A 144,179-nucleotide genomic window follows, 5' to 3' on the forward strand; every position below is an offset into this window, starting at 1 on the left:
ATATGACAAATTAGAAAACAGACAGTAGGGAGTAGAAGAACCACATGCAACCTAACAACTCCTCAGGAAAGAAGCACACCACAAAAAGAAAACCACTCCCCAGATTGCAACGACAGCAACTTGGAAGAACTTCTGAGCCTTCCAGAAAGAGAATTTAAAATTGCCATGATTAAAAAAGTGATAGATCAGAAGAAGGAAACTGAGTCCCTAAAGAGGGGAAACAATGGTCAGAAGAATGAAATTGAGTCCCTAAAGAGGGAAGTAAAAGAAATGCAGGAGATCAAAGAATTAATGGAGGAACTAAAGAACTCTGGGAAAAGCAAAGCAAGCAGAATAGATGAAATGGAAGAACGAATAAGTACTCTTGAAGACACAGAAATGAAAAGAACCAAAACAGAAAAGGAAAGAGAAGTACGAAGGAAAAAGAATGAAGAAAGACTTCGGGAACTATCTGACTCCATGAGGAAAGGAAATATAAGAGTTATAGGAATTCCAGAAGGAGAGGAGAGAGATGTAGGAACAGAGAAAATATTCCAGGAGATAATTGAAGAGAACTTCCCAAATGCGAAGAAGGAGCTGAAAATTGATATACAAGAAGCAAGAAGAACACCAAACTTCCACGACGAAAGGAAAAACACAGCAAGACACATAATAGTAAAGCTCCCAAGAATCCAGGACAAGGAAAAAATAATGAAGCTGACAAGAGGGAAGAAACAGATAACATTCAAAGGAAAACCAATCAGGCTGACATCAGACTTCTCTGAAGAAACACTACGGGCAAGGAGAGAGTGGAGGGACATAGTCAACAGACTCCAAGAAAACAGATGCCAACCAAGAATACTCTATCCCGCAAAGCTCTCTTTTCTCCATGAAGAAAGAATATGGACCTTCCCAGACAAACAGAAACTCCGGAATTTCATTACGACTAAACCCCCACTCAAAAAATACTACAAGGAATCCTAAAGCCAGAACCTCAGAGGGATGAATAACAACGAAAGAAGACCAAAAAAAAAAAGTTATTAAAAGAAAAAATAAATAAAATCAAAGGAAAGACAAACACAATGGCAAATACAGATGCTAAAATATCAATATTAACTCTAAATGTAAATGGACTAAACTCTTCAATAAAAAGACACAGAGTTGCAGCCTGGATTAAGAAACAAAACCCAACCTTTTGCTGTCTCCAGGAAACACATTTAGCTACAAAAGATAAAAATAGGCTCAAAGTCAAAGGATGGAAAACAATCCTACAAGCAAATGGGCCAAAAAAGAAAGCAGGAACAGCTATACTTATATCAGACAAAACAGACTTCAAACTCAAAAAAATAAAAAGAGACCCCAATGGTCACTACATTATGATCAAGGGGACAATACTTCAAGAAGAAATAACACTCATTAACATATACTCACCAAACGAAAGAGCACCAAAATATATCAGACAACTGTTGTCCTCTCTGAAAACAGACATCAGAGAAAACAAATACATAGTGGGAGACTTCAACACACCACTATCAACAATGGATAGATCAACAAGACAAAAAATAAGTAAAGAAACTAAAGCTCTAAATAAGGACCTAGAGCATTTGGGCTTAACAGACATCTATAGAACACTAAACCCCAAAAAAACGGAGTACACATTTTTCTCAAACGCACACAGATCATTCTCCAGGATCGATCACATACTGGGGCACAAGACAAACATCAACAGATACACCAAGATTGAAATCATACCCGCCATCTTTTCTGGCCACGAAGGCATCAAACTAGAAATAAACCATAAAAAGAAGGCAAGGAACTATCCTACCTCATGGAGATTAAAAACCACACTACTGGAAGACCACTGGACTAACGAGGAGATCAAAGAAGAAATTAAAAAATTCTTTGAATTGAATGACAAGGAGGACACCAATATCCTAAATGTATGGGATGCAGCAAAAGCAGTAATAAGAGGAAAATATATAGCAATAGAAGCTCACATCAAAAAACAAGAAAGAACTCAAAGAAACAACCTAATCTCGAAGCTCAGAGATCTAGAAAAAGAACAACAAAAAAACCCCAAAACCAATAGAAGAAAAGAAATAATAAAAACCAAAGCAGAAATAAATGAAATTGAAACTAAAAAAACAATCCAAAAGATCAATGAAACCAAGAGCTGGTTCTTTGAAAAAATCAATAAAATAGACAAACCCCTAGCCAGGCTCACAAAGGAAAAAAGGGAGAAACCACAAATACACAGGATCATAAATGAAAGAGGAGAAATCACAACGGACACAGCAGAAATCAAAAGAATAATCAGTAACTACTATGAACAATTATATGGAAACAAGTTCAACAATCTAGAGGAGATGGACAAATTCCTACAACTCTACAATCACCCAAAGCTTGATAAAGAAGAAATAGAACACCTAAACAGACCAATTACAAGTAGCGAAATTGAAATGGTAATCAAAAACCTCCCCAAAAACAAAAGCCCAGGACCTGATGGATTTACAAATGAATTCTACCAAACATTCAGAGATGAATTTGTGCCTATCCTTCACAAACTCTTCCAAAAAATTGAGAAGGAAGGGACAATACCAAACACGTTCTATGAAGCCAATATTACACTAATACCAAAAATCGAATAAGGACAACACAAAAAGGGAAAACTACAGGCCAATCTCCCTAATGAACACTGATGCAAAAATCCTCAATAAAATTTTAGCTATCAGAATCCAACAATGTATCCATAAGATAATTCACCACGACCAAGTTGGATTCATTCCAGGGACACAAGGATGGTTTAACATCCGAAAATCAATCAACGTTGTCCAACACATCAACAAAAAGAAATATAAAAACCATATGATAATATCAATAGATGCTGAGAAAGCTTTCGACAAAGTGCAACACCCATTCATGATAAAAGCCCTTGAAATTCTTGGGATACAAGGAACATACCTCAACATCATAAAGGCCATCTATGACAAGCCAACAGCCAGTATCATTCTCAATGGTGAAAAGCTGAAAGCAATTCCATTAAGATCTGGAACAAGACAAGGATGTCCACTCTCACCACTGCTTTTCAATATAATACTGGAAGTCCTAGCCAGAGCAATAAGACAAGAGAAAGACATCCAAGGAATCCAAATAGGAAAAGAAGAAGTCAAACTATCACTATTTGCCGATGATATGATAATATACATAGAGAACCCCAAAATCTCCACAGAAAAACTAATTCAACTCATCAATCAATTCAGTAAAGTGGCAGGATACAAAATCAACACGCAAAAGTCAGTAACCTTCCTATACACAAACAATAAATCTGAAGAAGAAGAAATAAAAAAAATCCCTTTTATTATCGAAACAAAAGAAATCAAATACTTGGGAATAAATCTAACAAAAGAGGTAAAGGACCTATACAAAGAAAACTATAAAACACTGTTAAAAGAAATAGAAGAAGACACAAAGAAATGGAAAGACATCCCCTGCTCATGGATTGGAAGAATTAACATTATCAAAATGGCCATCCTACCAAAAGCAATCTACAGATTCAATGCTATTCCAATCAAAATTTCAATGTCATTCTTCAAAGAAATAGAACAATTATTGATGAAATTCATATGGAATCACCAAAAACCCCGAATAGCCAAAGCTCTACTGAAAAAAAAAGAAGGAAATGGAGGCATCACACGCCCAGACTTCAAACTATACTACAAAGCCATAATCATCAAAACTGCATGGTATTGGAACAAGAACAGACATACAGACCAATGGAATCGAATAGAAAATCCAGAAATAAGCCCACAGATTTATGGTCAACTAATCTTTGACAAAGGAGCAAAGACTATGCATTGGAGCAAAGAAAGTGTGTTCAATAAATGGTGCTGGGAAAACTGGGTCGCTACATGCAAAAGAATGAAGCTTGACCACTACCTCACACCATACACAAAAATCAACTCAAAATGGATTAAAGAACTAGACATAAGACCTGAAACCATAAAATACATAGAAGGAAATATATGCGAAACACTACGGGATTTGCACATCAAAGACATCTTTACAGACACATCACCCAAAGCAGTGATAGTGAAGGCAAAGATAAACAGCTGGGACTACATCAAATTAAAGAGCTTCTGCACAGCAAAAGAGACAATAACAAAAACAAAGAGAAACCCCACCAACTGGGAGAACATTTTTGCACCCACCACTAATGATAAAGGACTGATCACAAAAATCTGCAAAGAGCTGATGAGACTCAGCAACAACAAAGAAAATAATCCAGTCAAAAAATGGGCAGAAGAGCTAAAAAGAAACTTCTCTGAAGAGGAAATGCAAATGGCCAACAGACATATGAAAAAATGTTCAACATCACTTGTAATCTGGGAAATGCAAATCAAAACTACCATGAGATACCATCTCACACCAGTGAGAATGGCACATATTAAAAATACTAGCAACAACAAATGTTGGCGAGGTTGTGGAGAAAAAGGAACTCTTCTGCACTGTTGGTGGGAGTGCAAACTGGTCCAACCACTATGGAGAGCTGTGTGGAGATTTCTGGACCTACTAAACATAGAGCTTCCATATGATCCTGCAATTCCACTCCTTTGGGTAAATACCCAAAGGACACAGAAACAGCAATTCCAAAGAGCACCTGCACCCCTATGTTTATAGCAGCACTGTTTACAATAGCTAAGCTTTGGAAACAACCCAAATGCCCAAAAATAGATGACTGGATCAAGAAGATGTGGTACATATATACCATGGAATATTACCCAGCATTCAAAAAAGATAAACACGTGCAATTTGCAGCAACATGGATGGCGCTGGAAGGGATCATGCTCAGCGAAATAAGCCAGAAAGAAAAAGAAAAATACCGGATGGTCTCACTCATAGCAGGAATCTAGAAAACTTAAATAAGGGACCAGGAAAATGAATATAAGAAAGTGAAAATCAAAATCAACAAAAAACTATGAACCAGAGACACTTTTTGTGGGGTGGGGGGCGGGAGGGGAAGGATTGGGGTCAGAATGGGGCGTTTGCAATTGTATGGGGGAATATAAAAATAAAATTTATTATTTAAAAAAAAATAAAGTCAAACTTGAACTTGAAAAAAAAAAAAAGATAACATAAAGATGGGTAGAGAAAGCCTAGGCTGCCTCTGCTGGAGCAGGAGAGTCATCCGGGAGAGACACAGGTCAGTGTGGGGAGGGGCCTGGTGGGCAGGGCTGGGCCAGTCTCCCCACCTCCTCACATTATGCTAGTACAACCTCAGACAAATGAGGATGCCCTTTGCAGCAAGAGAGACCGGGGGATCTTGAAGTCACAAAGTGGGGGTGAGAAGAAACCGTGCATCACTCAGGCCCCACAAGGCAGTTGTCTCACACTGTGAAGGAAAATAATCAGGAACAAAGTCAGGGAATCACGTTAAGTGTCGACATTCTCCCTAGTCTACCGCATCCTCAGAATGTCCCCCTCACAGCTTCCCCAAAACTTGGTCCCATCCTCTGCCCCAGCCCCTCCCACCACAGGCCTCCAGGGTCTCACCTTTAGGGGCTAAGAGAGACACATCAGAGCCCTGGGCACTGTCGCTGCCTGGGGGAGAACAAAACAGATCCTGGTCAGAGCCACACAGAGATGAGACCACAGGAGGGACTGATGTGGGTGACTCCCCCATGGGCTCCATTTACACTGTCCCCAGGGGCTCAGGGATCCAATCCCTGATCCACAGTTACCTGCAGCCTGAGTGTAGCTTCCTCCTTGTCCACCTGTGGGAAGAAACATCATGTGAGACCAGGGAGGAGTCAGCCCATGAAGTCCTAAAGGAAGCCCTGAATCCTGGACCATAGGGAAGTTTCCAGAACTGTGACTGAAGATGCAGGGCGGGACCAGGAGATATGAAGAAAGGAGTTTTAACATTTGCAGGGAGTCAGGTCCCATCACCAGAATCAAAGTGAACAATCTGTGATTTATTTTCATACGTGTTTTACAAAGGAGAGGGTGGGTGGCAGTCAGTTCCACAATGGGCAACACACACATACATGGATGGTATTTTCAATTAACCAGGCAGGGCAAATTCTCCCTGGGACTTGAAAACCCCCAATGGACAAGATCCCCCACTCCCTTCCCAACCTGAGCTTCTTCCTCCACATCATAGCTGCAGCCACCACAGCTCCCATGAGCACAGCTCCAAGAAGAACCAGGCCAGCAATGATGCCTATGGTGGGGATGGAGGATTGAGGAGGGGGCACTGGAAGGGAAGGGAAGGTGAGACCCTGACTCACAGGCCTCATCCTTACCCTCTGAAGGGCTCCAGATGGTCTCTTGATTCCTCTGTGCAGAAGCTCAGTGCCCACGTACCCCTCCTTACCCCATCTCAAGACTCGAGGCTCCAGCAGCCCCTCATGCTGCATATGGCAGGTGTATCTCTGCTCCTCTCCAGAAGGTACCACCACAGCCGCCCACTTCTGGAAGGTTCTATCCCCCTAGACCTGGTCTTCACCAGCTCCATCTCCTGGGTCAGGTCCTCCCCATCTCACTGCCAGGTCAGGGTGATGTCCACAGGGTAGAAGCCCAGGGCCCAGCACCTCAGGGTGATCTCTGGTCAGAGATGGGGTGGTGGGTCACCTGTGTCTTTGGATGATCTGAGAAGGGTCAGAACACTCACACCTTGGCTTTTTCCCAGTGAGGCAGCCTCATGTGACCATCCCCAGAATGGTCAGGTCATTGGGTTTGGAAAGAGGAAGGAGCCTGTTCTGGGGAGTCTAGGATGGTCTCCTATTTCGTAGAAAGTCCTAGAATTAGGGTGAGAGGTCAGGATAGAAGGATAGGAGTCTGAAGGAGATCACCGATTTTTGCTCTTGACCTGGGGACTCAGAAAAGCAGAAGTCAGATCTGAAAAATATCCTCCGACCCAAGGAGGGAACCAGAGAGAAAAACTGATGGTTTCCAATGGCTGCCCAGCCAGAAGGTTCCCTGAAGAATTCAGGGGTGATCTCCCAGTCATGTCAGGAGAATCTGGATTCCTTAACTGTCCTGAAAAAGTAGGGTCCTCTGGGCGAGTCTCTCACCTACAGAACATGGAACCCAGGGGGCTCCTCCCTCTCTGACCAAAAATGGTTAGTTTTTTGACCCTTACTCCATTTTTCCCGCGGGATGCCAACCAGAGGGGAGGTAGGAGGCCTCATGGTCCCTTTTACCTGTGCTCAGCTGCAGCGTTTCCTTCCCCTTCTCCAGGTGTCTGCTCATCCACTTCACGCGCCTACCCTCCAGGTAGTTCCTCAGGTGATCTGCAGCTCTGGCGGAATCCAACTCACATCGGGTGATCTGAGCGGCCGTGTCTGCCACGGTCCAGGGGCGCAGGTCCTCGTTCAGGGCCAGGTAATCGGCGCCATTGTAGACCCACTTGTTGGAAGCTAGCTCCGGCAAAATGTCATGTCAGGGTCCCTGCAGGACGAGAAGGCTTAGGCAAATCTGAAAGGATGAGGGGATGAGGAAATGAGGAGACACACTTGATCAGGGTGCAAGTATCTCCAGCCGAGGGTCTCAGCAGCTCTTTATTTATACATCTCGAGCAAGCCGTGGGAGTACATAAGCATGTACTTTAAAAAAAAAAAACAACTAACAATCATGACACCTTTTCAAAACAGCCTGGGGACCTATGACCCCTTGCTGAAGTGATAATAGCCATTTCACTTTGTTCTAAAGGTAAATACAATTACCACATAGAATGTTCCCCAACAATCATTTATTTTCCACAGCCCAGTAATTATTCTGTTAATGTAAAAACCAGCAGATCAACAAACAACTTATATTACTAAAACATAATTTCCTTATAAGTGCTAAATTGCTAATTAATCAATATTTATAAAATTCCCAAATCTTAAACATTAAAAAACATAATTACCTTATATATTGGTAATTAAATCCAATTACTGCTAAAATCAAAGTTTTTTATTCCTATAACTAATCTATTCTAATTTAATGAAAGTAGTAAATCACTAAAAGAATTAAAAAGCCCAGAGAATCCCAGTGCTGCATAAGTTGCTCTGACTTTTTTCTAACCCCAAGCTTCAAAAGAAAAAGGGAAACTCCTTTTACTTTCTCAAGGCAATATTTTTACCAAGTACTTCTTTAATTATCTTGTCAACTAACTGCTATCTCTAACTTCAGAACTCCTCTCTAGATGGTCTCTGCCTTAAAAGGCCACAAATCTATCTCAAAGACTTGGCCGGGAGTGTTTACAGCCTTTAATTCCCAGAAATTTTCAGGTGTGACATATCACCGGTGTTTGCAAGACCAAATGTTGAATCACCGCCTTTTGGCAGTGAATTACCAATCATTTAAAAATGTATTATTTGTAGCACGCAGTGCCATTGCCATCAAATAGGTTATCCAGTAATTGATCAAACAGCATTTGCAGTTTTACTTTTAAATATGTATTTTGACAGTTGTCACATATGGTAGGAACCAGCCATAAACAAATGAGGAGAATCTAGCAGGAGTCACCTAACGAGATTCCTGACTTTTCAGCAATCTGCCCCATGCCCGGACCTTTGTCAGATGGCAAAAGTAGACCTTTGTCAGACGCGGAGGAGGCGCCCATCGGGCCCCACGTCGCAGCCGTCCATCCCCTGGAGGGTGTGAGAGCCTGTCCCCGCCCCGTCACCCCGCGTCACCCCGCGGTCACCCCGCCCGCCCCCCCCCCCGGGAATAAACCGAAACTGACGCGGGAACCCCGCGGGGAACGTCCCGGGGCTCGTCCCGGGTCGAGGGTCCGGCGGGTCCCCCTGCCTCGGGGGACGCTCGGGCCCGGGGTCTGGGGTCCCCGCCCGCCCGCGGGGGTGGGGTCGTGAGCGCCCCGGGCCGCCCCGCTCACCGGCCGCGCTCTGGTTGTAGTAGCCGCGCAGGTTGTTCAGGCTGTAGTGGAACGACTGTGCGGTGGCCCTCGCGGTTCGCGTCTCCCCCTCCCAGTACCCCGGCCCCTCCTGCTCCATCCAGGGCGCCCGCGGCTCCAGCCTCTGGCCCGGGGAGTCGCTGTCGAAGCGCACGAACTGCGTGTCGTCCACGGAGCCCACGGCGATGAAGCGGGGCTCCCCGGGGCCGGGCCGGGACATCGCGGTGGAGAAATACCTCAGGGAGTGGGAGCCTGGGGGCGGGAGGGAGACCCGGGCTGGGGAGACGGGGCGGGAGGGGAGGGGGCGAGGGGGCTCCCGAGAGAGTTAAGGGGCGGCGGGACCAGAAGGGTCGAGACTGCGGGCAGGAGGAGGCGGGGGCGGGGAGGGGCCCAGGGAGCTCAACAGGGTTACTGGCGGCTGATCGCCCCTTTCCCAGAGTCCTGCGCCCCCTCCAGAGCTATGGTTTCCCTCCAGCGCCCCACTCACCCGCCCAGGTGTCCTTCAGGATCAGGGTCCCCAGGAGCAGCAGCAGGAGGAGTGGGGGCGTCGTGATCGGCAACTACCGGGTTCTGGGAAGACTCTGAGTCTAGCGGTTTGTTGGGAACCGCGGAGACAAGAATTAGGCTGCTCTGGAAACCTCCCGGCCGTGGGGAGTGAGAACTGGGCTGAATCTCCAGTGCCCCGGAACGAGGACCGCATACAAGTTGTAGGAGGAAGATGGGGAATCCCCCACTGTAACCTTCTGGTCCCAGACAGCCCTGAGGATGGAAACCCCGAGAGCCACACCCCTGGCGCTCTGCCCGCCCCTCCTCTCCTGCGTCAACACCTTCTCACACCCGCCCCCAGAGGCCAGGGCCAGGGACTGAATGACCAATTCTCAAACATTTCCACTTCAGGACCTCTGTAGCCCTACACATTAGCGAGGGCCCCGGAATAATTTTACAAGGTTATCTTGTAGCTATCAATATTTTCCACACAAGGAATAAAAACATTTTAAAGATTTTTATATCATTTAGAATAATATTAATAATCCACTGTAGGTTAACAAAATGTTTTAAAGAAAAATAGCTGTATCTGAAAATAATCAGGTTAATGAAAAGAGTGTAAAATTTTACATTTTATATTTTTGCAAGTGTCTTCCCTGTCTGATGAAAAGAACATTGCATTGTCATATTTTCTTCTGCATTTAGTCTGTTGTTTCGATTGGTCAGTGAAAAAATATTTGGCCCCGCAGAAATATGTAGGAATAGCACTTTAATAACCTTTCACATAATTGTTAGCATTCAAGTTTGTTACTGACACAGGGCAGCAAGGGGCACTAAAAGCAACCAAAGACACTGCCCAAATAGTTTATCAGTCACTGAGTACTTCACCCATGGGCACAATCACAAGACTACTCAGGTTCAGAGAACAACCATGATGGGATTTATTTAACAAACCAGGGAAAAATAGAGTTACCGAGGCCAAAAATAACCATTTATCTCATCTGAAGCAGTGTCCAGTGTTTTAAAGTCCTAAACACAAACACTCCAAAGGTGGCCTCTTCCCGCCACTGTGGACCTGGAGCAGGCAGGCAGACTATATACAGGCCAGATTCCCACTCAGGAAGGCAACAGGAGATGCTCACAGAGCTGCTGAGATGCCCCAACGATGCACCAGACAAGACGCTCAAAACAGCGGCTGCAGCGGCCAAATGACCCTCACAGCTCAGTGAGACACCTCCTTCAGGTCTTTGTCTTCTCTGCCAGGCCCAGAATTGCTGAAAGTCTGAAAAAGCTGATCCCAAGCACTGAATGCTGAGGGATGCAACCACTCTCCCTTATATTTCTTATCAGAGTCTCCACCCCAAATGTGATACTTTGTTCCCATTTCCCTCACCAGCACCCCCCCTCCAGGGGGTAACACCTGTAACAGTCTTTGTCTTCAGCCACCAGTTACATTACCACTTTGATAAAAATTGAAGCTGTATCTATGGTAGTTATTCAAATGTTATTTGCAATGTGAAATCTGAAATACTATCATTGAATATTTTCTATTCTGTTACATTAATTCCATAGGCCTCTCTTACATATTAATGGATCTTCAATAAGATATGATTTTAAAAAATAATGCATTGTTTCTCTAGGTTATATATGATCACTAGTGCTAATTTTTCTAGAATCAAACTTTAAAAATCATACTTGTTTTATGTTTCAAAGATTCCCCAAAAGTTAGTGGAAGTTGTCAAGTTTATAGCAATTTTCCAACATCTGGTTTTCCCCCAGAGTTTGCATGTTATAAGACAATTAATTATTCTCAGTGGCCAACTGTTAGTAGATTTCTTAAAAGGACTGGTTAGCTTTTCTCTGCTCCTTTGCTGGGTTTCTGTATATTGCACATATGAGTCATGTCATCTGGTATTTGTGATTCTCCTGATTTATTTCACTTGGGATGCTTTTACCCATTTCCATCCATGTTGTTGTAAATTCAGGATTTCATGCACCTGCCACAAGAATTCTCCTCATCTTATTTTATGCACATAGATTGTTTCCATAATTTGGCTATTGTAAATATTGTTGCAATGAACACAAGAGTGCACATATTCCTTGAAATGAGTTTGCATTCTTTGGATAAACCCCAAGGAGTGGATGCTGGGTCCTCTGGCAGATCTATGTTTAATATTTTGAGGAAACTCCATACTGGTTTCCGTAGGGACTGGACCAGTTCCCACAACAGTGTATGAAGGTTCCTTTTCCCCCACACCTTGCCAACACTTGCTGTCTCTGGTCTTTTTAATATAAGCCACCTCACAGGTGTAAGCTGGTATCTCATTGTGGTTCTGATCTGCATCCCCTAATGATGTGCGATGGGAGCATTTTCCATGTGCCTGTGGCCATCTGTATCTTCTTTGGAGGAAAAGTCCACTTAGCTCCTCTCCCCATTTTTGATTGGGTTGTTTTCTGGTTGTTGAGTTATGTGTATTATTCGTATATCCTGGATGTATGATATGCAAATTATTTATCCCACCCCATAGGGTGTCTTTTCATTTAATGACAGTTTCCTTCTCTGGGCAGGAGCTTGCAGTTCGATGTGTCTCCACTGGTCTCTCTTTGCTTCTGTTTCCTTGGAGCACAGAAGATATCGAGGGCAGTGAGTCTACTGTGTAGAACACAATATGGTATCCACATCATTGTACATTTGTCTAAAACCCACAGCACAAACACCACGAAGAGTGACCCCAGCATGCAGTCAAGGGCCATAAGAGATGATGATGTGCAGGTTCATCATGTGACAGACGTGCCACTCTGGGCTTAGCATGTGATTAAGATATGATCCGTGAAGTATTATGCAGTTGAAGGATTGCAGTAGGATTTAATTTTCAAAGTATTATTTCATGAGCACAGAAGAAAATTTTAAACGCAAGGATTTATGTAGCTAAATGAGTAACACCCCCTTCCCACCACAGCCCTCCAGTGAGCCAGGTCACCTGCTCAAAACCAGTTAGCAATTTATCATTTCTCTTTCCAGAAAAATACATCTATGCCTGTATCTAGTCACTAGTGTATATTACATATAAGTACAAGAGTGTAAAACACAGAGTGGGAGAAATGATTGCAAATCAAATCATGTATCTGAAAAAGGACTTGTATCTAGAATTGATATTATAAATGAAGTGACTCCTCATCACTGCTGGCAGGATAGGATGACCCAGCCATGAGGGAGGATCTGGCAGTTTCTTTTAAAGTCAAACACAGACCCACCATACAGTCTAGGGAGCACTGTCCCTGCTATTTACCCAACTAATCTGAAAACTTGTATTTGCAGAACAAACAAACCAAAAACCCTGCATGGAAGTAAATGTTTATAGCAGAAACCCCACAAAGTGTGAGCTGCCCATAGTGACTTCCTTCCAAAGACAACAGTAACTAAAGCAGGAAAAATAAAAGGACATTTGTACGCTTGATGCCTTGATGGAGAACCTCAAATGGAGGCCATTGTGCCTGAGCAGCTCTGCTCACAGGTGTCACCAGAAGAGGAAAGTTTGTGAAACTGTCAGCCAGAGGCACTAAGGACACGTGGTTGGAACTTCATGTGGTGTCCGGGGTGGGATGTGGGAGCATGAAAAGAGCATTAGGAAAATTAATGAAACCCAAATACAGCTCAGTTTAGTGAAAGTGCATCAATATTGCTTCCTTAGCTGCTCAAATGCACTGTGGTCGCGTGAGATGTTAACAATTTGAAAATGAAGTGGGTTATATAGGACTTCTACTACCTTTGCCACTTTTCGGTAAATCTAGCAGTATTTTTAAAAATGTTGTTTAAAATTAAATTTTAAATAAAAATACTATTTTGAAAAATAGCCCTCAGCAAACTTACAGGTTGTGGAAAGAAAAGGGATGAACTTTCCAGTTTTCCCAGGTATTGCTTTCAAGAAACTGAGAGAGGGTTACTGGGGAGAAAAGACGGAAACCTCACACACAAGGCAGGCTCCGGAGTCTCCTCTCCTCTGAGCCCTGCTTCTCTGACTCCTCACAGAGCATCTCACCCCAGTACGCCGCCCTCCAGGACCCCCAACTCTGCCCACCTCAGCCCCCGCCCCGTCCTGGCGGCTCCACCAGAATCCGGAACAGCGCGGCAGCGCCCCCGTGTGGCCACAGGGCTGAGCACAGGAGCCCATAGCTGCCCTTTCTCCTGCTCAGCCAGGCCCTCCCCAGGCTCCCTGGGCTCCCAGCGGCAGGACAGGGTCCACTGTCAGGTTAGGGGTCTTCAGATTGACCCCTTAGTGAGTAACTATGGGTATAGGCCTCAGGGAAGAGCCAGGTGTAAAGTTTCCCTCAATCTCTTTGCATGGGAACTTGGATTCCATCTAGAGTCCCTGTTATCTGTTCCTGCTTCCAGGGATGAAAGTGCCTCTTCCTGAGCATCAGCCCTAAATTCTTCGTCCTTAGAGTGAGGGGAGGGGCCAAGTAACAGACTCTCAGGCTCTGTTCTAGACCTTCTGAGTCTTCATGAGTGTTCAGGTGACTCCCGTGCTCACTGAAGTGGGGGCTCCCTGGGCTCTGGGTCTTCTCCATGTGGGATCAGACTGTGCAGTGGGCTATGGGAAGCGTCTGATCAGATTGCTCATCATTGTGGAATCTAGGGTTCAATTCTGCTCCTTTCTCTTGCTGAGTCATCACTTTCTGGGTGACCCTTACATGCTCAAGACCTTAAATATCATTGACATCATATCACGTCCCAGATCTATTTCTTACCTCAGACATTTCACCTGTGCCCCAGACTTGTCTGTCCAATTGCCAACATCACTTTCAATTCTAATAGATCTGATTCAACTTTCCTAAATTGAATGCCTGGGATGCCCACATATAGGTCTTCTGGGGTCTTCCCCATGTCACTGAGACTCCACCTCTCTGCCTGCACAGTCTGAAACACTGAGTGTCATCCTTGACCCATTTCTCACAGCCCAGCAGTAGGAAACACTGTGAAGTCCATGTCTAACTATGCACAGTCTTATCACTGCCTATTATTGCCCTGCTCATCGCCCAGTGAGCCACCAACTTCTCTGTCCTGGGACCTGCACTGGTTTCCTCCAATTCTCTTTCCACCTCTCACCCTTCCATGCTGCACAGCAGCCAGATAGAAGTCCCACAGTGTATATCTGCTCAGAAGGTCTTGTCACCCACATCTTACTTAGAGAGTCAAATCTTCCCAACAACCTCAAGGCCTGCATGATCCGGGTGCACACAGATCCCATCTCAATTGGCCTCTGCTCCAGGCCTTGGTCTCCTTGCTCATGTCAGTCACACAGACACATTCCTGCTCGGGCATCTGCACTGGAGGTTGTCCTGCCCGGACTGAACTTCTCTGCACATCACATCCTTGTGGGCAACGTGTCCATTAAGCTTTTTCTCAAAGGTCACTTTAGTGAGACCCACACTGACTATCCTTGGAAGAAAAACAAACTGTCCCCACACACTGACTTTGGTGACATTCCCACATCCCTTACCCCACTTCTAACCAGACACGAGTGGTTGATTGTTTGATCTACTGTCACAGTCCCCACCAGTCTCCCCTCCCCACTAGGACACACTCTCCACAGGCTGCAAGTTGTGCATGTTTTTATTTATTTTAATTAATTAATTAATTTTTTAAAATATAATTTACCTTGTATTTTTCTTTCTCTTTCTTTTTTTAAAGATTAATTTATTTATTTATACAAGCACTGGGCACAGTCAGAAGCGCGGGAGGGTGAGAGAATTCACCAGAGCCAGAGCAGGGAACAGAACAAGCAGACTTGATGAAGTACACTGCTGAGGGGAGCAGTGGGCAGCAAGAGAGGTCTCATGCCATGTGGGACCCTCGCCCAGCAGCTGGGGATCAAACCGGCGCTGCAGAGACTGCGGGCAGCTTCACAACCCAGTGCTCAACTGCTGCACCAACAGGGAGGCCCGTATTTTTCTCTCTTTTAAGATTTATTTATTTATACAAGAACTGGGGTACAGTCAGAGGCACAAGAGGGTGAGAGAATTCACCAGAGACAGAGTGGGGAGCAGAACAGGCAGATGGACTCAAGACACTGCTCAGGGGAGCAGTGGGCGAGGCAGGAGATGTCTGCCGCACCATGTGGGTTGCTCCCTGGCCATCGGGGAATTGAACCCATGCTGCAGAGGCTGTGGACAGCTTCACAGTGTGGCCCTCAACCTGCTACACCACTGGGGAGGCCCCGTGCATGTTTTTAGTTCATTGAGGTTTCCTAGATGCATAAACAGTCAGTCACACATCTGGTGCAACAGCTAGTAGTTGTGACATCAATGTAGAGCACCTCCCTGTTCTAGAGACAAGTGTCTTTTTACTAATGTGGCACATTACAAGGTCTTTTTTAAAAGAGGTTCCTAGGGTTTTTTTTGTAAGATTTTTGTGCAGAAGAACTGGGGTGTAAGTCAGAAGCGAGGGGTTGGTGAGAGGATTCACCAGAGACAGAGTGGGGAGCAGAACAGGTGGATTTACTGAAATACACTGCTAAGGGGAGCAGTAGGTGAAATAATAGAGGTCTGCTGGGACATATGTGGGTTATTTCCTACATATGGGATCAAACTTGGGGTATAGAGGTGATAGCGCTGATACTTACCCCTGGGCCACGAGGGAGGTCCAGTTTTCTAGGCTTATGGGTCCTATTTTTCAGTCCACTATGAAGGTAACTGACTCCATCAACCCATGGGCCTCGATTAGCACCAGCACTGGGGTTACTACATTTAAGGGCAGAGTTACAGGGAGACATTGTAGGGAAAAATAGAAATGTATCAGGAACTTCTTTAAATCCCTTAGGAAATGATCAAATCCATGAAAAGGGATCTCATTGATGTCAAGTGTCCCATAGACCATACTTTGAGAACTGATGTTATGAAAAAAAAAAACAGGGAGAATCTCCAACTGGCCCACCTTGGTCTCCTCTTCATTTCTGGGAATCTCCCTCTGACCTGGGCTTTGCCTCCCAAGAGTTTGCTTCGAGCTTTGTCCCTGGGCTCCTCTAGAAAATAACTCACCCCCCCCCGCCCCCCGGAAATTTGACCCTACTGAGAGTCCTCAGTCTGGGGAGGGAGGAGGTGGGACATGGATTCCCTTCAGCACCTTGGGCCTGGAGGCACCTGGCCCACTCATGACCTCATTGGATTTTATTTTATATCAGCTTGATGTGAATTCATGACCCAGACAGAAATCTGACATAGTCTGAGAGAAATAACATCAGTCCTTTCATTTTATATGGGTCTAATGTGTCAACTTGATGCCCCCAATGCATGAAGAGCAGTGAGTCCAGCAGAACATTCTGTGCTAGTTCCCTGAGCGGTTACAGCTTTATCTTTCTTGCATTTAATTTTAAATAATCATGTGTGACTAGTAGCTACCATATTGGACAGTCCACATCTAAAATGTGCTCCAGGGGCCGCGGGAGAATGGAGCCACTGCAGGCCACGGTGGAGGGGAGGTGGAGGGATTCAGTCCTTGGGTGAATGATTTGGGGGGGGGCTGTGGAAGTGGGGTTCACTCTAGTTGGGCTTTATCCGCAATTTGGGAGAGATGATTCTGCATCTCAATGAATCTTACCCGCAGGGAAAAGTGGAGTGAAGGTAAAGTTGCGTTTGTAGAGAAACAGGGTCACTCACTTTATGCAGCAGTGCGGGTGTTTGCTACTTGCGACATGGACAGTGCCGCGTGTTTCTTATGCTACACAAAACGCTGTCGTGGTCTTGTGCCGAAGACCAGCCTCAGCAAAATGTCGTGTCAGGGGTTCCTAAAAGGATGAGACGGCCTAGGTGACACGTTAAGGGCTGAAGGGAAGGGAGTGAGGCAGACCCGCACTCTTCTTTTTGGTGCAAGTATCTTCTCCTGAGGGACTCAGTGGGTCTTTCTTTATTCATTTTTTGCAAGCAGTGAGATGACATCATTATGTGCACAGAAGCAAAGCAGAAACAATCAGCGCATTCTTTTCCCATAGACTTTTGGCTGCTACATGCTCTCAGCAAGAAGGCAGCCTTCAAGGTTAATAGATAAGAAACTAGACCTTACACTAAAACTCATTGTTTCGGCTAGACAATTACCTAAGACAGTGGATAGCCGCCAGCACACCCCTATCAGCTAAAGCCTAAGCATCAAAAGACTCTTCTATGCTTATGGCCTTCAGCCGGAGACCAGCTGCTTCTCAGCTATCAGAACTTTTTCTACCTAGAAACTCCTTAACACAATTAACTTCATTTTAAAACTTTCCTAAGAAACTTCTAAAAAAGCAAAAGAAGGACCTACTATAATTGCTTTGCAGGATTGCTTGTCAGGCATGTACAATAAATTGTCTCCCATTGTCAAGTGGGCCAAATTGTTTAATAACTAATCTCTAAACAGATAATTTTCCGTGCCATTTACTTACAGTATGCTGATACATGTAATTTATTGCCTAATGTACTTTCTGAGAAATTTTTCTCTTTTTATGACCAAGAACAAAAAACAAAGGGATGTTAAATCTTCAGCCCCACAGTGTGAGGCTTTTTGGAAATCTTCGGCCCCACGGTGTGAGGCCCTTTTCTTAGCTGCTTGCCAGTGTCTTACCTGGCTGGGGCAGCAAGGCCCCCTGCAGGAGTCTTGTGAGTGTCACTGTGTGGTGACCTCTGAGCGTCCTTCTCTGCTGGCTTGCGGAGGACTCCTATCCTGGGAGAGACACAGGGCAGGGGCTCAGGGCCAGGCGGCTCCTAACAGCCGTGGGCCCAGCTCAGTGTCAGATCAGGTCTGGGTGTTGGGGCTGCTTTTCCTGCGTTCTTAAATTCCACACTTTAAAATAAGCATTTCCCAATTAAAAAAAATTTAAAGGATATTGAAAACAATTTTTAAAAATCAATGAAAATATCAAACATATTAATGGTAAATGTGAAGGAATGTGAGAATGTGGAGATGGGAATAAAATGATAAAACTGTTGCCTTGATAATGAAGCATGTTATTGACAGGAGAATCCACTAGGGGGCAGCAAAAACATGCTGGCATAAAGACTAATGGCACTAAAAAGGTCAATTTTGCAAAATGTCTCAACAAATTAAAAGTTTTGGTATTTTGTGAAAAAAAAACATTCTATTGAATTTATCATAATGTCAGGGGCTAGGGAGGGAGAGTAGATCGGGGGAGACACTTGGCTGGTATAGTAGGAAACATGCACACACATTGACTATGGCCTGTCTGCTCTGAGTTAATTTTCCAGCCCAAGGACCGGTCTGGAGGCTGCAGGGAGTTGGTGCCTGAAGACCAGCCTCAGCACAGGGGGACAGGCCTGAGGTCAGGTGTCCAGGAGGGCGATAAGGAACTCCGGGGGCTGCACATCACAATCTCCTGGCAGCGGTGAAGGCCTGCTCAGTGCTGGTGGTGACAGGTAACCCGAAATCTGGTCTTCTGGATACAATAAGATAATCTTATTCCAAAAATATATGTTCAAAGGTGTTTCTTAAGTTGAAATGTATAAATCAAAGAGTGGAGCTTATTGGAATGCCACAGTCACTGCAGTGTTGGTAACTGACAGTGGGACACAGCATCTCAGGGAATAATCCCATGTGTTTTACACATGGGTCACACTTACTCCTCAAAGCAATCCCATGAGAAACCCAGATGTGTCCCTTTGTGCAGATGGGAAAAGGAGGCTCAGTGGGGTGGAGGAGAAGGTGAAGTTGTGGTTCAACCCCGGGGGTCTCTCAGTTTATTGGATGGTCCTCCGTTGGTTCCCTGTGCACCAAGCACGCAGGGTGACTCCACATCCCCAGCTGTGAACGGCTTCACAGTTCAGAGTGTTCCATGACTGGAGGCCATGAGGACACAGCTCAGGGGGACATGGAGGACTGTGACTAACCTGCCTATTATCTGGGGTATCTTTTCAACACCCCCTCCCCCCAGTACATAAGGGGTTTCTCTAGACACTGCAGACACGATGAGCAGAGCCAGACCCTGGTGATGTGACACCATCACTGTAAGAAAGGGACAGTTAGCAGAAATGACAAAGATAAATGTAAAGCAGACTGAGCTAGTGCTCTGAGGTCAGAGTTCATGATCTCATGAAAGCAATTGAACAGAGGATCTACCAGACCCTTTACCACGATTGTCAGTAATAGCTAAGAGATGTAAAATTATGTAAGACATGAATCATAGATGGAATTATATGCAATTATATACAATCACAGAACAAGAAATTGGTTTTAGAAATTAAAAATGTCAGAGATATGATTACTTCAATAGATGAATTGAAAGATTAAAGCCACAGGAGTGCAGATGGGAGAGTGAGGGGAGCGAGAAGGAAGAACTGTAGGATATTTGTCTATCAATTAATGGCTTCAAAAAATTAATAAAATTTTCCAAAAAAAGGCAGCATAGGAAATGACTTAACTATTTCAAGAAAATGTCTCAGCATTTACAGATAAAATTTTACATTTTCACTGCCCTAACCAAATTCTTGCTACAACAGACCACACCAAGAGAGATCAGAATGAAATTTCAGAAAAAGGGTGGAGAAGAAGGACTGAGAAAACTTCAGGGTGCCACAAACACAGGCCTGGAACCAGAGACACTGACCCAGGGTGCCCCACTTCTCAGGGAAAAAAATTCCAAAACAGAGCACAGTACAGAGCCCCACACCAAGTCAGGGTTCACCTGCCCCCTGTGAGCTAAGGCCCGCGACATGGGGAACCCCCGTGTCTTCCTTCTCACACCACTTCATGGGGACCCCAGCTGGTAAAGTGTGTCCAAGCTGAGGGGTGGCCTCAGACACCACCTGAGCCTCCCCTGCCACTGCTTGAAGTCGGAGGGGACAGGTGAGATGTGGCTGTGGCAGGGGCTGATGATGCAGTTCTCACCTGAGTCCTGGTTCTGATTCTGAGGAATAAAGGAAATAAACTCATCACCCCTGAGTGGGGAGTGGGAGGAGATGAAGGAACCGAACAGAGACGTCTTATACCAAGTCAGGATGTGAGTGAGAAGTGGCCTCTCAGGAGGGTTGGGGGTGAGCTGACCTGGGCAATGGCATCTGGAGGTGGCAGGGCTGAAGCCACTGGGCTCTGTGCTCATCAACTGAGAGAGAGAGAGAGAAATCCACACTCAGGCAGCAGCAAGATGTGCAATAGTCTAGGAGAAAATGCAACAAGTGTGTGAATTAATTTTCTTTATCATTTATCTACTTTAACATATTGTACTGTGGTGAACATATACATATAAATTATACATTAAGCATATACATCATAATCAGAATAAGGCAGATCTTTCTAAATTTTAAAATGACGGCGGATGGTGGTCGTCAGGCTCAGCAGAGCTGAAGGGCTGGGCTCCGTGTCTGCTCTGGGCGGGGCCCTCACAGCCCTTCCTCCCTCCTCAGGATGCTGTTCTCTGTGGGGCCCATGAAGTTTCTCCCCATTCATTTATAAGGTGAGGCAATTTATTAATAGCTTTTCAGCTCTCTCAGGTTGACAGTGATGCCTTTGTAATTTACAGGATTTCTTTATTTAATTTCAGTAGAAATAATTGTTCATACAAATTAGCCCGGCTATTACAGAAATGGGAATTCTTGTTTATTAGTTAAGTTACTTGTATCGAGGTGACATTGGTTTACAACACTGTAAACCAATATTTTAGGGGTACAGGGACATGCCTTCTCAATGAATATTATCACACCACACCCAGCATCAAGGCAGAAATGGAAATTTTAAGCAAATATTTCAGCTCAGAGATAATGGGTCCCAGAGTAGAGAATCAGAATCTAAGTATAAACATATTATCTGAGTGTGATCTACAAAGTGTTTAACAAGTGTAGGAATTGTAATGTAATTTAATTTTGTAAATACTCATGTGCACAAGAGAATTCAAAAGATCAGAAATATGCAAAAATCAATGTCACATTGTCCCTTGTCACCCCCACTACATGGAAAACATTCATGTAGTAATTGTCCTTTACTCTTCCCAAGAAAATAGAGCTGTGCTTCTAACTAGGAGTTAATGTACAATTTTATGTCTGTAAAAGAGTTTGGGTCACAGCCTGGGGCATGTATTTGCAATTCATATATCTGCTATAGCATTTGTTTTAGAATTTACATAGAATTCTTAAAACTCAACAAGTAGAAAACAAGTGACTCAATTAAAAATAAGCCAATCTGAGCAGGCACCTCACCAAAGAACATGTACCAATGGCAGATAAGCTTCTGCAAATATTCCCAACATCCTATGTCACTGGAAAACTGAAAATGAGAATAGCAATGATGTGCCATAAAATACCTATCAGAATGGCTGAAATAAAAAAATAGGTGGCTGGTGATACCTAGTGCAGATCAGGACCTGAGCAACAGAAACCCTCACCCCAGGTAGGATACCAAATAACATCATTACTAGGAGAGACGTTCAACAGTTTCCTACAAAGACTCACCCTGCAATGTACTGATCACTCACTAAATATGACCCAACTCAATGGTGAAACTACATTTGCACAGAAACCCCCACACACAGTGTTTACAGCCATCACCCTACACTGTGGTCTGCACATAGTGACTCCTTCAAAGACTGCAGTGTGGATGGAGCAAAGAACTTCACAGGGAGCAGCTGGGAAACAGCCCTCAGCCGGGTGGGGAAGGTCAACAACTTGAGTGACAGGCATGTCGATGGTCTACCTTGCTGTGTGGAGGGGGAGGAACCAAAGAGGGTGGGGGCAGGGAAGAACCAGCTTAGTGGGCCCCTGGGTTGGGGGGATGGTCTGTGTGGGGAGAGGGCCAGGGGCTTCTGGCTGGGGCTGGGAAAGTCTCTGTTTTTACCTGGATGGTGATCACACAGGGGTTTTCTCTAGAAAAGTTTGGTAAACTACTCAAGGCTTAGGCATTTTTCTGTACTGCAGGTGTGGTGTGATTCAAATACATGGTGGAAAGGGGGAAAATGGAGCAGGGGGAGCGTTTGAGGGGATTCCCCTTTTCCAGAGCTCCCCCTCACCTTCTGCTGGGGTGACAAGGAGAATTAAGGAATTTAGAGTGGGGGGAGAGCAAGGACCCTGCATTCCACACAGGGCATACGTATTGAATTTAAAGATGTTTTTTCTACATGGAGAGGACCCCGTGGGTATTCCTGATTCTATTAATATGATACATTACATTGATTTCTATGTATTCATCCAAACTTGCATCCTGAGATAAAACTTACTTAGTAAGAATGTGTTGGATTTGTTGACTTTTCCTTAGGTATTCCCGACAGACAAGGGTCAGAAGTTACCTTTCAATGACTTTGTCTAGTTTGGTATTAGTGTACCCCCACTAGTCTCATAAACTGAGAAGAATGTGTTTCTTCCTCTTTATTTTCTCCAAAAATTTGGTTAGGACTGGTGGCAATACTTACTGAAGTGTTCAGTAGATTCGCCATTGAGCCATCTGAGCCTGGAGTTTTCTTTATGGAGTATTTTTAAATTATGAATTTAATTTATTTAATTCATCCAGGATTTCTATTTCTTTCACTTTGGGATTTGTGTCTTAAGGAAATTGATCCATAGCAAATAAAAAACCAAATTTATTTGGTTAAGTTGGTCATCATATTTTCTTTTCTTCCATTTAATATTATAAACTTCCCTTAAACACTGCATTTGCTGCAGCTACAAGTTTTGATTACATTTCCACAGCTTTTTGAAAACTATAAATATGTGGTTTAAGGTTTATCAGTCATTTTCCAAATATTTGGAGGTTTTCCAAACATCTTCCAGCTATGGAATTTTAATGTAATGTCATTGTGGTCAGAGAATATAGTCTATAATTTCAGTTCTTTTATATCCATTGAGAATTATTGAAGGACAAGAATAGGGCCTATTTTCTGTGAATGTGCCATGCACACTTGAAAAATTGTCTATTATTCTTGTTGATTGTGGTATTCAATAAAGGCCAACATGGCTCATGATACGGTTTAAGTTTTTATGCTTACTCTGTTTTTTTGTTTACTAGCTCTATATGTGAGATAAGAGTGTTTATTTTTAAATATAATTGTTAACTTTTCTATTTCTGTTTCAGTTCTTCCACTTTATGCCTCATTTGTTTTGGTGCTCTGTAATTAGGTATTAACACATTTGCTACTTTTGCTGTCTTTTGCTACTGACCTATTCCAAAAAGTTCTCTTTGAAGTTTCTAATAAAACTCCTGTGTTAAGTTTATTTTGCTTCATAGAAATCCAACCATTCCAGTGTTTTTATGTTTTCTAATTACAAAGCACATTCACCCATCCTTTATCTTTTAATCTATTTTTTGTTTTATATTTGAAGCTTTTTTAAAGGCTTACACTGTATTTTAATAAATCAATGCTGCATTTTTGTTCCATCTCAGAAAAACTCCAGTGATATCAGGCACACGCCAAAATGTCCAGAACTACCTAAGCGTAATGGCCTAAGCCAGGCGCCACTGCCTAATGTCTGACACTCAGCATTCAGCAAGCCTATTTCAGATAATACTCTGCCTCTCAAGAAAAGCTGTGCGCACCAACATTGTAGACCCTAAAGGGCCATTCCTGGGCTATCTTAAATGAGGTATAACATGGAGACAAGTTGACAGAAGATTTTTTTAAGATACGCTAAAATGAAAATCTCTAGAAAAACATGGACACAAAGGGGCAATGAACTGGAGTACAGGCCAGAGGTGTGTGTGTGGGGGGGGGGAGGGGTTGAGAGGATTCACCAGAGACAGAGTGGGGAGCAGAACAGGCAGACTGACTGAAATATACTGCTGAGGGGAGCAGTGGGTGAGACAGGAGTGGGTAGCTGTGCCATGTGGGTAGCTCCCTGGCAGGCCAGGAATCAAACTGGTGCTGCAGAAACTGCAGATAGCTTCATAGTGCTGTGCTTAACCGCTTGCACCACCAGGGTGGCACTGATGGTCCATTTCTGATGATGAAATTCAATCATAATGTTATAGGACAGAGAGAGGGGCAGCCCAAACCCCGCAAACCTGCCTATTCTAAATGGGTTCTGCCATCCGCCGCATCAACACAAAACACATGAGACTTTAATGGGAAGAAACTTTAATACAATTTGGAAACAATACAGAAAAGGCAAAGAATCTAGTTTCTAAATCAAGAACCCAAAGTAACCCGTCCCCTCGTGGGTAAAAGTCCATCCAAATGGGATTGGCCCAGAGCAAGGCCCCAAAGCCTGCCGAGGTCTAAAGCATCTTCCACTGGGGACCCACAGAAAAGGGTCAGAAACAACCAGACAAGCCCCGAAGGAAAAGAGCAAAATCAAAATCAAGATAAAAGCTGCCATTGTTTCCTCCGCTCGGGTCTCTCGCCCACATCTGTGTCACCCAGTCCACGACCAAAAGGCAAGCTCAGTTTCTTCACATGTCTCTTGGCCCCATGTGCCTCCTCTCAGTCTCCTTCTGGCTCCATCCTGCTTCCTCTCTTCCTCAGTCTCCTCTTCAGCTTCTCCTCTCCCTGCTCAGCTCCACCCTCCATTTGGGTGGGGCAGGGAACCTGGAACCTCCCCCTTTCCTGGGGACCACCTGTTACAATGCCCCCTTTTAATTTTTATTCCACCATATCTATAGTGGCACAGATCTCAGGGTGTAGTCTTAGGAGACGGTCTTTTTTCAGGGTTACAATGTGTGTGAGAGAAGCAACAATTAGTCAGCAGCATTGTCCATGAATGTCCAGTTGACAGTTTTTCCTTACTGGAAAAGAGTCCATTATCCAAGCCAGAAGAAAAAAAAATCTGGAGCATTAGCTAAAACAAGACAGCAAATATATCAAAATCACAGGGGAAAAAATCTTAAAATTGGTTCAACTTATGCAAAAACGAATTCTCTCAACCTTGATCCCAAACTTTTTAACAGCATAGCAAAAGTTTGCAAACTAAATGTACTTTTAAGCCATTTTACTTATCTTTGCATAAAATCACAGGGCAAAATAACTAAACAGCAATTTTAGCTGGCTTTTTGGAATACTCCATATAGGATCAGAGCGAACCATTGGCATCCGGTCCATGTAGGCTTCAGGAACAAACGAACTGAAAAAAGGAATGCAGACATGCACACTGAGATAATCAAAATTATAAGATTATTATGTTGGGAGGATGAGGTTGGGTGAAAGAAGAGCCAAATCACTAAAGGTGAGAAATAAAACTAAAAAAACAAAGAGTATAATTAGCATGGCATTTGCAGACACAGAAGTAACAGTTAGTGAATCAGTTAAAAGAAATAAAATAGTTTGTCACTGAGATTCAAGGAGGTAGAGACCATAGAAAATGGAGACCTAACAAGTGTTGTAGAGGTGTGGACTTTTTTTAAAAAAATTAATTTATTTATTTATGCAAGCACTGGGTACAGTCAGAAGCGCGGGAGGGTGAGAGAATTCACCAGAGCCAGAGCAGGGAACAGAACAGGCAGACTGATGAAACACACTGCTGAGGGGAGCAGCGGGCGGCAGGAGAGGTCTGTGCACCATGTGGGACCCTCGCCTGGTGGCCGGAGATCAAACTGGTGCTACAGAGGCTGCGGGCAGCTTCACAACCTGGTGCTCAACCGCTGCGCCACCAGGGGAGGCCTGAGGTGTGGACTTGTACAACTGTGTGCATATGTTTATTTGCAAAAAAAAAAATGACAGTCCAGTAGGTGAGAGAATGGGCTCACTGAGGATCTGCTACCTGAGCAGTGTAATTGAGACGAGGCAGTGGAGGAGAAAGACATGGGTTCCAGTGGTACATTTTATGGGAGGAGTTCGTATTGGTTTAATTGTATTTTTTTTTGAATGGCGCTATGACAGCATGTGTGTGTGTGTGGGGGGGGGGGGCGGGGAGGATGAACCGCAAGTGAGAGGGAAACTGATGATCCAGGGGACAGAAGGGCCTGATCCTGTCCCCAGCTGAGGGGTGACCTTAGACTAGAGCGGACCTTCTGCTATCACTGGGGTGAGGGCAGAGGATCCAGGTGCAGGTGCGGGGGTGATGGTGCAGTTCTCATCTGAGCGATTTGCATTTTAAGGATGAAAAAAGAAATCAACCGATCATATAAGAGTGGAGGGATGGGCCTCCCCAGTGGCGCAGCAGTTGAGCACTGGGTTGCGAAGCTGCCCACAGTCTCTGCAGAACCGGTTCAATCCCCAGAGGGTCCCACATGGTGCGCAGACCTCTCCTGCCGCCCGCTGCTCCCCTCAGCAGTGTACTTCAGTCCTTCTGCCTGCTCTGCTCCCCGCTCTGGCTCTGGTGGATTCTCTCACCCTCCCCCATTTCTGACTGTACCCAGTGCTTGTACAAATAAATAAATAAATCTTTAAAAAAAAAAAAAAAAGAGTGGAGGGAGGGGAATTGCTGAGGGGCTGAGGAGGCAGGAAGAAGTAAGAAATAGCCCTCTTGGGAGGGGTGGGGGTGAGATGACCTGGGCAATGGCATCTGGAGGTAGCAGGGCTGAGGCCACTGGTCTCTGAGAGAGAGACAGAGAGAAAGAGAAAAAAGAGAGAGAGAGAGAGATGGCCACACTCAGGCAGCAGAGGATATGCAATAGATTAGGAGAAATGCAACCAGTGTGTGGATTATTTTCATTTTATCATTTGTAACACCTTATGTTTTGATAGTGAACATACATTACATCATATACATTGTACATTATATGTATATATCATAATCAGAATGCAACATATACAGCATAATGAGGATAAAGCAGGTCTTCCTAAATTTTTAAAGGGACAGCAGGTGGGGGTGGTCGTCAGGCTCAGCGCGGAGCTGAAGGGCTGGGCTCCATGTCTGCTCTGGGCAGGGACCCCAAAGCCCTTCCTCCCTCCTCAGGAGGCTGCTCTCTGTGGGGCCCATGCAGGATTTCCCCCTTGTCTTCTGGGTGTGGCCATTATTACAATATCTGATGCATTTGAGAAGGTGGTTTATCCTTTTTACATGTCATTTTTACCTATTTTTTTCAGTTGGAACATTTGTCCATCTATCCAGCCCACCCATGTCATGTGGAAATTCTAAGGCAAAATCACTCAGTGACAAGATGGTGGGTCCTAGAGTAGAGGGTCAGAGCCTGAGAACACGTGACTGAGGTGATCTGCCAAGTGCTTCATAGTGTCAGGTATTGTCGTGTAATTTATTTTTGATAATAAATAATTTTTATAATAACTGATATTCCTTATTCACACACACAAGCACACACAAACACACACACACAGGATTCAAAAGGTACTAAAGAAAATACACAAATAAATAAGTCACATCACCCTCCAGTCAACCAACTTCACCCTCCAGTCAACCCTCTGAACCCACTTCAGTCTTCAATTTCTCATTTCTCTTCCCCAGAAAATATATCTATGCATTAATGTTAGTGTTAGTCTATAAGAGCTCAGGCCAAAGATTGGAAGGAAATATTTGCAAAATAAATCTCTGATAAAACATATGTTTTAAAATATGTGTGGATTCCTTAAAATTCAGCAAGGAAACAAATAACTTCTAAAACATTGAACAGAAGTCTGAATAGTTACTAAGGAAACTATATTGATATGAACAGATACTCAGCATCATATGTCAAAAGATGTTTGTAAATGCAAATGCAAATGACAGCAACAAGGACATACTAGACACACCTATTAGATGGTCTAAACCCCCAAAATAGTGCAGTAGTCCCCGTTTATCCAGGTATGATGTATTCCAAGACCCCCAGTGGATGCCTGAACCACAAATAGTATGGAGCCCTGTATGCACTAAGATTTTCCCTATACATAAATATATATGATAAAGTTTACTTTATAAATTAGGCAAAGTAAGATTAATAACAATAACTCATCAGGCTTTCCTCTAGCTCGGGAAGCGGCAATGTCCTTCAGCTGAGCAGCTTCTTTTCCCAAGGCCACTTGTCATCTGAGCAGTCAGTCCACGACTCTCCTGGTTTCCTTGCAACATCACCAGTGGACCGGCCAGGTGTTCTCCTGTGACTTTGGGGGGTTCCTCAGAACCAAACAAGAAAAGTCTAAAGGAGGCCCCTTGAGTGCATCGGGATCATGGAACTACTTTTTTATTCCCTTGAGGGAGGACATAAGATGTCTTTCATAATGGGCCTTGTCTGCCTTTGCCCTGACTTCCAACTCTCCTTTCTCATCAGCAAACATGGCCTTCATCTCTCAGCACTTCTTAGAAAACTCTGAGGAGCCAACTGAAGCATCTGGAGCTTCCTGTGCTCCTCCCAGCGACTTTGCACAAAAAAATGCAGATGATGACATTGTACCGCTTGGCTTCTTAGGCGCTCCTTTGCCCAGGCTCTTTTGACAGTCATCCTAGGTTTTCTGCACTAAGGTTTCACACTGCTGCTTTATTTTTTTTTAAATATTTACTTATAATTTAAATGATATTTATTTATTTTTACATCATTGTTCATTTCTATATAATGTTTGATTTCTCCCCTCAGGTGTATTCCCCATGAAATTCCCACCACCACACCACCCATGAACCATCATCATAGTCTCCTGTGCTCTTCTCTCCCCTGTTTTGACCCTTTTCTCCTTCTACCCTGAGGTATGACTCAGTTCTCTAGTTTGCCTGCTAGTTTTGTCTTTTTTTTCTGACCCTTTGTTAGGTTTCCCTATATTCCTCATGTAAGTGAAACCATCAATATTTTTTTTCCTTCGGACTTATTTCACTGAGCATAATCCCTTCTGGCTCCATCCATGTTGCTGCAAATGGCATTAGTTTATCTTTTTTGATGGCTGAGTAGTATTGCATTGTGCAGATACACCACATCTTCTTGATCCAGTCATCTGTTTTTGGACATTTAGGTGGTTTCCATATCTTACTATTGTAAATATTGCTGCAATAAACATAGGTGTGCAGGTTTCCCTTTGAGTTGATGATTTTGTGTTCTTTGGGTAGATCCCTAGGAGTGAAATTGCTGGGTCATATGGTAGATCTATTTTTTATATAATTTGAGGGTCCTCCACACAGCTTTCCATAGTAGTTGGACCAGTTTGTACTCCCACCAGCAGTGCAGGAGAGTTTCTTTTTCTCCACATCCTCGCCAGCATTTGTTGTTGTCAGTTTGTTTAATGTGGGCCATTCTTACTGGTGTGAGTTGGTATCTCGTTGTGGTTTTGATTCAGGCATTTCTCTGATTGTAAGTGAAGTTGAGCAATTTTTCATGTGCCTGTTGGCCATTTGCATTTCCTCTTTGGAGAAGTGTCTTTTCATCTCTTTTCCCATTTTTTGGCTGGGTTGTCTGTTTTTATTGAGTTGTGTCAGCTCTTTGTAGATCTTTGTTATTAGTCTCTTATCAGTTGTGTTGAGTGCAAATACTTTCTCCCAATCTGTGGGGTGTCTCTTTGTTTTGGTTATCATCTCTTTTTTTCTGTACAGAAACTTTTTAGTTTGATATAGTCCCAGCTGTTTATCTTTAGAACCGCTGCTCTAAATGGTGGGGAATCTGGGCAGGGACTGTGGCTGGAAATGGACTGTGATTAGGACCTGGAGTTCCTGCCACAGCTCCTGCTGGCATCAGTGGGCAGACCCGGGGACATGTGGGGAACACAGACCTTCCATCATCATGATCCACATGATGTGATGCAGGGAGGCTGACACACCTGTTCCTTCACTGACTCCAGCATGACAGGACCCTGGACTCTGGTAATTAACCCACTTCTGAGCAGGTTCTCATGAGAGGCCGTGGGAAAGCCATGTCCCTGTCAGGGTCACAGGGTCAGCTGTGACCTGCTCCTCAGAGGCTGATGAATGGGTCTTTTCTCTGTAAAAGGATCCTGAAGATAAAAAACGGTCGCCTGTTTTCTGCATTAGCAAATGTCACCTTCTTTTTTAAAATCCAAGTTCAACTGGGAATTTTCTGGTGTGTGAAAGCCCAGAATTGTCCCCTGGTGACTCCTCACAGCCCAGGTGCGCTCCTTCTGCAGAAGGTGATTCCTTCTTTTCACTCAGTCACTCTCCAGCCACCCCAAATGCAGTGTCCCCATATGACAGTGTCACCATCAGCAGCGAGTCTCAAAGGGAGACACTTTCCCTCAGCACATAGGGCCTGGTGTCCAGTCTCTTGAGATGAACACACAGCCTAGGCAGAGAGATGGTCAGAGTCACACAATACCCATCCTTGGAAACCAGGAACTTTGAATGAGGTGTGTCCCTCCAGGGCCTCTCCCCCTGCTAGAGAAGAGACTGAGGTCAGAGACACTGACGGACACAGGAGCCCCAGGTCCTGCCCCTGGGAGACTCAGAGCAGATCATATCAGTGACCTGTGGCTCAGTTTCTCCTCTGGTACCCAGGATTTGCCATTATTATTAATGAATATTATTGAAACAACTTAACTCATTATCCCCTTACAACGCACACAGAACACATTTACTGCTCACGTGACTCTGGAGCCAAAGGGGAAAGTGTGGCTTCTCCTACCCAGGAGAGAAGTGGGTCTCAGGAGGGAGGTCTGTAGGTCATTTGCCCCCTCGGGTAGAAGAGCAGCTCTAATGGGACCCTGGAGGTGACCTTACCCCCATGTCTGCAGTGCCCATGTGGGGAGAGGCATCTCTAGGCATCTCTGCCCTTGACATCCATCCTCACTGTGGATGCAGAGGCTGTGTCTGCCTGATGTGGAAGCACAACCTGCAGTTCAGAATTCCTGCTTGTCCTTTGCTCTCTCTGGTTTATGCCATGAGCATATTTTTCTAAAGGAAATCATCATTTCTCTTAAAAGTCAGTTATTCCTTCACTCGAGAATCTCAAACTTTCCCAAGATGCTTTTTAAGTCCAGTTGCTCCTCCAACACAGACCTATGAGCATCTTCCATGACTTCATTCACATTTGCTAACTGTCTGCACATCCACCAGGAAAGAAACGAGCATCTGCATTGACTGTGGACCCTAAATAGGAAGCCTCACCCTGGAGAGCTTCCTCCTGTTCCTGTGCTGTGTCCACAGGGCGTCTGTCCTGAAAACCTCCCCACCCCATAACAACAGTGTGTTGCGTCACTTCACCACCCAGGACTCCTACAAGTCTGTGTCCTTTTGATCTTGAACATTGATTCCTCATTGTCGCTCTGTATCAATAACCTTTTTGTGAGGAGGTTTGAAATGTTTGCAGAAAAAGTAAAAATCTTCTGCTACTTGGCTGTTAGGATGATATTCTCATTGTAGTTTACAGCCTGTGGTCAAATATCTCAACTTACACTCAACCCAGGGCAGGGCATAGGCTCCTCTCAGACAGACAGCTTCCCGTGGCCTAAATACTTTTCTCCATTTGGGTCCTGTATTTTCAATGAGAGACAAGCAGGAGTGCAGCAGACCAGCACAGCAGTGGACAATGAGGCCATCTCAGGGCTGAGAGATTACGCGGGGTGGTCAGGGATTCGGCGAATAAATGACAAACAGACACACTTCAAGAGAGTGAAAATCTGAGTGTAATTTTCTTTGGGTTTTTGACCAGTATATATATGTTCTTTCTAAAAGCATAGGAACAGTGAACAGTGAATTAAATAGGAATAGGAATTAAATTGAATAGGAACAGTGAATTAAAGAAATCAGCTTGCTCATAGGTTTAGCTTATCATTGACAGGGCAGTGATCTATGTTCGAAGTTACATCTGGACCTAGCCGCATTCCTAAGTAGTCAGGCTACTAATTTTCCTTTTGTTCTAAGTAATTACTTTTTTGTTTTAATATCTACTTACTACCACTAAATCATTATTAATTAGCATGGGTGAATATACTTTTCATAAAGTAATATTTTTATCATTAAGATAAAAGCTATCAAAGCCAAGGACACAACAGAAATCATTAAACTAACAATTCTATTATTACACAGAGTTTAGTAATGTTTCATTTGTATTAGTCTGTTTATTACATATATTTTTTAATTAGCAACCAATGACCTTTTTAGACTGGGAAAAGAAAAGATTTTAGAAAGACAGTTATAATAGAATAAAGTTTGTGGGTCTTGAGAAAGCGAGATAAGGTTCCATGTGTTCAGCATTTCTTTTAACAATCTTTGAGGCGGCTTCTGGTGGTCATTAACTCTTTTTTTTTTAATAATAATAAATTTTATTTTTATATTTCCCATACAATTGCAACCCCCCCATTCTGACCCCAATCCATCCCCTCCTGCCCCCCACCCCCCAAAAAGTGTCTCTGGTTCATAGTTGTTTGTTGATTTTGATTTTCACTTTCTTATAGTTATTCATTTTCCTGGTCCCTTATTTAAGTTTTCTAGATTCCTGCTATGAGTGAGACCATCCGGTATTTTTCTTTTTCTTTCTGACTTATTTCGCTGAGCATAATCCCTTCCAGCGCCATCCATGTTGCTGCAAATTGCATGTGTTTATCTTTTTTGAATGCTGAGTAATATTCCATGGTATATATGTACCACATCTTCTTGATCCAGTCATCTATTTTTGGGCATTTGTGTTGTTTCCAAAGCTTAGCTGTTGTAAATAGTGCTGCTATAAACATAGGGGTGCAGGTGTTCTTTGGAATTGATGTTTCTGTGTCCTTTGGGTAAATACCTAGGAGTGGAATTGCTGGATCATATGGAAGCTCTATGTTTAGTAGGTCCAGAAATCTCCACACAGCTCTCCATAGTGGTTGGACCAGTTTGCACTCCCACCAACAGTGCAGAAGAGTTCCTTTTTCTCCACACCCTCACCAACATTTGCTGTTGCTAGTTTTTTTAATACGTGCCATTCTCACTGGTGTAAGATGGTATCTCATGGTAGTTTTAATTTGCATTTCCCTGATTACAAGTGATGTTGAACATATTTTCATATGGCTGTTGGCCATTTGCATTTCCTCTTCAGAGAAGTTTCTTTTTAGCTCTTCTGCCCATTTTTTGACTGGATTATTTTCTTTGTTGTTGTTGAGTCTCATCAGCTCTTTGCAGATTTTTGTGATCAGTCCTTTATCATTAGTGTTGCGTGCAAAAATGTTCTCCTAGTTGGTGGGGTTTCTCTTTGTTTTTGTTATTGTCTCTTTTGCTGTGCAGAAGCTCTTTAACTTGATGTAGTCCCAGCCGTTTATCTTTGCCTTCACTATCACTGCTTTGGGTGATGTGTCTGTAAAGATGTCTTTGATATGCAAATCACGTAGTGTTTCGCCTATATTTCCTTCTATGTATTTTATGGTTTCAGGTCTTATGTCTAGTTCTTTAATCCATTTTGAGTTGATTTTTGTGTATGGTGTGAGGTAGTGGTCAAGCTTCATTCTTTTGCATGTAGCGACCCAGTTTTCCCAGCACCATTTATTGAACAAACTTTCTTTGCTCCAATGCATAGTCTTTGCTCCTTTGTCAAAGATTAGTTGATCATAAATTTGTGGGTTTATTTCTGGATTTTCTATTCTATTCCATTGGTCTGTATGTCTGTTCTTGTTCCAATACCATGCAGTTTTGATGATTATGGCTTTGTAGTATAGTTTGAAGTCTGGGAGTGTGATGTCTCCATTCCCTTCTTTTTTTTCAAGAGAGCTTTGGCTATTCGGGGTTTTTTGTGATTCCATATGAATTTCATTAATAATTGTTCTATTTCTTTGAAGAATGACATTGAAATTTTGATTGGAATAGCATTGAATCTGTATATTGCTTTTGGAAGGATGGCCATTTTAATAATGTTTATTCTTCCAATCCATGAGCAGGGGATGTCTCTCCATTTCTTTGTGTCTTCTTCTATTTCTTTTAACAGTGTTTTATAGTTTTCTTTGTATAGGTCCTTTACCTCTTTTGTTAGATTTATTCCCAAATATTTGATTTTTTTTGTTTCAATAACAAAAGGGATGGTCTTTTTGATTTCTTCTTCTTCAGATTTATTGTTTGTGTATAGGAAGGCTACTGACTTTTGCGTGTTGATTTTGTATCCTGCCACTTTACTGAACTGATTGATGAGTTGAATTAGCTTTTCTGTGGAGTTTTTGGGGTTCTCTATGTATAATATCATATCGTCTGCAAATAGTGATAGTTTGACTTCTTCTTTTCCTATTTGGATTCCTTGCATGTCTTTCTCTTGTCTTATTGCCCTGGCTAGGACTTCCAGTATTATATTGAAAAGCAATGGTGAGAGTGGACATCCTTGTCTTGTTCCAGATCTTAATGGAATTGCTTTCAGCTTTTCACCATTGAGAATGATACTGGCTGTTGGCTTGTCATAGATGGCCTTTATGATGTTGAGGTATGTTCCTTGTATCCCAAGAATTTCAAGGGCTTTTATCATGAATGGGTGTTGCACTTTGTCGAAAGCTTTCTCAGCATCTATTGATATTATCATATGGTTTTTATATTTCCTTTTGTTGATGTGTTGGATAACGTTGATTGATTTTCGGATGTTAAACCATCCTTGTGCCCCTGGAATGAATCCAACTTGGTCGTGGTGAATTATCTTATGGATACATTGTTGGATTCTGATAGCTAAAATTTTATTGAGGATTTTTGCATCAGTGTTCATTAGGGAGATTGGCCTGTAGTTTTCCTTTTTTGTGTTGTCCTTGTTCGGTTTTGGTATTAGTGTAATGTTGGCTTCATAGAACGTGTTTGGTATTGTCCCTTCCTTCTCAATTTTTTGGAAGAGTTTGTGAAGGATAGGCACTAATTCGTCTCTGAATGTTTGGTAGAATTCATTTGTAAATCCATCAGGTCCTGGGCTTTTGTTTTTGGGGAGGTTTTTGATTACCATTTCAATTTCGCTAATTGTAATTGGTCTGTTTAGGTGTTCTATTTCTTCTTTATCTAGCTTTGGGTGATTGTAGAGTTGTAGGAATTTGTCCATCTCCTCTAGATTGTTAAACTTGTTTCCATATAACTGTTCATAGTAGTTACTGATTATTCTTTTGATTTCTGCTGTGTCCGTTGTGATTTCTCCTCTTTCATTGATGATCCTGTTTATTTGTGCTTTCTCCCTTTTTTCCTTTGTGAGCCTGGCTAGGGGTTTGTCTATTTTATTGATTTTTTTCAAAGAACCAGCTCTTGGTTTCATTGATCTTTTGGATTGTTTTTTTAGTTTCAATTTCATTTATTTCTGCTTTGGTTTTTATTATTTCTTTTCTTCTACTGGTTTTGGGGTTTTTTTGTTGTTCTTTTTCTAGATCTTTGAGCTTCGAGATTAGGTTGTTTCTTTGCGTTCTTTCTTGTTTCTTGATGTGAGCTTCTATTGCTATATATTTTCCTCTTATTACTGCTTTTGCTGCATCCCATACATTTAGGATATTGGTGTCCTCCTTGTCGTTCAATTCAAAAAATTTTTTAATTTCTTCTTTGATCTCCTCATTAGTCCAATGGTCTTCCAGTAGTGTGGTTTTTAATCTCCATGAGGTAGGAAAGTTCCTTGCCTTCTTTTTATGGTTTATTTCTAGTTTGATGCCTTCATGGTCAGAAAAGATGGTTGATATGATTTCAATCTTGGTGTATCTGTTGATGTTTGTCTTGTGCCCCAGTATGTGATCGATCCTGGAGAATGATCCGTGTGCGCTTGAGAAAAATGTGTACTCCGTTTTTTTGGGGTTTAGTGTTCTATAGATGTCTGTTAAGCCCAATTGCTCTAGGTCTTTATTTAGAGCTTTGGTTTCTTTACTTATTTTTTGTCTTGTTGATCTATCCATTGTTGATAGTGGTGTGTTGAAGTCTCCCACTACGTATGTGTTTTCTCTGATGTCTGTTTTCAGAGAGGACAACAGTTGTCTGATATATTTTGGTGCTCCTTCGTTTGGTGAGTATATGTTAATGAGTGTTATTTCTTCTTGAAGTATTGTCCCCTTGATCATAATGTAGTGACCATTGGGGTCTCTTTTTATCTTTTTGAGTTTGAAATCTGTTTTATCTGATATAAGTATAGCTGTTCCTGCTTTCTTTTTTGGTCCATTTGCTTGTAGGATTGTTTTCCATCCTTTAACTTTGAGCCTATTTTTATCTTTTGTAGCTAAATGTGTTTCCTGGAGACAGCAAAAGGTTGGGTTTTGTTTCTTAATCCAGGCTGCAACTCTGTGTCTTTTTATTGAAGAGTTTAGTCCATTCACATTTAGAGTTAATATTGATATGTTAACATCTGTATTTGCCATTGTGTTTGTCTTTCCTTTGATTTTATTTATTTATTCTTTTAATAACTTTTTTTTTTTTTGGCCTTCTTTCATTGTTATTCGTCGCTCTGAGGTTCTGGCTTTAGGACTCCTTGTAGTATTTTTTGGAGTGGGGGTTTAGTTGCAATGAAATTCCGGAGTTTCTGTTTGTCTGGGAAGGTCCATATTCTTTCTTCAAAGAGGAAGGAGAGCTTTGCAGGATAGAGTATTCTTGGTTGGCATCTGTTTTCTTGGAGTCTGTTGACTATGTCCCTCCACTCTCTCCTTGCCCGTAGTGTTTCTTCGGAGAAGTCTGATGTCAGCCTGATTGGTTTTCCTTTGAATGTTATCTGTTTCTTCCCTCTTGCCAGCTTCATTATTTTTTCCTTGTCCTGGATTCTTGGGAGCTTTACTATTATGTGTCTTGCTGTATTTTTCCTTTCGTCGTGGAAGTTTGGTGTTCTTCTTGCTTCTTGTATATCAATTTTCAGCTCCTTCTTCACATTTGGGAAGTTCTCTTCAATTATCTCTTTGAATATTTTCTCTGTTCCTACATCTCTCTCCTCTCCTTCTGGTATTCCTATAACTCTTATATTTCCTTTCCTCATGGAGTCAGATAGTTCCCGAAGTCTTTCTTCATTCTTTTTCCTTCGTACTTCTCTTTCCTTTTCTGTTTTGGTTCTTTTTATTTCTGTGTCTTCAAGATTACTTATTCGTTCTTCCATTTCATCTATTCTGCTTTCATTGCTTTTCCCAGAATTCTTTAGTTCTTCCATTAATTCTTTGATCTCCTGCATTTCTTTTACTTCCCTCTTTAGGGACTCAATTTCTTTCTTCTGACCATTGTTTTCCCTCTCTAGGGACTCAATTGCATTCTTCTGATCGTTGATTATTTTTCCCTTATCATTGTTTTCCTTTATGACTTCTGTCAGTTTTTTAATCACGGCAATTTTAAATTCTCTTTCTGGAAGGCTCAGAAATTCTTCCAAGTTATTGTCGTTGCAATCTGGGGGCTGGCTTTCTTTTTGTGGTGTGCTTTTTCTCTGGAGAGTTGCTAGGTTGCGTGTGGTTCTTCTCCTCCCTACTGTCTGTTTTCTAATTTGCCGTATGCGTTGGGACACTGTGTTGTTGGGACTTGCCGGCATCTTGGGTGGGCTTCTCTGTTCCCCTCTGGTTCTTCCAGGAGTCATCTGTCAGTTTCAAGCAGCCTTTACTGGAGAAAGGTCCCTGTTCTAAAATGCCGATGTGGGGACACACTCCCCTGTGCGCCTGGTCTGCCCCGGCGGTGGGTTCCTGCTCCCCTCTGGGCTTGGACTGCAGGCCAGAGGGGGTCTGGCGTGGGCGAACTTCCCCCGCTCACCTCTGGCTCCTGAGGAAGCCTTCTGCAGGTAGTCTTTACTGTAGAAATGTCCCTGTTCTAAAATGGTGATGTGGGACACACTCCCTGCGCTTCTGGTCTCAGGCACACTATTCTGCGCGCCTGGTCTGCCCCGGCTGTGGGTGCTCGCTCTCCCTGTGGGCTCAGACTACTTGTTCAGAAGGGGCCCGGTGTGGGCTAACTCCCCAGCTGGCCACTAGCTCCTTCAGTAGCCTGTGCTGGGGTCAAGTCGCTAGGTGGCACCAGAGATCTCTCCTAGAGCCCTTGGGGAGCTGATTTTCCACCCCGTGGGACAGGGAGCAGAGCGGGGATGGTAGGGTACACCTCAACGGCTTTGGGGTGCTGTGTCTGCCTTGTGCCCCACCGTCGAGGGGAACCCACGCCCCTAATTTCGTGCCCCGGGTCTCAGTTCCAAAGCCCTCAGTTCCAGGACGCGGGCTGTAGCCCAGATCAGTGGCGCGGGAATGGCGCCTTTTGAATCCCGCTCCCCTGCCTGGGCGCCTTGTTCCTGCTCACTCAGGGAGGGCCTCTGCCCGGGTCTCAGTTCCAAAGCCCTCAGGTCCAGGACGCGGGCTGTAGCCCAGATCAGTGGCGCGGGAATGGCGCCTTTTGAATCCCGCTCCCCTGCCTGGGCACCTTGTTCCTGCTCACTCAGGGAGGGCCTCCGTCCTCTCCCCGCAAGCCTAGGTCGCAGGCGCAGGGCCCTTGGCAGCTGCAATCCGAGCGCCGCTTTTGCGCAAGCTTACTGGGCGGCCGGGGGTGTGTGCTGGTGCTGGTCTCCTCCTGGTGGGCGGGGCTCTCTTCAATGGCGCCCGGAGCTCACCTCCTTGGCGGATCCTGCAGGGTTCGCCCCAGCTCCCGTTCACGGGGTGCGGTGGCTGAAATAGTTCCTTTCCACTCACAGTCCCACTTACTGCATCCGTTTTTCTTGTTGGGCGCTTTGGTTCGTTATTTCCCTCGTCTCTGCCGGTCGGAGAGTGCCGCCTCTGTGGGCGGGGGAGGGGAGCAGGGTTCTGCGCTTCCCTCCCTTCTCGTCCTCTTTTATGGCAACTTTCTTCTTTGGGCAGTTTGCTGGAGTCGTCCGTTTATCTTCCGTGTCCCAGTTCTCACTGGGACCTGCCGCTTTTCCTCCCTATTAACTTTTTTTAATGGGAGATCTTACTCGCAGCATCTCCTCGCCGCCATGTTCGACATTGAAATTTTGATTGGAATAGCATTGAATCTGTATATATCGCTTTTGGTAGGATGGCCATTTTAATAATGTTTATTCTTCCAATCCATGAGCAGGGGATGTTTTTCCATTTCTTTGTGTCTTCTTCTATTTCTTTTAACAGTGTTTTATAGTTTTCTTTGTATAGGTCCTTTACCTCTTTTGTTAGATTTATTCCCAAATATTTGATTTTTTTTTGTTTTGATAATAAAAGGGATAGTTTTTTTTTTATTTCTTCTTCTTCAGGTTTATTGTTTGTGTACAGGAAAGCTGCTGACTTTTGCGTGTTGATTTTGTATCCTGCCACTTTACTGAACTGATTGATGAGTTGAATTAGTTTTTCTGTGGAGTTTTTGGGGTTCTCTATGTATATTATCATATCATCTGCAAATAGTGATAGTTTGACTTCTTCTTTTACTATTTGGATTCCTTGTATGTCTTTCTCTTGTCTTATTGCTCTGGCTAGGACTTCCAGTATTATATTGAAAAGCAGTGGTGAGAGTGGACATCCTTGTCTTGTTCCAGATCTTAATGGAATTGCTTTCAGCTTTTCACCATTGAGAATGATACTGGCTGTTGGCTTGTCATATATGGCCTTTATGATATTGAGGTATGTTCCTTGTATCCCAAGAATTTCAAGGGCTTTTATCATGAATGGGTGTTGCACTTTGTCGAAAGCTTTCTCAGCATCTATTGATATTATCATATGGTTTTTATATTTCTTTTTGTTGATGTGTTGGATAACGTTGATTGATTTTCGGATGTTGAACCATCCTTGTGTCCCTGGAATGAATCCTACTTGGTCGTGGTGAATTATCTTATGGATACATTGTTGGATTCTGATAGCTAAAATTTTATTGAGGATTTTTGCATCAGTGTTCATTAGGGAGATTGGCCTTTAGTTTTCCTTTTTTGTGTTGTCCTTGTTAGGCTTTGGTATTAGTGTAATGTAGGCTTCATAGAACGTGTTGGGTATTATCCCTTCCTTCTCAATTTTTTGGAAGAGTTTGCGAAGGATAGGCACTAATTCATCTCTGAATGTTTGGTAGAATTCATTTGTAAATCCATCAGGTCCTGGGATTTTGTTTTTGGGAGGTTTTTGATTACCATTTCAATTTTGCTGCTTGTAATTGGTCTGTTTAGGTGTTCTATTTCTTCTTTATCTAGCTTTGGGTGATTGTAGAGTTGTAGGAATTTGTCCATCTCCTCTAGATTGTTGAACTTGTTTCCATATAACTGTTCATAGTATTTTCTGATTATTCTTTTGATTTCTGCTGTGTCCGTTGTGATTTCTCCTCTTTTATTTATGATCCTGCTTATTTGTACTTTCTCCCTTTTTTCCTTTGTGAGCCTGGCTAGGGGTTTGTCCATTTTATTGATTTTTTCAAAGAACCAGCTCTTGGTTTCATTGATCTTTTGGATTGTTTATTTAGTTTCAATTTCATTTATTTCTGCTTTGGTTTTTATTATTTCTTTTCTTCTACTGGTTTTGGGTTTTTTTTTGCTGTTCTTTTTCTAGATCTTTGAGCTTCGAGATTAGGTTGTTTCTTTGAGTTCTTTCTTGTTTCTTGATGTGAGCTTCTACTGCTATATATTTTCCTCTTATTATTGCTTTTGCTGCATCCCATACATTTAGGATATTGGTGTCCTCCTTGTCATTCAATTCAAAGAATTTTTTAATTTCTTCTTTGATCTCCTTAGTCCAGTGGTCTTCCAGTAGTGTGGTTTTTAATCTCCATGAGGGTCGTTAACTCTTAACAGGCATCCGTCCTATCTAAGCTTTAGGGAGTTTGCTGTTCTCCCCCTGCGCACATGGTTCCTTGCCCACACCGGACTTCAGGGACCGTGGCAACAGCCATTAGCCCTGAAGGTCACTGCAGGGGGAGGTGCAGCACAGGAGGAGGTGAGTGTCCAGCTCCTTTCTGGGACCCTCAGCCTCTATCCTCCCTCAGGCGTCAGGGGACAAGCAGGGACGGGGAGTCAGGGTCCCGGCTGTGTCCAGGTTCTGCTATCACTGGCCTGACGGTCTTTTCATTGATTCCCTCTCATGGGTATAGTAAGAATGACTGTGAAGGTCTTTCCAGCTCAAGTCCTCACATTTCCCAAAGCCCTGGCTGTCTGGAGCGTCCCTTCCCTTTTTTAGTGTCACTTCTCAGGGCTGAGCAGAGAAGGGAGGTGCCAGGTGGCAGCACACGCCCTGCAGGAGACACTCACCACACCCAGCTTCAGGTCACAAGTCTGCCCCAAAGAGGAGACAGTGGGGGTCATGGCCGCCCCTCTGGGGGGCTGATGAGGATCCTGCCTCAGGCTCAGGGAGAAGCCACCATGACTCACCCACCCTCCAGTGGCTGGATGTGGATCCAGAGTCTCACCAAGGTCATTTTATAAGCCCCTCTGCCACTCCCTTTAGCCTGTGTGCAGGAAGCAGCTCTGCGTGTTATTTTCACCAGCCCTGGGAGCAGGACACAGGCCCCATCACCAGGAATTAGGTCCTGGGCCCCTGGGGTGTGGGTGTTAGGGTCTGCCTGATCCCCACAGAATACTCACATGGAGGTTCCGGCAGCTCTGCCTTTTCCTCTACTCTGTGACCTTGTGATAGTTCCCCTGGGAGGGAGAGAACAGTGCACTAAACATTGGGGCTCCCCCTTCCTGCATGTCCCTCCTCCCCAGGCCTGGGAGAGCCAGTGCTGCTCTGAGTCTGTCTGGCCCATGGGTCTCTTGGGCGCTGGGGTGTGGTGTTGGAGAGGTAGCCCTCAGGGGTGGGGAGCACAGACCCTGAGACCAAAGGGGAGTTGGGGCTGGAGGGCTTCTGGCTCAGCAGACTCCAGGCCGTGGGATGGGAACATGGGGTGTTTCCCTGAGCATCATCTGCTTTATTAAGGCTAGAGGGTGCCTAGAGGGATTATTGTTGGGAGAAAGTGAAATTATGTCAAATGACCTGACCCACAGAATGTGACTGATAAAGTATAATTTATCTCCTTGGACACTTTTAAGAATCACTAATTCAGTAAATTTATAATCTTCACAAAACTGGAATATTGACTTTAAGTTCTTCTTCTATTAATTCTTCTTCTAGGGTGACTTTGCCCGACTTATTGTGTTTAGAAATGGCCTAGATGTGTTGTTGTCAGGTATTTCTTAGTTCTTTTGCCAGGTGGGAATTCTACATCTTATGGTTGGAAAATGCTCGAAAAGATTTCATGCAGCCACTGTGCTGAGGGCTGTGACAAACATGCAACTGTCTAATCTTACATAAGTTTTTAAAAAACTAGATAATCAAATTCCCTAGAAGCAGTGACAAAGCCTTTTTTGTAAGACCCACAAGTTATTTCCTGTAGACTCTGAGAACGACTCTCAGGGACACGAAGACCTCGGGAGGCTCCACTCTCCTGGGCCTGTGGGGATCCAGCTCCAGGAAGCTTCCACAGAGTAGGGAGGGAGGTGCTGACCAGCTCCCCAGGGTCCATTCCTCAGGGGGAGGAGAAGCCTCCTCAGGTTAAGGCCTGGGTGTAACTCATGCTCTTTACCTCACCAGGGGCTTCACCTCGGGGCCCTGGTGCTTGCTCCTGCTGCTGAAACTGCTCCCGGATTTTCCTGGTCTTGCTTCAGGTCAATGGCCGTGGCCTCTGGAGAAGAAATGGAGGGTTGGTCACTGCGTTGGGAGATTCACTTAAAAGAAGAAGGGGCAGAAACCTGCCTTCAGTGACCTGCCTTTAGTGATCCCATTATGGCAGCTTCCTGCTTCCAGCTCATGAAGTTAACAGAACTTTGCTGTACTTGTGGGGTCATTTTGAAAAGCTGTAGGGTGTGAAGCAGCAAAGAGCAAGAATCATAAAACCTTGTTTCTAAGGAAAACTGCAGTCATATCCTGACTCTACTCCTAATTGTGCAATCTTGAATCAATTGCATAATTTTCCCAAGCTCAGTATTAACATAAGTTAAATTAAGAGTAATAAGTCATGTGAGTATGTTGAGGACACAGCTATGGGACTGGGAATTGTACCCCCTTCCACGTGAGAGAAAGGTCAGGAATCTGGTGACCCCCTACACACCCCCTCTCATCGTCAGAGGGTCCTCTAGCCTGAGAGAGCCCCCTGCTGTCACCTGGAGGGGCCTTTGATGAACAGACCCTCCTCCCTGACAAGCTGAGGAAAATGAATGAAGGAGACAGGAGACCCGGGATCATTTCTAGAACCAACAGCAGGACACTGAGGGCAGGACTGAGAGCAGAACCAAGTGGCTTCTTGCTACTGACCCAGAACAAGCTCCCATCAGGGCCACGCTGGGCCAGGACAGTCCTCCCTGGACAGGCTGGTCCCGGTGTCCAGAAGGAGCAGCAGGGGGCTCAGGCTCTGTGCAGGGTTGCCTGCACCCCTGCTTTGGCTTTGGTTTGTTCAGTAAATCAGTGAATCCCCATTTTGACAAGACTGAATTAGTTTGCCATTTTTACCCAAAAAATGCCTGATGAACACATCAAGGTCACACTTTTTCTTTTTTAAGACATTGATTTATTCATATAAGAGCTGGGGTACAGGCCAGAGATGCGGGGGGTGGGGATTCACCAGAGACAGAGTGGTAGCAGAAAAGGCAGAGTTACTGAAATACGCTGCTAAGGGGAACAGCAGGTGAAATAGGAGACCTCTGCTGGGACATATGTGGGTTATTTCCCTGGCTAGGGATTGAACTTGGGGTGTAGAGGTGATAGCGCTGAGACTTACACCTGGGCCACCGGGGGGTCCGAGTTCCTAGGCTTATGGGTCCTCTTTTTCAGTCAATTATGAAGGTAACTGACTCCATCAACCCATGAGTCTTAATTTGCACCAGCACTGGGGTTACTACATTGAAGGGAAAGGTTACAGGGAGATATTGTTGGGAAAAATAGAAACCTATCAGGAACTTCTCTAAATCCATCAGGAAATTATCAAATCGTCCTCTCTAGTAATACCAAGATTTTATTCTTTCAAAAAGAGTTGGAATAGGTGGAACTAATAATCCAGAAAACATCCCTAAAATGAGGCCAAAACTTAGATGAGTCTGGAAATTCATCTCTCACTAAAGACTCCTGTGTGCAGGAGCCACCCTGGATCTTGTGGGGGCAATGACAGATGCTCCTGCTGTTGTCAGAGAAAGTGACTAACAGCACATGAGGCCTTGTCTCTAAACATGAAAATGAGCAGGCATAAAGCAAAATAAAACCAAAGAATCAAAATAGAAATACAAAGAAATCTGAGGGCAGAAGGCTAGACCCTGAGCTGAGCCTGAGCTGACCCGGCCACACAAGCACTCTTTGCCCAGACATACAGCACAAGGCCAGGTGAGGTCTGAGTCCCTGTGATTACAGGCCCTACTGGGACAGGTGCTCCTGAAGGACAAGGACAAAGGAGCAGGGACATGACCCTGAGGAGTGACCACGTCAACGCCAGGATGCACTGAGCACCGACTGGACACAGGCCCCGTCCCCCTCGGCTCCTCACAGCCTCTCCTGCCCCCACCTGCACACAGTCAGCACAGCAAACATATGATTCTGAAATGTTTCTCATTTATTTCATCTCTAATTTTAGGAATTATTTTTATTAGCCCTCAAACACATCAGGCAAGTTCACAGAAAGTAATTTCAGAACTCAATTATTATTTCAAGAGGGAAGTAGTTACTGTTCTTGAGGAAAACACAGAGACAGGGGTAAATGCAGAACGCAGACTAAGCTGCCTCTGTTGGAGCAGGAGTCATCAAGGAGAGGCACAGGTCAGTGTGGGGAGGATTTGGGTGGACAGGGCTGGGCCAGTCTCCCCACCTTCTCACATTATCTCATAAGAACAGAGACACATTCCAACGCCTTTTGCAGCAAAGGAAACCAGGGGATCTTGAAGTTACAAAGTGGGGGTGAGAAGAAATCCTGCATCACTCAGTCCCCACAAGCAGCTGGCTCACACTGTGAAGGAAAAGGATCATAAAAAATTTCAAAGAAACACATAAATGTTGACATTCTCCATAGTCCACTGCATCCTCAGAATGTCCCTCTCACAGTCTCCCCATAACCTGGTCCCATCCTCTCTGCCCCAGCCCCTCCCACCACAGGTCTCCAGGGTCTCACCTTTAGCAGCTGTGAGAGACACATCAGAGCCCTGGGAACTGTTGCCACCTGGGGAAGAACAAAACAGAACCTGGTCAAAGCCACAGAGAGATGAGCCCACAGGAAGGACTGATGTGGGTAACTCCCCCATGGACCCATTTACACTGTCCCCAGGGGCTTAGGGACCAAACCCCTGATCCACACTTACCTGCAGCCTCAGTGTAGCTTCCTCCTTTTCCACCTGTGGGAAGAAATATTATATTGAGACCAGGGAGGAATCAGGCCATTAAGTCCTAAAGGAATCTCCTAGCCCTGGGCCACAGGGAAGTTTCCAGAACTATGACTGGACACTTAGGGCAAGACCAGGATATATGAAGAGAGGAGATGAGAGGGGACTGGACCAACTGCCTCCTGGGGTTTGCCCTTAGCAGGGACCTTCCCCTGTGCCATTTGCTGGAATCAGGGCCCCATCACCAGAATTATCAAGGTGAACAACTTGTGATTCATTTTCAAAAATGCTTTACAAAAGAGGGTTAACAATCAGCTCCAGACTGGGAAACACAAATGTGTGGGTGGTACTTCCCATTACCAGGCAGGGCAAGTTCTATCTGTAGCCTGAAAGTCCCTAGTAGACAAGATGCCCAGCTCCCTTCCCTACCTGAGCACTTCTTCCTCCAAATCACAGCTACAGCCACCGCAGCTCCAGTGAGCACAGCTCCAAGAACAACCAGGCCAGCAATGATGCCCACAATGGGGATGGAGGACTGAAGAGGGGGCTCTGGAGGGGAAGGAAAAGTGAGACCCTGAGCCCCAGGCCTCCATCTGATGCTCTGAAGGTCTCCAGAGGGGCTCCTGATGCCCCTGAGAATATCTGTGCCCACCCCCCTCCTTACCCCATGTCAGGACTTGGGGCTCCAGCAGCTCCTCATGCTGCACATGGCACGTGTATCTCTGCTCCTCTCCAGAAGGCACTATGACAGCTGCCCACTTCTGGAAGGTTCCGTCCCCCCCAGGCCTGGTCTCCACCATCTCTGTGTCCTGGATCAGGTCCTGCCCATCCCGTTGCCAGGTCAGGGTGATGTCCGCAGGGTAGAAGCCCAGGGCCCAGCACCTCAGGGTGACCTCGCGGTCAGAAGTGGGGTGGTGGGTCACCCGTGTCTTTGGGGGATCTGAGGAGAAGAGTGAACAACTTGTTCACCCTTCACACTTCTCCCTCCTGGACCTGAAAAAGCCTCCTGTGACCATCCTCAAAATGGACAGGGCAGTGGGGTTAGAAGAGCGCTGCAGGAGGCCTTGCAGCCCCAGCCAGATAAAATACTGGCAAGCAGGGAAGCTCAAAGGGCCTCACACCGTGGGGCTGAAGTTAAAGGGCCTCACACCGTAGGGCCGAAGATTCCTTGTGCCTCACACCGTGGGGCTGAAGATCTAACATCCCTTCATTTTTTGTTCTTGGTCATAAAGGGAAAAAAATTTCCCAAAAAGTACATTAGGCGCTACATTATATGCATCAATATACAGTAAATAAACGGCACGGAAAATTATCTCTTAAAAACTAATTATTAAACAATTTGGCCCACTTGACAATGGGAGACAAGTTATTGAACATGCCTGACAAGCATTACAATACAACTATTATTCTAAGTCCTTCTTTTGCCTTCCCTTGAAGTTTCTTGGGAAAGTTTTTAAATGAAGCTATTTGAGTTAAGGAGTTTCTAGGTAGAGAAAGTTCTGATAGCTGAGTAGCAGCCAGCCCCTGCTGTGAAGGCCATGAGAATAAGAAAAGTTCTTTCTTTGCTTAGGTTTTAGCTGATGGGGATGTACCTGCAGCTATCAATTGTCTTAGGTTATTGTTTAGCTGAAACAATGAATTTTAGTGTAAAACTTAGTTTTTTATTAACCTTGAAGGTTGCCTTCTTGCTGAGAGCATGGAAAAGGAGATGCACTAATTGTTTCTGCTTTGTTTCTATGCACTTGATAATGTGATCTCAATGCTTGCAAAAAATGTATAAATAAAGAACCTGCTGAGCCTCTCGGCAGAAGATACTAACACCTCACCAAGTGTCGGTGTCTCCTCATTCCCTTCCCCTCAGTCCTAAAGTTTCAGCTCATTCGTAATCGCCGAGGCTGTCTCATCCTTTCAGGAACCCTGACACGACATTTTGCCGGAGGCTGGTCCCCGGCAGAAGAGGAAACACAAAACCTAGGTACAAGCCTGGTCTGGGATAATCTCTCATTCCTTAGATCTAGAATTAGGGCGACAGCTCTGGATAGGAGGAGGCAGTTCTCTAAGGAGGAGAGCACAGACTTTTGGGGACAGACCTAGTCACTCAGAAAAGCAGGAGTCAGATTCCCTGCTCTGTCTCTGGTGAATCCTGTTGTCCTCCACACCTCTGGCCTGTACCCCAGTTCTTGTATGTATGTATAAATAAATAAATCTTTAAAAAAGAAAAGAAAAGAAAAGAAAAATGTCCTCCGACCAATAACAAGACCCTGAGAGAAACACTGATGGTTCCCAAGAGGGCTGCTGGGTCAAAAGGATCCCGTGAAGGGAGATTCCAGGGCTGGTCTCCCCTCAGGCTCAGGAGGGACTGTTCTGAGGAAAAGTGGGGTCCTCTGGGGAGTCAGGAAACCCAGGGGGCTGCTCGCCCCCTGACCAGAGAGGGGGCGCTGCTGTGACCCTGACTCCACCCTCCCCGCGGTGCCGGCCTGAGGTGGGGTGGGAGACCTCGCGGCCCCTCTTACCTGAGCGCTGCAGCGTCTCCTTCCCGTGCTCCAGGTCTCTGCGCAGCCCCTCCACGCACCTGCCCTCCAGGTAGTTCCTGACGCGCTTTGCCTCTCCTTCCTCCTCCCACGCGCGCCGGGTGATCTGAGCGGCCGTGTCCGCCGCGGTCCAGGAGCGCAGGTCTCGGTTCAGGGCGATGTACTCGGCGCCGTCGTAGGCGAACTGACTGTACCCGCGGAGGAGGCGCCCGTCGGGCCCCACGTCGCAGCCATGCAGCCACTGGAGGGTGTGAGAGCCTGTCCCCGCCCCGTCACCCCACGGTCACCCCGCCCGCCCCCCCGGGAATAAACCGAAACTGACGCGGGAACCTCGCGGGGAACGTCCCGGGGCTCGTCCCGGGTCGAGGGTCCGGCGGGTCCCCCTGCCTCGGGGGACGCTCGGGCCCGGGGTCTGGGGTCCCCGCCCGCCCGCGGGGGTGGGGTCGTGAGCGCCCCGGGCCCGCCCCGCTCACCGGCCGCGCTCTGGTTGTAGTAGCCGCGCAGGGTGTTCAGATTGTCTCGGAACATCTGTGCGGCGCCCTTCGCCTTCCTAGTCTGCCGCGCCCAGTACTCCGGCCCCTCCTGCGCCATCCAGGGCGCCCGCGGCTCCGCCGTCTGACCCGGGGAGTCGCTGTCGAACCTCACGAACTGCGTGTCGTCCACGTACCCCACCGAGATGAAGCGGGGCTCCCCGAGTCCCGGCCGGGACATCACCGTGTAGAAATACCTCAGGGAGTGGGAGCCTGGGGGCGGGAGGGAGACCCGGGCTGGGGAGACGGGGCGGAAGGGGAGGGCGGGAGGGGGGGGGGTGTGTCCTGAGATTTTAAGGGCGCCGGGACGAGAAGGGCCGAGACTCAGGGGGCAAGAGCAGGCGGGAGGCTGGGAGGGACAGAGAGGGGTCAGGACAAGGTGGGGTCACGGGGCACAAAAAGGCCAGCGATGGCGGGGACGCGACTTTCCCGGGGGCCTGCGCCCCCGCCGGGGTTCCTCTACTTCCCCCTCCTCACTGGCCTTTTCCCTCCGAGCCCGCACTCACCCGCCCAGGTCTCTGTCAGCGCCAGGGCCCAGGAGAGCAGCAGCAGGAGAGTTGGGGGCATCACCTGTGCCCCAGAGATAGCTGAGCATTTGAATCTTGGCGGGTCAGTAGAGACTTCTGTAACTTGGAGTCAGGGTGATGCTGATTGGCTGCTCTGGACCCTCCAGGCAATGGGGAGTGAGAACTGGGGTGAGTCACCCTATCCAGGAAGGAGGCCCCAAGGCAGCTTGTGAGAGAAAGAGAAACTGTGGGGAGATGGGAATATCCAACAAAAACCTTCCCTGCCCCAGACACAGCCCTTGGTGCTGAGACCCTGAGAACCACACCTGATACCTGGGACTTTGCTACCCCCTCCTCTCCTCCTCCAAAGCCTCTGTCACACCGTGGCCCTCAGGCCTGGCTGGGGACTGGGTCAGATTTTCAAGCATTTTCCTTTCAGGATCTCGGCACAGTTTTACAATTTAGCAAGGGCCTGAACATAATTTTAGGAGGTTGTAGCTGTCAGTATTTACTACACTAGGAATAAAAACAATTTAAAAATGTTTTTATTTAATTTAGAACAGTATTAATGACCCATTGTATGTTCACAAAGTGTCTTAAATAGAGGTATTTATGAAAATAAATCACGGTAAATAGTGGATCTGTTACAGGGCAAACCCCGATATAAAATGGGGTTGCCTGACTTGGGTCCTCACCCGCGCTTAAAAGGGACTTATGAATGCTAAACTGCAGACACACACAAAACGTTCATAAACGGTTTATTTACAAGGGAAGGGGAACTGGGGAAATGAATAACTCAGGGAGAAAAACGTGGATATAAACTCGTAAATGTGTTCTACCCATTCCACTGACCTGGAATCCCAATGATCTGCTCAGCTGCCAAAAACCCAGCACGGCTGGTGGCCAAAAATGAGCAACTCCCAGCCACATGGCCAGTTAAATACCCAAACCAGGAGCCTAGTTGTTTAACTCCACCCTTGGGGTCCTTGCAGTTTTCCCTTCGGTTATCATGGTAGTTGTAGTTCCCATTGTCGTGGGGGTGGAGTCCACAAAGCCTTTATGGAGTTTGCTCAGGACATCCTTTCCCCCTATCAGATCTTTTACAGGTTATATATTTTTGCGGTTGTCTTTCTGTCTCACTAGAAGAATGTTGGATTGTCATATTTTCTCCTGAGTTTACTCTTTGTTTTAGTTGGTCAGTGAAAAACTATACAGTTTTTCAGTCTCTCTGAAATATGTGAGAATAGCATTTTAAGTACCTATAGGGGCAGGATGGTCACTGAGCAGGTTTTCTGATCCAGCAGACCCGTAAAGGAGAGTCTTGAAGCCCTTGGTGGCTTTAACAGGCTTTTATTGAGCTTTACATGCAATGTGGCAAACAGGTACACGGCAGGCAGGGGTGCTGGGGGCCAGGAGGCCAGTAGGCCTCCTGGCCCCCAGCAAGTCTTCACTCTGCTTCTCTGGCTTCTTTGCCCCCTTCTCTCCTGCCTCTCCTCCTCTCTGTGACTATCTCAATACTCCTCCCATGGCCCACAGAAGTAAGATATTTTGCAACAATGTAACAACTGCAGGTGCCCCATCAGGCAGGGCAATCCTAATGGTGGGAAGGCAGAAAAGCCTGGAAAACCATTTACCCTACAGTACCTTTCAGATAATTGTGAATATTCAACTTTGTTTCACTTCAACAATAAATTGAACCACTTGTATAGTGGTGGTTTTTCAAATGTTATTTGCAAAGTGAATGGTGAAACATCATTGATTATTTTCTATTCTGTTACATTAATTCTATAGGCCTCTCTTGATTATTAAATATGTATTGATTATTAAGCATGTATTGAACTAATACATGCTTTTAAAAAGTGATGCAATTTTACTAGTTTATATGATCTTTATGTTTATTATTCTAGAATTAAATTTTGAAAATCATGTATATTTCATGTACCAAAGATCCCAAAAGAAAAGTAAGTGGCTACTGGAAGTTGTCAAGTTTAGAGCAATGGGACACAATTTTCCAATACCTAGTTTTCACTTGGAGCTTGTACCTTATCAAGGCAATTAATTGCTATCACTTGTCAACTGTCAGTTGATTTTCTTAAAGGGACAGACTCACATTCATTTTCTAGAAAGTGTGTACAGGTTAACCAAATCTAAATATTGATAGTGTTTGTCATTCATCCCTTCAAGTAAAGAGAGTAGTGACCTCCCCTCCAAAAAAAACAAGTCTAACTCCCCTCATACAAAGTAGTTTCTTTGGAACAAGAACAGACACACAGACCAATGGAATCGAATAGAAAATCCAGAAATAAACCCACAGATTTATGGTCAACTAATCTTTGACAAAGGAGCAAAGACTATGCATTGGAGCAAAGAAAGTTTGTTCAATAAATGGTGCTGGGAAAACTGGGTCGCTACATGCAAAAGAATGAAGCTTGACTACTACCTCACACCATACACAAAAACCAACTCAAAATGGATTAAAGAACTAGACATAAGACCAGAAACCATAAAATACATAGAAGGAAATATAGGCGAAACACTACGTGATTTGCACATCAAAGACATCTTTACAGACACATCACCCAAAGCAGTGATAGCGAAGGCAAAGATAAACAGCTGGGACTACATCAAATTAAAGAGCTTCTGCACAGCAAAAGAGACAATAACAAAAACAAAGAGAAACCCCACCAACTGGGAGAACATTTTTGCACCCAATACTAATGATAAAGGACTGATCACAAAAATCTGCAAAGAGCTGATGAGACTCAACAACAACAAAGAAAATAATCCAGTCAAAAAATGGGCAGAAGAGCTAAAAAGAAACTTCTCTGAAGAGGAAATGCGAATGGCCAACAGGCATATGAAAATATGTTCAACATCGCTTGTCATCAGGGAAATGCAAATCAAAACTACCATGAGATACCATCTTACACCAGTGAGAATGGCACATATTAAAAAATCTAGCAACAACAAATGTTGGTGAGGGTGTGGAGAAAAAGGAACTCTTCTGCACTGTTGGTGGGAGTGCAAACTGGTCCAACCACTATGGAGAGTTGTGTAGAGATTTCTGGACCTACTAAACATAGAGCTTCCATATGATCCAGCAATTCCACTCCTAGGCATTTACCCAAAGGACACAGAAACATCAATTCCAAAGAGCACCTGCACCCCTATGTTTATAGCAGCACTATTTACAATAGCTAAGCTTTGGAAACAACCCAAATGCCCAAAAATAGATGACTGGATCAAGAAGATGTGGTACATATGTACCATGTACTCAGCATTCAAAAAAGATAAACACATGCAATTTGCAGCAACATGGATGGCGCTGGAAGGGATCATGCTCAGCGAAATAAGCCAGAAAGAAAAAGAAAAATACCAGATGGTCTCACTCATAGCAGGAATCTAGAAAACTTAAATAAGGGACCAGGAAAATGAATAACTATAAGAAAGTGAAAATCAAAATCAACAAAACCTATGAACCAAGACACTCTATAGGGGGTAGAGGGTGGGAGGGGAGGGATTGGGGTCAAAATAAGGGGGTTGCAATTGTATGGGGACTATAAAAATAAAATTTATTATAAAAAAATTCTATTTTGTTCATTTCGGCTTTGATTTTTATCATTTCCTTTCTTCTACTGGTTTTAGGTTTTTGTTTGTTCTTTTTCTAGCTCTTTGAGATGTGAGATTAGGTTGTTTCTTTGAATTCTTTCTTTTTTCTTGATGTGAGCCTGAATTGCTACATATTTTCCTCTTATTACTGCTTTTGCTGCATCCCATACATTCTAGAAAGTGGTGTCCTCCTTGTTGTTCTACTCAAAGTATTTTTAAATTTCTTCTTTGATCTCCTCATTAGTCCACTGGTCTACCAGTAGTGTGGATTTCAATCTCCATGAAGTGGGTGGGTTCCTTGTTTTCTTTTCATGATTTATTTCTAATTTGATGTCTTTATGATCAGAGAAGATAGTTGGAATGATTTTGATCTTCATTTATCTGTTGATGTTCATCTTGTGGCCCAGTACATGATCGATTCTGGAGAATGATCTGTGCACACTTGAAAAAAATGTGTACTCGTTTTTTTTTTTTTGGTTGCAGTGTCCTATAGATGTCTGTAAAGTCCACGTGTTTTATGTCTTTATTTAGGGATCTAGTGTCTTTGCTTATTTTTTGTCTCATTGATCTGTCCCTTGGTGAGAGTGGGGTGTTGAAGTCTCCCACTACTCCCACTATGCATGTATTTTCTTCAATGTCTGTTTTCAGAGCTGATAATAATTGTCTAATATATTTTGGTGCTCCTTCATTTGGTGAGTATATTTTGATGAGCATTATATCTTCCTGATGTATTGTTCCCTTGATCATAATGTAGTGTCCATCTATGTCTCTTTTTACCTTTTTTAGTTTGAAGTCTATTTCATCTGTCCCTGCCTTATTTTTTGGTCCATTTGCTTGTAGGATTGTTTTCCAACCTTTTACTTTCAGTCTATGGCTATCTTTTGTGGTTAAATGTGTTTCCTGGAGACAGCAGAAAGTTGGATTTTGTTTTTTAATTCAGCCTGCTACTGTGTCTTTTTATTGATGAGTTTAGTCCATTTACATTTAGAGTTAATATTGATATGTCGGCATCTGTATTTGCCATTTTGTGTGTCTATTTTGTGATTTTATTCCTTGCTTTATTCTGTTCTTCTTGTTCATTCCCCTGTTGGTTTTGGCTTTAGGTCTTCCTGTAGGATTTTTTGGGGGTGGAGGTCTAGTTGTAATGAATTTCTGGAGTTTCTGTTTGTCTGAGAAGGTCCATACTTTTTCTTCACAGAGGAAGGAGAGTTTTGCACGTAAAGTATTCTTGGGTGGCATTTGCTGTCTTGAAGTTTGTTGAGTATGTTACTCCGTTTCTTCTTGCCTATAGTGTTTCTCCGCAGAAGTCTGAAGTTAATCCAGTTAGTTTTCTCTTATAAGTTATGTGTTTCTTCCCCCTTGCCAGTTTCATTATTTTTCCCTTGTCTTGGACTCTTGCCAGCTTTACTATTTTGTGTCTTGCTGTAGTTTTCTTTTCATTGTGGTCATTGAGAGTTCTTCTTGCTTCTTGTATGTCTGTATTTGCCTCCTTTTTCATGCTTGGGAAGTTTTCTTCAATTATCTCCAGTAATTTCTCAGCTCCTTTGTCTCTCTCCTCACCTTCTGGAATGCCTATTAACTCTTACATTTCCTCTCTTCATGGAGTCTGACAATCATCGATGTCCTCATACTTCTTCCTTTGAACTTCTCTGTCCTTTTCTCTTGTGGCTCTTTTTACTTCTGTATCCTCAAGAGGACTGGTCCATTCTTCCATTTCTTTGATTCTGTTTTCATTCCTTTCCCAGAGTTCTTTATTTCCTCCTGTAATCTTTCAATCTCCTGTCTTTCTATTATTTGCTTTCTTAACATCTCAGTTTTGTTCTTCACTTCACTGATTATTTGTCTCAAATCATTTTTTTCCTTTTTGTTTTCTTTTCTTTTTGTTAATCATGACGGTTATTAACTCTCTATCTGACAGGCAGAGAAGTTCTTCCATGTCATTGTTGAGTTCTGGTGACTGTTTTTCTTTTTGTGGTGTGTCCTTCCCCTGCATACTTGCTTAGTTGTTTATATTTTCCCTTCTCCCTGCTGTTTGCTTTCTAATTAGTTCTATGTGTTGGGACGTTGTGCCACTGGTGTTAGCGGGCATCTCTTTGGGGTGCTCCTTCAGGGGTCTCTGAAACTGCGTACCAGACTGACACCAGCAGTGGTAGGCCAAAACTCCTCCAGGGTGTTGATGCTGTGGCTGTGTTGCTGGGCACTGTCCTTTACAGTTCCCTTCCTCCATATTTACTCAGTTCCAGCAGGGAATCAGTTAGTTGGTGATTTTGTTCTGGTCACTAGGTGGTACCAGAGACACATACTTGCTAACCTGTGCTTTTTCCCAGTTTGTTCTCTGAGAATGAAGTCAGGGGAACACCAGGGGCTATTGCTCAAGCTGGGTGGGTGTTGTGTCTGCCCCATGTTTACCCGGTGCTGTGCCTGCAGCTTTATGGATCCTGCGCCCTGAATTCTGCACTCTGGGTGTCATTTTCATGGTTATCAGATTAAAAGGTCGGCTGTCACCCTGTGCAGTGCCCACTGTTATGGTGCTTCCCTAGCCCTGGATCCTGTGCAGGGCTCTCAGTTCCAGAATGGGATCTTGCTCCATGCCTTGTTTCCCTTCTTACCCTCTTTTGCATGGCCCGCCCCCTCTCAGAGTCAGTAGTGGGTTTTTGAATCCCTGGCTTCCAACTACCAGGAAGTTCGTGATTTTGCTCTGATCACTAGGGGGCGCCAGAGATCTTTCTCAGTATCCTTCCAGAACTGTGCTTTTTCCCGCTGTGGGTTTCCAGGGAACAGAGTGGGGGTGGCGTGGAATGACTCAGTGGTGTGGGGGTGCTGTATCTGCCTGTGCCCTGCCATCGTGGGGATCCCGTGCCCCTAATTTCGTGCCCTGGTTCTCAGCTCTGAAGCCCTCAGATCTGGGATGTGGGTGGTAGCACAGGTCAGTGTCCACAGAAATGGTGTCTTTTGCATCCTGCTCCTGTGCCTGGGAGCCTGGTTTTTGATTAAGCAATGAGGGTAATTCACTTCGGTGACGGCTCTGGCGAGTCTCCCCACAAATCTAGGCCGCCGGTGAGGGGACCTGGGGAACCACGATCCACATATGCTTTTCTAGAGCCAGTGCTTTTCTGCACAAGCTTACAGGCTGGACTTGGACTATTTGCAGGTCTCTCCAGGGAGTCTTTATCTTCTTCTAGTGGTGCCTGGAACTGTCAGCTCACCTCTGTGGCAATTCCAGCATGGTTCTCCACAGTTCCTATTTGTGGGGTGTGATGCCTGCAATAGTTCCTTTCTACTCACTGTTCAGCTTGCTCTCTAGTTGCTTCTTGTTTTTGTTTTTGTTTGTTTGGTTTTTGTTTTTCTCCTTTCTGTTGTTTGGAGTGAGCCAGCTTTTGGGGTGGGGGAGGGGTGCAGGGTTCTGCTGCTTTCCTCTCTTCTCCTCTTTTGGCAACTTTTCTCTTTGGGCAGTTTGCCAGAGTCGCCTGTTTATCTTCCGTGGCCTGGTTCTCGAAGGGCTCACACTTATGTTTTTTTAATCATGATGATTTTAAATTCTCTATCTTGCATGTCATTTTCTTGAGTTCTGGTTTTGGTTTTTCCTTTTGTGGTGTGTTCTTCCCCTGAGGCTTGCTTTGTTATTTATGTTTTTCCTTCTCCCTGTGGTCTGTTTCTAATTTGTTCTATGCTTTGGAACACTGTGCCACTGGTACTGGCAGGCATCTCTTTGGGGTGCTCCTTCTGGGAAGTTGGGAACTGGTGGTCAGATCGAGTCCAGCACTGTTATGGTGGACTCTACAAGGGTAATGATGCTGTGGATACATTGATGGCCACTGTCCCTGAAGATCCCCTCCCTCTGTATTTACTCAGTTCTAGAAGAGGATCAGGGGGTCCCTGGCTTACAACAATGGCACAGGAGCTGCATTTTCCCAGTGCGCATGCACAGTTCACCTTGCTGGCAGATCCCACCTTGTCTTTACTCAGTTCCAAAACACTGGCATGGGGCCTGCAGCAGCCTTCCTTAGGCTTGTGCTATCCTGCTCACCTTTGTTTGTGGAGCCCAACCTCCCTCAGTTCCAGAGGGGTATCTTTGGGTCCCTGCTTCCAACAATGGCTCAGGGGCTGCACTTAACCCGGTGCCTGCAGTTCACCTTGAGTGCATATCCCTCCCTGTCTCTATTCCTATGTTTTATTTTTCATCTAAGATTATCTTCAGAGCTTAAGTGTGTTTTCTGGAAGCAGCAGAAGTTTGGGTTCTGCTCTTTAGTCAAACATGCTACTGTGTCTTTTTATTGGTGAGTTTAGTGTGCTAACACTTAAGGTGATTATTGATATATGGAGGTCTGTTATTGCCATTTTGGTGATTTGTTTCATGGTTCTCTTCACTGCCTTGTTCAGTTCTTCCTGTTCATTCCTCTGTTGGTCTAGATTTTAAGGCTTCTTGTAATATTTCTTGGAGTGGGGGTTTAATAATAGTGAATTTCAAAAATTGTGTTTGTGTACAAAGATCCTTATTTTTTTCCTCATAAAGGAAGGAGAGCTTTGCAGGTTAAAGTATTCTTGGCTGGAATCTGTTGCCTTGGAGTTTTTTTGAATATGTTGCTGCATTCTCTACTGTCTGTAGAATTTCTTTGGAGAAATCTGATGTCAGCCTCTTTGGTTTCCTTTTATAGGTTATCTGTTCTTTTCCCCTCATCAGCGTCATCATTTTTTCTTTGTCTTGTACTCTTGGAAGCTTTCCTATTATGTGTCTTGCTGTAGTTTTCTTATCTTATGGTAGTTTGGGTTCTTCTAGTTTCCTGTATGTCTATTTTCCTTTCCTTCTTCAGGTTTGGGCTGTTCTCTTCCATTATTTCCTTGAGTAGTTTCTCAGTCCCCTCATCCCTCTCTTCTCCTTCTGGGATTCCTAAAATTCTTATATTTCATTTTTTCAAGGTGTTATGAGAAGCATTTCTTCATTTATTGGGAGCATTTGTTCATTCTCTTCCTTTTTGGTTCTTTTTATATCTGTTCAATAGTACTGATTCATTCTTCCATTTCATCTCCTCTATTTTTGTGGCTTTTTTCCAGAAATTTTTAGCTCCTCCATTATCTTTTAACCTCCTCTAGTTCCTTCACATTCTTAGTTAAGATTCAGCCTCTTTCTTCTCTTCATTATGTTTTTCATAGCATTTTGTTCCTTTTATGCTTCTTTCTTTTTTTTTTTTTTTAATTAATGTGATTCTGAATTCTTTACCTGTCAGGCAGAGAAATTCTTCCACATTAGTGTCATTGGGTCCTGGAAGCTGATTCTTTCTGTGGTGTATTGTTCCCAGGAGGCCTTGCTTGACCACTTATATGTTTAATTTTCCTCATTGTTTGCTTTCATGTTTGTTCTTGGGGTAGGGCCATGTGGCTACTGGTGCCCGCTGGCATGACCTCCGTGAACCTTTACCAGGGCGTGTATGGATCTGCCTGGAGCTTGGGTCACTTTCGGTGGTGGATGGGTGCCGATGCTCCTGCTGCTCTTCCTTCAGCTCCCACTTACTGGGCCTCTTCTGATGGCCAGAGGACGGGTCTACATACTGCCTGGGCTCCTGTTGCAGGTAGGTGGGTTCGGAGTGGGGTTCCTGTGGTATCTGTTGACCAGACTGATGCTGCTGGTGGGTGGGATGTCCCAGGGCTCTCACCTTGGTGTTGGTGGATCTGCATCTGTCTGGGCTGCTGTGGCAGCTGGGCAGGGGCAGTGGACCCTGTGGCTTCTTTTGACCAGACTGCTTGGAGTATCCAAAGGCCCCTGATATAGGCCAGTGCTGCGAGTCTTTCGCTGTGGGCCTGTCTGCTGGCTGGTGCACTTTCTGGTGTAGTTGGGGAAGCTGAGGGTCCCTGATGCAGGGCAAGGCGACCATGAGGTTTAGGCCTGTTCCACTTGGAAGCATGGGCTGGTTAAGTGGTGTGGCTGATGCTTGTTATTTCAAGGTTGTTTCTTATTTGGCAGGTGGCGCCAGAGGGTTGAGTGGGCTGCACCTCTCAGCAGGGGCTTACTCCTTAGTTGAGTCTCAGGGAAAAGAAAAACAAATTAAAATAAAGTTCGGACCACTCCTGTGGATCTGGCAACCGTACCTGAGACCTGGGTTGTTCGCCTGTGGGTATCAGAGGGTTCCAGCTGTAGTAGGGTGGGGTACTAGAAGTTCCCGGCTGGTACCCTGTTTGGACTTTAAGATATTGGCTGGCTTGGTGGGGTAGGCTACCTGGTTCAGCCAGGTGCCTGTGGAGAATGGGCTCCTCAATTTTTGCCCCCTTTTTGGCTCTTGGGTGTCCTGGAGAATTGCTGGTGTTCAATGCATCTGGGTTTTGCTAAAGGCTCATTTTCAGTCTTTTTTTTTTTTTTTTTTAAAGATTTTTGTTTATTTATTCATACAAGCACTGGATACAGTCAGAAGTGCAGGAGAGTGAGAGAATTCACCAGAGCCAGAGCAGGGAGCAGAGCAGGCAGAAGGACCTAAATACACTGCTGAGGGGAGCAGCAGGTGGCAGAAGAAGTCTGCACGCCATGTGGGACCCTCCTCCAGTGGCTGGGGAGCAGCTGGGGTCGAACCGGCGCTGCAGAGGCTGCTGGCAGCTTCGCAACCCAGCACTCAACCACTGCGCCACCGAGGAGGCCCATTTTCAATCTTTTTTAAAGTTATATTTAGGAGAGAGTTTGATCCCAGCCTCTCTATTCTGCCATGTTGTTGACATCATTCTCCCAAACCTATTAAATTTAAAAGGACATAGATAGTATAATGTATGTTCACTCACAGGGCAGGAAATTCAATAACTAAAAGAAATATGGGAAACTCACCAATATGTGGAAATGCACTTCTATATAACCAAAAGATCAAAAAGGTATCAAAATGGAAATTAGAAAATACTCTAATAATAATGAAAATGAAGAAAGCGTGTCAAAATTTATTGGATGTATTAAAGTAGAATGTAGAGGGAAGTTTATAGCTATAAGCGAATACATTAATAATGAAAATTCACTAATCAATTACCAAAAGATCCTCTTTAAATCAAAGGAAAAAGAGGAGCAAGCTAAACCTAAAACAAGCAAAGGAAGGAAAAAATTAAATAGTTCAGAAATGAATGAAATAGAGAAAAGAGACACAATACATTAAAATAACTAAGTCAAAGGTGTTCCTTTGAAAGTTCAATGAAACTGACAAATTTTCAAGTAGACACATTAAAAAAAGAAAAAAATGAATCCAATTTCTCATATCTGTAGTGAACAAGGAAATTTATGTGACCATGTAAAAATAAAGAGAAATATAAAAGAACTCTATGAAAAAGGATATGCCAATACTAGAGAACTTAGATAAAAAGGAAGATTCATAGAAAAATGTCAACTACTAAAATAGTTGATGAAATGGGCAATGTGAATATACCTAAAATATATTCCAAAACTGAATCGTTATAAAAACTACCCACATATAAAGCTCTGTCTGAAATGTCCAACTGGTGACCAAATGTTTAAAGAACTGTAGGGCAAGTGATTATCAGGCTTTTCTACCCTCCCGCCCTTAGGATTGATGATGGATCCCTGTGGTGCTAAATGCATGCCTGATGACAGACACCTGGAGTAGGGTGTGGGCATGTGTAGGTGGGCACACCTGGGCTGAAACTGGCTTATAAGGGCGGTGTCATGGGGATGCCATCAAAGAGAAGAGAAAAAGAAGCAGAGAATGAGAATGGAACCAACAGAAGAAAAATGCTAGAGAGCCCAGAAAGAGTGAAGACTTGTGGTGGGGGGGCGGGGCACAGGGAGGCCTGCCAGCCTCCTGGCTCACCAGCACCCCTGCCTGTCTTTTACCTGGAAAAATCAATAAAAACATGAAAAAGCCACTGAGGGCCCCAGGGCTCTCCTTTACCAGTCTGCATAGGATCATAGAGATCCTGATCTGTGCCATCCTGCCACTACAGAATAAATAGTAATTCTTCACAAACACTTCCAAAGAGTAGAGGAGGTAACACTATCCAATTTATTATAAGAGGCCAATATTATTCAGATACCAGAACAGACCAAATTATCACAAAAAAAACTGCGGGCCAATATCGCTCATGGATATAGGCTCAAGAACTACTCAACAAAATATAGTAAATCAAATCTAGCAACATATAAAAAAATTATGCAGAATAACTAAGTAGTATTTATTCTAGTAAATAAAGCCTGAGTTAACATACAATTCAATTACTGTAATATACCAAACTAATAAAAAACAAAAATCTCAAGCTTATCTCAGAATGTGTTGTAAAGGATTGGACAAGAAGAGCCCGGCAAGTTGGCAGCAGAGTGAAGATACCAGGCTCCCCTCCTTCTTATATTCACACTGTAAGGGGCAGGAATGGACCACAGTGCAGGTTTTCTAGGATCCCATGCAGACCGGGTGAAGTAGGAGCCAGAGTCCTCAGCGGTTTTATGCAGGTCTTTTATTGGGGTTCACCAGGCATATGGCAGGCAGGGGTGCTGGGGGGCTGGGAGGCTGGCAGTCCTCCCAGCCCCCAGCAAATCCTCACTCTATCTGGGCTCTCTGGTGTTCTCTGCTTCTGCTGCTTCTTCTCTGCTTCTCTCTCGGCTTCTCTTTCGACTTCTGCTGCTGCTTTCTCAGCTTCTGCTGGCGTCCCCGTGACGCCGCCCTTAAAAGCACAGTCTTAGCCCAGGTGAATCCTATCTACATCTGCCCACACCCTATTCCAGGTGCCCGCCATCAGGCATGCATTCTGGACCGCAAGTATCCATCATCTGTCCTGATGGCGGGAGGGCAGAAAAACCTGACATTTTTCCTTACCCTACACACACTAAATTACAGCAGAACAAATTCATAATCCCTGAAAGATAAATTGACATCTTCAGCATGTGACAGGAGCAAAAGACCAGCAGAATGGGGTGGGGGAATCTTTAATCGAACTGTGTGTGCAGTGATACAGGGGATACAGCTCATGGGGTGGGGGGGCAGCTGCTGTTTGGAGACCCTACATAGGGGCTTAACCATACTGGGGACTTTGGAGATCCAGCTCTGGAGACTTCGGAAGGTGTGCACAGAGTTGGCCTCCAGGACAGGGCATGCACTGTTGGAGAATGTAAGGGCAGGAAGGACCAGTGCAGGTTTTCTATGATCGGAGCAGATGAGGTGAAGGAGGAGTCCTGGAGCCCTCGGTGGCTTGTCAGGCTTTTATTGGGATTTTACTGGGTACACACCGCAGGCAGAGGTACCAGGGGGCCTGGCAGGTCTCCCGCCCTCCAGCAAGTCTTCACTCTGGGCTCTGCGGTGTTCTCTCATGGCCTTGTTCTCTGCTCCTCTCGTGGTTCTCTCTGCTGTTCCATTCTTTCATTCTCTTTGCTCTCTTGGTGTCCCCGTGACGCCACTCTTATAAGCCAGCCTTAGCCCAGTTGTACCCACTTGCGCATGCCGACACCCTACTCCAGGTGTCCGCCATCCGGCATGCACTCAGGACCACAAGGATCCATCATCAATCCTAATGGCGGGAGGACAGAAAAGCCTGATACTTTTTTCACTTACCCTACAGAGAACCACAGGGACAGGGTGCAGAGTGATGACTGATGACACTGGTGCTCTCAATATAGAACAGCTTGAGCCCAAACTAGATGGGAGAGTCAGATGGGATCACCTGTCTCTCCTATAAGAGGCTGTTATTTCTAGTGAGAGATTGTGATCTTCTAAATCTCCTTACACAATCTCCTTACTCCCCCTACCCACCCACTGCCCACCCTTCCATTTTCCCACCTCACACACCCCCTCCCACCTGCCCCAAACGGTCAAAACACAACTAAATACATCTGCTAACTGGTATTTAATATCAACTGGATTTTAACCCCAGGAGAAAGCAACCCAGGATAAAGCTGTGCACCGGAAAGCCCAGTGTATGTCCAGTGCTGAATTAAGTTCTCAATTTTAGCCTAGAGGTTGAAGTTAGTGTAGGGTAAAGAAAATGTCAGGCTTTTCTGCCCTTCCGCCATCAGGATAGATGATGGATCCTTGTCCTGAATGCATGCCTGATGGCGGGCACCTGGAATAGGGTGTGGGCATAGGTAGATGGGATTCAGCTGAGCTAAGACTGCTTTTAAGGGTGGCGTCACGGGGACACCAGCAGCAGCAGCAGCAGCAGCAGCAGTAGAAGCCGAAGCCGAAGCCGAAAGAGAAGCCGAGAAGCAGCAGAACGAACTCCAGAGAGCTCAGATAGAGTGAAGATTTGCTGGGGGCTGGGAGGACTGCCAGCCTCCCAGCCCCCCAGCACCACTGCCTGCCACGTACCTGCTGAACCCCAATAAAAGACCTGCAAAAACCCACTAAGGACTCTGACTCCTCCTTTACCCGGTCTGCATGGGATCAGAAAACCTGCACTGTGTCCTGTCCCGCCCTTAAAATTGGCGTAAGTCGGCAAGATCCATGTAGACGGGTATTGGAGTCCTCCGAAGACCTGGAGGGACTAAAGAGAACAAACTGTTTGCCTGTGATGACGCTGGAGGCGCCATGGTGGCACAGAAGGTGGACAACGTCCACGAGCTACAGGACGAGACCTGGCGTGAAGGAGATGCCCAAGAGAACCAGCCAACGACACCGGAAAGGACCAGCCAATGACCCCTGAGGCAGCAGGCCGTTGCTGATGCAGGAAGAGGCCAATGGACTTGGACTGACAATCCCACCAGAAGGCAGAGGACCTTAGCAGGTTATGGTTTTTTTTTTGGGACTTTGGGGTGACCAGTGGGCCTAGATGGCCAAAAGCAGCCTGTTATGCCCAGCAGCCAGGTGGAGGAGAAAAGCCGACTAAGAAGGCAAAAGCTGGTACTGATGCTAAGTTGAGAAGCCCTAAGCGGCTGTTAAGCAGCCTGAGTATGCTGAAGCCCTGTGAGTCTCGTAAAATCACCTGTGGGTGATGCCCTGCTCATTCTTTAGTGAGGGTGAGGAGCTGAGGAACCTGTCCTTGGGGGACGGGTGGGGAACGTGGCTTGGGGTGGAGCCCAAGCCGAATGTAGAGTTTGGATCCCCGACCCATGTGCTTGTGCAGTGGGTTGGCCTGAGTGCAGGGGTCTGCGAGTAGCATGGGTGGCTATGAAGGCCGAGTGCTGGAGCGACTGCATACAGAAACCCTGAGGGCTGGCGATTACCCCCAACAGAATAAAATTGCCAATCCCAGAGCTAGTGCATCCTGGGGGTGGATGCTGTGTGTGGTTTGTAGCCGAGACTATAGCCAGAGAAGGCCAGGAAGCCTGTCGGCTCCTGGCGTGTTGCAATAGATGTCGTGAGTGATTCCCCTCCCTCGTATGAGCAGTGCCTTCGGCAGCAGATTTGGTGGCTCATCTGCTGGTACCAATAATTGTCTTTTGCACTAGGTTGGGGCCCTGCCTGGACTTATTTGTGTTCTGTTGTATTTTGTTATATTGTATTTTGTTATATTTGATGTATTTGCTTTTGTGGGCCATGGCTGCATTGCTTGTTTGCTTAGAAAATTGTATATATATGTATAGACTGTATGGCAGAAAACCCTGAGGGGGTGGACTGTAGGGTAAAGAAAATGTCAGGCTTTTCTGCCCTTCCGCCATCAGGATAGATGATGGATCCTTGTCCTGAGTGCATGCCTGATGGCGGGCACCTGGAGTAGGGTGTGGGCATAGGTAGATGGGATTCAGCTGAGCTAAGACTGTGCTTTTAAGGGCGGCGTCACGGGGACACCAGCAGCAGCAGCAGTAGAAGCCGAAGCCGAAGCCGAAGCCGAAGCCGAAGCCGAAGCCGAAGCCGAAAGAGAAGCCGAGAAGCAGCAGAACGAACTCCAGAGAGCTCAGATAGAGTGAAGATTTGCTGGGGGCTGGGAGGACTGCCAGCCTCCCAGCCCCCCAGCACCACTGCCTGCCATGTACCCGCTGAACCCCAATAAAAGACCTGCAAAAACCCACTAAGGACTCTGACTCCTCCTTTACCCGGTCTGCAAGGGATCAGAAAACCTGCACTGTGTCCTGTCCTGCCCTTACAGTTAGCATAAGGCTATTCAAGATATTTAGGGTGACCTAGGGGAGGGGGTCACAGTGGATCCCTCCCCATGACTCTGGTACCTACAGCACAGGAAGAAGTTTGAGTAACTGATAACTCACTGGAGCTGATTTTTCAGGCCCTAGTACCCTAGGCCTTTCCCCCCATTACTCCTTATCAGTAACAGTTCTCCAGTCACCAGAACAGGTACAAAGGGGCAGTCTGCAATTTAGCCCTGGTACCTGCTATAACACTGTAATGAAGAGACAGAAGAATAAATCACAAATGGAGCAAACAACAGCCAAAAATCTGAGAGAAGCCTCAGTCCAGCAGAACTGTGGCATCTGCCTGAAGAGGAGTTCAAATAGACGGTTTTAATAACACCAGTGAACTTAAAAAAAAAAAAAAAAAGGATGTTGTAAAACAGGAACAGAATAAAGACTGAGAAAATATGAGACTGTAACAGTTAGAACCAGTGGATCAAATATATTAGCACCAAATTAAAAAATACAGGGCTTCAATAACACAAACACAAGTAATGGAGAAAATTCATGACTCAAAAAGTATACTTTCAGAGAAAACACAAATAAAACAACTAGTGAAAAAAATTTAAATGAAAATAGTGTAAGAACTCTTTGGGATAACTTAAAGAGAAATAACATCCATACAATGGGTGTCCTAGAAGGAAAAGAGAAAGACTAAGATACAGAATATTTATTTAAAGAAATAATTGCTGGGGCCTCCCCGGTGGTGCAACGGGTTGCGCTGTGGAGCTCTCTGCAGCCTCTGCAGCGTGGGTTCGATTCCCGTCTGGCCAGGGAGATTCCCACATGGCATGGCAACCTCTCCTGACTCGCCCACTGCTCCCCTCAGCAGTGCTTTCAGTCCGTCTGCCTGTTCTGCTCCCCGCTCCTCTCACCATCTCGTGCCTCTGGCCTGTACCCCAGTTCTTGGATAAAAATAAATAAATCTTTAAAAAAATAATAAAGAAATAATTGCTGAGGACATTCTTAATCTGGAAAACAGATGTTCTGATGAAACAAAATACTATGAGATAACACACACCAATAAACAACAAACCTGTTTAAACCAGTGATGACAGAATACTAACAACACTGAAAGTAAAACAAGGTAAACTGATCAGGCTGTCAGAGGATTTCAGTAGAAATATTACAACCAAAAGGAAATACCAGGAGATATTTAAAGTACTCAAAGATAAAGATTTCTGCTCAGAACACTTTACCCTGCAAGATTAGTGTTCAAGACAGACAAGTAAGAAGCTTTAGTGGAAAGAAACAGCTCAATTTACTGATACCACTTGCACATGAGACAAGTGCAAACAGGATAATAAAGAAATAGAACAACTAATACAGAAGTCCTGAAGCCCTAAAGCATATAACAAGAGGAGACAGAGAGAGACAACGTGGCCCATCAGAACACACTGAGACCAGACAGACCAAAGGCCACAGAAACATCCCCCATAAACTAACTTTAGTAGGACTTAAAACAAAATCAAGAGAAGTAACACGTAAGACAATGGGAGTGAAGCCCAAAGAAAAATAAAAGGACAAGGCCAACAAGTGAAAAAGACAAGACAAAACAAAAAAATAAACAAAAATAAACTGGCAATAAACACTCAATCAAATAACCATCTTAAATGCAAGCAGGCAGAATTCACCATTTAAAAGGCACAGGTTGGTTGAGTGGATTTCAAAACAAAGTATGACCTATGGCTGCTTACAGGAAACCCTTTTACCAACAATATTAAGCACAAACTTAAAGGCAGGAAGACAAGTCTACAAGCAAATGATAACCAAGAAAAGTCAGGAACTATGGATAGATCAAAAAGACATAAGAAAACAATAGCCCTAAAGGAGGAGCTTGACCTAATAGGCTAAATAGACATCTACAGAACATGCCACCCAAAGACAGCTGTGTGCACAATTTTTTTCAAGTGCACTTGGCACGTTTTCAATAATAGATCATATTCTGGGATGCAAATCTATTCAACAAAATGACAAAAGTGGGATTTGGACCTAGTACTCTTTTGGACCATAGGCCATAAAGCTAGAAATCAACTATAAAAAAGGAGAAATTATAAATACACAGAGCCCAAGCAATATGCTGTTTAGTAGTTATTGGATAAAAGCATAACTAAAAACAGAAGTCAGTAATACCTTGAGACTAATGAAAATGAGGATATGAGCTACCAGATACTAACAGGTGCAACAAAAACTGCTCGGAAAGGGAGGATAATTGCAATACAGACCCACGTTAATAAGCAGAAAAATCCCCCAAATTAAACTTTAATGCAAGATATAAAGCAACCTCAAAAAAGGGAAAAACAAGACCCAAAGTTATTAGAAAGAAGGAAATAGTAAAAATAAGAGCAGATATAAACTAAATAGAGATCAAAAAAACTATACAAAAACCAATAAAACTAAGAGTTGGTTCTTCCATAGATAAACAAAATAGGAAAAACCTCTAGCTAGAAGAAAAAGGAGAAGTGAAAATCATTAATAAACAGAATGGAAGAGGTGAAATTACCACAGATAGCACAGAAATACAAAGGATTATAAGAGATCACTATTAACAAGCAGATGCCAAAAATTTTTTGGTAACCTAAAATAATGGACACACATCTAGATCAATATAGTTTACCAAGATTTAATAAGGAATAAACAGATAATTTAAATAAACTTATCATAAGCATGTGAAATTGAAACCAAAATTTTACAAAAGTTCCCAAAATCAAAAGTCCCAGTTCAGACAGCATTGCTGATAGTCTGGGGGTTCCCTTGTATATAAAAAAGTTGTTTTTGTTCTGTTGCTTTTTTATTATTCTCTTCTTATCTTTAACTTTGACAATTTCACTATCTTGTGTCTTGGTGTGGGACTCTTTGGAAATCTCTTGGCTTCCTGGTTCTACATGTCTCTAACATTTCCCAGGTCAGGAGGTTTTCATTTTTTAAATAAGCTTTCTTCCCCTCTCTTCCTCTCTTCTTCTGAGACCCCTATAATGTGAATATTGTCCACATGATGGAGTCCATAAGTCCCTTAATTTATCTTTCATCTTTTTTAATCTTATTTCTTTTTGCTGGGTACAATATAGTTTATTGATGGTACAAGATAAGGCAGAGTGCCCTAAGCCTTTTCCCTTCTCCAGGGGTTCTGGGATGGACCAGTGATGAGTCAGGAGATTCTCCATGTGTTGCGTGAGCTGGGGCAGGACTCCCCAGTAACTGATGGCCTCTCTCTTCCTTCTCGTGCTGTAGCTGGGGCTGGTGATCTGGGGACTCTTATTCCTTGGAGACCATGTGGACCAGGAGGCTCACCACCCTGTTGCTATAGACAAATTCAGTGTTATACCTGGAAATGAGTCTGACAAAGAGGCCATTGAGGCCAGCAACAGCCCCAGCATCAAAGGTGCAGTTGTGGGTGACACTGTTAATGTTGCTTGGAACACCTGGTCCTCAAGGTATCCCAGAATACCCTTGAGGGGACCCTGAGATGCCTCTTCACCACTTTCTTGATGTCTTCAAGTACAGCAGCTTTCTCCAGCTATAGGTCTGATCCCCAACCAACATGTTGGGGGTGGGGACACGGAAGGTCCTGCCAGTCATCTTCCTGTTCTGCTCAGAGATGTCCTTGCCCACAAGCTTTGGGGCACCAGTAGAATCAGGGATGATATCCTAGGCAGTCAGCCATCACATAACAGCTTCCCAGAAGGGCCATCCACAGTTTTATAGGTGGCAGTGGTGTCATGGATCATGGTCATGAATCCCTCCAAGATACCAAAGTGGTGGGTGACCTTGGTTGGGGGACCAGCAGCTGGTGGTGCACAAGGTATTGCTGACAATCTTGAGGGAGGTGTTATACTTCTCGTGGTTCCCGCCCATCACAAACATGGGGGCATCGGCAAAAAGAGCAGAGATGATCCTTTTGGCCCCACCCTTTAGGTGAGCCCTGGCCTTCTCCAGGTGTCCTGCACATCCCAGGCTGTACATGTTTGCTGTTGATTTGGACAAATGGAAAAAGAATCTGGGAGCCTTAGGACCTCCCCTGGTATCACAGGCGGTTGAGCACCGCTCTGTGAAGCTGTCCACATCCTCTGCAGCGCCAGTACAATCCCGGCTGACCAGCAAGGATCCCTGATGGTGCCGCAGACCTCTCCTGTCTCGCCCGCTGCTCCCCTCACCAGTGTGTTTCCTCAGTCTGGCTGTTCTGTTCCCTGCCTGTCTATGGTGAATACTCTCACCCTCCTGCACATCTGGCCTGTGCCCCGGTACTTATATAAATAAATAATAAATAAATACATTAAAAAAAAAAAAGAATCTTGGAGCCTTAGATATGTCTGACATTCCTTTGATGCTGAAACAGGGGACCAAATAACCCAGGCAAGCAGGCAGGGAGGGAGAGACAGAAAAAGACCAAATATAAACTGAGCCTCCTAGCCCCCTTTTTACTGTTATGTGCCCATAGTCACATAACTGACACATTGTTACAACTAGGCCCATCATTGGATTTTGGGGGGGTGCAGGAAGAGCTTGAGTTACTTCAGGTTCTTTACACCAGGGTAGTGAAGACAGCAGTGGAATCTCCAACATATTCATCACAAGTATCACCCATTTGATATTGGAAGGATGGCACTCTGGAAGATAGAGATGAGCTTTCTGCTGATGACAAGTCTAGGTGCAGGCATGCATAGGGTAGGTTCACTGTCAATTTGGGCAGATGGATAAAGAGATTCCTGCTTCTCTGGAGGCTTTAATAGTCTCTCAAGGAACCAGGAACACAGGTACACCAGGCAGGGAGGCTGGCATGCCAGGAGGCAGGTGTGGACTGGGCTGGGGTCCAGAAGGTAGGCAGCTTCCCAAAGTGAATTTCACACACTCTCTCGTCTCTCTCTGGCATTCTCAGTCTCCTGTAGTCTCATGGTCTTGTAACCAAAAGACCAGATTCGGGCGACCTGTCACCACCAAATGCCAATAGAGCAAATATAGGAATTGAATCTTTAAAGTGCGCTTTAATCAGACAGCCGACAATCTGGAAGATGGAGGGTTAATACCCTAAAGAAACTGCCTTCACATTTCATTTCCAGCTGCCTATTTATAGTGAGATGAACACAGACAGTTCAGCAGTGTGCAGGCCTTTACTGCTGCTAGGAGGTTGTGATGTCCAGTCCCCAGAGCTCCTTATTGCCCTCCTGGACACCTGGCCTCAGGCTCGTCCCCCTGTGCTGAGGCTGGTCTTCAGACAGCACTGCTCCCTGCAGCCTCCAGATGTGTGCTTGGGCTAGAAAATTAACTCAGAGCAGACAGGCCACAAACAATATGTGTGTGCAGATTTCCTACTCTACCAGCTTAGTGTCTCACCCATCTTCTCCCCATCCCTAGCCCTTATCAGTCTTGTCTCAGAGTGATCCTCTCATAGGGTTGCTGCTGTGCTTCCACTGCTTTTATGCCCCTCCTCTAGGCCCACATGTGCACGCCCAGTGCTGAGGTCACAGTGATAACCCCAGCAGACAGCTTCCCTGTCCTCTTCCATACACTCTAGGTCACCCTTCTCACAACACTGACTACCTTCTAACATGAACACTCTCCTTACTTACTATCATAAGGAAAATGAGTAGATCAGGCTATATTTCAGCTTTCACACAACAGACAACCTATACCCTGAAAGGCTTTTTTCTACCACTTGAACATGTAGCAAGAAACAGATAGGCCTTGTGACACAAGGCAGCAAGGGACCCAAAAACTGGCCAAGGACACTGCCCAAATAGTTTACTGGTTGCCATCTGAGTTCTTCACCCACGTGTACAATTGCAAGACTACTCAGGTTCAAGAACAACAATAATGGTATTTATTTGACAAGCCAGGGAAAAATAGAGTTACTGAGGCCGAAAATGGCCATTTATCATACCCAAAGCAATGTCCAGTGTTTTAAAGTACTAAACACAAATGCTCCCAAGATGGTGTCTTCCCGCCACTGAGAATGAGAGCTCCAATCTTGAACAAAAGGCCATGCTCTGAAGATGGTGTTTTCCTGGCGCACATGGCAACCAGACTATAGGCCAGGTTCCAACTCATGTAGACAGCAGAAGACACAACAGGAGACACTCACCTGCCGAGTTGCCCCAGCACAGCACCAGACAAGTGACAATCAAAGCAGCAGCTGCAGCAGCCAAACAACCTGACAAATGGCCACACTCATGCAGCTCAGCCAGGTGCCTGGCTCCAGGCCTTGGCCTTCCCTGCCAGACTGTAACAGCAGCAAAACCAGGAGCAGTTTCAGACACTTGCCTTCCTAAAAGGCCTCTGAATTTTTCTTCTCTGAGGTTGGCTGCTGGAAGCCTCTCTACATCCTTCAGAGGTCCACAACAGCTTTCTGGGAGATGAGCATGTTGGGGGCAGAAATCCCTGACCCCAGAATTGCTAAAGATCTGAAAATGCTGAAATCCCGAAAGCTGAATAATCGGGGGCTGCTTCTGGTGTCCCTAATCTGAGGTCTTTGGAACTGAGAATGAAATTTGGGGTGTGGGATCCCCACAGCAGTGGGTCACAGGGCAGACACAGCACCCCACGCCATTGAGGCACTTCATGCCACCCCCACTCTCTTCTCCAGAGACCTACACACAAAAAGCACAGTTCTGGAAGGATACTACGAAAGATCTCTGGCACCACCTAGTAATCAGAACAAAATCACCAAATACCTGATAGGTGGAAGTCAGGGATTTCAAAACCACCTCTGGCTCTGAGAAGGGGTGTGCCATGCAAAACGGAGATGAGAAGGGAAACGGGACATGGAACAAGACATTCAAGGTCCCATGTGACAGCCTGCATTCTGGAACAGAGAGCCAGGCATGGGATCTGGGGGTTGGGACACTGCACAGGGTGACAGCCAGTGTTTTGGATCCCAGAGCCCTGGAACTGAGAACTAGAGTGCAGAACTCAGGGGTACAGCACCAGGTGAACACGGGGCAGACACAGCACCCAGCATGAGCAATAGCTCCTGTGTTGAGGTGCTCCCTTCTATGCCCTCCTTTCCCAGAGAAATACTGGGAAAAAGCACAAGTCAGAAAGTTCAGGTCTCTGTTGCCACCTAGTACCAGAACAAAATCACCAACTAGCTCATTGTTGGAAGGCAGGGAGGGACACCTTATTGGATTCCCTGCTGCAACTGAGTAAATACAGAGGGAGGGAACTGTAAGGGACAGTGCCCAGCAACACAGCCACAGCATCAACACCCTGGTGGAGCTTTGGCCTAACAGTGCTGGACTCAGTCGGGTAAATAGTTTCTAATACCCCTGAAGGAACACGCCAAAGAGATGCCCGCCAACACCAGTGGCACAACATCCCAACATATAGAACTAATTAGAAAGCAAACACCAGGGAGAAGAAAAATATAAATAACGAAGCAAGCCTGCAGGGGAAAGACACATCACAAAAAGCAAAACAGTCACCAGATTTCAACAATGACATGGAAAAACTTCTCTGCCTGTCAGATAGAGAATTAATAAAAATCATGATTAAAAGGCATAAAGAAAATTAAAAAGAAAAAAATGATGTGAGACAAATAATCAATGAACTGAGGAATGAAAATGAGACCTTAAGAAAGGAAATAAAAGAAACTCAGGTGATTAAAAGATTACTGGAGGCAAAAAAAATCTGGGAAAAGCAATGAAAACAGAATTGATGAAATGGAAGAACGGATCAGTACTCTTGAAGATACAGAAATAAAAATAATGAAGAGAGATAAAGGAATGAGGAAATTTTTCAGCAATTATCAGACTCCATGAAGAAAGGAAATATAAGAGTTATAGGCATTTCAGAAGGCGAGGAGAGAGACAAAGGAACTGAGAAATTATTCAAGGAGATAATTGAAGATAAATTCCCAAGCATGAAAAAGGAGATGAAGATAGACATACAAGAAGTGAGAAGAACTCCCAGTTACCACAATGAAAAGAAAACTAAGGCAAGACACACAATAGTAAAGCTTGCAAGAATCCAGGACAAGGAGAATATAATGAAACTAGCAAGGGGGAAGAAACAGATAACTTATAAGGGAAAACCAATCAGGTTAACTTCTGACCTCTCCAAAGAAACACTACAGGCAAGAAGAGAATGGAGTAACATATTCAGCAAACTTCAAGACAGAAAATGCCAACCAAGAATACTTTACCCTGCAAAGCTCTCCTTCCTCTACAAAGAAAACTATGGACCTTCTCAAACAGAAATTCCAGAAATTCATTACAACTAAACCCCTACTCCAAAAAAATTCTACAAGAAGTCCTAAAGCCAAAACCAACAGAGAATGAATAAGAACAGACTAAAGCAAGGAACAAAATCACAAAAAGACAAACAAAATGGCAAATACAGATGCCAACATATCAATATTAACTCTAAACGTAAATGGACTAAACTCATCACTGAAAAGACACAGAGTAGCGGGCTGGATTAAAAAACAAACATCTAGAATAGGGATCTTTGCCTTTGTGTCTGGCACCACTGAAACTACTTGGAACTGGGAAAGGGCTGCCAGAGGTGAGCTGAGGGATCCCCACAAGCCAGGCCCTGTCTGGTAGCCTCCAATCAGAGCCCTGAGCTGGTTCCAGCTAAATCCAGGGCAGACTGCCAGTGCAAGAAAGTGCACTCCTGACTCACCATTTTAGAATAGGAATCTATGCCTTTGTGTCTGACACCACTGAGACCGTTTGGAACCAGAAAAGGGCTGTCCCCACAGCCAGAGGTGAGCTGAAAAGCCCCCACACACCAGGACCTGTTTGGCCACCAGTTGGAGCCCAGAGGGGGATACAGACTCTGCCCAGGCAGACCACAGGTGCAGGGAAGTGCCCTTCTGACTTGTCATTCTAGAATAGGGATCTCTGCCTCCAGAACCCACCAAGACCCTGTGGAATTGGGAAAGGGCTGCCCCCACCCCAGCCAGAGGTGAGCTGAAGACCCCACAAGCCAGGCCCTGCCTGGCAGGGAGTTGGAGCCAGGCAGGCAATCCTGCCACCCCACCTCCAGGGCAGTCTGTGGGACCTCAAGACACACCTTTGGAATTAAACAAACACAGAAGGAGGAGATACTCTGTGACAGCGGTCATTAACATATTCATAGTACCACTGGCCTAATGGACTTCTGACATAACAGTATTTGTCTCATTTGGACCACCAGTTTCCAACATCCCAGAAAAAGCATACCAAAAAGATGCTGGCCTATACCAGCAACACAGTGTCCCAATGCACAAGACAAATTAGAAAACAAGCAGCAGGGAGAAGAAAAACTACAAGCAACCAAGCAAGCCCTCAGGGAAAAGACACACCACAAAAAGAAAATCACCCACCAAATTGCAACAACAGTGACTTGGAAGAACTTCTGAGCCTTCCAGAAAGAGAATTTAAAATTGCCGTGATTAAAAAACTGTCAGAAGTCATTAAGGAAAACACCGATAAGGGGAAAATAATCAATGCACAGAAGAATGAAATTGAGTCCCTAGAGAGGGAAGTGAAAGAAATGCAGGAGATCAAAGGATTAATAGAGGAGCTAAAGAACTCTGGAAAAAGCAGTGATAGCAAAATAGATGAAATGGAAGAACAAATAAGTACTCTCGAAGATACAGAAATAAAAAGAACCAAAGCAGAAAAGGAAAGAGAAGTACAAATGAAAAAGAATGAAGAAAGACTTCAGGACTATCTGACTCCATGAGGAAAGGAAATATAAGTGTTATAGGAATCCCAGAAGGAGAGGAAAGAGACATAAGAACAGAGAAAATATTCAAGAAAATAATTGAAGGAACTTCCCAAATGTGAAGAAGGAGCTGAAAATAGACATACAAGAAGCAAGAACACCAAACTTCCATGATGAAAGGAAAAATACAGCAAGACACATAATAGTAAAGCTCCCAAGAATCCAAGACAAGGAAAAAATAATGAAGCTGACAAGAGGGAAGAAACAGATAACATTCAAAGGAAAACCAATCAGGCTGACATCAGACTTCTCTGAAGAAACGCTACAGGCAAGGAGAGAGTGGAGGGACATATTCAACAGACTTCAAGACAACAAATGCCAACCGAGAATACTCTATCCCACAAAGCTTTCCTTCCTCTACAAAGAAAGAATAAGGACCTTCCCAGACAAACAGAAACTCTTGAATGTCATTATGACTAAACCCCCACTCCAAAAAATACTACAAGGAGTCCTAAAGCCAGAACCAACAGAGGGATGAATAAGAATGAAACAAGACCAAAAAAAAAAAAAAATTACAAAAAAATAAATAAATAAAACCAGAGAAAAGTCAAACAAAATGGCAAATACAGACTCTAACATATCAATATTAACCTTAAATGTAAATGGACTAAACTCTTCAATAAAAAGACACAGAGTCGCAGGCTGGATTAAGAAATAAAAACCAACCTTTTGCTGTCTCCAGGAAACTCACTCTACTACAAAAGATAAAAATAGACTGAAAGTAAAAGGATGGAAAACAATCCTACAAGCAAATGGACCAAAAAAGAAGGCAGGAACAGGTATACATATATCAGATAAAACAGATTTCAAATGCAAAAAGGTAAAAAGAGACCCCAGTGGTCACTACATTATGATCAAGGGGACAATACTTCAAGAATAAATAACACTCATTAACATATACTCACCAAATGAAGGAGCACCAAAATATATCAGACAACTATTATCATCTCTGAAAACAGACATCAGAAAAAAACACATATGTAGTAGGAGACTTCAACACACCACTATCAACAATGGATAGATCAACAAGACAAAAATTAAGTAAGGACAGACACTAAAGCTCTAAATAAGGAACTAGAGTTCATGGGCTTAACAAACATCTATAGAACACTAAACCCAAAAAAATCTGAGAACACATTTTTTTTGAAGTGCACATGGATCATCTCCAGGATCGATCACATACTGGGACACAAGACAAACATCAACAGGTACACCAAGATTGAAATCATACCAACCATCTTCTCTGACCATGAAGGCATCACACTAGAAATAAACCATAAAAAGAAGGCAAGGAACTCTTCTACCTCATGGAGATTGAAACCCACACTACTGGAAGAGGAGATCAGAGAAGAAATTAAAAAATGCTTTGACTTAAATGACAAGGAGGACACCAATTTCCTAAATGTATGGGATGCAGCAAAATCAGTTATAGAGGAAAATATATAGCAATACAGGTTCACATCAAGAAACAAGAAAGAACTCAAAGAAACAACCTAATCTCGCAGCTTAAAGAACTAGAAAAAGCACAACAAAACCCCAAAACCAGTAGAAGAAAAAAAAAAAAATCAGAAACATTAATTCCAAAGGGCACCTGCATCCCTGTGTTTATAGCAGCACTATTTACAGTAGCTAAGCTATGGAAGCAACCCAAACACCCAAAAATAGATGACTGGATCAAGAAGATGTGGTACATATACACCATGGAATATTACTCAGCATTCAAAAAAGATAAACACATGCAGTTTGCAGCAACATGGATGGAGCTAGAAGGGATCATGCTCAGTGAAATAAGTCAAAAAGAAAAAGAAAAATACTGGATGGTCTCACTCATAGCAGGAGTTTAGAAAACCTAAATAAGGGACCAGGAAAAAAACTAATTAATTGTACTAATTAATACAAAGTAAAAATCAAAATCAACAAGCAACTATAAACCAGAGACACACCATGGGGGTGGGGGGTTGGGGGGTGAAAGGCTGGGAAAGGAGGAATTTAGGTCAAAAGAAGGGGGTGCAATTGTGTGGGGAATATAACCAAGATGAAAATTCATACATTGTGCAAAAAAGAAAAATGATGTAAGAAATATATAAAATAAAATACAAATAAATAAACAAATAGATTTTTCTTCAAGAAGAACAACAAAATAATAAAAAAATAAAATTGAAACATTTCTTGTGGAACATATATGTGTATATTGACATATCCAATAACACAAAAGGTGGACATGGCATAAATGTCAAATGGTTACAAGATTTCCATATTTGTGAAAACTAAAATATTAGTAATTGGAAGTAAACTTTTAAAAGTTAAAGATGTATATTTTAATCCTTTTGAATAAGGATCATATGAATACGAGTCCATTAAATAAATAATGCAAAACAGTTCTGGTAGGATTTGAAAATCTATGGAGTAAAGCAGCAAAGAACAAGGATCATGAAAACTTCAACTCCTTTTAGATGGAAATCTGGTTCGAATCCTGACTCTATTCCTAAATGTGCAACCTTGAATAAATCATATAATTTCTTCAAGCTCACTTTTTATCACAAGCACCATGAGGGGCAATAAGTCATGTGAGCTTATTGAGGATACAGCTATGGGCCTAGAAACCACACCCCTTCCACCTGAGGGAAAGAAGGGTCAGTAATTCGGTGATCCCTACAGAATCCCTCCCAGAATCAGAGGGTCCCCAAGCCTGGGAGAATCTCCTTCTGTCACCTGGGAGGGGCCTTTGATGAACAGACCCTCCCCCTGACAAGCTGAGGAAAGAGGATGAAGGAGACAGAAGACGCTGCCCACAGTGTCCAGCTGCACCCCGGCTTTGCCTTTGGTTTTTTCAGTAAGTAATCCCCATTTTGGCAAGACTGAGTTAGATTTTACCATTTTGCCCCAGAATGCCTGATGAATATATCAAGGTCATGCTTTTTCTAGAAATGACAGTGGGGACTCCCTAGTGGCACAGCAAGTTGAGTACAGCGCTGTGGAGCTGTCCGCAACCTCTGTAGCCCCAGTTAGCTTCCAGGCTGGCCAGGGGCCACGGAGATTCCCACATGGCACAGCAGACCTGTCCTGTCTCACCCACTGCTCCCCTCAGCAGTGTATTTCAGTCCTTCTGCCTGTTCTGCTCCCTGCTCCCTGGTGAATCCTCTCATCCTCTTGTGCCTCTGGCTTGTACCCCAGTGCTTGTATAAATAAATAAATCTTTAAAAAAAATAGAAATGACAGTGGTTTTATCTGCCTACACAGCCCACCTCACATAAATAATTTAAAAAAAAATCCCTATCTCCTCAGGGCTATTTTGTCCTTTTCGTTATCTGACCAATGATGCTTCCTTCCTACCTAGAAATCTCAAGAGGGTCTTGGGGTGGATGTGACATCTTAGAGCAACCCTGAAGCTCCTCTGTCCTGCAGGTGGAGCAATTTTTCTTTAAATTTTAATTTCTTTTTAGTTTTTACATTATTTTTCATTTTTAAACAATATGTGCTTCCCCCCCTCCCCCTCAGGTGTAGTCCCCGTAGAATTTCCTTCCCCAAGGCACCCCTGCACCATCACCACAGTCCCCTGTGTTCCTCCCTCCCTCCCTCTCATCCCTCTCCCTCCTTCTCCCCTGTAGTATGTGATGCCTTCTGATGCTGAGAGTTTTAGCAGGGAAGTCGCTCGGCATTCACAAGTCATTTTTACCCACATAATCCAGGATTGACAGATGATATTGTTGCATGCAGTATTGAGTTTAGAATAGATTACTTTGTCTTTCTAGAATAGTGCTTATTAGTCCATAATAGAGCAATTCATCAAAGTTTTGTCCTATATTTTCAAGATTGCAAAAGTGTTTACCTAACTCATAAGATCTAAGCCTTCAATTTCTTCAGCATAAGGAGATGTTCGTACTTAAGATCTTTGCAAAACACACCCAGGAATTGCTGCTTCTCCTGGAAATGCAAAACTATCCTTTTCCTGTGCTGCTCACAGAACCCCTTTTCTCTCCCCTGGGCTCTGGGCTGGGGCCAGAGCACAAGCTGACCAGGACCCAGTGCGGCTGCTGTTGGCTCCTGGATGGCTCCTGGCAGTGTGGACAGCACGTGGCCCTTGGTGGGTCTGAGAGTGAATCGGCTGTGACAGGCCTGGCAGAAGCTGTGGCCACAGGAGGTGCTCCCCGGGCCCCTGTCCCCAGGCAGACGCTGCAGGTCCCCTCTGCCAGGAGAGTCCAGTCGTGGCCCCAAGGTCATGACTGTCTTGCAAGGTGGGTGAGGAAGGGGAACAAACGGACAGAAGAGGAGATGCTCAGGGAGGAGGTGACCACACCTGCCCTAGTCAGGCCGCAGGAGCCTCCTCCCTGCCCCGCACACGCTCACCCTCTCCAGTCTCTGCTCCCCACGGCGCCCCAGGCCTTTCCCAACATGGACCCTCACCTACCTTCTCTGCTCCCCACACCAGGCAGGGAGGGCTCACAGGGCCTGGCATCACCTCCACTTTCTCCTCCACTCCCTTTCCCTGCAGCCAGGAGAGCAGACAGGGGCTGAGCGCCCATGATGTGCCAGGCCCTGAGCTGAGACTCACAGGCATCAGCTCACTATCCTCCCCGCATCCCTAACCTCACCACACACAGGTGAGGAAACTGAGGCTCGGGGTGGGGAGGCCCTGTGCGGGTCCCACCCGCATCCTGGGGTGTGACAAGCTGGAGTCCAGGCCCAAGGCGAGGCCCACGCCCCTCAGCACCCTCTGCAGTGGCTCCAGCTCCTGCCCGTACCCAGCCCTGAGCCCAACACCCAGGACCCTCACCCTGTCTCCTCGGGGTGACTCACCTCCCTGTCACCTCCTGCTCCCCCTGGGGCTCAGGTCACCTGTCACCTCCTCAGGGAGGAGGCCCAGCGGCTCCCAGGTCAGAAGCCCCTTGCTCTGTGCTCCCCGGGCCTGTCTCCAGCTGGACCCTGAGTTACAGACACACAGAGTCCTGGGACTGTGCACTCTGTACCCCAGTGCCTGGAGGAGGGCACCCCAATATATGTCATTTGAGTTAAGAAATTAATACAATTATGCAAAAATGCAGTTCAGGAGGACTTGTTTCTGATAATGACTGGTTAGGACATTTCCATCAAACACACACTGAAAACAATTTATCTTGTTGTGACTTACCCCTCAGAACGCAATGATTTCAGCTATTTCTAGGGCTATAATGTGAAGATTTGTATTTATTTTGTTTTAACACTGAGGTCAGAATCTGGTCATTTCTGCAGCAGTCTCAGGCCCAGCCTCTGTCATCACCTCTCCTCTGTCTCCCTCCTCATCTCCCTCCATCACAAGAGCGACATCAGGAGGAATTTTTAAATTCAACTTGATCACATATGGCTGCCTGGGCAGGTAAAGGGTGCTGGTCACTAAGAGGACCCAACCCTCAACCTGGATGTTTCCAGGGGATGTGACCACACTGAGGCCTCAGCCCCCTCAGCCCTGAGACCCTTCCTCACTGCAGCTGCCTCAGCAGGGGGGCCCTGAGGCAAAATGTTTATTTTGTTTGATTTTTTGCCTTTTTGTCCTGCTTTCATTATTTGCTTGTGTTAACATTTTCTCCCTCCCTACAATTTTCTATTTCACATAATTATATCCACAAAAAATAATAGAACTTTTACAGTGAAAAGGAAAACACTTACCTACAATCCTGGTGGCTAATGTGGTAACAACACTCTCTTTCTGCCTCCTCTGCCAGTGGGGACCAGGACAGTCATCCTGAGCACAGCAGTGAGGAAGGGAGGGAGGGAGGTGGGGGAAGCAGCCTGGGTTTATCTGATCCTCTCCCTGCTGCACACGGAGGGTGACCCTGGGGAGGTGGGAGAGTCCCAGACAATGAAGAAACAATAATTTCATCCACTCTAACATTACACCTTCCTCCAGGAGCTGAGGTAGACCCTGCTGCATCTCCCCCTCCCTTCCTGGACTGTGGACAAAGGCTTAACTCAGGAACTGGGGTGACCTGGGCTAATCCTGCCCCTGGGCCAGGCCAGCAGAGCACACACTTTTCCCTCTCAGCCCTGTGTGACTCCCTCCAGCGCAGTCGGCAGTGGCTGAAGCCCACGGAGGAAGTAATCCCTTGGGAAACAGAGGGGGTGCCTGGTCTGAGCTCCCTGACTCTGAGGCCAGTGGGATTTCTAGAGAGATCCCAAAGGAGAGGAGCTTGAAGTGAATGTTGGGGGCTAGGGGAGAGAGCTGTCAGGTGCAACCACATCCTAGGTAGGGGCCTGGAGGGGGTTCTTCCTACCTCCTTACAGCTCAAGCCAACCATGAGAATAACTCTACACCTCCTCCTTCTCTCCAGCTCCTCTGCTTCAAGTCCTGCTCAAAAACTGCTTCTTCATGGAATATTTCTTACTGAGGTGTTGTACTGACTTTTTACTTTTATGAGATTTGAATTCTTTTATTCTGGGGCCTCGATGTGTAATTGCCCCCCATTGTCTTATGTTATGTGCCCTGTTGCTCCTGTTAACACACACACACACACACACACACACACACACACTCCCCTCTACTTGAGAACCAGACCCTCACTCAGCACTGGGGTTACTCTGACCCTCTGTCTCTGGTTCCCCTCAGAGCCGCCCTCTCTGCAGTGTCTCTACTCAGCAGTGTCTGAGCAGCCCCAGGAGTCCCTGCACCTCCTGCCAATGACCTTGTGGGAAACCAGCCCCTCACCCTGCATGACAGTGAAGAGGCAAAGGCCAAGTCCTGAGGTCAGTGATGGATGGAGGTGACAAGTTACTTTTCTTTCTTGGTTTAAAATAGTTCATTACTGTATTTTTTGAGGTAACATGCATTTACACACTGCACATGACTCAAAGTCAGAGACGCACCTCCTCAGATGCAGGTTCCCTCACCCCCCACCAATACACCCAGAGTCTTCCCCTGTGTTCCTCTGGGCCTTCTTACTCCTATATCTCCCCACCCTCAACCCCCTCTGGTGCCTCCATTCTGCAGACAGACTCCAATGGTTTGATTTTGTTTTATCTGTTCCTTTGCTTGGTTTCTGTATATTACACATATGAATCATATCATCTGTTATTTGTGGTTCTCCTGATTTATTTCACTTAGCATAGTTTTACCCATTTCCATCCATGTTGTTGTAAATTCAAGATTTCCTCATTTTTCACAGCTGAGTAGTATTGCATTGTATACGTGCCACAATAGTTCCACTCATCTCTTGTGCACATAGATTGTTTCCATAATTTGGCTATTGTAAATATTGCTGCAATGAACACAGAGTGCCTAGATCCCTTGAAATGAGCTTTTGCATTTTTTTTTGATAAAACCCAGCGAGTAGAATGCTGTGACGTCTGGCAGAGGCAGACCTCTGGGACCTCTGATATTTTGAGGAAACTCCATACTGTTTTCTGTAGGGGCTGCATCAATTCCCACAACAGTATATGAAGGTTCCTTTCCCCCCACACCTTGCCAACATTTGTTGTCTCTGGACTTTTTAATATGAGCCACTTCACAGGTGTGAGGTGGTGTCTCATTGTGGTTCTGCATCCCCTGATGACGTGTGATGGGAGCATTTTCCATGTGCCTGTGGTCATCTGTATCTTCTTTGGAGAAGTGTCCACTTAGCTCCTCTCCCCATTTTTGATTGGGTTGTTTTCTGGTCATTGAGTTTTATGTATTATTCGTATATCTTGGATATGTGATATGCAAATTATTTCTTCCTCCCCATCTGGTGTCTTTACATGTAATGACAGTTTGCTTCCCTGGGCAGGAGCTTGCAGTTTGATGTGTCTCCACTGGTCTATTCTTGCTTCTGTTTCCTTGGAGCACAGAAGATATCGAGGGCAGTGAGTCTACTGTGTAGGACACAATATGGTATCCATGTCATTGTACATTTGTCTAAAACCTACAGCACGGACACCACCAAGAGTGACCCCAACCTGCAGCCACAAACCGTGAGAGATAATGATGTGCAGGTTCATCATGTGGCAGACGTGCCGCTCTGCGCTTAGCATATGATTAGGATACGATCCGTGAAGTGTTATGCAGGTGAAGGGATTTTAGTAGGATTTAATTTTCAAAGTATTATTTCATGAGCACAGAAGAAAATTTTAAACGCAAGATTTTACGTAGCTAAATGAATAACACCCCCTTCCCACCACAGCCCTCCAGTGAGTCAGATCATCTGTTCAAAACCAGTTAGCAATTTATCATTTCTCGTTCCAGAAAAATATATCTATGCCTGTATCTAGTCACTAGTGTATACTACTGTATGAGTACAAGAGTGTAAGACACAGAGTGGGAGAGATGATTGCAAATCAAATCACGTATCTGATAAAGGACTTGTATCTAAAATTGATATTGTAAATGAAGCGACCCCTCATCACTGCTGGCAGGATAGGATGACCCAGTCACGAGGGAGGATCTGACAGTCTCTTTTAAAGCCAAACACAGACTGACCATACAGTCCAGTGAGCACTGTCCCTGCTATTTACCCAACTAATCTGAAAACTTGTATTTGCAAGAGAAACAAAACCAAAAAACCCTGCATGGAAGTAAATGTTTATAGCAGAACCCGCACAAAGTGTGAGCCGCCCATAGTGATTCCTTCCAAAGACAACAGTAACTAAAGACAGGAAAAACGAAAGTGCATGTGTGTGCACCTGATGTGCTGCTGGAGAACGACCTCAAATGGAGGCCATTGTGCCTGAGCAGCTCTGCTCACAGATGTCATCAGCAGAGGAAAGTTTGAGGAACTGTCAGCCAGAGGCACTAAGGAGACGTGGTTGGAACTTCATGTGGTGTCCTGGGTGGGATGTCGGAGCATGAAAAGAGCATTAGGGAAATTGATGAAATCCAAATACAGCGAAGAGTTTAGTGAAAGTACATCCATATTTCTTCCTCAGCTGCTCAAATGCACTGTGGTCACATGAGATGTAAACAACTTGGAAATGATGTGGATTATATAGGAGTTCTACTAGCTTTGCCATTTTTCTGTAAATCTAACAGTATTTTTTAATGTTGTTTAAAATTTAAATTTTAAATTAAAATGGTATTTAAAAAAATAGCCTTCAACAAGTTTTAGGTTGTAGGAGGAGAAATGATGAACTGTCCAGTTTCCCCAGGTATTGCTTTCAAGGGACTGGAGAGAGGGGTTCTGGGGAGAAAAGCTGGAAACCTCACACACAGGGCAGGCTCCGGAGTCTCCTCTCCTCTGAGTCCTGCTTCTCTGACTCCTCACAGAGCATCTCACCCCAGGACGCCGCCCTCCAGGACCCCCAACTCTGCCCACCTCAGCCCCCGCCCCGTCCTGGCGGCTCCACCAGAATCCGGAACAGCGCGGTAGCGCCCCCGTGTGGCCACAGGGCTGAGCACAGGAGACCAGAGCTGCCCTTTCTCCTGCTCAGCCAGGCCTTCCCCAGGCTCCCTGGGCCCCCAGCGGCAGGACAAGGTCCACTGTCAGGTTAGGGGTCCTCAAATTTCACCCCTACTGAGTAACTATGGGTACAGGCCTCAGGGAAGAGCCAGGTGTCTAGGTCCTAACAGTTGCTCCCCCAGTACTGGGTCCCCATTTTATACAGGTTTGCTCATCTCCTTGGATGGGAACCTGAACTCCAGAGTCCCTGTTATTCATTCCTGCTTCTAGGGAAGGAAGTGCCTCTTCCAGAGAGTCAGCCCTAAATTCTCCATCCCTAGGGGGAGGAGAGGGGCCAGGTAATAGACTCTCAGACTCTGTTCTAGACCTTCTGAGTCTTTATGAGTGTCCTGGTGACTCCTGAGCTCACTGAAGTGGGGGCTCCCTGGTCTCCATGTCTTCTCCATGTGGGGTCAGACTGTGCAGTTGGCTCTGGGGGGCATCTGCTCAGATTGCTCATCATTGTGGAATCTGGGGTTCAATTCTGCTCCTTTCTCTTGCTTAGTCATCATTTGCTGGTGCCCCTTATATGCTCAAGACTTTAAATATCTTATCATCAAATCACCTCCCAGGTTCTATTTCTTAACTCAGGCATGTCACCTGTACCCCAGACTTTTCTGTCCAACTGCCAACATCACTTTCAATTCTAATAGAGCTCATTCAACTTCCTAAATTGAATTCCTGGGATGCCCACATATGGGTCTTCTGGGGTCTTCCCCATGTCACTGAGGCTCCACCTCTCTACCTGCACAGTCTGAGACACTGAGTGTCATCCTTGACCCCCTTCTCACAGCCCAGTAGTAGGAAACACTGTAAAGTCCATGTCTAAATACGCACAGTCCTATCACTTCCTGTTATATCCCTGCTCAGCCCCCAGCGAAGTCACCAACCTCTCTGTCCTGGGACCTGCACTGGTTTCCTCCATTTCTCTTCCCACCTCTCCCCCTTCCATGCTGCACAGCAGCCAGACTGAGGCTACCAGAGAGAAGTCCCACAGGTGTGTATCTGTTCAGAAGCTCTTGTCACCCCACATCTTACTCAGAGAGTCAAACCCTCCCAACATCCTCAAGGCTTGCATGATCTGGGTGCACAGATCCCACCTCAAATGGCCTCTGCTGCAGCAGCTGGCCTCTGTGCTCATGTCAGTCACACAGACACATTCCTGCTCAGGCATCTGCACTGGAGGTTTGTCCTGCCTGGACTGAATTCCCTGCACATCACATCCCTGTGGGTAATGTGTCCATCAAACTTTTTCTCAAAGGTCACTTTAGTGAGACCCACACTGACCATCCTGGGAAAATAAACAAACAAGTCAGTGTCCCCACACACTGACTTGGTCACCTTCCCACATCCCCTACCCACTTCTAACCAGACACGAGTGGTTTACTGTTTGATTTACAGTCCAAAATCCTCAGTCTTCCCTCCCCACTAGGACACACTCTCCACAGGCTGCAAGTTGTGCATGTTTTTAGTTCGTTGAGTTTTCCTAGTTGCATAAACAGTCACACATCTTGTGCAACAGTCATCAGTTGTGCCATCAGTGTAGAGCACCTCCTGTTCTAGAGACAGTGTTTTTACTAATGGGCACATTACATAGTTCTTTTGAAAAGAGGTTCCTAGGGGTTTTTTGTTGTGGTTAAGATTTATTTTTGCGTATAACTTGGGTATAGTTCAGAAGTGCAGGGGTGGGGGTGGTGAAAGGATAAACCAGAGACAGAGTGGGGAGCAGAACAGGAGGATTTACTGAAATACACTGCGAAGGGGAGCAGCAGGAGAAATAGGAGAGGTCTGCTGGGCCATATGTGGGTTATTTCCCTGGCTAGGGATTGAACTGGAGGTGTAGAGGTGATAGCACTGAGACTTAACCCCTGGGCCACCAGGGAGGCCTGGGTTCCTAAGCTTATGAGTCCTATTTTTCAGTCAACTATGAAGGTAACTGACTCCATCAACCCATGGGTCTCGATTAGCACCAGCACTGGGGTTACTACATTTAAGGGCAGGGCTACAGGGAGATATTGTAGGGAAAAACATAAATCTATTAGGAACTTCTCTAAATCCATCAGGATATTATCAAATCCTCCTCTCTAGTAATACCAAGATTTTGTTCTTTCAAAAAGAGTTGGAAAAGATGGAACTAATAATGCAGAAAACATTCCTAAAATGAGGCCAAAAATTAGATGAGTCTGGAAATTTATCAGACTTCTATGTGCAGGGGCCCCCCTGGGCCTTGTGGGGAACGACAGGTGCCTCCTGCTGCTGTCAGAGACAGGGACTAACAGCACATGAGGCCTGGTATTTAAACATGAAAATGAACAGGCACAAAGCAAAATAAAAACCAAAGAATCAAAATAGAAATAGAAAGAAATTTGAGGGCAGAAGGCTAGACCCTGAGCTGAGCCTGGGCTGACCCGCCACACAAGCACTCCCTGCCCAGACATGAGCACAAGGCCAGGTGGGGTCTGAGTCCCTGTGATCACAGGCCCTGCTGGGACAGGTGCTCCTGAAGGACAAGGACAAAGGATCAGAGAGATGACCCCTGAGGAGTGACCACATCAAAGCCCACAACGCACTGAGCACTGACTGGACACAGGCCTCATCCCCCTCGGCTTCTCACAGCCTCTCCTGCCCCCACCTGCAGACTCAGCACAGCAAACACGTGATTGTGAAAGGTTCCCATTTATTTCATCTCAAATTTTAGGAATCATTTTTATTAGCCCTCTAACCCATCAGACAAGTTCACAGAAAGTAATTTCAGAACTCAATTATTATTTCCAGAGGGAAGTAGTTACTGTTCTTGAGGAAAACACAAAGACAGGGGTAGATGCAGACTAAGCTACCTTTGCCGGAACAGGAAAATCATCAAGGAGAGACACAGGTCAGTATGGGAAGGGGCCTGGTGGGCAGGGCTGGGCCAGTCTCCCCACCTCCTCACATTATCTCATAAGAACAGAGACACATTCTGATGCCTTTTGCAGCAAAAGAAACCGGCATATCTTGAAGTTACAAAGTGGGGATGAGAAGAAATCCTGCATCACTCAGTCCCCACAGGGCAGCTGGCTCACACTGTGAAGGAAAAGGATCATAAAAAATTTCAAAGAAACACATAAATGTTGACATTCTCCATAGTCCACTGCATCCTCAGAATGTCCCTCTCAAAGCTTCCCCATAACCTGGTTGCATCCTCTGCCCCAGCTCCTCCCCCCAGCTCCTCCTACCTCAGGCCTCCAGGGTCACACCTTTAGCAGCTATGAGAGATACATCAAAGCCCTGGGAACTGTGGCCACCTGGGGGAGAACAAAACAGAACCTGGTCAGAGCCATGAGAGATGAGCACACAGGAGGGACTGATGGGGGTGACTCCACATGGGCTCCATTTACACTGTCTCCAGGGGCTCAGGGACCAAACCCCTGATCCACACTTACCTGCAGCCTGAGTGTAGCTTCCTCCTTGTCCACCTGTGGGAAGAAACATTATATTGAGACCAGGGAGGAATCAGGCCATTAAATCCTAAAGGAATCTCCTAGTCCTGGGCCACAGGGAAGTTTCCAGAAAAGTGACTGGACACTTAGGGCAAGACCAGGATAGATGAAGAGAGGAGATGAGAGGGGACTGGACCAACTGCCTCCTGGGGTTTGCCCTTAGCAGAGACCTTCCCCTGTGCCATTTGCTGGAATCAGGGCCCCATCACCAGAATTATCAAGGTGAACAACTTGTGATTCATTTTCAAAAATGCTTTACAAAAGAGGGTTAACAATCAGCTCCAGACTGGGAAACACAAATGTGTGGGTGGTACTTCCCATTACCAGGCAGGGCAAGTTCTATCTGTGGCCTGAAAGTCCCTAGTAGACAAGATGCCCCACTCCCTTCCCTACCTGAGTGCTTCTTCCTCCACATCACAGCTGCAGCCACCGCAGCTCCAGTGAGCACAGCTCCAAGGACAACCAGGCCAGCAACGATGCCCACAGTGGGGATGGAGGACTGAAGAGGGGGCTCTGGAGGGGAAGGGAAAGTGAGACCCTGAGCCCCAGGCCTCCATCTGATGCTCTAAAGGTCTCCAGAGGGGCTCCTGATGCTCCTGAGAAGCTCTGTGCCCACCCCCCTCCTTACCCCAAGTCAGGACTTGGATCTCCAGCAGCTCCTCATGCTGCACATGGCACGTGTATCTCTGCTCCTCTCCAGAAGGCACCACCACAGCAGCCCACTTCTGGAAGGTTCCATCCCCCCCAGGCCTGGTCTCCACCAGCTCCATGTCCTGGGTCAGGTCCTCCCCATCTCGCTGCCAGGTCAGGGTGATGTCCGCAGGGTAGAAGCCCAGGGCCCAGCACCTCAAGGTGACCTCATGGTCAGAGGTGGGGTGGTGGGTCACCTGTACCTTTGGGGCCTCTGAGGAGAAGGGTGAGAACTTACACACTTTGGTTTTTCCCTCCTGGACCTGAAAAAACCTCCTGTGACCAGCCTCAGAATGGACAGGGCAGTGGGGTTAGAAGAGGAAGCACAAAATCTAGGAACAAGCCTGGTCTGGGATAATCTCTCATTCCTTAGATCTAGAATTAGGGCGACAGCTCTGGATAGGAGGAGGCAGTGCTCTAAGGAGGAGAGCACAGACTTTTGGGGACAGACCTAGTCACTCAGAAAAGCAGGAGTCAGATTCCCTGCTCTGTCTCTGGTGAATCCTGTTGTCCTCCACACCTCTGGCCTGTACCCCAGTTCTTATATGTATAAATAAATAAATCTTAAAAAAAGAAAAGAAAAGAAAAGAAAAATGTCCTCCGACCAATAACAAGACCCTGAGAGAAACACTGATGGTTCCCAAGAGGGCTGCTGGGTCAAAAGGATCCCGTGAAGGGAGATTCCAGGGCTGGTCTCCCCTCAGGCTCAGGAGGGACTGGATTCCTTAACTGTTCTGAGGGAAAGTGGGGTCCTCTGGGGAGTCAGGAAACCCAGGGGCTCCTCCTCCCCTGACCAGAGAGGGGGCGCTGCTGTGACCCTGACTCCACCCTCCCCGCGGTGCCGGCCTGAGGGGTTGGGGAGACCTTGTGGCCCCTCTTACCTGAGCGCTGCAGCGTCTCCTTCCCGTTCTCCAGGTCTCTGCGCAGCCCCTCCACGCACCTGCCCTCCAGGTAGTTCCTGACGCGCTCCGCCTCTCCTTCCTCCTCCCACTTGCGCCGGGTGATCCGAGCGACAGTGTCCGCCGCGGTCCAGGAGCGCAGGTCCCCGTTCAGGGCCAGGTAATCGGCGCCGTCGTAGGCGACCTGACTGTACCCGCGGAGGAGGCGCCCGTCGGGCCCCACGTCGCAGCCATGCAGCCACTGGAGGGTGTGAGAGCCTGTCCCCGCCCCGTCACCCCGCGGTCACCCCGCGTCACCCCGCCCGCCCCCCCGGGAATAAACCGAAACTGACGCGGGAACCTCGCGGGGAACGTCCCGGGTCGAGGGTCCGGCGGGTCCCCCTGCCTCGGGGGACGCTCGGGCCCGGGGTCTGGGGTCCCCGCCCGCCCGCGGGGGTGGGGTCGTGAGCGCCCCGGGCCCGCCCCGCTCACCAGCCGCGCTCTGGTTGTAGTAGCCGCGCAGGGCGCGCAGGTTCACTCGGAACGTCTGTGCGGCGCCCTTCGCCTTCCTAGTCTGCCGCGCCCAGTACTCCGGCCCCTCCTGCTCCACCCAGGGCGCCCGCGGCTCCATCCTCCGCCCGGGGGAGTCGCTGTCGAACCTCACGAACTGCGTGTCGTCCACGTACCCCACGGCGATGAAGCGGGGCTCCCCGAGGCCGGGCCGGGACGTCATGGTGTAGAAATACCTCAGGGAGTGGGGGCCTGGGGGCGGGAGGGGAGACCCAGGCTGGGGAGACGGAGCGGGAGGGGACGGGGCGAGGGGGGTCCTGAGATTTTAAGGGGCGCCGGGACGAGAAGGGCCGAGACTCAGGGGGCAAGAGCAGGCGGGAGGCTGGGAGGGACAGAAAGGGGTCAGGACAAGGTGGGGTCACGGGGCACAAAAAGGCCAGCGATGGCGGGGACGCGACTTTCCCGGGGGCCTGCGCCCCCGCCGGGGTTCCTCTACTTCCCCCTCCTCACTGGCCTTTTCCCTCCGAGCCCGCACTCACCCGCCCAGGTCTCTGTCAGCGCCAGAGCCCAGAAGAGCAGCAGCAGGAGAGTTGGGGGCCTCATCACCTGTGCCCCAGAGGTAGCTGAGCATTTGAATCTTGGCGGGTCAGTGGAGACTTGTAACTTGGAGCCAGGGTGATGCTGATTGGCTGCTCTGGACCCTCCAGGCAATGGGGAGTGAGGACTAGGGTGAGTCACCCTATCCAGGAAGGAGGACCCAAGGCAGCTTGTGAGAGAAAGAGAAACTGTGGGGAGATGGGAATATCCAACAGTAACCTTCCCTGCCCCAGACACAGCCCTTGGTGCTGAGACCCTGAGAACCACACCTGATACCTGGGACTTTGCTACCCCCTTTTCTCCTGCTCCAAAGCCTTTGTCACACCATGGCCCTCAGGCCTGGCCAGGGACTGGATCAGATTTTCAAGCATTTTGCTTTCAGGATCTCTGCACACTTATACAAATTAGCGAGGGCCTGAACATAATTTTAGGAGGTTGTAGCTCTCAGTATTTACTACACTAGGAATAAAACCAATTTAAAGATATTTTTATTTAATTTAGAACAGTATTAATGACCCATTGTATGTTCACAAAGTGTCTTAAAGAAATAGAGGTATTTATGAAAATAATCACGGTAAATAGTGGATCTTTTACAGCTTATATTTTTGCAATTGTCTTTCTTCTCTGTGTCATTAGAAGAACGTTGGATTGTCATATTTCTCCTGTGTTTACTTTTTGTTTTGGTTGGTCAATGAAAAACTATACAGTCTCTCTGAAATATGTGAGAATAGCATTTTAAGTACCCTTCAGGTAATTGTGAATATTCAAATTTGTTTCACTTCAACAATAAATTGAACCACTGGTGTGGTGGTGGTTTTTCAAATGTTATTTGCAAAATGAAGGGCGAAACATCATTGATTATTTTCTATTCTGTTACATTAATTCCCTAGACCTCTCTTGATTATTAATGTTGAACTAATACATGCTTTTAAAAAGTGATGCAGTTTTACTAGTTTATATGACCTTTATGTCAATTATTCTACAATTAAGTTTTGAAAATCATGTATGTTTTACTTACCAAAGATCTGAAAAGAAAAGTAAGTGGCTACTGGAAGTTGTCAAGTTTAGAGCAATGGGACACAATTTTCCAGTATCTAGTTTTTACTTGGAGCTTGCAATTTATCAAGGCAATTAATTACTGTCATTTGTCAACTGCCAGTTGATTTTCTTAAAGGGACAGACTGACATTCATTTTCTAGAAAGTGTGTACAGATTAACCAAACCTAAATAATGATAGTGTTTGTCATTCATCCCTTCAAGTAAAGATAGTAGTGCCCTCCCCCCCCAAAAAAACCATAGGTCTAACTCCCCTCATACAAAGTAGTTTCCTTGGGACATGGTACTTTGAATTGTAGTAGAAGTGACTTATATGTGCTCTATGTCATCAGAAACTGGGTTTACTTTGTCTCCAGATTCTCTCTCAGGCCTGAGGAGATGCTCCCTGCTTTCCTGAGCCTCCCTGGCCAGGACCCCACAGCTCTTCATACTGGACAGGGTGGCCTCTGTCCACGTCCCTGCTCCCTCCCTCCTGCTCCCTCCTGTGCAGCCCTTCTCCTCTGGGCTCAGGTGCTGGCCCTGCCTGTGGAAGGTTGACAATGATGGGTCATCACCAAACTTGTGGCCTCATTTCAGTGTTTTTCTGTTTCTCATTGTTAACAACAGCTGACAGTGTTTTTTTACTACTTCCTGGTCTGAATATGCTTTGTCCCGTTTTGTATTTTTATGGTGAACACACATTTTATATATATATATACACACACACATGCATGTTGGCTCCTTACCTCGTGGCATCAGGATACTTCCCCCTTCGGTGATTGGCTGTGCTCCTTTCGGCCCAGTGCGCATGACGACCTCCGGCGCACCAAATAAGGGCATGTGCCCTTCCGGGATTAGCTTCTTTTGGCCCAGTGCGCATTACGGCCTCCGGCGCACCAAATAAGGTTATGTGTTTGATCATTGGCTAGGCACTGTTGGCCTGCTTCTTCCGCTTCCAGTCCCCAGCTATAAAGCCCCGCCGAAACCGAAAGTAAATGAGACCTGCGATAGCTGAACGAAGAGTGCATGTGTCTCCCTCCGTGGTGTACCCCTGTTCTTCAGGTCGCTGCTCTCCCCTCGAGAACCTCGTTGACCAGTCCCGGGCTCGGGAGGGTGGCGCCCAACGTGGCGCTCGAGGTACGAGAGATTTCCAGTAGACCCAGACGTGGCGCGCTGCGCGAGTTACTCAGGCCCCGACCCACCCGGCGGGACAGTCATTAGGTAAGTTTTGGCGTCTGATTTGTTTAAAAATGGGACAGGCACTTAGTGAGCACCAGCTTTATGTTTCCCAGCTCAAGGAAGCTCTTAGGACACGCGGAGTTAGGGTTAAGTCCAAGGACCTCTTTTTATTCTTTGATTTTGTACAAGAAACATGCCCGTGGTTCCCTAAAGAAGGAACTATTGATGAAAAACGCTGGCAGAGAGTGGGAGATGCTCTCAACGATTTTTACCAAGTTTTTGGGCCTGAAAAGTTTCCCGTAACAGCCTTTTCATATTGGAATCTTATTAATGATCTGTTGGCTAAGCGAAAAACTGATCCTGGCTTACAACATGCTATCTCCCATACTGAAAATATCCTTAAAAGTGCCCCCTCCAGTGTAGCTGAGGCTCCCCCTTCCGGGGCTTGCTGTGAGGACCTAATTTCATCCCATAGTGAGGATGAAGAAATTTCGCCCCAAAACATGCGACAGGGGTCCCCAACCCTTGTGATGAGACTAATCCCCAAAATAATGCGCCCCCAGTGCCAGATGGTGCCCCCCAACCTGCCGGCACCCCCGTAAAGGAGCCCCTTCCAAATATACTTCCCCCATGCAAAAGCCTCTACCCTTCTCTGCCGCAACCCCGCCATGGGTCTCCTCCGGCTTCCGAGGTGGACTGGGACGAGTTGGCAGAACAAGAGGGCTGCTATCGGCCCCCCCCCCTATTGCCAAGGACCCCGTAAAAAAGCCTGTTTTAATACAAATGCTTGAGACCTTGGGAAACCAAATTAATACTCTTGTTAACCGTTTTGATAAATTGTGTGCGGCCTTCCCCATGTCTGCTGACGGCCCTTCTGCTCCTCCCCCACAAGTTAATCCGCCGCCATTTTGTCCTTCTTCTGTTCCCGCCTTGCCACCATTTTGCCCTCCTTCTTCCTCCCTTGCCACCTTTTTCTTTGACTCCTCCCACTCAGCCGCCCTCTCCGTCCCTCCCTCCTCCTTCGCGTCCTGCTCCATTACATCTCTTTCTGGTGGTTGAACCACCAACGCCCAGGGCGTTGTTCAACGTCATCATGAGCCTCATAATTTCTGCAACGTTAAAGAACTAAAAGAGGCAGTGTCCCTTTATGGAGCCATGGCGCCCTTCACCCTCACTGTTTTGGACACCTTAACCCAATCCTCTCTCACTCCGTCGGATTGGTACTCCCTGGCAAAGGCCACCCTTTCTGGGGGCGATCACCTCCTTTGGAAGGCTGAGTTTATTGATAATTGTAAGGTTTTTGAAAGACAAAACCCCTCATTCCTCGGCCCAGCTTGTAGAGCTTGAGGCGGTGATCACTGTTCTTTCTTCCTTTGCCCATCAACCTCTTAATTTATATACGGATAGTGCTTACATCACCCAGTCGGTCCCCCTACTTGAAACCGCCCCATTTATCAAAACATCCTCCATGGCTGGACCCTTTTTCAGCAGTGCCAGGCGGCCATCCGGAACCGCACCGCTCCTTTCTTCCTTGGCCATCTTCGGGCCCATTCGGGTCTTCCAGGACCCTTGACACACGGAAACAACTTGGCCGATGCAGCCACTCAGACAATTCACGTTCTTTCAGTCACCCAGGCCCAACAAGCCCATGACCTCCATCATCTCGATGCCCGGTCCCTGCGTGTGTTGTTCCGTCTCACCCGAGACCAAGCCAGGCACATTGTTCGCTCCTGCCCAACGTGTGCTACTTCCCTTCCTGTCCCTCACTTGGGTGTCAACCCTCGTGGTTTGGCCCCTCGAGACCTCTGGCAAATGGACGTCACCCATGTTTCTGAGTTTGGTAATCTCAAGTATGTCCATGTTTCCATTGATACCTTCAGTGGATTTTTGATGGCTTCTCCCCATGCTGGGGAGGCCACCAAACATGTTATCTCCCATCTCCTTTATGCCTTCTCTGTTTTAGGCGTGCCTAAGGCCCTTAAGACTGATAATGGACCAGGCTACACTTCCAAGGCATTTTCTGAATTCTGTGCCACCCATTCCATTACTCATACTACTGGCATACCATATAATCCCCAGGGACAGGGCATCGTTGAAAGAGCCCACCAGACACTCAAAACCGTTATTCACAAAATCCACCAATCTTCCTGGTACCCCTCCCAGTTGGCGCCCCGCAATGTCCTGTGTCATGCCTTGTTTATTTTAAATTTCCTCCGCCTGGATGATGCTGGTAAAAGTGCGGCCGACCGCTTTTGGCACTCCTCCACCTCCACTCAGTTTGCGTTGGTCAAATGGAAGGACCCACTTACCGGCTCTTGGAATGGTCCAGAACCTGTTTTGATTTGGGCTCGTGGAGCGGTTTGTGTCTACCCCCACGACGCTGACTCTCCTCGCTGGCTCCCAGAGTGCTTGGTTCGCGCTGTACCTGCGCCACCCAGCGCCACTGCAAAACCTCCGGACGCCGCCGAGGCGCCCCGTCAACCCCTTCCGCCCAGGGTGGCTTGAGTCCCTCTGAGGCGTCTCTTTTTGTTTCCTTTTCAGGATGCCTGTGGCCACCTGGATTCTCCTGGTTCTTCAACAGTACCCTGTTGCCCGTGTCTTAGCCGGCCTCGGACCACCCGCCTCTCTCGCATCCGCATCTTCTTCCTTGGATTCGCCCTGCAACTGCAAGGCATTACCTCTGCCCTGGCCACAGGTGCCTCCGGTTTGGCCATCTCCATTTCCAGGAACTTGCAACCAACCCCTTATGGACTTGCCTTAATGGACTTTTGCCCTATTTGCTTCCCCTGTTGGGTCCCCCCTGTTATCTCTTTTATTGTTACTTGCTACAGGTCCTTGTGTTTTAAACAAAATTGTTGGGTTTGTAAGGCAACAAATACAGCCCCTTCAGGCGAGACCTATCCAGGTGCACTATCACCACCTGGAAATGCTGGAAAGTGGGGGCGCATATAGGGATCTCCGGTCGCCGTCTGCGCCTGGCCAGTAGGTAGCACAGCCTACATGCTATGGGAGTCCCACCGTCCTGACCTTTGGCAGCCTTTTATCTTCAGTCATTATCCAGCTTCCTGGCTGGGCCCCCTTGAGGATGCTGGAATGGATAGCCAATGACGGGTAAGATGGAATGCGGGACGAGACCAACCTAAGACAGCCCGCGCTCCCTTTCCGTCTAGGACCGTCGGGTGATGACGGGTAAGGCTCGTCCCTGCAATTCACAACCTAAGACAGGCACATTCCTCCTCACTAATAAAGAGAAAAGGGGGATCTGTTGGCGCCTTACCTCGTGGCATCAGGATACTTCCCCCTTCCGTGATTGGCTGTGCTCCTTTCGGCCCAGTGCGCATGACGACCTCCAGCGCACCAAATAAGGGTATGTGCCCTTCCGGGATTAGCTTCTTTTGGCCCAGTGCGCATTACGGCCTCCGGCGCACCAAATAAGGTTATGTGTTTGATCATTGGCTAGGCACTGTTGGCCTGCTTCTTCCGCTTCCAGTCCCCAGCTATAAAGCCCCGCCGAAACCGAAAGTAAATGAGACCTGCGATAGCTGAACGAAGAGTGCATGTGTCTCCCTCCGTGGTGTACCCCTGTTCTTCAGGTCGCTGCTCTCCCCTCGAGAACCTCGTTGAACAGTCCGCGGGCTCGGACACATGCACACACACACACACATCCTGAGCTGCACATACATACATATATATATATATATATATATATATATATATATATATACATACACATGCACACACACACACACACACATCATAGCCAGAATAATAAATCAGGTCTTCCTAAATTTTGAGAGGGACGGCGGGTGGTGCTCAGGCTCAGCACAGAGCTGAAGGGCTGGGCTCCCTGTCTGCTCTGGGCAGGGCCCTCACAGCCCTTCCTCCCTCCTCAGGACACTGCTCTCTGTGAAGCCCGCGCAGGGTCTCCCCCTTCTCTTCTGGGTGTGACCATTTATTACTATATTGTAAATTCTGATGCTTTTGGCATTTCACATTGCATTTTTAATATTTTCTGTAGGAAGGTGTGTCCACCCATCCAACCACCTTTGCCAGGTGGAAATTCTAAGGCAAAATAGTTCAGTGACAAAATGGCGGGTCCTAGAGCAGAGGGTCAGACCTGAGAACACGTGACTGAGGCTGATCTGCCAACTGTTTCATAGTGTCAGGGATTGCAATGTGACTTATTTTTGCTAATAAATGATTTTGATAATAACTGATATTTGTTATTTATGCACACACAGAGGATTCATTAGTACTCTAGAACATACACAAATACATAAGTCACATCATCCTCTGGTCAACCGTCTCCTCTACTCTGAACCCACTGCAGTCAGCAACTCCTCATTTCTCTTCCCAGAAAAGTCTATGCATTGATGTGAGTATTAGGTCTATAAAAGAGCTTGGGCCACAGGCCAGGAGAAAATATTTGCAAGACACAACTCTGATATAATACATGTTTTAGAATATGCATGGAACCCTTAAAATTCAACAAGGAACAAACAACTTTTTAAAAGTTGAGCAAAATGCTGTGCAGTTTCCAAGGAAACTAGATTGATGGCAACTAGGCCTATGAACAGATACACAATATGTCGAAAGACATACACAAATGCAAGTGCAAGTCAAAGCACCTAGGACACGCAATACACACCTATAATTTGCCCTATCCATATACTAGTACAGCAGCCCCCTTTATCTATGTGGGATGTATTCCAAGACCCCCGGTGGATGCCTGGACCACCTATAGTATAGAGTCCTGTAAACATGAAGATTTCCCTGCACGTACATACATATGATATGTTTACTTTATAAATTAAACACAGTGTGTTGGTGGGAGTGCGAACTGGTCCAACCACTATGGAGAGCTGTGTGGAGATTTCTAGACCTACTAAACATAGAGCTTCCATATGATGCAGCAATTCCACTCCTAGGTATTTACCCAAAGGACACAGAAACATCAATTCCAAAGAGCACCTGCATGCCTATGTTTATAGCAGCACTATTTACAATAGCTCAGCTATGGAAACAACCCAAATGCCCAAAAATAGCTGACTGGATCAAGAAGATGTGGTCCATATACACCATGGAATATTACGCAGCATTCAAAAAAGATAAACACATGCAGTTTGCAGCAACATGGATGGATGGAACTGGAAGGGATCATGCTCAGCGAAATAAGCCAGAAAGAAAAAGAAAAATACCGGATGGTCTCACTCATAGCAGAAATCTAGAAAACTTAAATAAGGGACCAGGAAAAAGAGTAACTATAAGAAAGAAAAAATCAAAATCAACAAACAACTATGAACCAAGACACTCTATGAGGGGTGGGGGCAGGGAAAGGAGGACTTGGGGTCAAAATAAGGGGGTTGTAATTGTATGGGGAATATAAAAATAAAATTTAAATTAAAAAATTAATTAAACAGTGTGATTAATAACAATAACATATTAAAACAAGACAATCAAAATCACAACAATGTACTGTAATAAACGTGTGGATGTGATCTCTCTCTAAATATCTTCTTATGAAAAAACTTTGACTCTAGGTTAATTGCAGGAAAATGAAGCCTTAGAAAGTGAAACCTCAGATAAGGGGAGACACCATGCTGAGCAAGATGGGGAGCAACAGGGACCGCCATTCAATGCCAGGAGAAATGAAAAATAGCACAGTCACTATGGAAGAGATTTGGCATTTTCAATTTCTTTTTAAGTGAAACACAGATTTACCCTAAAACCTGCTGATCGCTCTCCTGGTTATTCCCCCAATTCACTTGAAAACTTTTATTTACACAAAACCTGCACACAAATGTTTATAGCAGAGCACCCCTTAAGTGCGGGCTCCACATGGTGACTCCTTCCAACGACTACTGTGTGGAAAGGGACACAGGAAAGAAAGATCTTCCCAGGGAAGAAGTGGAGACCCAACCTCAGCCAGATGGGGAAGGTGACATCATCAGTAACTATCAGATGCAGGTGATTCTCCAAGAGATCTCTTCCACAACCCCATCGCCCCAGTCAACATACCTCAACTCGAGGGCCCTTCTACAACACACCTGAGCAATGCTCCCCTAAATGTCAACACCATCAAAACCAAGGATAGTCTGAGAGACTGACTCAGCCAGAGGAGCCTCAGGAGACACTACTGGGACTAAATGTGACATCAGGATGGGAGCCTGGAAAGGTCAAAAGAAATACTGACACCCAAATCAGGTATGGGGATTATTCATAACATGTGACTATTGCTCCATTAGCTGTACAGATAAGACAGGGATATCCATGTTAACAGAAAAAGGGACTGTGAGATATATAGGAACCTGTACCAATTTTTACATAAATTAAATTATTTTAAAATAAAAACATTAAAACATAGCCCTCAGGAAAAGCACAAGGAGTGGAAGGGAAAAGCATCTGCTTTGCAGTCTCCAGGGTGGTGTTGTCAAGGGGCTGCAGAGAGAGGCTGTGGGGAGAGAAGATGGCGCCTCAGACTCAGGGCAGCTCCAGAGCCTCCTCTCCTCTCCCCCACTCCCCCACCCTTTCCTGGTGCCAGTCTGCTCACAGGGCATCTCACCCCCTCCCCCCAGTGATGCTCAGCCCCAGCTCACCCTCCCAGCCCGAGTCACACACACCCAGACTCTCCCCTGGCTGCCAGACTAGGACAGCGCCGCAGAGCCCCCGTGTGGCCACGGGGCTGAGGACGGCGGGCGAGAACACCCTTAGGTCTCCCCAGATTCTCCTGGAGCTCCCAGAGGGACAGAACTGTGCACACAAGGGGGAGCCCCATCCAGAGTCAGGTTCAGTGTCTGAATTGTTTCCTAATACATGCTGACATGATGGTCCCTGTCAACTAATCATCACAGACTTTGGTTCAGGCAGGAGCAGATCCCCAGGCCATAACAGCTAGATAAAGACCAGGGTGGGCCCCACAAACATACCAGGTGCCCTCAGTCTCCTGGGAAGACACCTTGACCCAGAGTCCCTGTCACTTGTTCCAGCTGCTGACTCCAGGGATGGAGGCTCCTCTTCCAGGGAATCAACACTAGACTCTCCATCCCCAAGATGGGCTGGAAGAGGGGCAGGGGAGAGAGCAGCAGTGTCATGGAATAGAAAGAGGGGAGGCTCCTGGAGGATTGAGGAGAGGAGCATATAGGGGCGGGAGGCCAATGGGAGGGGAGGGGGGAAGAGCCAGAGCATGGGGGCAGGGAAGGGCCAGCTTAGGGGACTTGGGTGGGAGGGATGGTCTGTGTGGGGAGAGGCCCAGGGGCCCTGGCTGGGGCTGGGAGAGTCTCTCTTGTCAGTTGGGTGTAACCTCACAGCAGTCACTCTGTGATCAGCTGGGAAACTGTGCTTAAGTGTAAGGCCTTCTCCATGCAGAGACATATGGTATGATTCAAACACACAGGGAAGAAAGAGAAAAGAAGATAAAGGGGGTAATGTAGGGGTCCCCTCTTCCAGAACAAAGCGCCCTTATGCTGGGGTGACAAGAAGAATCAAGGAGCCCAGAGAAGGGGAGCACAAGGCCTGTGCCACCTGGTGGGGCAGCCCAGATTCCAGAGCTCCCTCCCTGTGCTGGGACCTCACAGCCCAGTCTGAGTCCATCTCAGCTCACAGCCCTCAGCCCCTGGACACTGTCCAGGTACCAGGAGCCCTTGCATCAGGAGGAGTGGCCCAGGCCTTGGACTCCATGTTCTGGAGCACAGAGTGCAGGGGTGGGAGGAGCCTGGAGTCTGAGGTAGCCACAAGGGGATCAGCCAAGAGAAGGAGCCTTGACTGCTGACTCACTTCTCCCTAAAGGGGAATGTGTCTCCACTCCCCATGCTCCAGGGCAGGTGTCTATACACCCATACTCAAGAAGCCCAGGGAGGACCCTCCTGCTGAGGATGAGACCACCCACCCTTTGAGCCCCGAAGGTGGTTCCTTCCCTCCTTTCCATGCCTGGGAGCCAGAACCTGGTGTCCTCTCTCTATGTTCCCTTCCTGTGCCAAAGAAAAGCCCTCTGGATCCCTCAGGCCTTGCTCCCTGCGCTCCTGACTCTGAAATTAAAGGCCTGGTGATCCTGTACCCAAGTCAACTTTTTGATCTTCAATATTGACCTAGGGGTTAAGGGTCAGGGGAGCAGTTCCCAGAACCCCATAGGTGGCAGCTGAACCAGGTCTTCCAGCAGGGCAGAATCATTGGAATCTGGACATAAGACTGGGGCCAGAAGGACTTCAGTGCTTAACCTACCAACTAGATGGCCAGGGCGCCCTCCCCAATGCAAGAATCTACAGAGGCTGGTGGTCTATCTGAGATTGACTCCTTGAACTTTAAAAAAAAAATTATTAAATATTTATTTATTTTCTTACACCATTAATTTTTGTACAGTATTTGATTTTTCCTCTCAGGCTTAGTCCCCATAGTTTTTCCACCACTGTGATCCATTGTCACAGTCCCTTTGTTCTTGCTTTTTCTGTTTTGACCCCCTCCCTCAAACCTCCTCTGCTGATGCCTTAGACCTATGGTCAGCTTACAAGTTTTGTCTTTTTCCTGACCCTTTATTGAGGTCTCTATATTCCACATATAAGTGAAACCAAATGATATTTCTCTTTTTCCTTCTAACTTACTTTGCTTAGCAAATCCCTTCTAGCTCCATCCATGTTGCCACAAATGGCATGAGATTATTTTGTTTGATAGTTTAGTATTCCATTGTATAAATATACCATAACTTTTTGATCCATTCCTCTGTTTGGGGGCATTTGGGTAGTTTTTATATCTTAGCTATTATAAATAATGCTACAATAAACATAGGGGTGCAGGTTTCCTTTTGAGTTAGTACTTTTGTGTCTTTGGGGTAGAATCCTAGGAGTGAAATTGCTGGGTCATGTGGTAGCTCCATTTTTAATAATTTGAGGAACCTCCACACAGCTTTCTGCCAGCAGTGTAAGAAGATACCTTTTTCTCCATATCTTCATCAGCATTTGTTGTTTCCAAGGTTTTTTTTTTTTTTTTTAAATATGGGCTTTTCTCACAGGTGTGATGTAGTATCTCATTGTAGTTTTGATTTGAATTTCCCTGATTATAAGTGATGTTGAACATTTTTCTTTATGCCTGTTGGCCATTTGCATTTCCTCTTTAGAGAAGTATTTTTTTAGCTCTTATGCCCTTTTTTTGACTGGGTTTTTAACTTTGTTTTTGTCCAGTTGTATAAGCTTTTTGTATATATTTTCTGTAAGTCCCTTATCAGTTGTATGATGTGCAAATATTTTCTCCCATTAAATAGGATGTCTCTTCATTTGAGTTAGTGTCTCTTCTGCTGTGCAGTAATTTGTTGTTTGATCTAGTCCCTGTTGTTTCTCTTCTCCTTGTTTCCCTTGCTTCCTGAGACTAGTCCTTAAAGATGTTTCTGAAGTCACAGAGTGTTTTGCCAATGTTTCTTCCATATAGCTTTATGGTTGCAGGTCTTACATTCAAGTCTCATCCATTTTGAGTTGATATTTTTGTATGGTGTGAGAGAGTAGTCTAGTTTCCTTCTTTTGCATGTAGCAGTTCAGTTTTCCCAGCACCATTTATTGAAGAGACTTTCCCTATTCCAGTGTATAGTCTTTGTCCCTTTGTCATAGATTAGTGTGGTTTTATTTCTGGGCTTTCAATTCCATTCCATTGGTCTGTGTGTCTGTTTTTGTTTCAGTACTATTCTGTTTTTATTATAACAGTTTGTAGTATAGTTTGGAGTCTAGGAGTGTAATGCCTCTACTCTCCTCCCTTCTAGTCAGGAGAGCTTTTGCTATTTGGGGTTTTTTTGTGTGTCTGTGTGGTTCCATATGAATTTCATGAATATTTGTTCCATTTCTTTGAAGAATGTCATTGAGATTTTTATTGGAAGTGCATTGAATCTGTAAATTGCTTTTGATAGGATGGCCATTTTGATGTCTTCTCCTATTTCTTTTAAAAGAGTTTTGTAGTTTTCCTTCTAAAGGTCTTTACCTCTTTTGTTAGGTTTTTTCCTCAGTATTTATTTATATATTGGGGTACAATTGTAGATGAGATGATTTTCTTAACTTCTTCCTCTTGAGATTGGTTGATTGATTGCATGTAGGAAGGCTACCGATTTTTGCGTGTTGATTTTGTAATCTGCTAGTTTACTAAACTGGTTTGTTTTAATTAGTTTTTATGTGGAATTTTTAGGAATCTCTCTCTACATTATCATATCATCTGCATATAGTGATAGTTTTATTTTTTCTTTCCCTATTTGGGCTTTTATGTCTTTCTCTTGTCTAATTGCCCTAGCTAGGACTTCCAGTGCTATAATAAAAAACAGTAGTGAGAGTGGACATCCTTATCTCATTCCAGATCTTAATGGGAAGGCTTTCAATTTTTCACCATTGAGAATGATGTTAGCTGTGGGTTTGTCACATATGGCTTTTTATTATTTTAAGATCTGTCCTTTTTTTTAAGATTTATTTATCTATACATACAAGAACTGGGGTAGGCCAGAGTTGGGGGTGGGGGGTGAGAGGATTCACCAGTGACAGAGTGGAGAACAGAACAGACAGATGGACTGAAATAGACTGCTGAAGGGAGCAGTGGACAAGTCAAGAGAGGTCTGCTGCGCCATGTGGGTAGCTCCCTGGCTGGGGATCGAACTCGTGCTGCAGTGGCTGTGGCAAGCTCCATAGGTTGAGTCCTAATGCCCTGTGCCACCAGGGAGGCACAGCTTTTTATATTTATTTATTTATTTATTTATGCATGTAAGGGGCACGGGCCAGAGGTGCGGCAGGTGGTGATGGTGGTGGTGGTGGTGGTGGTGGTGGTAGTGGTGTGCGTGTGTGTGTGTGAGAGAGAGAGAGAGAGAGAGAGAGAGAGAGAGAGAGAGAGAGAGAGAGAGAGAGGATTCACCAAAGAGTGGGGAACAGAATAGGCAGACTGAAATACAGTGCTGAGGGGAGCAGCAGAGTGGTCTGCTGTGCCATGTGGGTTGCTCCCTGGCTGGCCGGGGATCCAACTCATGCTGCAGAGGCTGCGGATTGCTTCATAGTGCTGTGTTCAACCTCTTGCACCACCAGGAAGCCCCTACCCTTTAACCCAAGTTTTTTTGAGGGCCTTCATCAAAAATGGATGTTGGACTTTATCAAATGCTTTCTCAGCATCTATTGATATGATCATATGGTTTCTATTTACTTTTTGCTGATGTGGTGGATTAATTACATTAATTGATTTTTGGATGTTGAACCATCCTTGTGTCTCTGGTTGTGACATATAATCCTTTTGAAGCATTGTTGAATTCAGTTTGCTAAGATTTTGTTGAGGATTTTTATATCTGTGGTCATTAGGCAGTTTGGTATGTATTTTTCTATTTTTGTGCTGTCTTTGTTTGGTTTTGGTATTAATGTAATGTTTTGTAGAATTTGGTAGTTCTCCTTCTTCCTGATTTTTTGTAGGACAACTAAAAAGGTGGCAAGAGACAACAAAGGGCACTATATAATGATCAAGGGGACAATACACCAGAAAGACATAACACACATCAGTATATACTCACCAAATGAGGGAGCACCAAAATACATTAGACAAGTAGTATCAGCTCTGAAAACATATGCGGTAGGAAACTTCAAACTGCACTCATCTTTGAATGTTTTGTAGAAGTTGTTTGTGAAACCATCTGATCCTGGGCTTTTGTGTTTTGGGAGGGTTTTTATCACTGCTTCAATTTCACTGCTTGTAATTGGTTTTTTAGTTTATTCTTTGTTCAGCTTTGGGTGATTGTATAGTTCTAAGAATTTGTCCAACTCATCTAGATTGTTGAACTTGTTTGCATATGTATGTTTGTAGTTAGCTCTAATTATCCTCCAGATTTCTACTGAGTCTGTTGTAATTTCTCCTCTTTCATTCATAGTCCTACTTATTTGGATTTTCTTCCTTTTTTCTTTGTGAATCTTGCTAGGGATTTGTCTATTTCATTAATTTTTTTTTTGAAGAACCAGCTTTTGGTTTCATTGATTTGGAATGTCTTTTTCATTTCTATTGCATTTATTTCTGTTTGAATTTTTATTATTTCATTTTTTCTACTGACTTTTTTTTTTTTGTTGTTGTTGTTGTTGTTGTTCTTTCTCTAGTTCCTCAAAATGGAGATTAGGTTGTTTCTTTGGATTATTTCTTGCCTCTTGATGTGGCCTGTATTGCTATATACTTTCCTCTTAATACCACTTTTGCTGAATCCATACATTCTGGAATGTGTGTCATATTGGTCATTTGCCTCATGGTATTTTTAAATTTCTTCTTTGATTCCCTCTTTAACCCAATGGTCTCTCAATAGCATGTTGTTCAGTCTCCATGTAGTGGACTATTTCCTTGCTTTCTTTTCATAGTTTATTTCTAATTTGATACCTTTATCATCTGAGGAGAGACTTGGTATGATTTCAGTCTTCATGTATTTGTTGATGTTTGTTGTGACCCCGCATGTGGTTGACACTGGAGAATGGTCCATTTGTATTTGAGAAAAATGTGTATTCAGTTTTTGGGGGAAGGTGGGGGGCAGTGTCCTATAGATGTGTATAGTTCCATGTGGTCTAGATCTTCCTTTAGGCTATTGTATCCCTTGTTTATTTTCTGTCTTGTTGCTCTGTCCCTTGGTGAGAGTGCAGTATTGAAGTCCAACTGTTATGCAGCAGCCCTGATATAAAATGGGTTGCCTGGCTGTGGGTCCTCACCCACACACTTATAAAGGACTTATTAATACTCCACTACAGGCACACACAAAAGGTTAATAAAAGGTTTATTTACAAGGGAAAGGGAATTGAGGAAATGTACAACTCAGGGAGAAAATAGGGAAATAAAGTCTTTAATGTATCCTACCCTATCCGCCGACCTGGAAACCCAAAGGCACTCTCAGAGCTGGCCAAGCACTGCGAGCTAGTGGAGAGCCAAAAAGGGGATTCCCCAAAGCCCACGTGTCTGGTTTTATACCAAACCTGGTGGCTTAACCCCACCCTCAGGTCCCAGCCACCTTCCCTTTGGTGGTGATGGGATTTGGAGTTCCCAGTGTCTTTGGCTTTGGCCTGGGGTGGGGGTGGAGTCCACAAAGCCTGTATGGAATTAGTTTTAGGACATCCTTTTCCCCCTAACACTACCACATATGTTTTCAGAGCTCATAGTAAATATCTAATGTATTTTGGTGCTCCCTCATTTGGTGCGTATATACTGATGAGTGTTATGTCTTTCTGGTGTATTGTCCCCTTGATCATTATACAGTGTCCTTTGGTGTCTCTTGCCACCATTTTTAGTTTGAAGTCTGTTTTATCTGCTCTATTAGTATGACTACCCCTGCCTTCTTTTGAGGTCATTTGTTTGTAGAATTGTTTTCCAACCTTTACTTTCAATCTATGCTTATCTTTAGAGCATAAGTGTATTTCCTGGAGGCAGCAGAAGTTTGGGTTTTGTTTCTTAATCCAGTATGCTACTGTGTCTTTTTATTGGTGAGTTTAATCCAGTAACACTTAGGGTGATTACTATTGCGTGGAGGCCTATTTTTGCCATTTGGTGATTGTTTCATGATTTTCTTCACTACCTTGTTCAGTTCTTCCTGTCCATTCCTCTGTTGGTTTAGATTTTAAGGCTTCTTGTGAAGCAAAAATATATTATGGAGCAAACAAATATAAAGAAGATTCCAGCAGAACTTCCAGCCCAGGTGCAATGAACATTCCAATGCAGGGATAATTAACAAGTTTGCTGACTTACAGCTCCTTCCCTTTCAAGATTCATGGCAAGGGCCTCAGCACTCTTATCTACAAGGTCAGGCAGCCAACTAGCTGGTCTCTCTCTCCAAGGCCATCCCCCAGTGCCTGCAGCTAACCCCCTTTACCTTGCCCCCCTTGTCTGGGGACTTTCCCACAAATGGCTGTGCCTGCTGAAAAACAATGTCATGAATGTAACAGATATGGACACAGTTGTGTATAAAAGGAACCCTTGGTCTTTAAACCAGTGCTCAGACCTCAAGGGGCTACCCAGGTCTGGGACCTCAGGCATGAGTCATAAAGCTTCTCCTCTCCTCACCATTCCTGAAGTACCGCTTGTTCTTCCTCTGCCTGGGTAACAGGCTAGAACTTATTTCTACAACACTTGTAATATTTGTTGGAGTAGGGGTTTAATAATAATGCATTTCTAAGATTTGTGTTTGTATTTTTCCCTTATAAAGGAAAGAGATTTTTAGGATAAAGTATTCTTGCTGGCATCTGTTACCCTGCAGTTTTTTTTTTTTTTAATACGTTGCTCCATTCTCTCTTGCCTGCAGTGTTTCTTCAGAGAAGCCTGGTATCAGCCTTGCTGGCTTTCCTTTATAGGTTATCTGTTGTTTTTCCCTCGTCAGCTTCATTATTTTTTCTTTGCCTGTACTCTTGGAAGCTTTCCTATTATGTGTCTTGCTGTAGTTTCCTTTTCATTACAGTAGTTTGGGTTCTTCTAGCTTCCTATATGTCTATTTTCCTTTCCTTCTTCAGGTTTGGGAAGTTCTCTTCCATTATTTCCTTGAGTAGTTTTTCAGTCCCCTCATCTCTCTTGTCTCCTTCTGGGATTCCTATAATTTTTTTCATTGTTTCAGAAAATTCTTGAAGTGTTTCTTCATTCTCTTTCCATTTTTGGTTTGTTTTATATCTGTTCAAAAGTACAATTCATTCTTCCATTCCATCTGTTCTATTTTTGTGACTTTTCCCAGAAATTTTTAGCTCCTCTGTTGATCTTTTAACCTCCTCCAGTTCCTTCACTTTCTTATTTAAAGATTCAACCCCATTCTTCTGTTCATGAATTATGTTTTTCATAGCATTCTGTTCCTTTTCTGCTTTTTTTAAAAATTTATTTATTTTTTAAATTAAGGTGATTCTGAAATCTTTATCTGTCAGGCAGACAAATTCTTCCAAATCAGTGTGTTAGGTTCTAGAGGCTGATTTTCTTTCTGTGGTGTATTGTTCTCAGGAGGGCTTGATTGACCACTTGTATATTTTTTTTCCTCATTTTTTGCTTTCATGTTTGTTCTTGGGTAGAGCCATGTGGCCACTGGTGCCCGCTGACATGACCTCCGTGTGCTTTTACCAGGGCGCATATGGACTCACCTGGAGTTCGGGCTGCTTCTGGGTGGCAGGTGGATGCTGATGCTCCTGCTGCTCGCCCTTCAGCTCCCACCTACTGGGCCTCTCTGGTGGCCATTGGGCGGGTCTACACGCTTTGGGCCTGCTGGTGCATCTGGGTGGGTTCGGGTGGGGTTCCCACAGTATCTGGTGAGCCCACAGCTGCTACTGGAAGGCAGAATGTCCCAGCACTCTCACCTTGGTGTGGGAGGATCTGCACAGTCTGGGCCTCTGTGGCAGCTGGGCAGGGGAATCCTGTGGCTTCCTAAGATCAGACTGCTTGGGGTATTCAAAGGCCCCTCATGCAGGGCCCACCACTGTGAGTCTCAGTTGCAGGCGGGTGCACTTCCTGGTGTAGCTGGGGTCAGCTGGTGGTCCTTAGTGCAGGGCAAGGCAACTGTGAGGTTCTGTTTTTCACCTGTTCCACTTGAAAGCGTGGGCTGGTTGAGTGATGTGGTTGGTGCCTGGTCTTTCAAGATTGCGGCTCAGTGCACAATTGCTGGTGGCTGGTGTTTTGACCCTCTTCACTAGGTAGTGCCAGAGGGTTGAGTGGGCTGCACCTCCCAAAAGGCCAATACTCCTTAGTTGAGTCACAGGGGAAAAAAAAAAAAAAGGTTAAAATAAAGCTCTGACCACTCCTGTGGATCTGGCAACCATTCCTGAGACCTGGATTGCTCACCTGTGGGTATCTGACCGTTCTAGCTATATAGAGTGGGGTACTGGGTTTTCCAGACTGAACCCAGTTTGGTCTTTAAGATGTCGGCTGACTTGGTGGGCTGGGCTTCCCTGTTTGGCCAGGTGCCTGTGGAGAATGGACGCCTACATTTTTTGCCCCCATTTAGTTCTTGGGTGTCCTGGAGAATTGCTGGTGTCATATAGCTGGTTCAGTGCACCTGGGTTTTGCAAAATTGCTCATTATCAGTCCTTTTTTAAGTTAATTTTAGGAGAGAGGTTGATCCAGCCTCTCTATTCTGCCATGTTGTTGACATGATTCTTCCAAACCTAATAAATTAAAAAGGACATAAATGATATAACATATGTTCACTCACAGGGCAGGAAATTCAGTAACTAAAAGAAATGTGAGAAACTCACAAATATGTGGAAAATGCTCTTCTACATAACCAAAAGATCAAAAAGAATCAAAAGGGAAAGTAGAAAATACTTTGAGAATAATGGAAATGAAGAAAAAGCATGCCAAAATGTATTGGATGTAAAATAGGGCTTAGAGGGAAGTTTATAGCTGTAACTGACTACATTAATAACGAAAATTCTTTAATCAATGACCAAAATTTCCACTTTAAATCAAAGGAAAAAGAGGAGCAAGCTAAATCCGTAACAAGCAAAGGAAGGAAAAAATAAAATAGGTCAGAAATGAATAAAATAGAGAAAAGAGACACAATATGTTAAAATAACTAAGTTAGGTCCTCCCCTGGTGGAGCAGCGGTTGAGCCCTGGGCTGCGAAGCTGCCCCCAAACTCTGCAGCACCGATTCAATCCCCACCCACCCACGAAGGTCCCACATGGTGTGTGGACCTCTCCTGCCATGCCCACTGCTCCCCTCAGCAGTGTATTTCGTCAGTGTGCCTGTTCTGTTCCCCGCTCTGGCTCTGGTGAATTCTCTCACCCTCCCGCGCTTCTGACTGTACCCAGTGCTTGCATAAATAAATAAAAAAATCTTTAAAAAAAAAATAAGTTAAATGTGTTTTTTGGAAAGTTCAATTAAACTCACTAATTTTCAAATACACACACTAAGAGGATCAAGTAAAGAGAATTAAAAGAACTCTATGATAAAGGATATGCCAAGAATTACAGAACTTAGATAAAAAGCAGATTCATAGAAAAAATCAACTACTAAAGTAGTTCAAGATGAAGTAGACAATCTGAACATACCTATAATAAATTAAAGGATTGAATCCGTTATTAAAAACTACCCATGTATTAAGTTCTGACCCAAATATCCAACTGGACCAAATGTTTAAAGAATAAATAGTAATTCTTTACAAATACTTCCAAAGAGTAGAGGAGGTAACACTACCCAATTCATTATGTGACACCAATATTATTCAGATACCAGAACAGACCAAGTTATCACAAGAGAAGAAAACTGCAGGCCAATATCTCTTTGGATGTAGGTTCAAAAAATACTCAACAAAACAGAGCAAATCCAATCCAGCAACATATAAAAAGAATAATGCAGAATAACTAAGTAGAATTTATTCCAGTAAATCACGCTTGCATTAACATCTAACTCAATTACTGTAATACACCAAACTAATATAATAAAAACAAAAACCTCAAGCTTATCTCAGAATGTGTCGTAACAGATTTGATAAGAAGAGCCTGGCAAGTTGGCATCAGAGTGAAGATACCGGACTCCCCTCCTTCATATGTTCACTGTAAATTACAGCAGAACAAAATCATATCCCATGAAAGATAAACCAACATCTGCACCATGCAACAGGTGCAGAAGTCCAGCAGAATGGGATGGGGAGATCTTTAATTGAACTGTGTGTGCAGTGATACTGGGGATACCACTCATGCGGGGGTTGGGGGGGCAGCTGCTGTTCAGACTCTCCACAGGGGCTTAACAGGTCTCCACAGAGACCCTCCAGAGGGCCTTAACCACACTGGGGACTCTGAACATCCAGCTCTGGGGACTTTGGTGGGGGTGCACAGAGTTGGCCTTCAGGACAGTGGGTGCACTATTGGAGAACCACAGGGGCAGGGAGCAGAGTGATAACTGATGACACTGATGATCCCAATATAGAACAGCTGGAGCCCAAACTGGGGTAAGAGCCAGATGGGATCACCTGTCTCTCCTATAAGAGGCTGTTATTTGTAGTGAGAGGGTGTGATACTCTAAACATCTGCCATCACACAATCTCCTTACTCCCCCTACTCACCTACTCCCACCCTTCCTTGCCCCAACACCCACACCCCATCCCACCTGCTACAAACAGGGTCAAAGCACAACTAAATACATCTGCTAACTGGTATTTAATATCAATTGCATTTTAACCCCAGGAGAAAGCTGTGTACTGGAAAGCCCAGTGTGTGTCCAGTGCTGAATTAAGTTCTCAGATACAGCCTAGAGGTTGAGGTTCGCATAAGGCTATTCAAGATATTTAGGGTGAGGAGTTGCCCTAGAGGAGGGGATCACTGTGGACCCCTCCCCACCACTCTGGTACCTACAGCACAGGAGGAAGCTTGGGTCCCTGACACTCACTGGAGCTGATTCTTCAGGCCTCCTGCCCTGGGTCCTTTCCCCCTATTACTCCTTGTCAGTGACAGTTCTCCTGTCACCCGAACAAGGGGGGCAGCCTGCAGTTTAAACCTGGTCCCTGCTATAAACACTACAATGAAGAGACAGAAGAACAAATCACTAATGGAGCAAACAACCCTGAGAGAAGCCTCAGTCCAGCAGAGCCGTGGCACCTGCCCCAAGAGGAGTTCAAGGAAACAGTTCTCACAAAGCCACCGAACTTAAAAATAAATAAAATAAAATGGATGATGTAAAACAGGAACAGAATAAAGACTGAGGAAATATAACTATAGTTAGAACCAGTGGATCAAAAATATTAGCACCAAATTAAAAATACAGGACTTCAAAAACAGAGAAACAGGGCCTCCCCGGTGGCGCAGTGGTTGAGCGCTGGATTGCGAAGCTGCCCGCAGCCTCTGCAGCACCGCTTCGCTTCGATCCCTGGCCACCAGCTGAGTGTCCCACATGGCGCACAGACCTCTTCTGCCGCCCACTGCTCCCCTCAGCAGTGTACTTCATCAGTCTGCCTGTTCCGCTCTCCGATCTGACTCTGGTGAATTTTCTTGCCCTCCCGCGCTTCTGACTGTACCCAGTGCTTGTATAAATAAATAAATAAATAAATAAATAAATAAATAAATAAATAAATCTTTAAAAAACAAAAACAAAAACAGAGAAACATAAGTAATAGGGAAAATGAATTAACTCAAAAAGCACAATGTCAGAGAAAATAAAAGAACTAGTGAAAAAATTTAAATGAAAATAGTGTAAGAACCCTTTGGGATTACTTAAAGAGAAATAACATCCATATAATGGGAGTCCCAGAAAGAAAAGAGAAAGACTAAGTTGTAGAAAATTTATTTAAAGAAATAATTGCTTAGAAGATTCTTAGTTGCCAGAGACCAGCTTTCAGCAAAATGTCATGTCAGGAGTCCCTGAAAGGAGGAGATGGCCTAGGTGAAGTGAAAGGGGCTGAGAGGAAGGGGATGAGGCAGTGAGGAGACACTGACACTGGATGAGGTGCAAGTATCCTCTGCTGAGAGACTCAGCAGGTCTTTATTTATTCATTTTTAGTAAGCAGAAAAATTACATCATCATGTGTAAAGCAGAAACAATTAGTGTATTCTGTTCCCATGGACTACTGGCTCCTATGGGTCTCAGCTAGACAGTAGCCTTCAAGGTTAATAGATAAAAAACCAAACCTAACACTAAAACTTATTATTTCAGCTAGACAATTACCTAAGACAGTGGATAGCCGCCAGTGCATCCCTATCAGCTAAAGCCTAAGCATCAAAAGACTCTTCTATTCATATGGCCTTCAGCCAGAGACCAGCTGCTTCTCAGCTATCAGAACTTTTTCTACCTAGAAACTTCTTAACATAGTTAACTTCATTTAAAAGCTTTCCTAAAAAACTTCTCAAAAAAAAAGGAAAACTTCTAAAAAGGCAAAAGAAGGACTTACTATAATAATTGTGCTGGATTTCTTGTCAGATATATACAATAAATTGTCTCCTATTGTCAAGTGGGCCAAATTGTTTAATAACTAATTTCTAAGCACATAATTTTCCATGCCATTTACTTACAGTATGCTGCTACATATAATTTATTGCCTAATGTACTTTCTGATAAATTTTTCTCTTTTTATGACCAAGAACAAAAAATAAAAGGATGTTAGATCTTCAGCCCCAAGGTGTGAGGCTCTTTAGCTTCAGCCCCACGGTGTGAGCCCTTTAACTTAGCTGCTTGCCAGTGTCTTATCTGGCTGGGGCAGCAAGACCCCCTGCAGCACTTAGTCTGGAAAATGGATGTTCTGATGAAACAAAATACATAAGACCAACACACATCAAGAAACATATCGAACCTGTTGGAAAACTAAGGAGAACAGAATACTAACAATGCTAAGAGTAAAACCATGTAATCTATCAGACTGTCAGAGGATTTCAGTAGAAATATTACAGCCAAAAGGGAATAAGAGGTATTTTGCAAGTACTCAAAGATAAAGATTTCCAGCCTAGAATACTTCACCCTGCAAGATTAACATTCAAGACAGACAAGTAAGGATCTTCAGTGGGAAAAAAAAAAAAGCTCAATTTATTAATACCACTTGCATATGAAAGAAGTGCAAAAGGGATGATAATAAAGAAACAGAACATCAAATACAGAAGTCCCGGATCCCTAAAGCACATAACAGGAGGAAACGAGGGAAACACTGCGGCCCATCAGAACACACTAAAACCAGACAGACCAACGGGCCAGACAAATATCCTCCATAAGCTAACCTCAGTAGGACCAAAAACAAAAATCAACAGAAGTAACACATAAGACAATGGAAGTGAAATCTAAAGAAAACATAAAAGGAAGAAGCCAACAAATAAAAAAGACAAGACAAACCAAAAAAAAAAAAAAAAAACCCAAAAAACGAAAATAAACTGACAATAATCACTTAATCAAATAACCATCTTAAATAGCAGCCAGAATTCACCATTTAAAAGGCACAAGTTGGGCCTCCTTTGGTGGCGCAGGTGGTTGAGCTCAGCACTGTGAAGCTGTCCACAGCCTCAGCAGCACGGGTTCCATCCTGGCCAGCCAGTGAGAATCCCACATGGCGAGCAGACCTCTCCTGTCTAGTCTGCTGCTCCCTTCAGCAGTGTATTTCAGTAGATCTGCCTGTTCTGCTCCCTGCTCTGTCTCAGATGAATCCTCTCACCCTCCCATGCATCTGACCTATACCCCAGTTCTTGTATGCATGAATAAATAAATCTAAATGCGGTAGGTTGCGCTACCCATGGTGTCTATTGACAAGGTCTGGGCATTGGGGGAGACTCCCAAGAAGAGGGGAGTCCTGAACTTCCCAGAAGATCTGAATAAGAGAGTCTCCATGGCAATGCCTGCTAATACTTCTCTGTTTGTTCTTGGTTAATGCAAAAGTAAGTTATTTATAAACTGGCTTGTGAAAACCTAATTCAGACCTAGACGCTCATTGGTCTATTCTTCTTATGCTTGAATCATTACTAGAGAAAGTAAAAAATGCTAAAGGTATAGCCAGGAAAGAAATGTTTTGGACCTGAGAACTATGGATAACAAGCTGCCCTGAACCAGCTGTGCTTGGAAATGTAGCCTAACCCAGGGGGTACGTGTTGCGGCAGCAGTACATTTCCTGGTGTGTGCAAATGGTCAACAGTTTGCAGCTGTGTGGAGGTTCGGTAAGAGCTAGACTTCAGTAGAGCTAACATAGATTTGATGAGTTGCTTTAGGCCACTTTGAAGTTATTGATAAATTAGCCAAGTTAATAGAGTGCTAAGGAGATAGGTTGATTTCAGCAATAGAATATAGAAAAGGACTTTCACGCCCACTCTGAAACTAGGAAAGTTTAATAGAATGATTAACTGTTACCAAATGTTATGCTGTCTTAAATAATTGATCATGTTAGAAAATGAGCTGTACCTAGGAAACTAATTGTCCCTGATGTTTTTCTTAAGGTAACCAAAGAAATGCCCTTTTGATATGAGACCATATGTTCATGAGAAAATATGTAATGATTGTCTTTGTTCTGCTTCAATGCTTATGCTGATGTAATCTCACCTCTCGCCTTAAGGTATAAATAAAGACCCGTTGAGACTCTCAGTAGGAGATACCTGCACCAATATAAGAGTGTCTGTGTCTGCCTCATCTCTACTTTCCCTCAGCCTCCCAAGATTTAGCCAACACCGTCCTCTCCTTTCTAGGACCCCTGACACAACATTCTGCTGGAGTGGGCTTCCAGCATCTAAAAATAAAATAAAAGGCACAAGTTGGTTGAATGGATTTCGTAACAAACTACAACCTTTGACTGCTTATAGGAAACCATTTTACCAACAATGTTAAGCACAAACTTAAAGGCAAGAAGACAAGTCTACACACAAATGATAATCATGAAATATCAGGAACTACAGACAGATCAAGAAAACAACAGCCTTGGGTGTCCCCTGGTGGTGCAGGCAGTTGAGTCCAGCGCTGTGAAGCTGTCCGCAGCCTCTGCAGCATGGGTTCCATCCCAGCCAGCCAGCAAGAATCCCACGTGGCCAGCAGACCTCTCCTGTCTCACCTGTTGCTCCCCTCAGCAGTGTATTTCATCAGTCTGCCTGTTCTGTTCCCTGTTCTGTCTCTGGTGAATCTTCTCACCATTTGTGCATCTGGCCTGTACCCTGGTTCTTGTGTAAATGAATAAATATATCTTAAAAAAAAACAAACAATAGCTCTAAATGAAGAGCTTGACTTAATAGGCTAAATGGACATCTACAGAACACTCCACCCCAAGAGAGCTGTGTGCACATCTTTTTTTCAAGTGCATTTTGATACATTTTCAATAATAGACCAAAACAGGGACACAAATCAAGGTTCACAAAATGACAAAGTTGGGATTTGTACCTGGTACTCTTTTGGACCATAGGCCATAAAGCTAGAAATCAACCATTAAAAAGGAGAAACTATAAATACTCAGAGACTAAGCGATATGCTGCTTAGTAGCTAGTGGATAAAAGCAGAACTAAAAAAGAAATCACAAATTCCTTGAGAGTAATGAAAATGACAAATGAGCTATTAGAAACTAAAGGATGCAACAAAAACTGCTTGAAGAAGGAGGATAATTGCAATATAGACCCACATTAATAAGAAGAAAAATCCCAAATTCAAACTTTAAAGTAACACTGAAAGCAACTTCAAAAAATGAATAAGCAAGACACAAAATTACTAGAAAGAAGGAAATTGTAATAATAATAGCAGACATAAACTAAATTGAGATCAAAAAGTCTATACAAAAATCAACAAAACCAAGAGTTTGTTCTTCTAGAGATAAACAAAATAGGAAAAACCTCTATCTGGTATAAAAATATGATGTGAAAAAACATTAATAAGCAAAATGGAAGAGGAGAAATTACCACAGATAGCACAGAAATACAAAGGATTATAAGAGATCACTATTAACAAGTATATGCCAAAAAATTGATAGCCTTTCTAGATCAATAGATCTTAGACACCTTTCTAGATCAATATAGTTTACCAAGATTTAATCAGGAATAAACAGATGAGTCAAATAAACTAATCACAAGCTTGGAAATTGAAAACAAATTTTTAAAAAAGTTCCCCAAATCAAAAGTCCCAGGTCAGACAGCATTGCTGATAGTTTGGGAGTTCCCTTGTATATAAAAAGTTGTTTTTGTTCTTTTGCTTATTATTTTTTATTCTCTTATATTTAACTTTGACAATTTCACTATATTGTGTCTTGGTATGGGACTCTTTGGAAATCTCTCACCTTCCTGGTACTAGATGTCTTAATATTTTCCTAGGTCAGGAGGTTTTCATTTTATTGAATAAGCTTTCTACCCCTCTCTCTTCCTCTCTTCTTCTGAGACCCCTATAATGTGAATCTTGTCCACATGATGGAGTTTCTTGAGTCCCTTAATTTAGCTTTCATCTTTTAAAAATTTCTTTTCTTTTTGCTGGGTACACTATAGTTTATTGATCATATATGACAAGGCAGAGTGGCCCAAGTCCTTTCCATTCTCCAGGGGGTCTGGGATGGAGCAGTGATGAGTCAGGAGATTCTCGGTGTGTTGAGTGAGTAGGGGAAGGACTCCTCAGCAGCTGAGGGCCTCTCTCTTCCTCTTGTGCTGTAGCTGTAGCTGATGGTCCAGGAGGCTCTTATTCCTTGGAGGCCATGTGGACCAGGAGGTCCACCACTCTGGTGCTATGGACAAATTCATTGTAATACTGATACAGGGCAGCAAGGGGCACTAAAACTGGACATGGACACTGCCCAAATAGTTTACCGGTCACTGTCTGAATTCTTCACCTGCTTGCATGCAAGACTATTCAGGCTCAGGGAACAAAACAATTAGATTGATATAACAAACCAGGGGAAAACAAAGAGTTACTGAGGCCAAAAATGGTCATTTACCTCACCTGAAGCCATATCCAGGGTTTTTAGGCCCTAAGCAAAAAGCAGCTAAGATGGCATCTTTCCTTGACTGAGTACTTGGAGCTCCTATACCAAACAATTGCCATTTGCCCAAAATGGACTCTTCCAGCCTCTGCCAATCTGGAACACTTGGAAACCAGACTCTAGGCCAGCTTCCAACTCACGAAGACAACAGAAGACATGACAGGAAATGATCCTGGAGCTGCTGTGATGCCCCAGCACCGCACCAGACAAGCAACAGTCAAAGCAGCAGCTGCAGTGGCTGAAGGACCCTACAAGCAACCACACTCACAGCTTAGTGAAGTGCCCAGCTCTGGGTCTTTTCCTTCTTTACCAGACTGTAACAGCAGCAAAACTGGGAACATTTTCAGGGGCTTAACTCCTTGAAAAGTGTATGAACTTTTCCTCTTGAGGTTGGTTGCTGGAAGTCCCCATCTTCAGAGGCCCACAACAGCCTTCTGGAAGATTGGTGCAGTGGGGGCAGTAATCTACTGACCCCAAATGCTGAATCTGGAAGACTAAATCTGGAAGACTGAATGAATCTGCGCCCTCTTCTGCAGTCCCTTATGTTTCTTACCAGTTTCCCCACCCCATAATCCAGTGCTTTTTAGCATTTTCCCTGGGCTATCTAGCCTCACAAGCAAGCCCCCTCCAGGGGGCACCAACCTAAAATAGTCTATGGCTTCCGCAGCAGTTACAATACCAGGAAATAAGCTTGACAAAATGTCCATTGAGGGCAACACCAGCCCCAGTATCAAAGGTGCAGGAGTGGGTGACACTGTTAACGATGTTTGGACGACCTGGTCCTCAGTATAGTCCAGGATACCCTTGAGGGGGCCCTGAGATACCTGCTTCAACACCTTCATGATATCATCATATATGGCAGATTTCTCCAGCTGGAGGTCAGATCCACAACCAACATGTTGGAGGTGGAAACACAGAAGGTCCTGCCAGTCAGCTCCCTGTTCTGCTCAGGAATGGCCTTGCCCACAGTCTTTGTGGCACCAGTACAATCGGGGATGATGTTCTGGGGCATTTAGCCATCACATCACAGCTTCCCAGAAGGACAACCCACAGTCTTATGGGTGGCAGAGGTGTCATGGATCATGGTCATGAGTCCCTCCAAGATACTAAAGTTGTGGGTGACCCTGGTTGGGGGGACAAGCAGCTGGTGGTGCAGACGGTGTTGCTGACAATGTTGAGGGAGGTGCTGTACAGAATTCTCACCATGAGATGTGATCCCCATCACAATCATGGGGGGATCAGCAAAAGGGACAGAGATGTTGATCCTTTTGGCCCCAAACTTTAGGTGAGCCCGATCTTCTCCAGGTGTTGTACAACCATCCCAGGCCAGGCAGGTTTGCTGTTGATTTGGGCAAAAAGAAAAAGAATCAGCAAGTGACCCTATTTTCCTTGGGTTGTATCCTTGAATGTAAAACAGATGCTTTCATGTTGATCATCACATCAGATATTTTTTAGGGCCTCCCTGGTGGCGCAAGGGGTTAAGACTCAACCTATAAAGCTATCCGCAGCCACTGCAGCATGTGTTCGATCCCTTGCCAGGGAGCTGCCGACATGGCACAGCAGACCTCTCCTGACTCGCCTGTTGCTCCCCTCAGCAGTGTATTTCAGTCTGCCTGTTCTGCTCCCCACTCTGTCTCTGGTGAATCCTCTCACCCTACATACCTCTGGCCTGTACCCCAGTTCTTGTATGCATAAATAAATAAAATCTTTACAAAAAAGATATTTTTTAAATGTGGAATGAGAATGATGATTTAGTGAAGATAATATTCAGTGGTTCCACCAAGGCATTTTAAAATGAAACCGGAGTGGGCTTTGCCTTTTTTGTAGTTAAGTGGTGAAGAATAACTACTAGCTCAGTTGGAACCACAACCTCCATTGTTACTAAGCTTTACCTGAGTGCAAATGTCAATATAGTAAAAAGGCAAATGATGTCTAAGTAATCTGTGAAAACAGTTTTGATCTCATGAATCCACGAAAAGGGATCTCATTGATGTCAAGTGTCCCATAGACCATCTTTGAGAACTTCTGTTCTGAAAAAAACAGGGAGAATCTCCAACTGGACCACCTGGTCTCCTCTTCATTTTCAGGAATCTCCCTCTGACCTGGGCTCTGCCTCCCAAGAGTTTGCTTAGAGCTTTGTCCCTGGGCTCCTCTAGAAAAGAACTCACCCCCTGGAAATTTGACTCCAGGAGAGTCCTCAGTGTGGGGAGGGGGTGGAGGGACATGGATTCCCTTCAGGAACTGGGGATCACTTGTGGGGGGATGGGGAGGGCAGCTGGGTGGGAAGGTGGGGAAGTAAGGGGGTGGCTGGGGGGTGTTTGGGGGAGCCTCAGTATGACTGGGTTTGGAAGAACACAGTCCCTGGGTGAATGACTGTGGAAGTGGGGTTCACTCTAGATTGGGCTTTATCAGCAATTTGGGAGAGTGAATGATTGCGCATCTCAATGAATCTTTAAAAAAAAAAAGATTTATTTATACAAGCACTGGGTACAGTCAGAAGTGCGGGAGGGCAAGAGAATTCACCAGAGTCAGAGCAGAGAGCAGAACAGGCAGATTGACGAAACACACCGCTGAGGGGAGCAGCGGGAGGCAGGAGAGGTCTGCGTGCCATGTGGGACTCTCCCCTGAAGGCCAGGGATCAAACCGGCGCTGCAGAGGCTGCGGGCAGCTTCGCGCCACCGGAGAGGCCCAATGAAGGACACGCGGAGTGAAGGTAAGGCTACGTTTGTAGAGAAACAGAGTCGCTCAATTTATGTAGCAGGGCAGGTGTTTGCTACTTGCAACATGGACAGTGCCGCGTGTTTCTTATGCTACACAAAACGGTGTCGTGGTCTTGTGTGTCTCACTGTGTGGTGACCTCTGAGCGTCCTTCTCTGCTGGACTGTGGAGGACTCCTGTCCCGGGGGAGGCACAGGGCAGGGCCTCGGGGCATGGCGGCTCCTGACAGACCCGGGACCAGCTCAGTGTCAGACCACGTCCGGGTGGTGGGGCAGATCTAACTGCTTTCTTAAATTCAACATTTTAAAAGAAGCATATTCCAATCAAAAAAATTTAAATGATATTGAAAACAATTTTTAAAAAATCAATGAAAATGTCTAACATGTTAATAGTGAATGTAAATGAATGTGAGAATGTGGGAGAAGGGAATAAAATGACAAACTGTTACCTTGATAATGAAGAACGTTATTGACAGGAGAATCGACTAGGGGGGCAGCAAAAACATGCTGGCATAAGGACTGATGGGATTAAAAAGGTCAATTTTGCAAAATGTCTCAGCAATTTAAATGTTTTGATATTTTATAAAAATAATCCATCTTTTTGAATTTATCATCAGATAATCTTATCCAAAATTATATGTTCAAGGGTGTTTCTTAAATTGAAACTTACAAAGCAAAAGAGTGGGGCTTATTAAAATTCCATGGTCACTGCAGTGTTGGTAACTGACAGTGGGACACAGCACCTCAGGGAATAATCCCACACACTTTACACACAGGTCACACTTCCTCTTCAAAGCAAACCCATGAGAAACCCAGATGTGTCCCTTTGTGCAAATGAGAAGAGGCAGTCAGAGAGGCGGAGGAGGTGGAGCTGGGGTCCCACCCGGGGGTCTCCTGAGTTTATTGGCTCCTCCTCCATTGGTTTCTATGCACCAGGCAGGCAGGGTGACTCCACGCCCCCTGCTGTGAACGGCTTCACAGTTCAGAATGTTCTATGACAGGAGGCCACGAGGACACAGCTTAGGGGGACATGGAAGGACCGCGAGACTAACCTGCCCATTACCTGGGGTATCTTTTCAGAGCTCCTCTAGACACTGCAGACATGATGAGCAGAGCCAGACCCTGGTGATGTGACACCGTCACTGTAAGAGAGGGATAGTTAGCAGAAATGACAAAGGTAAATGTTAAGCACGACGGAGCTAGTGCTCTGAGGTCAGAGTTCATGATCTCATGAAAGCAGGAAACAGGGGACCTACCAGACCCTCTACCACTTTTGTCAATAATAGCTAAGAGGTGAAAATTATATGGGACATAAATCATAAATGGGATTATCTGCAGTTATGCAGAAAGACAGAACAAGAAAGTTTTACAAATTAAAAATATCAGAGATATAATGAATTCAGTAGATAAATTGAAAGATTTAAGCCACACCCCTGCTCAGGAGAGCAGATAGAAGAGTGAGGGGAGTGAGAGGGAAGAGTTGTAGGATATTTTTCTATCAGTCAATGGTTCAAAAATGTTATTACAATTATTTTTAAAATGCAGCACAGGACATGATTTACATATTTCAAAAAATGTCTCAGTATTTACAGATAAAATTTTACATTTTCACTGCCCTAACCAAATCCCTGCTACAACAGGCCACACCCAGATAGATCAGAATGAAATTTCAGAGAAAGGGTGGAGATAAAGGACCTTGAAAAGTTCAACTTGCCACACACACAGGCCTGCAGCCAGAGACACTGACCCAGGCCGCCCCACTTCTCAGGGAAAGATATTCCAAAGCACAGCACAGTAAAGAGCCCCACACCAAGTCAGGACCCACCTGCTGCCTGGGAGCTAAGTCCCGCCATGCTGGGAGCCTCAGTGTCTTCCTTCTCATGCCCCTTCATGGGGACCCCAGGGGACAAAGAGCATCCAAGCTGAGGGCGGCCTCAGACACCACCTGAGCCTCCCTCCTCACTGCTTGAAGTCGGAGGGGACAGGTGAGATGTGGGGTGACAGGGGCTGGTGATGCAGTTCTCGCCTGAGTACCTGTTTCTATTCTGAGGAATAAAGGAAATAAACTCATCAGCCCTGAGTGGGAGTGGGAGGAGTTGAAGGGACTGAACAGAGAGGAGGAAGGAGGAAGTGCCCTCTCAGGAGGGGTAGGGGTGAGCTGACTGGGCAGTGGCATCTGGAGGTGGGTTCTAGGCTCATAGATAGAAAGAGAGAGAGAGAGAGAGAGAAATTCACACTCAGGCAGCAGCAAGATATGCAGTAGTCTAGGAGAAATTGCAACAAGTGTGTGGGTTTGTTTTTCTTTATCATTTATCTACTGTAACATATTGTACTGTAGTGAACATATACATATACATTATACGTTATACATGTACATCATAATCAGAATAGGCAGGTCTTTCTAAATTCTAAAAGGACGGCAGGTGATGGTCATCAGGCTCAGCAGAGCTGAAGGGCTGGGCTCTGTGTGTGCTTTGGGAGGGGCCTTCCCAGCCCTTCCTCCCTCCTTAGGAGCTGCTCTCTATGGGGCCCACGCAGCTTCTCCCCCTTCATTATAAGGTGAGGCAATTTATTAATAGCTTTTCAGCTCTGTCAGGTTGAAGGTGATGCCTTTGTAATTTACAGGATATCTTTAGTTAATTTTAGTAGGAATATTTGTTCATACAAATTAGTCTGGCTATTACAGAAATGGGGATTCTTGTTTATGAGTTAAATTACTTGTATTGAGGTAGCATTAGTTTACAACACTGTATATGTTTTAGGGGTACAGGGACATACCTTCTCAATGAATGTCATCACACCACACCCAGCATCAAGGCAGAAATAGAAATTTTAAGGTAAATATTTCAGTTCAGAGATGATGGATCTCAGAGTAGAGGATCAGAATCTAAGTATCAACATATTATCTGAGCGTGATCTGCCAAGTGTTTAACAAGTGTAGGAATTGTAATGCAATGTAATTTTGTGAATACTCATGTGCACAAGAGAATTCAAAAGATCAGAAATATGCAAAAATCAATGTACATTGTCCCTTGTTAGAAGCTATGCTTCTAACTAGACATTAATGTATAATGTTATATCTGTAAAAGAGTTTGGGTCAAAGCTTGGGGGATGTATTTGCAATTCAATCTGATATGGGATTTGTTTTATAATTTGCATATACTCCTCAAAACCCAACAATAAAAAAAACAAATAACTCGATTAAAAATAAGCCACTCTGAACAGGCACCTCACCAAAAAAGATGTGCCAGTGGCAAATAAGCTTCTGCAAAGATTCTCAACATCCTATGTCACTGGAAAAATGAGAACGAGGATAGCAATGACATGCCATCAAATACCTATGAGAATGGCCAAATTAAAAAGTGGTGCCTGTAATACCTAGTGCAGATCGGGAACCTGAGCAACGGAGACCCTCACCCCAGGTAGGATACAAAATAGCACCAAAACTAGGAAAGATTCAACAGTTTTTTAAAAAGACTCACCCTGCGATCTACTGACCACTCTCCTAAATATGATCCAACTCAATGGAAAAACTCTATTTGCACAGAAACCCACACTCAATGTTTACAGCAGATCACCCTCACTCTGGGCTGCACAGAGTGACTCCTTCAAAGATGGCAGTGTGGATAGGAGAAAAGAACTTCACAGGGAGCAGCTGAGAAACAGCCCTCAGCAAGGTGGGGAAGGTGAACACCGCGAGTTGGCAGTCATGCGGATCGTCTGCCCTGGTGTGTGGGGCTGAGAATGGCTCCTGGGTGTGGTCTTCCCTAAACCTGTGTCTCAGTCAACCAAACTTAAAGTGAGACATTCCACAATACACATGAGAAACACTTCTTTAAAAATGTCCAGAGCATTAAGAAGAAGGAAAGTCTGGATCCTGGAGCACAAAAAAGAAATACGAGTGAAATCTGAATAATGTGTGAGTTCAGTTGTCATGTGCTCATGCTGGTTCACAAGCTGTACAGATACATGACAGTGACATGTTGGCAGTGAGAAACTGAGTGTGAGATAATATATAGGAATTCTCATAAATTTTTGACTTTTTGTATATTTTATTTTATTTTTTAAAGATTTATTTTTATTTATTTATACAAGCATTGCGTACAGTCAGAAGCGCAGGAGGGTGAGAGAATTCACCAGAGCCAGAGCGGGGAGCAGAACGGGCAGATTGACAAAATACACTGCTGAGGGGAGTGCGGGCGTGGCAGGAGAAGTCTGTGCGCCATGGGGGACCCTGGAACAGCGGCCCGGCCTGGGATTGAACAAGCTCTGCAGAGGCTGCGGGCAGCTTCGCAGCCCAGAGCTCAACCACTGCGCCACCAGGGGAGGCCCTATTTTAAATATTCTAAAATAAAAATTTGATTTGAAAAAACAGCCCCCAGAAAAGCAGTAGGGAATGGTGGAATAAATTAACCATTTTGTGGTTTCCACAGTGTTGTCAGCAAGGGACTAGAGAGAAAGGCTGAGGAAAAGAAGATGGCACCTCAGACACGCAGGAGCCTCTAAAGCTCTCTCCTCCAACACTGCCATGCCCAGTGCCCACCCCAGGTGCCCATCCCCAGGGCGCCCTAGTCCCAGCACTGAGGCTCAGCCTCCAGGTCAGCCCCGCTCAGCCTAGTCACAGCCTCTCCCCCGGTGGCTCAGAAGGTGGGGGGGGGGGGCGCAGCGCCCCAGCGTGACCGCGGGCTGAGGACAGAGGCTCTGACCCCTTTCCTCCCCCAGGTTCTTCGGGGCTCCCAGCAGCAAGACAGGACTGTGCACATGAGGAGGCGTCCCCACCCAGGTCAGCTTCTGGATCTGAACTGTTTCCCAAAATAGATACTGACATTGGGAGGGACTGAGACTGGGGGACCGGGGAACGGGAAAGGCTGAGACACGGGGCAGTGATTTTACACAATATAGGAACAGAAGGGACAAAACAGCGCCCAGGAAAACAGACGTGTTCTGCTGACATGCTGCTGAGCCCGCCACCGCCTAGATAAGATCCGGCTACAGGATAATGAGGGAACAGAAAAACCACCACCAGGAAACTCCCCACCACCGAGTGCCTGATCAATAGTCTGGCAGGCTGGAAAGCAGGAGTCTGACGTCTGCAGTCACAGGCAGGCTGCAGGGAATGGGCGTCCTCCCTGGGCCCTCCTGCTGCCAGGAGCTCTTGCCTCTTGCTGCAGTAACCCACACTTGCTGCTCTCACGTGGGGTGTGGCGGCTGCTATTCCTCAACCGGAGACACACCTGGACCCACGAGCATCCGCTCTCCTAACAACATGCACAGACTCTGACTTCAGGGAGCCTAGATCTATAACCAGATGCCCCGGTCATAACAACTGACTCCCAGGACCAGGGTGGCCCCACAAACATACCAGGTGCCCTCAGTCTCCTGGGATGACACCTTGACCCCAGAGTCCCTGTCACTTGTTCCAGCTGCTGACTCCAGGGATGAAGGCTCCTCCTCCAGGGAATCAACTCTAATCCCTCCATCCCCAGGATGGGATGGAAGAGGGTCAGGGGAGAGACCCCCACGGTCATGGACCAAGAAGAGGGGAGGCTCCTGGAGGAGTGAGGAGAGGAGGAAATATGGGTTTTAGGGGAGGGAGGCCAACAGGAGTGGAGGGGGGGGGAGTCAGAGGGTGGAGGCAGGGAAGGGTCAGCTTAGTGGGCACCTGGTGGGAGGGCTGGCCTGTGTGGGGAGGGTCCAGGGGCTCTGGCTGGGGTCTGGGAGAGTCTCTGTTTCACCTGGGTGGTGATCACACAGGTGTTGTCTCTAGAAATGTTTGGCAAACTGTACTCTAGTTTTAGGCATTTTTCTGGACTGCAGGTGTGGTGTCATTCAAATATATGGTGGAAAGGGGAAAAATGGAGAGGGGGAGTGTTTAAGGGGATTCCACTTTTTCAAGAACTCCCCCTCACCTTATGCTGGAGTGATAAGGAGAATGGAGGAACCCAGAGTGGGGGGAGAGAAAAGCCCATGCTGGCCTGACAGGCAAAGGTGTTGAATATTTAAAATGCCTTTTCTACGTGGAGATGACCCTGTGGGTATTCTTGAGTCTATAAATGTGATACATTAGATTGATTTCTATATATTCATCCAAGACTTTGGTATTTGTGTCAGTGAACCACAACTAGCCTCATGACATGAGAAGAAAGTGTTTCTTCTTCCTCTATTTTCTCCAAGGCTTGGCAGGACTGGTGGTGATACTTACTGACGTGCTTAATAGATCTGCCAGTGAAGCCCTCTGAGCCTGGAGTTTTCTTTGTGGACTATTTTTAAATTATGAATTTAACAATTGAATTCATCCAGAATTATTTAAGATTCTTATTTCTTCTTTCATTTTGGGATTTGTGTCTTAAGGGAATTGATCCATTTCATATCAGTTACCAAATTTATTTGATTTTTGGCCATCACATTTTCTTTTTTATCCATTTAATACTATAAAATTTCCTTAAACAATTGTTTGTTGCAGCCTACAAGTTTTAATGATATTTTCACAGCATTTGAAAACTATGAATATGTGGCTTAAAGTATATCAGTCATTTTCCAAACATTTGGGGGTTTTCCAGAGCTTCCAGCTATGGAATTTTAACATAATGTCATTGTGGTCAGAGAATATAGTCTATAAATTTCAATCCCTTTAATAGCCACGATATGGAAACAACTTAACTCTCAAGTACTTATGGGTCGTTCAAGAAGACATGGCATATATACTCAATGAAATATTACTCAATGATCAAAAAAAAGTTAAACTCATGCCATTTGCAGCAACATGGATGGAGCTGGAAAGGATGATTCTAAGAGAAGTGAGCGAGAAGGATAAAGAAAAATAACAGATTGTGTCACTTAAAGTGGACTAAAGAGAAACTAAACAAAGGATCAAAGACAAACAGTAAGTCTGACCCTAGAAATAAGACCTCAGATCTGACACAGAGTCAGGAGGAGAAGAGGAAGGAGAGGTGGTGGGGGAGAGAGCGGTGGTAAAGGCTGTGGGAACTTTGCTGGTGGAAAAACTGTATGAGACTCGCTGAGGGGAGAATTCCTGTATTGTGAAAAAATAAATAAGGATGATTAGCTAACTAACTAAAAAAAAAAAAAAGAAGAAAAGAAAAGAAAAACAGGCTGTAAGGTATGATGCAGCAAAGCACATGATCTCAAATGAAGAAACGCCAAGATTGAATCCTAGTTCTGTTCCCAATTGCGTAGCCTTGAAATAAGTGTTATAATTTTTCTAGGCTCAGTTTTAAATAAGGGGCAGTAAGTCATGTGAGCCTATTGAGGACACAGCTATGGGAGCGGAAACTGCACCCCCTTCCACCAGAGGGAAAGAAGGTCAGTCATCTGGTGACCCCTACTCACCCCTTCTCAGAGTCAGGGGTCCTCAAACCTGGAAGACCCCCTCCTGTTATCTAGGAGGGGCCTTTGATAGTGCAGGTATTTATGTTCACAACTAATTTGTAACAATACAATCAGATTCAAAGAGATTCTAGTGTTGCCAGCAGTTTGATTGGAGAATGGAGGAGTTTATCTCTCTAGGATAGTGCCTGGTAATTGATAATAGAACAAGCCACCAAGACTTTCAAATTTAAAAATTCAGAATAATAGTCACAGAAGTTACCATTCACAGAAGACCTGGAACCTTCCACCTTTGCAGCACTGGGTGACATTCATGTTTGAGGTCTTTGCAAACCACACCCTCCTGGCAGCTGGACATGGAAAATGTCCTCTTCCTGTGCTGCCCACAGACCCCCATTTCCTGTCTGGGTTCTCTCCCCTGAGCTCCAGAGCTGGGGCCGGAGCACAGACTGACCAGGACCCAGCAGGACTGCTGTCCCCTCTCAGGTGGCTCCTGGCAGCGTGGACAGCACGTGGCCCCTCCGTAGGTCTGGGAGTGACTTGGTTGTGACAGACCTGGCAGAAGCTGTGGCCACAGGAGGTGTTCCCCGGGCCCCTGTCTCCAGGCAGATGCTGCAGGTCCCCTCTGCCAGAAGGGTCCAGTCATGGCCCTGAGGTCATGACTGTCCTGCAGGGTGGGTGAGGAAGGGAACAAATGGAGGGCAGAGGAGACGTTCAGGGAGGAGGTGACCACACCTGCCCTGGTCAGGCCGCAGGAGCCTCCTCCCTGGCCCGCACACTCTCCCCCTCTCCAGCCTCCGCTCCCCACAGCGCCCCAGGCCTTTCTCAACATGGACCCTCGCCTGCCTTCTCTGCTCCCCACACCAGGCAGGGAGGGCTCACAGGGCCTGGCATCACCTCCACTTTCTCCCCCACCTCCTTTCCCTGCAGCCAGGAGAGCAGACAGGGCCTGAGTGTCCATGATGTGCCAGGCCCGGAGCTGAGACTCACAGGCATCAGCTCACTGTTCTCACCACGTCCCTAACCTCACCACACACAGGTGAGGAAACTGAGGCTCTGGGGGGGGGAGTCTCTGTGCGGGTCCCACCCGTGTGCTGGGGGGACAGGCTGGAGTCTAGGCCCAGGGTGAGGCCCACGCCCCTCAGCACCCGCTGTAGCGGCTCCAACTCCTGCCCGTACCCAGCCCTGGACCCGTCCAGGACTCAACACCCAGGACTCTCACTGCTGTCTCCTCGGGGTTACTCACCTCCCTGTCACCTCCTGCTCCCCCTGGAGCTCAGGTCAGCTGTCACGCCCACAGGGAGGAGGCCCAGCAGCTCCTGGTCAGGGGCCCCTCGCTCTGTGCTCCCTGGGCCCGTCTCCAGCTGAACTCTGAGTTACAGAAACACAGAGTGCTGGCAAGGCTCACTCTGTGCCCCAGTACCTAATACAGCTATACAAAAAGCAGCTCAGGAGGAATTTTTGTTCCCAGTAATTACTGGTTGGGACATTTCCATCAAACACATACTGAAAACAATGTCTATTGGTGACATTTACCCTCCTTAACACGCAAAGATTTCAAATATTTCAAGGGCTGTTATATAAAGATTTATATTTATTCTGTTTGAACCCAGAGGTCAGAACCTGGTCACTTCTGCAGCAGTCTCGGGCCCAGCCTCTGTCATCACCTCCTCTCTCCCCTCGTCTCCCTCCACCACAAGAGCAGCATCAGGAGGAATTTTTAAATTCAACTTAATCCCATATGGCTGCCTGGGCAGGTAGTGGGCGCCCGTCACTAAGAGGACCCAACCCTCACTCTGGATGTTTCCAGTGGGTGTGACCACACTGAGGCCTCAGCCCCCTCAGCCCTGAGACCCTTCCTCACTGCAGCCCCACAGCAGGGGGCCCTGAGGCAAAGTGTTTGTTTTGTTTCATTTTTGCCTTTTGTCCTGCTTTTATTGTTTGCTTGGTTTAACATTTTCTCCCTCTCCCACAATTTTCTATTTCACATCATTTATATTTATTTTGTTTGAACCCAGAGGTCAGAACCCGGTCACTTCTGCAGCAGTCTCAGGGCATAGCCTCTGTCATCACCTCCCCTCTCTCCCACCTCATCTCCCTCCATCACAAGAGTAACATCATTATAACCACAAAAAATAATAGAACTTTTACAGTAAAAAAGAAAACACTTACCTCCAGTCCTGGTGGCTAATGTGGTATCAACACTCTTTTTCTGCCTCCTCTTCTGTGTGGACTAGGACAGTCATCCTGAGCACAGCAGTGAGGAAGGGAAGGAAGGAGGTGGGGGAACCAGCCTGAGATCCTCTCCTTGCTGCACATGGAGTGTGACCCTGGTGAGGTGGGAGAGCCCCAGAAATGAAAAACAATCATTTCACCCACTCCCACATTACACCTTCCTCCAGGAGCTGAGGTAGACCCTGCTCCATCTCCCCCTCCCTTCCTGGACTCTAGACAAAGGCTCAGCTCAGTAACTGGGGTGACCTGGGCTAATCCTGCCACTGGGCCAGGCCAGCAGGGCACACACGCCTACCTCCCCCTGTAGGACTCCCTCCAGCTCTGGTCTAGACAGAAAGAAGCTGCAGGCCACAGAGAAAGTGACCTCCTGGGAAACAGAGAGGTTGCCAGGCTGGAGCTGCCTGACGCCAAAGGAGATGAGCCTGGAGTTAGCATTAGAGGAGGAAAGAAGGAGCTGTTGGGGCGGGGGGCTGCCCCCACAGCCCAGTCCCATACCTTCTCCTGTCTCCAGATCCTCTGCTGCCTCAGATCCTGTTCCAAACCTGCTTCTCCACAGAACTGTACTTATTGGGGTGTTGCCTGACACTCTTCACTCTGTGGGATTTGAATTCATTTATGCTGGAGCTTGATGTATGATCATCCTCCCATTGCCTTACAGTGTGCCCTGTCTCTCCTGTCACACACACACACACACACACACACACACACACACACACGCCCTTCTCCTTGGGAACCAGATCCTCACTCAGGATTACTCTGACCCTCTGTCTCTGGTCCCCTCAGAGCCGCCCTCTCTGCAGTGTCTCTACTCAGCGGTGTCTGAGCAGCCTCAGGAGTCCCTGTACCTCCTGCCTCTGACCTTGAGGGAAACCAGCCCCTCACCCTGCATGACAGTGAGGAGGCGAGGGCAAAGTCCTGAGGTCAGTGATTGATGGAGAGCACAAGGCATTTTTTTCTCTTGGTTTAAAAGAGTTTTTTTATTACTGTATTTTTGAGGTAACACACGTTTACGCACTGCACATGACTCAGAGTCGGAGAATCACCTCTTCAGATGCAGGTTTCCTCACCCCCCCCACCTCCAATGCACCCAGAGTCCTCCACTGTGTTCCTCTGGGCCTTCTTACTCCTTTGTCCCCACCCTAAACCCTGTCTGGTGCCTCAGTTCTGCAGCAGACTCCAAGGGTTTAGTTAGGTTTTATCTGATCCTTTGCTGGGTTTCTGTATATTACACATATGAGTCATGGCACCTGGAATTTGTGGTTCTCCTGATTTATCTCACTTAGCATAATTTTACCCATTTCCATCCATGTTGTTGTAAATTCAAGATTTCATCATTTTTCACAGCTGAGTAGTAATCCATTGTGTACATGCCACAATAGTGCCACTCATCTATTTTATGCACATAGATTGTTTACATAATTTGGCTATTGTGACTATTGTTTTTTTTTTTTTAAAGATTTATTTATTTATTTATTTATTTATTTATTCATTCATTCATTCATTCATTTATTTATACAAGCACTGGGTACAGTCAGAAGTGCGGGAGGGCAAGAGAATTCACCAGAGCCAGAGCGGGGAGCAGAGCAGGCAGAAGGACCAAAGTACACTGCTGAGGGGAGCAGCAGGCGGCAGGAGAGGTCTGCGCGCCATGTGGGACCCTCCTCTGGTGGCCGAGGAGCAGCCAGGAATCGAACTGGCACTGCAGAGGCTGCGGGCAGCTTCACAACCCAGCACTCAACCGCTGCGCCACCGGGAGGCCCTATTGTGACTATTGTTGCAATGAGCACAAGAGTGCCTATATCCCTTGAAATGAGTTTTGCATTCTTGGGATAAATCCCAAGGAAGGGACTGCTGGGTCCTCTGGCAGATCTATTTTTAATATTTAGAGGAAACTCCATACTGTTTTCTGTAGGGGCTGGATCAATTCCCACAATAGTTTATGAAGGTTCCTTTTCCCCACACCTTGCCAACACTTGCTGTCTCTGTTTGTTTTTGTTTATTACTGTGGAATCTGAGGTTTAGTTCTGCTCCTTTCTAGATGTTACAGGGCAACCCTGATATAAAACAGGTTGCCTGACTGTGGGACCTCACCTGTACGCTTAAAAGGGACTTATACTGAAGGCACACAAAAAAAGGTTAACAAAAGGTTTATTTACAAGAGAAAGGGAAATGAGGAAATGTACAACTCAGGGAGAAAAGAGGAAGATAAAATCTTAAATGTGTCCTACCTGTTCCACCAACCTGGAATCCCAAATGACCCAATGAGACCAAACCTGCCTGGCGGAGAGCATGAGCCAAGTACACCCAGACCTACTAAGATGGCTGGTTTTCTTTTCTTTTTTTTTCCTTTTTTTTTTTTTTAAGATTTATTTATTTATTTATACTGGGTACAGTCAGAAGCACAGGAGGGTGCTTCACCAGAGCCAGAGCGGGGAACAGAACAGGCAGACTGATGAAATACACTGCTGAGGGGAGCAGCGGGCGCAGCAGGAGCGGTGTCGCGCCATGTGGGAACCTCGCTGGTGGCCAGGGATGGAACCAGCACTGCAGAGGCTGCGGGCAGCTTCACAGTCCAGCACTCAACCACTGCGCCACCAGGGGAGGCCCTGGTTTTATTTTCAAGCAGAGAAAATGGTTTCTTAATTCTGCCCTTAGGTCCTTGCAATTTCCCTTTGGGGATCATGGGATTTGTAGTTCCCAGTGTCTTGATGGAGTCAGGGTGGCATCCACAAAGCCTGTATGGAATTAGCTCAGGGCATTCTTTCCCCCTAACAATTCTTTCTCCCTAACAATTCCCCCCTTTCACTTTTTGCCACCATTTCCACGGTGATGAAGATCAAATATATGGATGCTGGTGTACAGCCTCAGATGAAAATTTTTCTCAGGGGTCCAGTTTGAAAGAAAACCAGTCTCTCCAGGTATTGTCCATTGTGGGAAGTAAAAGTCCTCCACTTCTGGAAAAGTTTATTAGTCCAAGCCAAAAAAACACCTGGGGACATTAGCCAAAACAAAACAGCAAAGATATCACATCGCAGGAAAAAAAAAAATCTTAAAATTGGCTCAACTTATGTAAAAACAACTTCTCTCAACCTTGATCCCAAATTGTTTTAACAGCATAGCAAAAGTTCGCAAACTAAATCTAGTTTTATTCTGGCAACCCGTTCCAGCAGAATGTCATGTCAGGAGTCCCTGAAAGGAGAGGGCAGTGTCGGTGAAATCTTGGGGGGTTGAGGGGAAGTGGAGTGAGGCAGACACAGACACCCCCTCTGGTGTAAGTATCTCCTACTGAGGGTCTCAGAGGGTCTTTATTTAAGCAGTGTGATTACATCAGCATAAGCATTGAAGCAGAACAAAGACAATCATTACATATTTTCTCATGAACATATAGAGACTTCCTTGGTCTCATACCAAAAGGGCACTTCTTTGATTACCTTAAGAAAAACATCAAAGACAATTCGTTTTCTTGATACAGCTTATTTTCCAGCATGATCAATTATTTAAGATAGGACAACATTCAGTAACAATTAATCATTCTATTAAACTTTCCTAGTTTCCGAGTGGGCGTGAAAGTCCTATTCTATATTCTATTACAGGAGTCAACCTATCTCCCTAGCACTCAATTAATCAAGCTAATTTATCAATTACTTCAAGCTAAAGTAACTCATCAAATCTATGTTAGTTCTACTGAAGTCTAACTCTTAACTAGAAATACCTAACCTTCACACAGCCTGCGAACTACTGACTTTTGCATACACCAGGAAATGTACTGCTGCCACAAACACGTACCCTCTGGTCCGAATTAGGTTTTCACAAGCCAATTTATAACTAACTTACTTCTGCATTAACCAAGAACAAACAGGAGAGCATTAGCAGGACTTGCCATGGAGACTCCCTAGTTCAGATCTTCTGGAAATGCAGGAACTCCCCTCTTCTTGGGAGTCTCCCCCAATGCCCAGACCTTGTCAAGAGACAGCATGGGTAGCGCAGCCTGCCAAAACTTTTAAACCATTTTACCTATTTTTGCATAAAATCAAAGGGCAGAATAACTAAACAGCAATTTTAGCTGGCTTAGTTGGAACACTCCATATAGGATCAGAGCGAACTCTTGACATTGGTCCATGTAGGCTTCAAGACCAAAGCTGGTCTCATCAGACTCTACCTGGGCTTTCCACTTCTCGAGGGTACCAGGACTTTTTCGTTTGCCAGGTTGTCTAGTCCTGCCCATGGAGGCAGCTTCCTCACCTTCCTTGGGGGGGGTCTCTGGAGCCTACGGACAAAGCAACAGGTTCTCCTCTTCTTGGTTCAGGTCTGTTTCAACTTCCTGGAAGATTCCATTCATAGCCACACAATGACACTCATGTCCAATTTTTTAGTTTAAGCAGACAAAATCCCTATGGAAGTTATGTAAAAACAGACTCTGAGATAAGTAGTAAAAAAATTACTACCACTATTTTTATGCTGTATTGGTATCAAGGGAAGAGAAAATGCAAACACAAGTTAAGTTAGCTTTGCGGGGGAAAAAAATGCAACATTGCTACAGACCCTGGTCACTCAAAAGAAGAAAACTTTGTGGATTCAGAACAAAATGCAAAAAAACAAAAAACCCCAGTATTATGTCAAAGAAAACTTAGTAAAAATCAGGTGTATCTCCAGGTCTCTTCAGTTCTTTGTAGGAAATTTTTACCCTCAATGGTTCCATCATAGGAATCTGTTGAGGCCTTTTCTCCCTATTTTCTCTAGAAACAATTTCTGTACTATATAATATTTCAAGGCAACAATCACCATGGACAATTTTACAGACATATCAGGTACTGAGGGGTTGTATACACATTTTAGAAAATCAATGTGAACATTTCTGTATATGTCAAAGTGATACCCATTTTCCCAAGTGACAATGCTTCCCTTCTAGTTTTACTTTACTTGGTAAGCTAAATAGGACAAATTCATCTATTGCCTTTCCCAGGAAGAAAGGGAGAAATCTTGCGGAGTGTCTCAGGAGCTCTACTGAAGTTCCAAAAAATTTCCTTCTATCAACCAAATGATAGATTACCAAATTTTTTACTTGAATTTAGATTTCTGGGAAGCTTTGCCATAAATATCAGAAAACAGCAGAAACAACAATATTCAATCTCTATGAAGGCACCAGCTTAGTTCAGTAGTACAATGCTGACAATCAAATCGTAACCTTTAATTTTTTTTCAATGTCTATAGGCACCATGTATACAAATTTATCAACCACTAGAGATCAAGACAAGGACACAAGGAAAGGACATACAGACATACAACATAAAGACACAAAGAGCTCTTTAGTTACCATTTATCATGTGTGGGATATCTCATACAACTGCAGTTTCATTCATAGGCCAAAATGAAGTTAAAATTGGCTCAACTTATGTAAAAACAACTTCTCTCAACCTTGATTCCAAATTGTTTTAACAGCATAGCAAAAGTTTGCAAACTAAATCTAGTTTTTTTTCTGGCAACCCGTTCTAGCAGAATGTCATGTCAGGAGTCCCTGAAAGGAGAGGACAGTGTCAGTGAAATCTTGGGGGGTTGAGGGGAAGTGGAGTGAGGCAGACACAGACACCCTCAAAAGTGACTCTAGATGTTATTTCATGCTCCTAAACTTTGAAAGAAAAGATTGGTTAGAGCATGTTAGTCATCTCAGGTTTTCTTCAAAAAGTGAATCCTTGGGTATCCTGCAACAATAACTAGAAGTCAGTAACATTGAAGTTTTTGTCTTTTTCTTAAATAAATATCTCAAGTCCTCAATGTTCACAAAACCAATGGGATTTTGTCTCTAGGTCAGTTCCTTCTGGGGCTTTCTTAACTCTGGAGAAGGATGTCCTGCGCAAATTCCACACAGCCTTCATGGATGCCAACCCCACTCCATCAAGACACTGGGAACTACAAATCCCATGATCCCCAAAGGGAAGTTGCAAGGACCTAAGGGCGGAGTTAAGCAGCCATTTTCTCTGTCTGTAAATAAAAACCAGTCATGTTAGAGGGGTCTCAGGCACTTGGCTCATGCTCTCAGCCAGGCAGGTTTGGGCTCAGTGGGTCATTTGGGATTCCAGGTTGGCAGAATGGGTAGGACGCATTTAAGAATTTATCTCTCTCTTTTCTCCCTGAGTTGTACATTTCCTCATTTCCCTTCCCTTGTAAATAAACGGTTTGTTAACCTTTTGTGTGTGCCTGCAGTGTAAGTCCCTTTAATGTGCACGGGTGAGGACCCACAGTCAGGCAACCTATTTTATATCAGGGTTGCCCTGTAATACTTTCTCTTCCTTAATCATCACTTCCTAGGTGACCTTTTCATGCTTAAGGCTGTAAATATCATTTACATCACATCGCCTCCTAAATGTATTTCTTACCTCGACATTTCACCTGTGCCCCAGTAATGCTTGTCAGGCATGTTCAATAAATTGTCTCCCATTGTCAAGTGGGCCAAGTTGTTCAATAACTAATTTCTAACAGATAATTTTCCGTGCCATTTACTTACAGTCTGCTGATACGTATAATTTATTCCCTAATATACTTTCTAATAAATTTTTCTCCTTTTGTGACCAAGAACAAAAAGCAAAGGGATGTTAGAGCTTCAGCCCCATGGTGTGAGGCCCCTTTTTCTTAGCTGCTTGTCAGTATCTTATCTGGCTGGGGCAGCAAGGCCCCCTGCAGCATGATTCAACGTTCCTAAATTGAATGCCTAGGAAGCCCACATATGGGTCTTCTGGGGTCTTCCCCATGTCACTGAGGCTCCACCTCTCTGCCTGCACAGTCTGAAATACTGAGTGTCATCCTTGACCCCTTTCTCACAGCCCAACTTAGGAAACACTGTAAAGTCCATGCCTAAATATGCACAGTCCTATCACTTCCTATTATTTCCCTGTCACTCCCCAACAAACCTACCAATCTCTCTGTCCTGGAACCTGCACTGGTTTCTCCATTTCTCTTCCCACCTCTCACTCTTCCATGCTGCACAGCAGCCAGACTGGTTACTAGAGAGAAATCACATTGAGCTCTGTTCAGAAGGTCTTGTCACCCCACATCTTTTTTTTAAGATTTATTTATTTATTATATAAGTACTGGGGTACATATCAAAAGCGCAGAGGGTGAGAGAATTCACCAGAGCCAGAGCGGGGGGCAGAATAGGCAGACTGATGAAATACACTGCTGAGGGGAGCAGTGGGCAAGACAGGAGACGTCTGCTGCACCATGTGAGGTTCTCCCTGGCTGGCAGGGAATCTAACCGGCACTGCAGAGGCTGTGAACAGCTTGGCAGCACGGCACTCAACCGCTGTGCCTGTCACCCCACATCTTAGTCAGAGTCAAATCCTCCCAACATCGTCATGGCCTGCATGATCTGGATGCATACAGATCCCATCTCCATTGGCCTCTGTTCCAGCCCTTGGCCTCCTTGCTCATGTCAATCACACAGTCACATTCCTGCTTGGGCATCTGGAGGTTGTCCATCTGGACTGATGTTCCCTGCAGATCACATCCCTGTGGGCAACGTGTCCATCAGACTTTTATCAAAGGTGACTTTAGTGAGGACCATGCTGGGAAGAAAGTCATCCTCCCTGTCCCCACACACTGACTCTGGGTCACCTTCCCACACTTATAACCAGACATATCCCTTATTTACTGTCACAGTCTCCAGTCTCCCCTCCCCACCAAGACACACTCTCCACAGGCCACAAGCTGTACATGGTTTTAGTTCACTGAAGCTTCCTAGATGCAGAAACAGCCTGTCTCATATCTGGTGCCAGCGTTATCAGTTGAGTGATCAGTGTAGAGCATCTCCCTGTTCTACAGAGTCTTTACTAACGTGGCACATTTCACAGGTGCATATCTTTTGAAAAGAAGTTTCCTAGGTAGGATATTTTTTAAAGATTTCTTTTAGTATAGAAGAGCAGAGGTGTAGGCCAGAGTTGTGGGGAGGAGGGTGAGAGCATTCACCAGAGAAAGAGAGTGGGGAGCAGTACAGGCAGATTTACTGAAATACACTGCTGGGGCAGCAGTGAGAGAGAAAGGAGAGGTCTGCCGTGCCATGTGGGTCACCTCCCTGGCCAGGGATCAAACTTGGGTTATAGAAGTGAATGCGTTGAGACTTAACTCCTAGGCCACCAGGGTGGCCTGGGTTCCTAGGTTTATGGGTCTTATTTTTCAACCAACTATGAAGCTAACTGACTCCATCAACCCAAAGGTCTTGATTAGCACCAGCACTGGGGTTACTACATTTAAAGGCAGGGTTACAGGGAGAAATTATAGGGGAAAATAGAAATCCATCAGGAACTCTCTAAATTTGTCAGGAAATTATCAAATCCTTCTCTCTAGTATTACCAGAATTTTGTTCTTTAAAAAAGAGTTGGGGGCCTCCCCGGTGGTGCAGTGGTTGAGTGCTGGGCTGCGAAGCTGCCCGCAGCCTCTGCAGCGCTGGTTCGATCCCCGGGCCACCAGGCGAGGGTCCCACATGGCGCGCAGACCTCTTCTGCCGTCCACTGCTCCCCTCAGCAGTGTACTTCGTCAGTCTGCCTGCTCTGCTCCCCGCTCTGGCTCTGGTGAATTCTCTCACCCTCCTGCGCTTCTGACTATACCCAGTGCTTGTATAAATAAATAAATAAATGTTAAAAAAAATTAAAAAATAAAAAAGAGTTGGAAAAGATGGCAAGAATCATGCAGAAAACAGTCCTAGAATGAGGCCAAAAATTAGATGAGTTTGGAAATTCATCTCTCATTAGACTCCTGTGTGCAAGGGGCGCCCTGGGCCTTGTGGGGACAATGACAGATGGCTCCTACTGCTGTCAGAGACAGGAACTAAGAGGACATAAGGCCTCATCTCTAAACATGAAAAAGAATAGGTACAAAGCAATAAAAACCAAAGAAAAAACATATAAATACACAGAAATTTGAGGGCAGAAGGCTAGACCCTGAGCTGAGCCAGGGCTGACCTGGCCACACAAGCACTCCCTACCCAGTCATGACAGCACAAGGCCGGGTGGGGTGTGAGTCCCTCTGATCACAGGCCCTTCTGGGATAGGTGCTACTGAGGACAAGGACAAAGGAGCAGAGAGATGACCCCTGAGGAGTGACCATGTCAAAGCCCATGACGCACTGAGCACCGACTGGACACAGGCCCCATCCCCCTAAACTATGATTGAAGATCCAGGGCAGGACTGGGCAATATGAAGAAAGGAGATAAGGGGAGACTTGAGCAACCACCTTCTGGGTCTGCCCTCAACAGGGACCTTCCTCTCTGCCATTTGCTGGAATCAGGGCCTCATCACCAGAATTATCAAGGTGAACAATCTGATTCATTTTAAAAAATTCTTTACAAAAGAGGGTTAGCAATCAGCTCCACACTAGGCAAGACATGTATGTGGACGGTAATTCTTTTTCACCTGGTAGGTAAGTTCTGCCTAGAGCTTGAAAAGCCCTCAGTGGACAAGATTCCCCACTCCCTTCCCTACCTGAGCGATTCTTCATTCATGCTACAACTTCAACTCCAATCAGCACAGCTACAGTGAGCAAAGCTCCAAAGAAACTAGGCCAGCAGTGATGCCACCAATGATGCCCATGGTGGGGATGAAGGATGGAGGAGGAGGGGCCACTGGAAGTGAAGGGAAGGTGAGACCCTGAGTCACAGGCCTCTATCCTGACCCTCTGAAAGCCTCCAGAAGGGCTCCTGATACCCTTGGGAAGAGCCTCTATGCTTATGTCCCCCTCCTCACCTCACCTCGTCCCAGGAGTCCGGGCTCCAACAGACCCTCATGTTGCAGATGGCACCACTCACTTCTGGAAGTTTCCCTCCCCCTCAGGCCTGGTCTCCACCAGCTCTGTGTTCGGGTTAGGTCCTCACCATCATGCTGCCCAGTAGAATATTCTCAGGGTGGAAGCCCAGGGGCATCCCTTCAGGGTGACCTTGTGTTCAGAAGGAGGTTGGGGGGAAAGTGTGGATCTGTAGGAGTTCTTAGGTGAAGGGTCAGAACATTCACAACTTGGGTTTTTCCTTATGGATGCTACAGTAGCCTCTCTGACCAGCCTCAGAATGGACAGGGCAATGGGTTTGGAAAGAAGAAGCACAAATCCTAAAAAGAAGCCTGGTCTGGGAAGTTTGGGATAACTCCTTAGAAAGTTCTAGAATTAGGGCTGGAGCTCAGGCTATTAGGAGGCTGTTCTCTAAGGGGAGAGCACAGACTTTTGTTCTTGATCTGGGGACTCAGAAAATCAGGAGTCAGATCAGAGAAATGTCCTCAGACCCAAAACAAGACCTTGAGAGAGAAACTGATGGTTCCCAACGTAGCTGCTGGGTCAAAAGGACCCGGTAAAGGGCTGTTTTTCATAGATGGCCTCCCCTACTGCTCAGCAGAGATGGGATTCCTTAAGTGTTCCAGATGGAAAGCAGGGCCCTCTGGGCAACTGTCTCTCCAGGGAGAACAAGACACCCAGGGGGCTCCTCCCTCTGGGACTAGAAGCAGGTGCTGCTCTGACCAGCCTTCCATCCTCCCCGCGGGTGCCGGCCTGAGGGAGGTTGGGAGACCTCGCGGCCCTTTTCCCGGGCGCTGAGGCTTCTCCCAGCACTGCAGGGGTCCGGGCGGCCCCGCCTGGTGCTTCCCCTTCAGGTAGTTCCGCAGCTCCCGGGAGCAGCCGCCTTCCAGCGCCGGGTGATCTGCGCGGCCGTGTCCGCCGCGGTCCAGGAGCGCAGGTCCCGGTTCAGGGCCAGGTAATCGGCGCCGTCATAGGCGGACTGACTGTACCCGCGGAGGAGGCGCCCGTCGGGCCCCACGTCGCAGCCAGACATCACCTGGAGGGTGTGAGAGTCTGTCCCCGCCCCGTCACCCCGCGTCACCCCACCCGGCCCCGCCGGGAATAAACCGAAACTGACGCGGGAACCCCGCGGGGAACGTCCCGGGGCTCGTCCCGGGTCGAGGGTCCGGCGGGTCCCCCTGCCTCGGGGGACGCTCGGGCCGGGGGTCTGGGGTCCCCGCCCGCCCGCGGGGGTGGGGTCGTGAGCGCCCCGGGCCCGCCCCGCTCACCGGCCGCCCTCTGGTGGTAGTAGCGGCGCAGGACGCGCAGGTTCTCTAGGTACCGGGGTATCCAGCCCCTGAGCTTCCGCGTCTCCCCCTCCGAGTACTCCGGCCCCTCCCGCCCCGCCCAGGGCGCCCGCGGCTCCATCCTCTGGCCGGGAGAGTCGCAGTCAAACCGCCCGAACTGCGTGTCGTCCACGTAGCCCACGGCGATGAAGCGGGGCTCCCCGGGGCCGGGCGGGGACATCGCGGTGTAGAAAAGCCTCAGGGAGTGGGAGCCTGGGGCCGTGAGGGGAGACCCCGGCTGACCCTCCTCCTGCGGGTCCCGGGGAGACGGGGCGGGAGGGGGGGCGAGGGGGCTCCTGAGATTGAAATTGGGCGGCGGGACGAGAGGGGCCGAGACTTGGGGGGCAAGAGGAGGCGGAGGGTGCCGGGACGGAAGGGGGCCAGGGCAGGGCGGGGTCTAGGAGGACAACCCGGCGGGCTGCGGGTGAGACCAGCCTTTCCCGGGCTTGTGCGCCCGCGCCGGGCGTCTTCTTGCCGCTCCCGCCTTAAAGGCCTTTTCCCCCCAGAGTCCCGCTCACCCGCTCACGCCTCAGGTCCAGGGCCCCGGAGAGCAGGGTTGAAGGGGTGTGGGGTCTTTTGACCGCGCTCTTGTAGTCTGTGAGGAGTCGTCCAGGTCGGTGGGTGGAGACTGTGTCGGAGCCGCAGGTGATGCCCACTGGCTTCTCTGGAAACCTCCGGGCAGTGGGGAGTGTGAAGTGAGGGTGAGTCAGGAGCATCCAGGTTGGGGAGAGGAGAGAAACTGTGGCGACGAATCTTTCCTGGCTGGAGACACCAATCTGACCTGGGGGCCAAAACCCTGAGAGCCACACCCTGGGAGCTGTTCCGCTTCTCTCCCGGGGGTGGGCGCTCACTGCTGTATTGCAAATTCTGATACTTTTAAGAAAATGGTTTCTCTCCCACATGGCATTTGTAACTATTTTGGTGGTTAGTTTTGTGTGTACATCTAGTCCATCTTCTTCAGATGGGAATTTAAAAAAAAAATTTTTTTTGGTTGGAACAGAATCAACGTGTGGCGGAGAAATGCTACCAGTAAGTTCTCCCATAAAAACAATCAACAGGGAGGAAAAGCGGCAGGTCCCTGTGAGAACCGGGACAGGTAAGATAAACTGGAGACGCTGGCAAACTGCCGGAAGAGTAAAGTTGCAATAAAAGAGAAGAGAGGAAAGCAGCAGAACCCTGCGACCTTCCCCCGGCCACAAAGCCTGCTCACTCAGATCTACAGAAAGGAGGAAAAAACAAAACAAGAACAAACTAGACATCAAGCGGGACAGTGAGTGGAAAGGAACTACTGCAGGCAGCACCTCACCCCCCCCCCCAACAGGAAATGCGGAGAACTGGGCGGGAATGGGGAATTGCGGTGGAGGTGAGCAAATGGCACCAGGGAATAACAAATTGGCGCCATTAGAGGAAGAAAAGGACTCAGCGCAGAGACCTGCAAAGAGCCAAGGCCAGCGGGTAAGCATGTGTGGAAAAGCACATGGGTGCTCGAAAAGCATACATGGATCGCAGCTGCCCAGGTCCCCTTGCCTACCACCTAAGATTGTGGGGAGACACAAGGGAGCCTTCACTGAGGTGAATGTCCCTCACTGGGTAATCAAAAACCAGGCGCCCAGGCACAGGAGCAGGGTGCAAAAGTTACCATCTCTGCAGACACTGAAATGGGCTACAGCCAGTGTCCCGGATCTGAGGGCTTCGGAACTGAGACCTGGGGCACGAAATTCAGGGTGTGGGAGCCCCAGGACTGTGGGGCACAGGGTAGAGACAGCACCCTCACACTGTTGAGGTGATCCATGCCACCCCCTCTCTATTCCCCGGAAACTGCAAAAAGCACAGCTCTGGAAGGATACTAGGAGAGATCTCTGGCGCCACCTAGTGATCATAACAAAATCACCAACTCCCTGATAGTTGGAAGCCAGGGATCCCAAAACCGCCCCGAGGCTCTGAGAGGGGGTGAGCCACGCGCAAACGGGGGTGAGAAGAAAAACAAGACGTGGAGCAAAACCCCACTCTGGAATGAGGTGGGCAAGAGATGTGGGGCATGGGACGCACCATAATAGTGGGCACTGCACAGGGTGACAGCCAGCATTTTTGGATCTGAGAGGCCTGGAATTGAGAACTAGAAGACAGACTTTAGGGCATGGGATCCACATAGCTGCAGGCACAGCACCAGGGAAACAGGAGGCAGACACAGCTCCCCCCCCTCCTCCAGCTGTTTCTCAAAGAACCACTGGGAAAAAGCACAGGTCAGCAAATACAGGTATCTGGCATCACCTAGTGACCAGAACAAAATCGCCAACTAGCTGATTCCCTGCTGGAACTGAGTAAATACAGAGGAAGGGAACTGTAAGGGACAGTGCCCAGCAACACAGCCACAGCATCAACACCACCCTGGTGGAGTTTTGGCCTAACAGTGCTGGACCAGGTCAGGTAAACAGTTTCTAACACCCTTCAAGGAGAACTCCAAAGAGATGCCTGCCAACACCAGAGGCACAACTTCCCAATGCATAGAACTAATTAGAAAGCAAACAGCAGGGAGAAGGAAAAATATAAATAACCAAGCAAGCACGCAGGGGAAGGATACACCGCAAAAAATAAAATCGGTCACCAGAAGTCAACAAAATGACATGGAAGAAGTCCTCTGCCTGTCAGATAGAGAATTAATAATCATAATGGTTAAAGAGCATAAAGAAAATAAAAAGGAAAAAAATTATATGAGACAAACAATGAACTGAAGAATGAAAATGAAACCGTATGAAAGGGAATAAAGAAACACAGGAGATTAAAAGATTACTGGAGGAGATAAAGAACTCTGGGAAGAGAATGAAAACAGAATCAATGAAAAGGAAGAATGGATTAGTACTCTTGAAGATACAGAAATAAAAAGAACCAAAAGAGAAAGAGAGAAGCACAGGGAGAATGAAGACACTCTTTGACAATTATCAGACTCCATGAAGACTGATCACAAAGATATACAAAGAACTCACATGATTCAACAAAAACAAAGTAAACAACCCAGTCAAGAAATGGGCAGAAGAACTTAAAAGACATTTCTCCAATGAGGAAATGCAAATGGCCAACAGGCATATGAAAAAATGTTCAACATCCCTTATAATCAGGAAAATGCATATCAAAACTACATTGAGATACCACCTTACACCAGTAAGAATGGCACATATCAAAAAAACTAGCAACAACAAATGTTGTGGAGGATGTGGTGAAAAAGGGACACTCCTACATTGCTGGTGGGAGTGCAAACTGGCTCAACCACTATGGAAAGCTGTCTGGAGGTTCCTCAGTCTACTAAAAATGGAGCTACCATATGAGCCGGCAATTCCACTCCTAGGGATCTACCCAAAGGACACAATAACATTGATTCAAAAGAACACCTGTACCCCTATGTTTATTGCAGCACTATTTACAATAAGTAAAACCTGGAAACAATCCAAATGCCCAAAAGTAGATGACTGGATCAAGAAGATATGGTATAATACACAATGGAATATTATTCATCAATCAAAAATGATAAACTCATGCCATTCTTAGCAACATGGATAGAGTTAGAAGAAATTATGCTCAGTGAAATACACCAGAAGGAAAAAGAAAATATTGGATGCTTTCACTTACAGCGGAAATATAGGAGGACCAAATAAGACAAGTATAAAAAAATAATAATACAAAACACAACAAAACAAAAACAGACAATTATAAATCAGAGACATCCTGCAGGGAAGGAGGAGGAAGATGGATTAAATGGAGGGAGGGAGGAGCACATTGTACTGAGGTGATGGTGCACAGGTGCATTGGTAAAGGAAATTCTGTGGGGACTACACCTGAGGAGGTGGGGGGAAGCGAATATTGTTTAAAAATGAACACTAGTGTAAAAATTTTTTTTAATTAAAAAAAATTTTATTTTTTTCATTTTTATTTATATATTTTTACATCATTGTTCTTTTTTGTACAATGCTTGATTTCTCCTCTCAGGTGTTGTCCCCATAAAATTGCCACAACCAACACACCCATGAACCATCAGTATGGTTCATCTCTCCCTTATTTTATTTTATTTTATTTATTTATTTTATTTTTTTTATAGAGGCATGCTTTTATTTATTTGTTTGCTGGTTTGTTTGTTTGTTTTGTTTATACAAGCACTGGGTACAGTCAGAAGCGCGGGAGGGTGAGAGAATTCACCAGAGCCAGAGCGGGGAGCAGAGCAGGCAGAAGGACCGAAGTACACTGCTGAGGGGAGCAGCGGGCGGCAGGAGAGGTCTGCACGCCATGTGGGACCCTCCTCTGGTGGCCGGGGGGCAGCCGGGGATCGAACCGGCGCCGCAGAGGCCGCGCGCAGTTTCGCAACCCAGCGCTCAACCGCTGCGCCACCGGGGAGGCCCTCTCCCTTATTTTAATCCCTCTCCCTCTCCTGATGAATGTCTCTGATTTATAGTTTGCCTGATAGTTTTTTTCCTCCTATAAGTGAAACCATCCAATATTTTTCATTTTCCTTCTGACTTATTTTACCGAGCATAATCCCTTCTAGCT

General features: G+C 45.5%; 1 protein-coding gene and 1 pseudogene across 2 annotated transcripts; both read right to left on the minus strand.

The window, feature by feature from the left end:
• Positions 1 to 44,891: 44,891 nt before the first annotated feature.
• On the minus strand, positions 44,892 to 89,721 carry LOC311188245 (saoe class I histocompatibility antigen, A alpha chain-like; the record flags this gene model as incomplete). Its single annotated transcript, XM_084259391.1, has 8 exons — positions 44,892 to 44,896; positions 45,038 to 45,106; positions 45,246 to 45,278; positions 87,434 to 87,553; positions 87,669 to 87,944; positions 88,612 to 88,887; positions 89,101 to 89,370; positions 89,658 to 89,721. 8 exons carry the CDS (start codon positions 89,719 to 89,721, stop codon positions 44,892 to 44,894), a joined length of 1,113 nt encoding a protein of 370 aa, XP_084115517.1.
• On the minus strand, positions 46,308 to 68,436 carry LOC311167646 (glyceraldehyde-3-phosphate dehydrogenase-like; annotated as a pseudogene). Its single transcript has 3 exons — positions 67,799 to 68,436; positions 48,271 to 48,540; positions 46,308 to 46,354 (listed from the first exon to the last, which is right to left on the minus strand). The product of its transcript is annotated as a glyceraldehyde-3-phosphate dehydrogenase-like (transcript).
• Positions 89,722 to 144,179: the final 54,458 nt, after the last annotated feature.

The sequence above is a fragment of the Talpa europaea genome, assembly GCF_964194135.1.
Source record: "Talpa europaea genome assembly, chromosome: 2".
NCBI classification, from domain to species: Eukaryota; Metazoa; Chordata; class Mammalia; order Eulipotyphla; family Talpidae; genus Talpa; species Talpa europaea.